At 32.6% G+C, this 135,284-nt stretch overlaps 9 protein-coding genes, 2 long non-coding RNA genes and 1 other non-coding gene across 19 annotated transcripts; 5 read left to right on the plus strand and 7 right to left on the minus strand.

Moving 5' to 3' along the window:
• Window positions 1-3,953: 3,953 nt before the first annotated feature.
• Window positions 3,954-5,231, minus strand: LOC111013215 (THO complex subunit 4D-like). The gene is made up of 4 exons (XM_088128144.1): window positions 5,091-5,231; window positions 4,830-4,987; window positions 4,685-4,753; window positions 3,954-4,232 (listed from the first exon to the last, which is right to left on the minus strand). Exons 1-4 carry the CDS (start codon window positions 5,197-5,199, stop codon window positions 4,116-4,118), a joined length of 453 nt encoding a protein of 150 aa, XP_087984270.1. The 5' UTR covers window positions 5,200-5,231; the 3' UTR covers window positions 3,954-4,115.
• Window positions 5,232-7,320: 2,089 nt separating this feature from the next.
• LOC111013318 (exosome complex exonuclease RRP44 homolog A) lies at window positions 7,321-10,968 on the plus strand. 2 transcript variants are annotated; one of them, XM_022287751.2, is made up of 7 exons: window positions 7,321-7,590; window positions 7,896-8,075; window positions 8,157-8,305; window positions 8,884-8,939; window positions 9,217-9,339; window positions 9,488-9,620; window positions 10,657-10,968. In XM_022287751.2, exons 2-6 carry the CDS (start codon window positions 8,022-8,024, stop codon window positions 9,508-9,510), a joined length of 405 nt encoding a protein of 134 aa, XP_022143443.1. In that variant the 5' UTR covers window positions 7,321-7,590; window positions 7,896-8,021; the 3' UTR covers window positions 9,511-9,620; window positions 10,657-10,968. The 2 variants fall into 2 exon arrangements, 1 of the variants encoding a protein (XP_022143443.1); XR_002601662.2 differs by having other exon boundaries at window positions 7,322-7,590; window positions 8,197-8,305.
• A 5,481-nt stretch (window positions 10,969-16,449) lies between these two features.
• TRNAR-CCU (transfer RNA arginine (anticodon CCU)) lies at window positions 16,450-16,522 on the minus strand. Its single transcript has one exon. It is a non-coding gene; the product is annotated as a tRNA-Arg (tRNA).
• A 1,243-nt stretch (window positions 16,523-17,765) lies between these two features.
• On the plus strand, window positions 17,766-19,854 carry LOC111013192 (HMG-Y-related protein A). Of its 2 annotated transcripts, none has more exons than XM_088126850.1 (2): window positions 17,766-17,998; window positions 19,113-19,854. In XM_088126850.1, exons 1-2 carry the CDS (start codon window positions 17,948-17,950, stop codon window positions 19,611-19,613), a joined length of 552 nt encoding a protein of 183 aa, XP_087982976.1. In that variant the 5' UTR covers window positions 17,766-17,947; the 3' UTR covers window positions 19,614-19,854. The 2 variants fall into 2 exon arrangements, with proteins under 2 accessions (XP_087982976.1, XP_087982977.1); XM_088126851.1 differs by having other exon boundaries at window positions 17,772-17,998; window positions 19,122-19,854.
• Window positions 19,855-23,209: 3,355 nt separating this feature from the next.
• On the minus strand, window positions 23,210-30,529 carry LOC111013238 (senescence-associated family protein). Of its 3 annotated transcripts, XM_022287647.2 has the most exons (14): window positions 30,366-30,528; window positions 29,047-29,121; window positions 28,758-28,920; window positions 28,214-28,366; window positions 27,852-27,925; window positions 26,638-26,714; window positions 26,479-26,550; window positions 25,638-25,706; window positions 25,417-25,463; window positions 25,187-25,316; window positions 25,030-25,098; window positions 24,844-24,947; window positions 23,859-23,934; window positions 23,210-23,569 (listed from the first exon to the last, which is right to left on the minus strand). In XM_022287647.2, exons 2-14 carry the CDS (start codon window positions 29,090-29,092, stop codon window positions 23,408-23,410), a joined length of 1,242 nt encoding a protein of 413 aa, XP_022143339.2. In that variant the 5' UTR covers window positions 29,093-29,121; window positions 30,366-30,528; the 3' UTR covers window positions 23,210-23,407. The 3 variants fall into 3 exon arrangements, with proteins under 3 accessions (XP_022143339.2, XP_022143338.2, XP_087983813.1); XM_022287646.2 differs by having other exon boundaries at window positions 28,758-29,121; window positions 30,366-30,529; XM_088127687.1 differs by lacking the exons at window positions 26,479-26,550; window positions 30,366-30,528 and having other exon boundaries at window positions 28,758-29,121.
• A 1,096-nt stretch (window positions 30,530-31,625) lies between these two features.
• EMB2247 (protein EMBRYO DEFECTIVE 2247) lies at window positions 31,626-53,917 on the minus strand. 2 transcript variants are annotated; one of them, XM_022287631.2, is made up of 27 exons: window positions 53,584-53,913; window positions 52,901-52,985; window positions 51,709-51,835; window positions 50,696-50,779; window positions 50,281-50,375; window positions 49,766-49,857; window positions 49,498-49,551; window positions 48,330-48,382; window positions 48,166-48,233; window positions 47,149-47,224; window positions 46,488-46,571; window positions 43,259-43,407; window positions 43,063-43,180; window positions 42,841-42,957; window positions 42,075-42,295; window positions 41,646-41,735; window positions 40,614-40,725; window positions 39,923-40,033; window positions 39,679-39,816; window positions 36,939-36,989; window positions 36,752-36,864; window positions 35,955-36,099; window positions 35,760-35,864; window positions 35,560-35,661; window positions 32,929-33,001; window positions 32,625-32,791; window positions 31,626-32,133 (listed from the first exon to the last, which is right to left on the minus strand). In XM_022287631.2, exons 1-27 carry the CDS (start codon window positions 53,720-53,722, stop codon window positions 32,002-32,004), a joined length of 2,901 nt encoding a protein of 966 aa, XP_022143323.2. In that variant the 5' UTR covers window positions 53,723-53,913; the 3' UTR covers window positions 31,626-32,001. The 2 variants fall into 2 exon arrangements, 1 of the variants encoding a protein (XP_022143323.2); XR_015792776.1 differs by lacking the exons at window positions 31,626-32,133; window positions 32,625-32,791 and having other exon boundaries at window positions 32,928-33,001; window positions 35,948-36,099; window positions 53,584-53,917.
• A 1,520-nt stretch (window positions 53,918-55,437) lies between these two features.
• DHAR3 (dehydroascorbate reductase 1) lies at window positions 55,438-65,456 on the minus strand. 3 transcript variants are annotated; one of them, XM_088127556.1, is made up of 7 exons: window positions 65,097-65,456; window positions 64,280-64,370; window positions 63,966-64,109; window positions 57,880-57,997; window positions 57,245-57,385; window positions 56,807-56,894; window positions 55,438-55,835 (listed from the first exon to the last, which is right to left on the minus strand). In XM_088127556.1, exons 1-6 carry the CDS (start codon window positions 65,335-65,337, stop codon window positions 56,847-56,849), a joined length of 783 nt encoding a protein of 260 aa, XP_087983682.1. In that variant the 5' UTR covers window positions 65,338-65,456; the 3' UTR covers window positions 55,438-55,835; window positions 56,807-56,846. The 3 variants fall into 3 exon arrangements, with proteins under 3 accessions (XP_087983682.1, XP_087983681.1, XP_022143340.2); XM_088127555.1 differs by having other exon boundaries at window positions 56,807-56,899; XM_022287648.2 differs by lacking the exon at window positions 56,807-56,894.
• LOC148209871 (uncharacterized) lies at window positions 58,666-63,959 on the minus strand. Its single transcript, XR_015792830.1, has 2 exons — window positions 61,018-63,959; window positions 58,666-59,281 (listed from the first exon to the last, which is right to left on the minus strand). It is a non-coding gene; the product is annotated as an uncharacterized LOC148209871 (long non-coding RNA).
• Window positions 65,457-90,100: 24,644 nt separating the features above from the next.
• LOC148209872 (DELLA protein GAI-like) lies at window positions 90,101-92,436 on the plus strand. Its single transcript, XM_088127793.1, has one exon. The coding sequence runs from the start codon at window positions 90,413-90,415 to the stop codon at window positions 92,165-92,167; it is 1,755 nt and encodes a 584-aa protein (XP_087983919.1). The 5' UTR covers window positions 90,101-90,412; the 3' UTR covers window positions 92,168-92,436.
• Window positions 92,437-97,776: 5,340 nt separating this feature from the next.
• LOC111013214 (uncharacterized) lies at window positions 97,777-99,617 on the minus strand. Its single transcript, XM_022287622.2, has 2 exons — window positions 99,234-99,617; window positions 97,777-98,240 (listed from the first exon to the last, which is right to left on the minus strand). Exons 1-2 carry the CDS (start codon window positions 99,484-99,486, stop codon window positions 98,032-98,034), a joined length of 462 nt encoding a protein of 153 aa, XP_022143314.2. The 5' UTR covers window positions 99,487-99,617; the 3' UTR covers window positions 97,777-98,031.
• Window positions 99,618-107,026: 7,409 nt separating this feature from the next.
• Window positions 107,027-109,194, plus strand: LOC111013278 (uncharacterized). Its single transcript, XR_015792962.1, has 2 exons — window positions 107,027-107,250; window positions 108,303-109,194. It is a non-coding gene; the product is annotated as an uncharacterized LOC111013278 (long non-coding RNA).
• A 19,647-nt stretch (window positions 109,195-128,841) lies between these two features.
• On the plus strand, window positions 128,842-132,414 carry MEE31 (Mannose-6-phosphate isomerase, type I). The gene is made up of 5 exons (XM_022287566.2): window positions 128,842-129,311; window positions 129,412-129,579; window positions 130,455-130,667; window positions 131,478-131,744; window positions 131,912-132,414. The coding sequence occupies exons 1-5, from the start codon at window positions 128,973-128,975 to the stop codon at window positions 132,242-132,244; spliced, it is 1,320 nt and encodes a 439-aa protein (XP_022143258.1). The 5' UTR covers window positions 128,842-128,972; the 3' UTR covers window positions 132,245-132,414.
• The last annotated feature ends 2,870 nt before the right edge of the window (window positions 132,415-135,284 follow it).

Below are 135,284 nucleotides of genomic sequence, written 5' to 3' on the forward strand. Positions count from 1 at the left end.
CAATTTTAGAATCAACATACATTTTCACCAAAATCCACTTAAAATTTTCCACTACCAATTTATCCATGAATTGCCACTATTTATAGGCAATTTGTACAACCATGAGATGTTACATTTGGACACTAATAATAGGTAGAAAAAAGACACATAGATTATTGAGAATTAAGCACATGGATAAGGGTCGACTAGACACGAGACACTAAGCAAATTAAAGAAATTGACACATGGCTTAGGGTTATTTAGGCATCCCATATTTTAACACATAAGATTGGACATTTAATTTTAGATAAAGTTGATAATATATATATTATTGTTATAATAGTAAAAAAATAGTTGATCTTAACCTGCTCAACAAAATATTATTCTTCTTTATATAGGTTGTGTGTTTAAATTATAGTTCCTTGTTGGAATGGTAAAATTACTGTAAAAGAAGAAGAATAATTAAAAGAAAAAAAAAAGTTAAACATGATTCAGCATATTTGATTTTGGATAAAATTTAAACTCTATTGGATTCTTTTTCATACCAGAGGTCTTCATGAATCTCGAGAATATATTTTTATGAAAATAAAAAGCCTGAAAGTTAAAAATAATATTTAAATCTTCTTTGTCTCAAAAATATTATATTATAAGGAAGAATAAGAGATTGAAAATAACCATTTAAGTGAGCCATACTGTGATATCTCAAATAGTTTAGTATGTAATTATTTTTTTGGGTAAATTACACAACCCACCCCTAAAGTATGGTTGTTGTTACAATTATACCCCTAAACTTTCAATGGTAAAAAATAAACCCTCAAACTTTGATAAGTGAAAAAATTGAACCCTTCAATATTGAGTTGTAGAAAATAAACCATCAAATTTTCATGAGTGGTGAAATTGCACCCGTAAATATTTTTAATAGTAAAAATGAAGCCTTTAAACTTAAAAAAATTACATCTATTTTAGTCAGTTTCTCTCCACAAACCTTTTAAATGAGTATTAGAGGGAAAATCAAAACTCTGTCACGCAAAATATTGAAATCCAGATTCTGTTTAACGCAAATTCTCTTGACGAATACTGAAGAATAGGAATACCCATAAAATTTCACCTCTTCAATTGAGAAACAGATTCTGTTTACCCCAACATTTGTCTCGCCCACTCTCTTTGTAATTTTTTACTTGTGTAATTGAAAACGTCGAGGACTTATGATTTTGTTTTCCTGGAATTTTGTTTCACTCCTAAGAAAACAAAATTCTTAATACTTCGCCATTGAATCAATCTCTATTGTGATTATCTCCCAGCTTACAAGTTTTCCACAATTTCCATTTCTACCCGATTAAATGACAAAAATCAATTATGGGAGACTGAGAGAGAAAATAGAGATTTGAAGGAAATAAGGGTAAAACAGATGTTTTTTTTTTTTTTTTGTAGTTTAGGGGTGCAATTTTATCATTTATAAAAGTTTTAGGGTTTATTTTTTACTGCTAAATGTTCAAGGTTTAATTTTTTAACTTATCAAAGTTTGAGGGTTTAATTTTTACAATTAAAAATTTAGGGTTATAATTGCAACAACTACCATAATTTAGGGGTGATTTGTGCAATTTACCCTATTTTTTTAAATCTTTTTCACTAATTGTCCGACATTAATTTGAAGACATCTATTTATCAAAAAAGAAAAATTGAAGACATGTCCGACTTCAATTGTATAATTTTAGGACACATTTAGTTTATTGAATTGAAAAATATGTCCTTTTTTGGACCAAAAATATGTAAATAAGTTGTTTGACTGCAAAATCACTAATAACCAATTTCAGTGTAGAGATGTCAGATATATTTGAAAATTTCACTCCAAATTAGTTTAGAAAGGTTAGCTATTTAAAGATAAAGATTATGGTCTTATCAGCTTTAAGGGAGAGACTCTGCATTCGTTGGATGGTGTAAAATATACCGTGGATTTGGGCACTCTAGCCAAAACGAATCCTATTTCAGCTATTACCTTCTCCATTACTATGTTCTCATAAAAAAACAAATACATCATTAAAATTTTTATTAAAATTTTCAAAATCGAATTAAGCAATATAAGAAGAAACTGCTAAATTTGAATCGACTCGATTTAGATTGTAGCTATTGAGAGGGGAATAGAAGCATTTACATCAACCAAAAGCTAACATAATAACATCAACCGGGAGAGATGTGGCATTGAGGATCGTGTCGTTCCTCTCTACAACTCCAAAGAAAAGCCTGAACGAGTTGAACCCAAAGGATTTCTTCCCTCCTTTCAACACATTGAACATAACCAACCCATCAAAATGACAATAACCAACCCAATACTCTTCCAGATAGCAAGTAGAAATCATATTATAACGAACCTAGGTTAAGTTATAAACAATATATCTTTAATTCTCTTATCAACCTATTTGATAGCGCACCTATTCGTCTTCATTTCGAAAAGAATCACCAGAGGTTAGCCAAAGAAAATAGATAAAGGATAAGAGAGAAGAGACAAACATTGCAGACTGCATCTATTGGAACTACAGTACAACTTATCCAAAGTTTTATTACAATATTATTTGTGAATTTCGAGTAGTCCAAATGACAGATTGATCCAAACAAAATAGTTGTAACTACTCAAAAGTAACCAATCAAGTAGATTGCTATTAGAGAACTATGAGTCATAGGCCTCTCATTCTATACATTCATAGTAGAAGGAAGAAGGTTGGCTGTTAGCTGTTTAACTTGGTTGATGGTTTTTTTTGTTGGATAAGAAACTTTCCACGCCTTTCATAAATCAAAAAACAAAAGGTTACAACAAAAGGCTGGGGTAGAGGCAACCCTACCCAAAAAAAGCTAAACAAACTTTTTCCAATTGTTCGTGAACAAGGAAAGGTTGTAATTACAAAAGAATTTTCTATAATTAGTACACCACCAAGATGCAATGTGTTGTACGTTCCTACAAAAAATATCAAAAGGAGTAGTTCTATCCTCAAAAACTCAAGAATTCATTTCTAACCAAATGTGCCACAGAAGAGCTCTAGAGGCACACTTCTATATAAATTTTGCCTTTTTAGGGAGCATCCAACCATGGAGAACTTCTGAAAGCGAGTCATCTACTCGTTTTGACCTACGAGAAAATACCAGCCTCTGGCCGCAAATTGATAGTGAGTGAAAATATGATCAATATTTTCAGTACTTTTAATGCAAAGGCGGCACACCGAGGGAGAAATCAACCAATTGCTGCACTTCTTTTGGGTAAATCATGCATGTCAAGACTTCTATGAGCTAGAGATCATAGGAACACCTTAATCTTCTTAGGAGCTTTGAAACTCCAAACTATCGAAATAAGTGAGGATTTTAAAGAAGGGTTGCATTCCACCATTTATGCTCGGAACATAGTCTTTCAATGAAAGTCCTAATCGACTAACTCATAGGCCTCTCCGAAGTCTAACTCAAAGAATCTATCATTGAGTCTTGCTCCTTATCAACTCACCAGCTATTTCATTGGTAATAAGAATGGAGTTTATTGTTGGCCTGAAATCCCAGTCATGTCACCTTAGGGAATGAGGCAGATGATAATTTCCCCTTGGGGAATAAAAAGCAACTTAAAAGTAGCAAGATAAAAATGACAAAGAAATAGAATAAAATACGGTAACTTTCTACCTCCCAGGGTCACTAGTTATAAAATGCAAAAAAATAAATGGGTAAAGGGACATCAAAGGAAGAGAGAAATCATCACTATAGTATTACTTCATTGCTATCTAATTGGAGAGCTTTTTTTAAATCCCTCATGGTTTCCCTTTTGTATATAATTTCATATCATCGTGAAATTATTTCTTGTCAGAAGAAAAGAAAAGAAAAGGAAAAAAAAACTAAAATACTACAAACGTTAGAACAGTCCAGTGACGTTTATACGTTCAGAAACTGGCACGTGAGTATTATCACCAAGAATTTCAATCTTTTTTTTTTTGGATACGAGACGAATTTCATTGATAGCATCACATTACAAAAAATAACAAATCCTATCCAATGAAGTTACAAAAAACTTCTCCAATTAGATATAAGAGAGTTCAAGTTGTAGTTATTGGAAGGAGGTACATATTTACACCAAGATGAAGCCAAAAAAAAAAGGATAAAATCAATTAGTTGTTACCAAGAATTTCAATCTTCAATGGCTTCCCATCCAGTAACACATTGTTATAGCGCTTCTGAGCAGCAAATGCATCACTTCTACGAGTATATACCACCTCTGCCAAGCCCTTTAATGAACAATGGAAAGTTTATCAGCCAACTAAAGCTTGTTAAGAGAACCATCCATAATCCAATTAAGAACACATTTTAAGCCCAAGTACAACAATTATCATATTTGCGGATAAATTCCATGTCAACTTAAAAGAAACTAAATATGAATTAGGGGTGAACAAGTAAATCTAAAGAACTTACCAAACCAACGGGTTTAAACCTACATTCAGCAGAAGTTGGTTTTTGAATTCATAACATGTAATCTAGTATCAACAATATGAACTTAGCTCAGCTCAGTGGTAATTAACACCTATTTCTGACCAAAAGATCATGAGTTCGAATTCTCTCACTCCATTTTTGTGAGTCTATACTACAAAAATAACATTGATACTTGATATGGGAAAAACTAAAAAGCCAAACAGCAACACATTACTGGAAAGTTTTACAAAAAGATAGTGTAGGAACTTACACATGGACGGCCATTTTTGTCATAATGAATTGCAAATCTTTTCAGGTCTCCAACAGCAGAGAACAACTCCTGAGTTCACCGTAAGGTTACAAGAGAATATTAATCGAAATCATCTTTAGTCAAATATATATGGCTTAAGTTGTACCATTATGTCTTCTTTGGTCACCCCAAAATTCAAGTCGGAAACGTACAACTTTGTGCCAATTTCAATTCCAGAAATCCCTGAAGCTCTAAGACTGTCTTCAAGTAAATCATGCTGCCATTGAACATTCTTCATTCTGCGTGGGGGCTGATGAAAGCATGCTGATAAGAATCCAGATGGGGAAAACACATATCAGCTTATTAATCGACAATAATATAATTCTCCACTCTTGACAGTCCTTTGAAAGTTACCCATATAACCCACATGTATTCAATATTTGCAAAGATAATGGTACAAATACACCAGATGACGATTCCGACAAGAGAGTGAGCCGCAATGAGATTCTCCATAGAACAACAATTTTACTGATCATCTTCTTTTAGAGTTACTATAGTAATGTTATTTGAGATCCCCATGAGCATGTATTTTCAAGGAATATCAGGTTCTCAAGCATATATATGCATTAAATATCGACAGTTTAAAGCTAATTGAGCAAGCAGATGGTCGTGCATTTATGTTGAGATTACGAACCGACCCTATCACTACTCTTCCACCATTAAAAGACCCACCTGCTCCACGCCCACAACGGGCCCTACGTCGTGCTCTGAGCTTCTTACGGTTATTCTTCTTTATCACAGCCTCTCGTGAGATATCCACAGGCGTAGCCATTGGTTTGTATAAGAAGAAATAGAATGATAAAAAAAGAAGTCCTGCAGAAAGGTAAGATAAACATCACACGTTACTTGCATGGAAGTTAATAAATCAATACTTCATTTGATGTATCAAACTGTATTCAATATTACTTGAAAATTACCTCATCGTCCTACTCAACATCCATCTTCAACAAAAACATCCATCTTCAACAAAGCTCACCGGTAGAAAGGTGGTCTTCCATCACAGTTGTGAACAGTAAAAAAGTTTGGAGAAAAAAAAACTTCATAAATGATGGGGGCGCGTTTTTGACGGGAAAAAACGTTATTTTTCGGATTTTGTAAGTTTTATGACGGTTAAAAACTGTCATGAAAACCGAATTTGCAATGACAGTGAAAAATTGTCACAAAATGGTGGAGGCGCGATTTTGGCGGAAAAAAACGACAATTTACGAAAATTTTCATCTTTTATGACATTTTATAATTGTCAATAAAAATAAACAAATTTCAAGTATTCTGTGACAGTTACCTAAACCATCTTGAGAATCCACGACATACAAAAAGTGTCACAAATGATTTTAAGCACGTTTAATTTCAGTCGGAAAAACTGTAGTTTTATGGATGATATTAGTTACTCGGGATCCTCCGGTTGTATCGAGTATAGATTTATGATTAATAGTTTCCCCAAATACTCATGAAATAAGTAGAAAATTGTATTTGGTATAGTGATCTGCTTCTTACCATGCATAATTGTCCCCTTCCTACTCGGTCCCGAGTTTAGCCCAATGGACTTCAATTATGGACACACCAAACATCATCTTCCTCGTGCCGTTGTTCAAGATTCGTTACCTTGATGATCCAAATTCATATATTCAATTGCCAACGATACAAGAATTATGAGTTTTTTCCGATAAAAATTTTGTTTTTATATATTACCACTTTTGACGGGTTTTGAAATTTTGGGAGAGGTTTATATTCCGGACTATTTTAATATATAGTTGGACAAAGTTTATTCTTAATTTTTTTTTTAAATTACCACTCCCGACTATTTTTAGAAAAAAGTCGGCATAATACACTTTATACGAATATTTTAATAAATTGTTGGACGCTATTATTTTTAATTTTTTTGTTCAAATATTACAATTCTCGACTTTTTTGAGAAAGAGTCGAGAAAAGTGGAATTTCCTAATTATGGAGATATGTTATTTATAAAAGTATACTCTTGTTTTTAAATTAAAAAGTTTTAAAATTTTTGTTTTTTTAAAATAATGACCAAACTAAAGGTTTTTACAATTTCTTTAAATAGTAAATAAATTGCATTTTTCGCCCAGCCTCATTGCCATCACTGAGCTCCGTAGGTTTGTCGTTCGCAATCCCCCATATAGTTTAGAGATGAAATTGAAATGACTCTCTCCAATTAGATTGAAATTGTGACAGACTTTTGTAATGCCCCGACATTTAGAGTAGTGCGATCTCGAACTTTCGAGGAAGAAAGTTTTTTTTGGGTAGTTTGTAACGCCCCGCGTTCTTGATTTTTTCCTAAGCTGATATTTAAATTCTTATAGTTTCTAAATTTAGAGTTCTAATTTTGGATAAATTAAAATTAAGTTTAATTTTATCGAATTATGATAAATTAAGTTTTCAAATTTTTGGAAAGAGATCTTTAATTAAATCTTAATTCAAAGTTTTTGTAAATCAATTTTTCCTTTTTGATTTTATTATTGGTTTAACAAAAATGGATGAAGATTTACGCTATTGTTTAATGTCTTGAGTACATTATTTTGGTTTATTATTTCTTTTGGTAAAAAAAGAAAAGAAAGGAAAACGAAAAGGGAAAAAGAAAAAAAAATTAAAAGAAACCAAAACCCTACCTTCCCTTTCTCCTTCTTCTTCTCTCCCTCCCTCTTGTTGCAGCCGCCCAGCCCACCACTTTTCCCACAGCATCCGAACGACGTTTCTCCTCCCTCGGATTGCGACGCACAACCCTTGTTACGATTTGAATAAACCCCACTCCAAGTTCAAAAAGCAAGCTCATCGCACAATTCAAGGAAGCAGCTACAAGTATTTCTGGCTGCTTATTTGCAAGCCTCACTGTTTACAAATTTGATTTTCAGGTACTCGGTCTTCCGGTTCTCGTTTTTAAATTCGTCATTGTTTGGTTCTCCAGCTTGTCCGATTGGTTTAAGGTATTGGGTTAGCGGTTTTGGCAATTTCAATTGGTTTTATATGTGATGGGTTCATTGAGTTGTAGACATTATGTTGATTTTCGTACTTTTTCTGCCGCAATTTCCTGTTGTTTTAGTGATTCGCCAATCTTTTAGGTTGTTTTTTGCTTTTGGGTAATTGCCATACTCCGAAAAGAAAATTAATGAGTTGTCTCATTTAAGAATCTGACTCAAATTCATGATTGTTCTTGTAGCTTTCAGTGTGTAGTGGAGTTTATCAAGTAGGCCCTGAGGTCCTTCATCTTAACGAAGGGGGTAGTTCAGATATAGGGTTCTGCGAGTAGCACGGAAAATAAGAGTTGAAGCTGCTGTCAGTAAACATGTTGCATAACAAGTCGTTTGTGAAAAAAACGAAGTCTGTGAAGGTGATGAAGGTCGGTAAATCACTAATCTTGGGTCTAATTTTATACATCTCATTACTTTCCTTTTTTTTTAATCGTTACTTTTTTTTTAAGCTTGAGAATCCGGCTATTGATGACGTGGTTATGCTATCAGTTGTGCTGGACGAGATTAAGAACAAGAACTTGTCTATTTACAATAGAGTTAGAGCTCTCTGCAGTAATCCACTGAGGAGATTCTTTGTCTTCTCCAACAAGCATCACAAGTAGGTTCTTGATTACCCTTTCACTAATGCTGCCTTTGACAGTCATCTACGATTGATATTGTACTGTAAATTTAAAACATTTATCAATGTTATTTATTTATTTTTTGTTTTGACAATAGTATAAATTCACGCTTGGTTGGAGTTTGAAAATCTATCCTCTCTCATTATGTTTCTGAGTTACACGGGAATTCAGGATATTGCTATTTGCTAATATCAATCTATAATTAGAATCTGTGAAGTGTGAAGCCAATTAAGCAGTTGATTGTTGCTGCCTTTGGTTTGAACTTCAAACCTGTACGTAAATTGAGCAAGTGATTTTATGTACCTTGTGTAAAAATTGAAAGAAACAACCAATTACAAGAGCTTTTCTAGGGATGAGGCTGATTATGGTAATGGTTGAATGAGATGCGATGTTAAGGTTTTGGATAGAAAATGAACCCTCAACTCTAATACGCAGTGTTCCACTATAAATTTTTTTGTAATATCAGATGGCATGAAGTATTAAAATCTATATGAAAAAACATGCACTTTCATGGTGGATATATTTTTGAGCTTCCTTTAAATCATTGTTTTGGCAGGGATACATATGTTAAGGAGATGAGTGGAGAAAGTAAAAATGATCGAAATGATAGAGGTATTCTCTTGAAATTACGAGATCTGATGCTTTAGTGTTCATATGCTGAAGCTAAACTACATATATTTTTATTCATCCTCTCTTTACCACTTATACAATATTTACCTATGATACATATTCAAATACGTCCATCCATACTTACTTTCTAATTCATTGTTTACTGTAACTGTCAATCTATTTTGCATGTTTTCATAACTTTTTTTCCCCTAAAAGTTAATAACTGTGGGAAATACTTACTTAAATGATGTTGACTGTTATCTCCAACATTGTGATTCAGCAATTCGTGTGGCTACTCAGTGGTATCAGAAACACCTTGGTGGTGCAACTCGTGTTCTAGTCGTAATAAATGACAGAGAGAATAAGAGGAAGGCTATTGAAGAGGGAATTTATGCAGAGACAAGTATGTGTTGAGTGTTCTTTTGATGTCTTTATGTGTTGAGTGCTTGTAATGATTATACTCTTTTTTTTCCTCGTGTCATATACTTAGCTCACTTGGTTCTGAGAGTTTGTCTGTTTTCCCTAAGTTTTGGTTTTTATTTTGTCCACAGAGACAGATTTGGGGTTGGATTAATTCCAAGACTTCTACCACTAGGAGAGATATGCGTGGAGTTGTAAGAGCTGAAATGTTTGGTCAGTTGACAAGTGGCCTGGAGAGTGCTTAAAACAAGCTCAAAGAAGAAGGTCTGAATATCTTTATTCCTTTCAATCTGTTGCCTTATTTTAAGTTTGGTTTATATAGCTATGCTATACTTCAATGATCCAGAGAATAGCTTAATAGATGTTTTGGATTTGGTAAGAGAAATCAAATGATAATTAAATGACCTGTATATAATTCTCATACTGGAAGTACCCGAGTTGGTAAATGATAACTAACTTTAACTATTTGGCATTTAGAACAAAAGTATCCGTGCATCACGTCCCTTGCATGAGGTTATAATGACTGCTATCTCAATTTAGTAATGTGGTCTACCTGTAAGTATTTCCATGCTTATGTGTTATTTTGCAACTGATGGATTGCGGGGGGCTGTGGAGTGGGCTGGGGGGGGGGGGGGGGCATTTTCCTCGTGTCTTTGCCGCTTCCCCTATTCCTCTTGAAATTCTTTGAGATTGGTTCTTGCTGGGTCGAATGTCCTCATCACTAGGCTCACAAGTTTTTAAGGTAGGGTTTATAAAATTTCAAGCAACATTTGTGAATCTTCATGAAACAAAAATTTATGTCAAAGTCTAACGAAGAAGCGGCTTGACCATGAGCTTGAGCTTGACCCAGTCCAATAAAATCCATCATTTCATCACAAGGCAGCGTTTGTTTTGATTGTTCTTCCTCCGACTCCTCCACATGATCCATTTCTCATCAATCTTTCGAAAACCAAGCTTTCAAACGTGGCACAGACGTTTCATTTTCATAATTTTTACCAAGCCCGGGCACCCCTCTTTTCCCTTGGACTCAGTCCCCCGTTTGTTTTGATTTTGGTTTTGAAATGGGTGAGGTTGAGAATCGGAATATCCATCGGTTTAGGAATCGATTGCGGGTTTATGGGTTGGTGGTAGTGAGTTTGCTGTTTCAGAGTTTTCATTTGTGTTGGTCGCTGGATGAAGAAGGTAATTGATCTTCGTGAATTCTTCGGAGGCTTTAGTTTAAGGTTTTTAATCTTCTGTTCTGATGAAATCAGAGGTGATATTTGAAGGGGTTTTTGAATTGCTCTGTTCTATTTTGTAGGTTTGACTCTTCTCAAGTTCAGAGAGAGAGAGTTGTGAATGATCCATTTGGCGCTTTATCTAACTGGAATGATCACAAAGAAGATATTAATCCATGTTTTTGGTTAGGAGTTGAATGCTCGTATAGGAAAGTTGTAGTCCTGTATGTTCTTCACCTTTTTCATCTTCCTTTCTCCTGTTTTTGATTGTTGGGCCATTTTTTGTTGGGTTAGTAGTTACTTGGTATAGTTTGTTTATGTACAGGGTTGATGGACGTGAAAAACCTTCGTTGATGTATATATAATTTACTATATGTATACACTTTAAATTTGTAGGTGGGTTGGTGTACTAATGGATATATATGTTTTTGTATGTAAAATATGTCACAATTGACAGGTACAGGTACAACTATGGAAAGCGGTTTTTAATTACATTTATAAATGTCAACAAAATAGGTTTCGTGACAAAAAAAAAAACATTCAAAACCGTTTCTTGACAATTAAATGTTGACATTATTAAGTATATTATGATAGTTTTAAATTGTCGTTGTAAATCTTTTCGTGACATATATCGAATGTCATTATTTAATGTTGCATGACATTTTTAAATTGTCATTATGCAATATTTCGTGATAGTTAAAACTGGCAATATTGACTATTAAAACTATCACTACAAAAGTTTTCATGACAATTATAAATAATCGTTAAAACAAAGTTTATGTCAATCTTTAACCGTTGTTGAACACTAGTTCACGACAATTTATAAAATGTCGCCTTTAGATATTTATTGACAGGATGGCAAAAATATTTGATTGTTTTAGTGACACTAAGAAAATCTATTCATGACAAAGTATAACTGCAGTTGTAAATGCATTAATGATAATTTTTCAAATTTGTCATATTCTCCTCTTTCTTGACCTTAATAGATGACAATTAGATAATTGTCATAAATTACGTTAATGACAGAATTTAATTGTCATTGAAGACTGACTTTTTACTAGTGGCTCGACTAAGACTCGGAAGAGCCAAAGTAGATAATATCTAAAACAATTTGATGTACCAAGTCAAAGCTGAGGTTAACATAACCTATCAACCAAAGGACACGTTCTATATCTTTATGAATTTAACTTAATTAACACATCAATTATCAATCTAGAAGGTGATAGAAGTACATAAAAATGCAAATAAAGGCACAAATGAGCTCCACAACACTCTTAAAAACAAAGACAATAATAAGTAAAAAGTACAGCTTCATCTTCATCCACCCTTATACATCAGGAGAACTATGAAAATGAGAGTAAAGATGGAGATGTAGAGGACTAGAAGTCCAACAAAGGAGAAAAAAAGGACATATTTAGGACCGATAACCATTTTTTTACTGTTTTTTGTTTTTTAGTTTTTAAAATACAGGAGGTTATAACAATGGATTCAATTTTTTGTTTCTGGTTTTTCAAAAATAATTTTGAAATTCTATGTAAATTAAAAAAAAATAATGTAGTTTTCAAAAACTTATTTCTGTTATTCAAAATCTAATTTTTCTTTTCATACTAACTTTTTTTTTTCATTCTCACATTTATATCCAACAAATTTCTTTCTCACTCTAAATTTTTTTCTACAAAATTTATTTTCCTCTCTCTAAAATTTTCATATTTTAAATATTTATTATTATTTTTCTCTCTCAAATTTTCATCTTCATGTTTTTTTATTTTTTTTCTAACAGAGCACTCTAATTTATCTCTCTAAAAATTTAATATTTTCTCGAACTTTTTTCTCTCTACAATTTCATTTTTTAAAACTTTTTTTTTTCTCTTTTTAATCTAGTTTTCCTCTAAAAATTATATCTCAAAATTATATCTCATTTTCTCGTTCAATTATCTTTCACTATAACTTTTATTTATCTTTTTATTTATTTATATTTTGAATCTTGTTTTTTTCTTTAAATTTTTTCTCACTATAATTTTTCTTTTTCCTTCTAATTTCTTTTTTTTTTCTTTAATCTATCTTTTCCTCTTGACTTTACTTTTTTCTCTAAAATTTGTATCTTTTTGTATTTAAATTTTCTTTCACTAATTTCCCTTTTCTAAATCTTTTTCTTTATCTCTCCAAATTTTCTCTTTAAAAAACTTATTTCCATCCGTCTAAACTTGTATTTTGTGTTTCTACATTAGGGAACACAAAAATTTCTGTAAGGTTAGGTCTTTGCTCCAAAAATAGGAAATTCATGTCCCAAACCCGTTCCCGATTCCATTTCTTAATAATTAATATATATTTTATTAACATATTTAGTAAATTGTGAATAAAATATTAAATATTTTTTAAAACTAATTATTTATAATGTTAAATAATATTCTAAAAATAATTAATATATATTTATTACACATTTTTTAAAAATTCTAAAAATAATTACAGAATCGGTAACTTTTTTCGTGAATATCCAATAAAGATTATTTAACCTGGTTCTCGATTTCCGAACCGAAGAACGAGGTGGAGATGGTGGATTATAGATTTTCACGAGCACGAAAATGGGAGAGTGCATCTTCACTCCCGCCCCACACCGCAACATTGTCATCTCTATTCTAGATAGATTTTCTCTCTAATATATACTTCCAATTTTCTAACTTTTTAAAAACATAAAACTAAAAATGGTTACCAACCCTGTTTTGTTTTCTGTTTTTTGAAACCAAAAAATATTTATCAAACATTTTATTTTGGGAAAAACAGACAACAGAAAGACCAAAAACAAAATACTTATCAAACTGACCTTAGTTATCACTTAGATCTCTAGATCGTGATTATGAAGATTGTTTCAGTGATGTTGTGGGCTCTAAAAAATCAAATTATTTTCTTTTAACTCAATGCATAATTCTTAATATCAAAGATATATACATTGGCAAATAATTTACATTACATATTGTGGAGTTTATTAAAAAGAAAAAAACTGGCTTTTTCTGGCACGTCGAGCTTTTGGAAAAAAAAAAAAAAAAATTTATCCTCTTACACGACCGCATCCTTCGCGACTAAGACCACGATATTTTTTCCATCGAATCAAAATCAATCGATCATCGGAAATATTTTCTCCCCTTTTTGACTACTCGACTTACTTGCGAAATGTCCAAACTACCCTTCCCCGTATCTTCTTCTTTCAAATGTCTAAAGTAAAAGAAACTACCCTTTATCGTTTCATTTTGTTTCTCTTCTTGATCAAGGAACTATCCAACTTAGTAATATTAAGATGTGTATCTTATCTTGAACAACTAGGTTTGAATTGATACTTTTCTTTTCTTTCATTTTTTTTATCTCACTATTCAAAATCGAATTTAATTCTTTATTTATGTTTTAAACCAAAAAAACTTATTGTATATGTTGAAAAATCTATTATTAACATTCAATAACTCTCAAAACAAGATACTTATTTGAGTCGATGTGATATTTGTTGTAGTGACTCTTACTATCAAGTTAGATATATTATAGCAAAATATAAATAGATTCAATATCGGTAATATCTAAAATAGTTATGTCATATGTGCATGTATTTCAAAAGTTGTATTAAGTAAAAGCTGAATGTTAAATCTAATATGTATGTGTACTTAAAAAAATGCAAATATGTACCAGTATAAGTCGTGATCCAAGTGATGTGAAATGAATATAAGTTCCCTTCGGTACTTTTAGATTGTTTTCAACTAAGAACAATTTGATTATCAAATTAACTTTTCTTAACTTTATCGTTGAATTTAATGATCAAATATTGTTGTATGAGTTAAATATACATAGCTCTCTTTTTTTTCATAAAAATATAGCTCTCTTTTAGAGATGCAATATTTTGTGGGAGAGAATAAAGAAATAAGGAAGTTTGTAATGTCTCGAATTAATAAAATAATGAAGTTTATAGTAATCCTTCATCAAGTAAAGCGAAGCGAGTTCCTTAATTTTATCCGGAATGGAATGATTGTTATAATAATGAAAAAATATTTGATATTTCTCCCGATCAACAAAATATTATTGTTTCTTTCTACGTCGTGTGTTTAAATTAACTCATGTTAAAATTATTATAAAAACAAAGAAGAACAATAAAAAAAAAAACTATACATGGTCTAGCATATTTGATTCGGGATAAAATTTAAACACTATTGGAATATTATATTATAGAAAATAATAAGAGTTATTTTATTTTTTCCTTATAATAAGATATTGAAAACTAAGTCGAGCGATACTATATAATGTCGGAAAATGTAATTATTTTTAAATTATTTTACACTAATCGCCCAATATTAATTTGAAGACATCTCCAAATTAATTTCTATAATTTTAGGAAACATTTGACCTATTGAAAAATATAAAGGAAGTCCTTTTTGGACCCAAAAATATGTAAATAAGTTATTTGAATGTAAAATCATTAATAACAATTTAAGGGCATAAATGCATATATATTTGGTAGGGAAAATTTAACTCCAAAACAATTTAGGAACGTTAGCTATTAAAAGTAAAAACAAACAAATAAATAAAAGTAAAGAAACAAATACAATAATTGTTAATGATTTTAAAGTCAAATTAAGGAGTATAAGTGGAAACTGATGACTCGATTTGGTTGAGTTCAACTCTCTACATTGGTCGGATTGCTTTCATAAAATTAAAAAAAAAAAAAAAATCTAAATCTCAAGTTTTTTTCCCTAAACTATTTGGCATGTATTAATGTCGACATTTAAATGTCAGTTTACTACCGCTACCAATATCAAGGAGTAAATCGACATTTCTATAGTGTCACAAAAAGATATACAAAATATATAAATATCAACAAAATATTACTATAGAGATATAATATTTATATTAATAATTTGATGAGATTTTTATTTGTTAATTGAAATATTTGTTATGAATTTTTTATTTTTAAAATTTTTCTAATAATATCTATCGACATGACATTTTATCAATATTTCAATTATATTTCTATAATTCTTAATATTTAAAACGTAATTCTTAATATTTAAAACGTAAAATTTTAATATATCTATATCGATATTTAAAATCTTGCTTTTTAGATACTTATCTTAATTCTTAATATTTAAAATATAATTTTTTAGTCACCTAAAAAATGTTTGTTTTAGTCTCTACATAAAAACAAAATTTGGTCCCTTATGTTCAAATATTTGACAAGTAATTAACAACTTCTTAATTTTATAATTTTATAATTTTATTTATAAGCTTGATTCATTGTGTTGGTATGGTTACTTAATATTATCCGGAGACATTTTATTATTATTTTTTCTATTTAATATTCGTTCCTCCAATACTTGCTTATATAGTTAGATGTATACCAGTACAACAATGTGTTAATACACATTTTCATAGTCCTGTAATCTATTTATTCAAATTATTGACTATGAATTAACAACATTTAGATTTTATTTTTTACTAAAAAAGAAAAAAAATCTTAATTTCTCAAATTTAAAACTAATTCTTACTAATTTATTTTTTATTTTCTACTATTTTGTCAGTTAATTTGCTTACTAAAAATACATGTTTACCTGTCCATTTCAATATGATAATACACATTTTTTAAATTAAGTTATCTATTTATTAAAATAATTGATGAAGAATTAATGACCTATTAATTTTACGATTCTAAAATTTATTTATAATGTTTTATTTTTTATTTCCTAGTATTTAAAATATCAAATATATTTCAACTTTTAATTAAAACCAAAACAGTTATGGGACCGGTTTTGTAATTTTTCATTTTCCTTTAAATAAAATTTTAATAAAACCTTTTTTTTCAAGAATGCATGAAATAAAATAAAATAAAACTTCATTCCACGAAGCGCGCCAGGTAGGGATCGAACCTACGACTTTCTGCTTAGGAAACAGACGCTCTATCCACTGAGCTACAGGCGCTGGGTGATTCTCATTAGATATTATTAATATTTAAATAATTTACTATTCTGCTTTTATTTCGAACATCTTTTGAATTTTTAGAAGACAAAATTAGACGTTTTTGGAAATTATTATTTTAGTTTCTAGAGTTTGATTGTAATTTTAAAATATATATCATGAATCAAATAAACCATAGTATATAAATTCAGGTTTAGGTATTGTTTTGACTTCTAAAATTTCATATTTATTTTATACCTTTAAAACTTACAAACATTTTGTTTTAATCTTTAAATTTTCTATAAAAATTCATTTGGATCACTTTCATTAATAGTAAATTATTTATCAAATTCATGATATAAACCTATATATATTCATTTATCAAATCAATAAATCTCTACCAAAAGAAGTATTTGAAGTTAGATGTAGTAAGTTAAGTATCAGACTCTTCAGTAGATATATTTATCAATAAAAAATTAATAATGAGATATTTTTTATGCAAAGTTTATGAATTATAATAGAGTTTAGAATATAGTATTAGAAATATAATATGACTATAAAATGAACATTATAACTTTCACAGATAACGACGTTACTTATGTCTTTTTAAGTTGACATAATATTTGAAAGTTAAAAGGCTATTGCTGACTATAGTTCAAGTTTAATTTTAATTTCTATCCAATTTCAATTTAATTCATATGATTTAGGCTTAGTGTGATGGTGTAGCTAAGGCTTGAAAATCCATTTATCTTTTATCTTGTTCTATTTTTTTTCACTTAAATCAAATTTAATATAGATAGCTAACCCAAGTAGCCAATTAAGAAAATACAACTTCATTACCATGTAAAAACAATCCTTATATATTAAAATTATAAAGATTAAATTGAAAACTAAAATAGGATTTAAATTATATATTTGGAAAGGAAAACAGAAAAAGGAAAAAAATGATATTATAATCAAAGGACATTTAAGTGGTCAATTCCAAAAATCTTTGTTGGTTGCATTTGCCACTTGCGAGGGACCAACGGGTATCCCTAGTCTCATCTCACCAGCTGAAAGCTAAATAAATAGGGGCAAAACCGTAATTCCGCCGAACTAGGTTTTCAAAAAGACTGTACCACGTCATCAATCCGTGCAGAACTCCGATCGCCAATCACGGACCGTCCGATCGTCATCCATTAGAAGATTCCAGCTGTTCATCACGAATTCACATCAAAATTTGAAAAAAAATTAAAAAAATCAAGACTTTAATAACCAAAAAAAAAAAGGGGAAAATTTCTCAAAATCCCTTTTCGCAAATCTGTGCTCAAATCAAACAGTTACAGGCAAAAAAAAAAAAAAATAAAAAAAATTTCAACAGCAGAAGCAGGTTTCTCTCTCTCTCTCTCTCTCTCTAGCTGCTTTGTGGGTTACTCTCCCCCTTCTCTGTAGGCTGCATCTCAAATTTCAATGGCGACTGGAGGAGTTAATAAACCTCCATCACTCCCCCCTTACCCAGAGGTACATTCGTTTCCTCTCTCTCTATTACAAATTCACACACCCACCAAGAAAAAATGATGTAACTTTTTTTTTGCAGTTTTTTTTTTTTTTGTCTTAATTCTTCCTCATGTTCTGCTCACTGCCTCCAATTTGTTTGAATTTGTTCTGGGTTTGTGAGTTTGTGTGTAAATTTGTTCTTAAATTAGGGTTCCTTGTGATTTGTTTTTAATTTTGTGTGTTGTGAGTGAATTTCGTTTCCTTGTTCTTTGATGATTTGATGATTTGATGAACTGGGGAACATCCTTCTTTCCTTGAGTTTTCTCGCATTTCCTTATCGAATCTGGCATTTCTTTTGGAGCAAATATTCGGAGATTTATTATTATTGTTATTTTTTGTTTCGAGAGGCATTAAAGTTTGGTTAATTCAGCTGAGGGTCTCATTTTTTCAGTTCCTGTTGAAATACTTTTTGTTAGATGCGATTTTTGAAGAGCGAAAAGACATTCAGCTTCCCCTTGATGATTTGTTCCTATTATTCTTTTTGAATTATACTTCACTTCCAACGTCCATTGAGAAATGACTTTTAGTTTTGAATTTTATTTGAAATGAGAGAAGATTTGAGATGAATCATGAATGTGAGTACAAATTTTTGTTCGGATATTCTCTAAAACTTAAAAAAAAAAAAAAGAAGAGGATTTGAGCTATATGATATTTTGATGTAAATGAGAAGTTAAAGAATGAAGAGGTTAGATTTGTAGTTAGAACTCTGAAACAAGGCAACATCTCTAGTAAAAATATGATTTGACACTACATTTTAGAGATCCGTGGAAATTATCTGGGATTTGACTAGGTTTAATACTTGTTCCTGGGGTTCCGTCTCTAGGAGCTTTTGTAATTATCAGATAGGTGTTCTTTTTTTGGAGTTGTTTTCTTTAGTGGGCTTCCTTGTAAGGCTGTTTTTTATATGCTCGTGTTCTTTTCATTTTTCTCAATGAAAGTTTTGTATTAAAAAAAACAAACAAAAAAGTATTTTGATTTGAAATCTCTTTTTAGATCTTCAAACCATTGAAGATGATAAAAATGGATCATGAAAGTAAAAATAAGGTTGGAACACCATTTTTGATGGAGGTTTTTTAAGATATTGCAGATGATATTTAGGGCTATTGAAGCATTGAATAGTGACAATGGCTCCAACAAATCCACGATATCAAAGTACATAGAATCAACTTATGGAAACTTGCCCACTGGGCACTCATCTCTGCTCACACACCATTTGAACATGATGAAAGCCAGTGGGGAACTTGTGTTTTGGAAGAACAACTACATGAAAAGGGACCCCACGGCACCTCCCCGGCGGGGGCGTGGCAGGCCTCCAAAACCAAAGGTGCCTCTGCCGTCCAATGTGGCATTATCCCCACCAAAGCCCAGAGGCCGCCCACCTAAGGACCCCAATGCACCTCCACAGCCACCGAAGCCAGTGACGATGAAGGTATCTTCTGGGACTGGGAAACCAAGAGGACGACCGAGGAAATTGGCTCGGCCAACGTCCATCACAGCACCTCCAGCACCGAGCGGGAGGCCCAGAGGTCGGCCTCCCAAGGCGAAGGCTCCATTGACTGAAGTTGGCGTTCAACAGTAGACTGTTGCAGTGCAGTGTTAATTGGTAGTGCCTTGACTCTCTCTCTCTCTCTCTCTCTCTCTGTTGATGTGTGAGCAGTTGTAGATGTAGAACTAGTATTAGTTTGTTGTGGGTGTGGGTGTGGGTGTGGGTGTAATTCATGTAAAATGTGGTGTAGTGGCTTGTGAGGCTCTGTTGCTTTCCAATTTACAAAGTGAACATTGACCTGTGCTAATCATAATCTCTCTTAGTGTTTCAATCATTTGTATGTTGACAAGTCTTTGAGTTTCTTGACAACTAAATAAAGCCCAAATAGTTGTTTCACAAGGGATTAGTAGTGTCAGACTCTCATAGGCTAGGACATGCGAAAATATCTTAAAAAGCCTACAAAAGAGACGAGAAAATCATATGGGGTTAGATTGCTTGTGCATCACTAGACAAATCCTATTTAAAATGGATGGGGTGTGAGTTTGTCACATGTTTGATAAGCTGTTACGATAAAAGCTCATAAACTATGTTTGTTGTCGACCAGGTTTTTCTCCTTGTCAAAACGTACTTAACTTATTTGTGGGAATTGTTGAGGTTGCAAGATGTGCAAACAAAGTTCAACGTAGGGTACGAAAGTGATCATGATATATAGATGAGGACAACTATTTACTTTGGTATGAGGCTTTTTGGGTGAAACCAAAAGCAAAACGTGAGGGTTATTGGAGAGATATTTGGTATACGAGAGGTATCGTTGTCTTTAACAGGAATAAGTTAGGTTGGGATTCAAAAGAATGGGGTAAAGTGATTAGTTTCATAACGAAGAAGCAGAAAGACAGCAGCAGCGATTCATGAAAGTTATCGTTGTACTTTTGTGGACGAGCTTCATCCGAAGTGGACGAGCTTCATCTGAAGAAAACCGAGCGATAGATAAGTCTAAAAGGCTAGGATGGCTTCATTTTCTGTGCTCCCATCCCAGTTTATGTACTTTTGATAGATGGTTGAGGACCATATTGATTATGTGAAGTCAAAGGCCAATTTGGCCCACTTGATGGGGTATTGAATGATCTGTTTTAGTATGTTTGGAAGATGGATAATTGAAAGGATCTTTTCAACAGAGTGCTTCCTGAATCAGTACTTCTGACTTGTGAGGATCCAATATTACTGTTTTTTCTCTGCAGCATGGGACCAGACAGCATTAAGGAATGGGGAATTGGAATTTCAAATTAGAGAGAGGAGAGAGAGAGAGACGTGATTAATAAATAGCAAAATTGATTTTGTATCAAATATTTTTGTAGTGATAAATAGTTTCATTGGAGCCCATGTATCAAATAATTTACTGATTTTGGAATGATTTTTTAGAGTAACATTTTAAAGTAAAATACACATTTTATAAAAAAGTGTTTCATCTAAAAGGTTAATCCTTAATAAATATATATATTGAAAATAACTCTTAGTATATAGTTCATCCTAAAAAAAAAAAAAAAACTCATTATATAGTTATTCACACACATATACTATTACCATACTCTATATCAATTTTAGTCAAATAATAATAATAATAAATACTCTATAGCAATTAATTTATGAGTAATAAATTATTGACTTTATCACTTAATTTTGTAGATAATGATTGGCTATATAATAAAGTTTTATAGGCAATCAATAATGGAATATATCATAAATTTATGGGCAGTTAATGTTCCACTAAATATCTCATTAAATAATTTTTTGAAGCGATTAATGGTTTGACTATAACTAAATGTTTAGCCTAATTGGGTTGACTGGATAGTATTAATATAAATAAGCATTAATAATATTTTAGGTAGAAAAAATGTGCCAATAAATTTCATTTCATTGTTATTTTTCAAAATTCACTAAATTAATTTATGTGAGTAAAACTCTCTGATAACAAAAATTCTACTGCATTTTCCTCTGTGCCTTTGACCCATCCCGATTCATTTCCCAACCATAAATTTTAAATATTATACATATATTTACTTACTTTTATAACTAAATTTTTGTTAAAAATAATAAACATTTTTAAAACTTATTAGTTCAATTTAAAAAAACAATATAATTAAGTAATTCTTAAAAAATAAAAATAATATACGAGACATGAATTTTTCTTCGTTGGGATCCCGATCACCATGCGAGGAATCTTTGTTCCACCCCATTGTCATCCTTATGATTCTCTCTTTCTCTACTACTTTCATACACAAACTTAATTTATTTTTTTAATATATTTCCATCTTTGCATGGCCCTATAATAATTATATTTCATATTTGCATGGCCCTATCACATGATTTTATTTTATTAACTGTCTTATTTTAGTTATCAAATATTAATTACGGATTCACTATATTAATTAATTTTATTGGTAATTAATGATTGACTAAGTAATAATAGGGGATGGATCGCACGTGTTTAATGATGGTTAAAAAGTACTTTTGGTCCGTGTACTTTCGCTGAAATAATGATTTAGTTCCTATACTTTCAAATTGGTAGTAATTGAACCTTAATATGTAACAATTTAGTTCTTGTAATTTAAAATTGGTAACGATTTAGTCCTTATCGTGAAACTGTTTTGTTAAGTTTTTTAATATATAGATTGATAAACTAAAGAGGAACTAAATATGTCTATAAATTAGAAAGCTTAAATTGTTATATGATAAAATTTAACACTTAATTTTAATAATTTTTTTACGATAGAGACTAAATTGTTACGAATTTTAAACTACCGGGATAGAATCATTACAAGTTAAAGTTCAGGGACTATATTGTTACTTTAGTAAAAGTTTAGGGACTATATTGTTACTTTAGTAAAAGTACAGGGACTAATTGTTACAAACTAAAGTTCATGGATTAAATTGTTACTTTAGTAAAAGTAGAAGGACCAAATGTGTCTTTTAACCTTTAATGATTAACCATATGCTCCAAATTAGTCATTTTGGCTAAACATTGTTACATTTTAGATAAATAGAAATTGATTAAATTTTAATTTAAGTAGTCTGATTATGATGATGTAATTGTAAATCAACATACTCTACCCTAAAAATTTTATTATTCCTTTTTTTAAATTTTTTTTTACCTTTGTAGTTATGTAGTTGTGTCACACATTTAATTCTAAAATTTTAAATCATCTTAAACTTAATAAATAATAAGATTATATTGTTCATTAATCTTATTTCTCAAAAATAGAATCAAATTATATTATATAAATAAAGAGAATTACATCCGATAAGAATTCAACTTATATCAAATTTTAGATGTCTCTATCATAATAACGATAAAAAGAATCAATAACAAATGAATACGTCACCATTTTAAAATAATTTAAATTTTTTTTAATATTATACTAGATCTATAATGTGATTTTATTAATATCCTACCAATTATTATGATTATTATTGGCATTATTCCATCATTATTTTGCAATAATACCAATATCGAACTGATGGACATATTTGAAAATATTGACATGTCAACAGAAAATTTAATACCCTACCTATATCAAAGGTTTAAAACACCTCTGGTCTTATCCATTAGCCAATAGACGTTTTTCATCCCAATTATATTTCTTTCGTATTTTCACCTCCCTCGTTCTGATTAAAAATGCGAGAATTCCTGATTAAAAAAGAAAAAATAAACTATTTCCTTATTTTTTTTATAAGAACAAGAGAAATCCCATGAGATGAAATGGCTCAGTTTCCTCTTTTACACCAGCCACCAATCACATTGTAATGATTAGGGTTTTTCTTTCCCTATGCCCTTCAATTTATTTAGCTATCTACAGTTAAAGATTGTTCTTCCTAATAAGGATTTCTTCTCAAAATGGATTTGAATCATCATCATCAGCTTCCATGGTGGCCTTCTGGTTGAGTGTGAAGCTCCAGCTATCTCCTTCTTCTATTTCCCACTGTGTCTTCAGTTCTTTAATGGCGCTGGACGCTGCAGAAGCAATTGCTGGGTTACTGTCCTCTGCAAGTCTCTGCAAAACCGAACGAACAAACAAGCATCAGAGACAGAGAGAAAAGAGAGACTAAATTTTTAAATATTGATGTTGATAAGATATATTTAGAGTAACAAATAAGCATCTCACCCTTTTAAACAAGTTAAAAATTCTTATCGTTAATGTTATGTCCATGTTAGTTATATTTTATTGATATCTTCTTACATTTTGACAATTATTTTACGATATAACGAGAATGTTGATTCAGGTGTCGATGATAAACTCGTGAGATGGAAATGTAAAACTATATCCTAGGGAGAGGATTTACCTGCAATGCTCCCATGCCTGCATTTCCAAGAGTCCACATGGATGGGGCTGCTGCCAGAGCATTGGCCAATGCTTGTCTTCATAACAAAAATCACAGTAAAATTTAACCCCAATCAACCAATAATCAGCAAAATAGCACACATCAAGGGATGATCTAGTCGATTTTGTAACCCGGTATTCTGAATTGACTTTCATCAAAATCACAAAATTTATAAACAAAACACAAGCTTATGAATTTAATGTTTAATGTTTAATGTTCTATGATAATCGGATCGTTGAGGTCCATTTTTTGCATTATGCTCATCCACCTTCACAATCACTTAAAGGCCTTTGCCGCCTACTCCAAAGCCAACTTTGAGAAACAATAAAAGTTTTAAATTCACCTCCCAATTTGGAGGCTAAAATCCAAGATCTTGACAAGTATCTCAAAACGTTTAACGTTTTGACAAGTTCAGTTCTCGAGGTGGACGCTTAAATCCAAGATCTTCACAAGTATCTCAAAACTTGACAAGTGCAGTTCTCAAACAAGTTCAGTTCTCAATGTGGAGGCTTAAACCTACGACCTTGGAAGGTATCTCAGAACATCATAAACACTTACCATCAAAGCTCCGTATATTCTTCTAGGTTATTTTATTCATTGGGAATCAAAATTGTCTTCATCTATAGAAATGAGTCATCACGAGTAACAAAATACCTACAAAACTACTACCTCACCACAAAAAATTATTCAATGAGGCAGCTACATAACTGTTGGATATATATATATAGATTCAAAATCTATTTGCGCTCAATAACCATTAGATACATGTTCAAAATACAGTTTTAAATTCTATTTCATCCATCCAACGCTGTAGGATCATTAGCCATATTATTCCAACCCCTCGAATAATTTCTCCTCCACCACTAAATATACTTTATTTGGGAGTTGGTTGTGTTTCTTGATATATTAACATTAGACAATAGTTTAGCGAAGCTGAAATCAGTACCTAGTATTTTCGTCTGGAGAGCTGGAACATTCTGCAAGTAGAGATACACTGCTTTTGCCATCCATTGCATCAAGATCTATAAGAGTTCTAATCAACAGCTCGAGCTACGCGAGATAGAAATAACTTATGAGCAAACAGAAAACCATTATCGATGTTATTGGAAAATTGACGCATGGTAATTCAGACCTCTTCTGGATCAGTATAATCAATTCCATCAGCTTCAGAGAGGGCAGAGGCCATACTCCAATAAATCTCCTATACATTCAGCAGATGAAGAATATTGTGGTTATGGATAAAAATTCCAAAATGGAAGAGGATTGTTGATGGCTATTAATAAAGATACCTGAATTGCAGAAATGCGATCAGTTGGTAGTTCACCAGTTAAAAAATCTAGGCTCTTTCCATTTTTTTCTAGTTTTATACGCCCCATCATGTCATTGGCAGTTGGAAAACCCGTTTCGTTTGCCAGAGGACTGCATATATTGTGGTTAGATATCAAATATGTTCAATATTGGAAAATGGACTACAGGGAGTAAATGGGGAGAAATATTTTCAAGCATAAAAATAACTCACAATTTATACATCTTTCTCACCATCATGTCATGAATATTTTTGACAAACTGCAACAATATAGTACAGAAGAGAAAGGTCATATCTTATCTTTCTTGGAAGCAAAAAATAATATAGCAAAACTTAAAAACCACATCAAATGACTGAAGAAAGTTTTGCCCAACTTTGGCATGCTCACATCATCTACAGTTCTTCAAACTAGTACTGTAGTACAAATGATTTACCTCCAAAGCCATCAGGGCATCTTCCATTGCCCGCTGTTTAGCACGGAAATCGGCCAACCGCAAATCAGCCTGGGAATTATGAAGCCCGCGATGAGAGCTATTACATTAAATTTCCATTAATTCTACCAGTTAAGAAACAGAAGAAGACCAGAAAAGAATAAAAAAACAAGGATCTAATAGCTAACTTATCTGCAAGTCGACACCATTGGAAAGCAAAGCCATATAAAACATCTAAGGAAAAATTTAGTCTAGTAGACTGGCCATTGAAAATCTTGCAGCCAGAATATGTTTAATTTAGTCCAAGTTATATCAGAATCTAGCAGTCTCTTTAGTCCACCAGATGGTAGTGCTGATTAAACCCAGCAAACAATTCCACCAAATGGTAAGCCCCCAACCGACTCAACATCCTCCCAAATCCTGCCCACAAAAATCCTGAAAAAACTTCAAATCCCTGATAGGAATGGTTTTAAGGGTAATTAGGGATATTAGTAGGGTATTGAGGATACCTTAGTAATTAGATATAGAAAGTTGTTACGGAGAGTATTATAAATAAAGTGAGGGTGTAAGAATGAAGGTATCCAATTAGTGAGTATGGTTTTCGCTTGCGTGATATCTCAAGAGGGGAGGATCCAAGTACCTCTAATACTTAGTAGCTATTGTAGTTCGTTTATCTTTTATCTTTCAATATATTTCAGGTTCTATCAATCCCCCACCACTATGACTCTGGCTGCAGTCTCTACTCCATCCAATGATATAATCTCCCAACTTGGAACAGATTTTCATCATCAATACATACATCAAGAGTAACTACAATAAAGAATATTTGGATACACCAAGGTACCTCTAAGGCTCCATCACTCCAATGCTCATCAGCAGCACTTTTTAGTCTAGAGTGAGCCTTTTCTCTCAAGGTCTGGAAGAGAATAGAAGTTCAATAACCTATTAAATAGCTTTAGTACTCAATCAAAATGAGACACAAAATTGTCAAAATTGCACATACTGTAGCAATGCGTTGAAGTCGCTCAGCTTTTTTCTTCACTTTACGGTCAATTGTTTCTGTATCTTCTCTAGCTCGAGCTAACCAGAAAAAAGCCAATAAAACCATTAGGCCGAAATACACAACTAAATAGCAACTTCATACTTTAGAAACAGGAAGAATATTCAACAACCCAGCAACAGGAATGACATTCAAATTCCATAGAGGGGGAAGTGCACAGAACATTGGAGTTAGGCTCTCTACAAGTTATGTTGTAAAATTACTAGTGACAAAAAGAATATGCTATATGAGACTAGGATGCACAAAATAAACAAAAGAAAAAGAAAGAAAAGAAAAAAGCTCATATTTCAAAAGCTGGAATATTACTGGTGGATGCCATGAAAAGGGGAAAGTAAACTTAAAAAACTATAGAGAATAAAATTATAACCAATTCCAAATTTGGATTGACCAGATGGAAGAATCCATGGTGCTGACAAACATAGAATGAAAAGAACTGTTTCTCACCGTAGGCAGGTAAGAGATTCTACAGTGAAAGAGGACGTAGCCCATGCCCGATGGATATCCGATAGGGGGCCTTGTCCAATGGTTAATATCCAAGGAAGAACTGTTGATGGTAACCAGCAGGAGGAAATTCATAAACCGGTCGCTGGTTTGAGTAATTTGAAGTCTCCATGGCCCGATAGGATGACAAACGAGTTTTACAAAAAAAAAGCATGGAACACTTCGAAATCCGATTTAGGAGTGTTCCATGATTTTTTTCAAAATGGAATCATTAGTAGGAGAACGAGTAAAACTTTTGTTTGCCTTATTCCAAAGAAGAAAGGGCATGGACGGTTAACAATTTCAGACCGATCAATTTGGTTCCCTCCCTCTATAAGATTATATCTAAAGTCCTTGCTGACCGCCTGAAAAAAGCTCCTCCTTCCACTATTCACGAAGGTTAAGCAACTTTTGTAGAAGGATGCAAAATTTGGATGCCATTTTAATTGGCTCAGAAGCGGTAGGGAAATGGAAAGTGAATTGGCTCAGAAGTGGTAGTGAAAAAGAACAAATCAATAAGAGAAACATATACACTAACATGATGATGACATACTCCCAGAAAAACAATTTAGGACACGCATAAAAATAATTTTTGATCCTCCAGGTTTTTGAGTATCAAAGACCAGATATGCAGGCATACAACGTAGGGAAACACTGCATCTAAAATAAATGGATACCGTCAAGCTTAAGAAACTTGGATCCAAGGATAGCAACATCTTTACGTGCACGTGCATCCAGCCTCATTATGCCACTGACAAATTGACAATAGTAGGAAAAGATGTAAATACAATCACAGTGGAACAAACGGAACAAAATTCATTTAATCATGATAAGCAGGATAATTATTTTTTCCCCCAAAATCAAATTACCCAAAATGTCTCAACTATTACATTTAAATCTATCATGATCATTTAAAACACATGTAAGAGATTGAATACTAATAATTGATGCTGATAAACTTCATTGAAGCAGTTAGACAGATATCATTACAGCCACAAAAAAAAAAAAAAAAAAAAGGATTCTGAATCATGGATATTACCGAGAAAGCAAAACAATATCATTGTGAGCCCTTTCATTTACAAACTTCGCATCATTGTATGCAAATCGACAGGCTTCAGATATTCCTTGGTTGGACTTAATGGTCCTTCTAGGCACAGTTGGCTGCTCATCTTCATCGTCTCCAGTTTGGGCACTGATTTGGTATATAAGTAATCTTATTATGCAAGCTCAAAATAGTGCTACAAGTAATAGTTCATGTTAATTGACAACTATGGCCAATTATGTGATTGCACTGATTATTAACAAATTCAAAATCATATACAGCTTCAAAACCATTGCAAACAGATCAGCAACAAATTGATTGAATGTGCAATATTTACTCTTAAAATAAAGAATTTACATTTTTTTTTATGAGACAAAGATTTCATTAACAACAACAAAGGAGAGAGTATACAAAATAAGGCAAGGAGATAAATAATTTACATCTTTTAGATTATATCAGCATTCAATAGCCCCTGATCCTCCATACTATCTAGCATAAAACATGTCAGAAAATTCACCAATGATCGTTTGCATCATCTTACCATCTTAAACCTGCAGAACTATCATTAGGCCTAGCACATTCTTTTGTTTCTGTTTGATGAGTTCCTGTTGAGAAACATAATACTGCAGGTTTTCGGGGCAGGGTAAAGCACAAAGGTTTTCCATATGAGTTCCGCCGCCCAAGACTAGAAACTTTAACCTTTGCTGCCAAGAGACATCCATGGAGCTCCCCAATGTCAACTCTACAGCTTGACGGATTTAATTTTTCATGTTCTGTTGACTTGGATAAAGAAGAAAAAGTTCCATAAGAATTAAATACAGTTGCCTTACTGGTGACAACTGGGCTGCTTGAAACCTTGGTTGCAGTTAATGCCATGGAAGAATCAGTGAGGAAAAGGGACAAACCTAGCATTAGCAAGGAATGTGCTTTTAGGATAACTCATAGCAAAACCAGGTACACATAATCTATAGTGATCTCTACATAAGTAAAGCAAATAAAACTACCAGGTGTGTTAAAATTAAGCAAGAACGCATAAATTAAATATTTATCCTTTGTAACGAATAGCTGCTTGTATATGAAACATGCGCATTTATGGCAGTTTAGATCCATTTGGTTAGATGATGATTACAGGAACAGGAAATCAACCATTTTTTCACAGTTGATCAACAATATTGACATTCACAACAAACCATGAATTAGGTAATCATACTTGATGTAATGATTTTTCTAAATATTCAGGTCTGAACAAATATGCCTAAACAGCTATGTGTTAGGATCCTGATTACAAGAAAGTAACAATATAATTATATTGTAAAATTAAAGAGCAATTACAATATTAATAGCCTTTTGAGAGTGCTATCTCTCTCCCAAGTTCCACACCCTAGACTAATCCAAAACATGTCCTCATTCTCTCCCTACTACCTCTATTTATATCTAAACTACTCCTAATTATAACGCCCCTAACTAATACAGTAATACTATTTCCAAACTGTCCCTATTAGTACTCTCACACTATGGTTTGTACATCACAACAAAAGCAGCTAACGGACTCTTAAGCTGCACTATGGTTCACCATTCTCGGGTGGTTTAGAACTAGGATTAGCAAATCTCAAAGCTATAAATCAGGTTTTTCTTGGGTCTTCTGTTATGAAGAAAAGTTAAGTACTGGTAATGTTGCTAAACGAGGGATCCTCCATATTAGTTTTTTCTATGTCACAAAGCATATGAGTTAGCGAATCATATCAGCTTGTTGCTCCTAATAATCCCATTCATTCGAGAAAAGTCCATCACAGTCAAGGAAATCAGCAAATAGTTTAGGAAAGAATCTTGCTCGCCATTTGGAAAATTCATTCTTTCAGGAACAAAACCACTGTTGGATGGAAATAAAGTTCAGATACTAGGATCAAAGAGTGATAACTCCTACACTCACTCTATTTTTGACACCAAGCATAATTCAAAAGAGAAAACAATCAAAATTAAGCTACAAGAACCAAACGAGTTAACATTAAGCAACACGGCAAATATGAAGATCAAAGTAGGGTGATGACAGAATTCCAGAATTAAAAGCTTAAAACACGATCATAGAAAGAACCCATCAAAGAAAAAGCGGTGGTGAGAGCATCTGAGCACGCTGCCAAACAAATCTAACCTGTTCAAAGAAGCAAAAGAGAGCAGACAGGAGAAAGGGGAAAGGAAATGCAGCAAAATTTGCAGTGAGGGAGAAAGGGGGAAGCAAAGGCGGGGGGAGAAATAGGAACCACAAGCAAAATCTATGGCCCCGTGAAAGCCAACACAATCAGACAAAGAATGGGAATGAAAATGGATGGAGGAAACGACAGTAAATCAATGGCCTCTTGGAAGTTCATGTTCAATGGATGTGCCACTCGTCCACTCGTTTTGACTACCCTTTTCCATTTTCACTAGTTATGGATAAATCTACAAATTTTCAAAAATTACATTTTTTTTTTCTAATTTTAGTGGGCAGTAATTTTGCCATATTTTCAAATATAGTAAGAAATTATGATTTTGCACAAAATATATAAATATAATTTTTAATTTTTTTGTGTGTCTATTTAGACATTTTAAAGTAATTTTTCTTTTACCATTATATATGATGGACCATTCATTAATACACATCTATGATATCATTGTTAATTAAAGTAAAAAAAAAAATGTTAAAAAAAAAATTGTATATTAGTGATATATGCCTATCAAAATACTTTTAAGTCTTTTCAATAAGTGAATTTGGACTGTATTTTTTTTCTGTACATGCAAATCTACCGTGTTGTTATATTCATACTTATAATCATACCATATTATCATAACTATTATAATAGGTGGGATATTACTATGAATAAACTTTATATGACTCAACCCATTGAGCTAGACTTAAATTGACGATATTCAGCTAATGAATCTCTTTCTATATAAATTCAACTTCATAATTATTCTTTGAAAGATAATAATTTTCGGTTCTCATACGGTGTCAATCTTTTTAATATCCAACATGCAGTTCATAAGTAAAGAACTTTTTTTTAAATAAAAAAAAGGTTGAAATCTTATTTTAGTTCCTAAACTCCCGTGCTAATTGTATTTCAAACATCATGTTTTACTCACCAAACTTTGCATGACAAGCTATTTCGATCTTTACATTTTTCAAAAAATTATTTATTAGAAACATAACATATACATATATTTTGTCCATCACTTCATGAATTAATGTCTATATGGACTAAGTAATATATTGGATGTCAAGTTCCAAAACAAACTCATATTTATGTAATGAATTAAAGAAAAATCAATGACATGAATTAAAATTTATTTTACATCTATTTTTATTTCATTGTAGAGTATTAAATTATAAATAAGAAAAATAGATTCAAACCTATATGATCACTCAGAGCTATGCTTGCGTCAATAACTCAAATTTATTGCATACGAAAACTCTCTCTAATGCTAAAACTACATATGATAGCATTTATATTTCAGTGGAAAAAAATGGATGTGAATTATTTTGTCTAACATACAATAAGTTAATTGGTAGCAATCAACTAATCCCTGTACTTCTGGTGGTGGCATGGGGCTGCACTGCTTTTATCAGTTGAACTTTCTCTTCATGGGATGGAGGAGAGCACTGACTCACCAAAGAGATGAAGCTCTTTTAACTCGGGAAGCCTCGGGAAGAAGGTGTCAATCGGTTCCTTGTTCCTTCTTTCAACGATGGACAGTTACGAAAGCAATTGGACTGTGAAAATTAGAACTGTTCTTTGGTAAGGTGGTGATGGTTAACGATCAGGAACTGGAACAGTTGATCTGAGGAGAAAGAAGCGCTTCTCGATGAGAGCTATCTTCTCTTTTGCTTCTTCGGCCTTTTCTCTTACCCCACGAACGATGTCTTCAGGAGCTTTCTCTACAAACTGCAAGAACAAACCCGATTGTACGGAGTTGGTACATGATTCGATGTTCAATTATAGTCTTTTCAGATTATATGTTTCCTAGAGGAAGAAAAAGCAAAAGATTGTGTCTAATTGAAGTCTTTTTGATGTAAAGTTGTTTTAGATTTTAGTCCCCAAGTCTTATATCCCTAAATTTTCAATTGTTTCATAGGTATCTGAATTTTCAATTTTATTCGATAGGTCCTAGCATATTTGACATTTTAAAAAATTCACAAACTTGACCCTCCAATTTTGTGTCTAATAGATTTGTGAATTAAAAAAGAACTTATTAGACATTTTTTTTCTAAGGTAGAGACCTTTTAGATACAAAATTGAAAGTTTAGAAACATATTAAACACTTTTTGAAATTCTGGAACCCCTAACACAAGCCTAAAATTCGAATTTTAATTTCAAAGCAAATGCATGTTATGAATATGTATTAATCTGAAGTATGTCTCTAAGCAAGTTCTTACGCTTGGAGAATTGAGGCGAGCTATAAATCCATCATACTCCATCTTCATTTTCGATAGGCGCTTTGATAAGCGTTGGAGTTCGACTGAAATATCAACCATATTGGCAAGAGGTAGATAAGCCTCAAGTCCTTCACCAGCTACAAGATGAACTGATTGATCTACATTTCCTGAGATATTTAAAATCATATGCACCAGGATGCTTCAAAACTTTGATAATGCTTAGAGTTTAGAACCCATCAATATTCATGCACATAAACATTGGTAGCCTGGAAATGAGAAAATTTTACTCTTGTAATAGACATACCTGGAGGAGAGTTTGCAAAATGGACATTATTTAGATCCAGTCGAGTAAAAAGAGCTAAAACTTCCTTTTCCTCCTGCATCATACAGGAAAAATCAAGTTATCATCGTGTTACGTAACGTTGCCAAAGAGATTTATTGTCAGTTGTGCTACTATGTGGCACTTAGAGGTTCTCTATGAAATGAGGCTTGGAATGAAGCCACCATGAAGAAGTTTCAGGAATTACGAAGGCAAGGCTAATAGTTTTCATTTCCCATCTCATGAAAAACCCTTTTTGCTCCGCTTAGCCCGGTTAAGAATAGGAATTCAATTCTAAGAGACCTAATTTTTCGTTATTCTTCTGTAGTTCTAGGCAAAGACCTGAATCCTTCTGTAGTTCATAATCGACTGTTTAGCTGCCTCTCATGTTGTTCTAGGTCATTCGTATTCATAATACATATCATTATAATGGCATATAGGAAGCGCTTGAACAGCTACTGGTGGAGAAGGAATAGGAATAGATCGTGATTTGAATTATGAGGTTTATTCTAGATCATTTGATTGTAAGCTTCGTTGAATACCCTAGGTCTTCTACCGACAGGGGAACAACCCATTATAGATTGATAATCTGCAAAAGTTTTATCCTAAAAGCATAATTTGTAAGGCTGAATCTCTTCAGATGCTTTATTTAGGCATGCCATTGGGGGGTAATCCAAAGCATGATGGTTTTTGGAATCCTATCCAAGACAAAATTCTCAAAAAGTTGGACCGATGGAAGCGATATCAACTTTCAAGAGGTGGCATATTGACTTTATGCCAATCGGTCCTTGAACACCTCCCATTATATTACTTTTCTCTATTCCAGGCTCCTAAGCGAATCTGTAAGAAATTGGAGAAAAGCATTCGCTCTTTTCTTTGGGGTGATTCATCCAAAGGTTCGTGAACCATTTGGTGAGATGGGATATTATCACTTTAGCTTGGGATGATGGTGATCTAGGCATTGAGAATCTCTGAAAAAGGAATAGTACCTTGTTAGCCAAGTGGGGTTGGTGTTTTGGGGTTGAAACCTCAGCTTCATGGAGGGCAGTAGTGGATAGTATCCATGGATCTGACTTCGGTGGATGGAGGGTTGGTTCTAGTAGAAGCCCTTGGCACAATATTTCAAAAGCTTGGCAACAGGTGGCTTTGTTCTCCCGTATCAAAGTTGGGAATGGAAGGAGAAGCTTGTTTTGGCATCATTTATGGGTGGGAGAGGTTCTGTTAAAGGATAAATTTCCAGGCCTTTTTAGGATCTCTGCAGATCCCTCAATTTCGATTGCCGATGCTTGGTATAATATTGGCTTCTCCATTTCTGTTAAAGGCGCTCTCTGAAAGATGAGGAAGTTGTGGAAATGACTAATCTTTTATGTTTATTTTCCTCTTTTTCACCTATCGAAGCTGAAGACCCTCAAGTTTGGTGTTTGGAGGCTTTAGGTACTTTCTCGGTTCGCTCATTAAGCAAGTTTGTGAATTTTTCTTCTAATATTCCCAATGATGTTTTTTCTGCCTTATGGAATTCTAATTGTCCAAAGAGGGTCAATTTTCTGACTTGTATTCTTCTTATGGGAAACTAAACACATCAGAGATTCTTCAAAAGAAATTACCTTCTATGTTGATGCAACCTTCGGTTTGTCTATTGTCTATGGATAGTGGTGAGAGCCAAAGGCACATTTTCTTCTCTTGCTCTTATGCGATGGAATGCTGGAAGTTGTTTTTATTAATGTTTAATGTCTCCAGGGGATGGGACTTGGACGTTTCTCATATCATTCAGCAGCTTTTCTTCCATTCGAGGGATAATCCAAAGGCAAACCTCCTATGGACCAATGGATTCAAAGCTCTTATATAGGAATTGTGGTTCGAAAGAAATCAGAGAGTGTTCGAAGGCAAACATCGATCTTATATGGACTGTTTTTCTATAGCCAAGTTCAAAGCCGCACAATGGTGTGTTCTTTCCGATTTATTCTCTTCTTATTCTCCTAGCTTGCTTTGTATGAATTAGGAGGCATTTATAACTCCCCCATAGAGGTGTTTCTTTACTTTGAGAGGATTCTATTTTATTTTTGCTCACTCCTTTCGGAGTTCGTATCTTTGAACAATTTTGTTCATTTTCATTGATTAATGAAAAGTTCGTTACTTGTTAAAAAAAAACAGCATAATGGATAAAAAGATGTTGAATCACTAGGCCACCGCTTTGTATCTTGCAACTATGCTTCGGGTTATTGGAACAGAATCAGGGTTGCATTCGGATGGTGCTTCCCTATTCATACAAACCCAAGGATCCTTCTTCACGAGACTTTTGGTGGGTCTCGTTTGGATTCTTTGAAATCAGATTATTAGAGCCTTCCTGTAGAGTTTATGGATTGAAAGGAACAATCGAGTCTAATAACTATTTTGATAGAGTTATATTATAAGCTCTTATCTAGTGTAAATGCCATTATTCCCCTTTCACAAATTATAGTTTTAGCAATCTTGTATCAAATTAGTCAGTTTACAAAAATCTGTTTAGGGGATTCACCTTGGCAAAATATGCTATGGTACCAGGGACAACAATCACTATTTAAACAAGGATCTACTCTATCATAATTAGGCTATGTTAAAAATATAAATAATACTTACAGATATATATTGATTCACTTCTTCACTTGCAACTATAGAAGCCGAAATACGCTTTGCTGACTCAACTGAGTATTCTGCTCTAGCATTCCGGATTGCTCTTGTCTTCAATCAAAAAACATAGAAAACCAATACTCAATTATTCATGGTTTCTGAAAAAGGAAAATAATTATAGCAATAACGACGAAACAAAACAGGCTCACCAACAATTTTAGGTTCTCAAATTTCTTAACCGCACTGGCCTGCCTTGGTAGCGAACTTTGTGGCCAAGGAGATATAATTAAAGCTTCTTTGCGATGAGGAAGTGCCTGTAGTTAAGAAAAGAGACATCGAATCAATATGATCTGGACAGGTTTAAAATCAAGTCAAGTGGGAAAAAATTTAGACAAACCATTAACCTGCCAAAGTTCCTCAGTCACAAATGGCATGAAAGGATGTAGTAATTTGAGAATATTTTCAAAAACATACAACAACACAGCTTGTGCCAAAGTAACTGAGTGGCCTCCAGATTGATAAAGGCGAGCTTTGCTAGCTTCAATATACCTGAACGGGAAAAAAAAATTAAGCCATAATTTTGAGGACAACTCTTCCCTTAGGACATAAGCCATTTTTGTAATGATTAGTTAGACTTTATTATTTTGGATTAGAGTCCTTTTCTGCCCAGTTAGATTTAGGACTCCTTTTGTGCGGCTAGTTTTCTTGTATGTGCCTGTTTTTCTTTCATCTTTCTTAATGAAAGTTTGATGAAAATGTTCATCCAAAATAAAAATTGAGGGCAACTGTCGGGATATAATAACATGGATTTTGCTGAAGGTCCTATAATATAACATAGCTAGGTGCTAGCAGACCTTAAGTAGCTATTAGTTTTTTTTTTTTTTTTTTGGGGATGAGAAACAATACTTTCATTGAGAATAATGAAAAAGATACAAGAGCTACAAAAAAGCCTACAAAAGGGCATCCAAAAAAAACAGCCCTGAAAGAGGACAAAGAGGAGATCGCCTACAGAAAAGCACTCCAATCCAAACGAATAAGGCCTAGCGAATAATTACAAAAGGGCTTAGAAACCGAGCCCCATAAAGAAGTGTTAAATCTAACGATATCCCGAACATAATCCAAGAAGTGCTATTAGTTTATGTTTTTAAACATATATTAGTTTTCATTTGGAAGGTCCTATAACATAGCTAGCAAAACTTACCAATCTGCAAAATCACCCCAGAAGAAGTTATATACATCCCTCCCAATATCTCCAAAGAAAAATTTATCATAGCTAGTGGTGACCATGTCTATTAGGGAATGAAGTTCTGAGACCTGAAAAATAAACATAGTTATGGTGAATAATGAACTAATATTAGTAAAAAGACATGGGAGGAAAAGTTTCTCACAATCCAGCACTCTGGTAAAGATAACTTGAGCAGGCAATCCTCTTTCTCAAACTGGAAAAGGAAGAAAAAGAATGAATAATTAATGATTTTCTTTTTGTAAGAAACCGAGTTTTCATTGAGATAAAATGAAAGAGTATACAAGAGGCATACAATGAAATAATTAATGATAGGAGCTAGGTAGAATATAATCTCCAATTGGTATGAAACAGCTAGGCAATAAGAAAAATACATCAATGAGAAAGAATATAAGGTAATTTGACGAATCTGATGCCTCTCCGCCAGCAGTTCAGTTTGGAACACCTAAGAAATACTCCCCCATACTACCTCACTCCCTCTTTTTTTTTACAGGAAACGAACTTTCCATTGATAAATAAAAAGAACATAAAATGTTCAAGGATACAAACTCCAAAGGAGTGAGAAAGATAAAAAATAAAAAAATAAAAATTACAAAAAAATGAATACAAAGCACATAAAGTTGAAACAAAATAAATAAAATTACAAAGGAGAGCTAAAAGCATCCCAATTGGAATCAATCATGCTAGGTGAGTAATTGACAAAAAGATTGGAAAGAGCACACCATTGAGAAGCTTTGAATTTGGCAATGTGAAAACACTCCAACGGATGCCTTTTTAGCCCTTCGAAGGTCCTTTGATTGCGCTCGAACCATAATTCATAAATAAGGGCTTTAAGACCGTTGACCCAAAGTAATGTAGCTCTAGGATTCAAGTGTAGACCAAACAGCAACTGAAAAACCAAGTCCGAGACTGACTTGTCCATATGCCTTTTTAGCCCTTCAAAGGTCCTTTGATTGCGCTCGAACCATAATTCATAAATAAGGGCTTTAAGACCGTTGACCCAAAGTTATGTAGCTCTAGGATTCAAGTGTAGACCAAACAGCAACTGAAAAACCAAGTTCGAGACTGACTTGTCCATAACCCAAGGTAGGTTGAAGATACCAAAAAAGGCAGACCAACAGGTTGCTGCAAATGGGCAGAAAAAGAAAGTGTGCAGCTGATTTTCGCTTGAGTTTACACAAAAAAAAAAAAAAAACAAGCAGATAGCTGGAGAAACATATATGGTATCCTTTTCTGCATAATTTCAGCTGTATTGACCTTTCCAAACATAAGAATCCATGTAAGGACGTTAACCTTCTTGGGGCTACCAGAATTCCAGAGCTTTGAGCAAAAATCTCGTGGTAATGCAGCAGAGGGAGCCTTAGAGTTACATAAGGAGCTGACAGAAAAAGTCGCATTTTTATTCAGATTCCAAGAAAGTTTGTCTTCATCATCATTTAACAAAACCAAATTCAGATTGTCCAATAATTCAATATATTCAGCAATTTCTCCATCTTTTAGCGACTTTCTAACTTCAATCCTCCAAGAGGAGGTGGTTGAATCCCAAGCTTCATGAACCGAAAGGTGGGGTTCGAGGAAACCCGAAACATAAGTGGAAACTTGTCCTTTAAACAAGACTCGGCCAACCACAAGTGATGCCAAAACAAAGTACGTTTGCCCTTTTTTTCTAATAATGAAGAGAATTTCTGTTGTTTTTGAATGTTGTTCCAAGGGCTACGACACCCCAAATTCTTCCCCCCCCCCCCCCCCCCCCCCCCCCCCCCCCCCCCCCCCGTTCAAGAACTCAGCCACCGAAAGAAGCCTCTTCTTAGAAAGATGGTAAAGCCGAGGAAATGCAATGCACAGAGGTTTATCTCCTACCCAAGTATCCTCCCATAAATAAGTGTTACGACCCTCCCCACAACAGAATGTAAAGATTGAGAGAAAGCGGGGAAACACAAAGCAATAGCCTACCAAGGATTGTAATGGCTCACCTTAGACCCACCTGCAGGGACCCAATCAAACGGATGCGGTCCATACTTACTCATGATAATCTTTTGCCACAAGGCACTAGGTTCATGGAGGAAACGCCACAACCATTTAGCCAAGAGAGCCTCGTTCCTAAGCCTCAAGTTCTCGATGCCCAAACCCCCCACTTCCAGAGGCTTAGAGGCCTTTTTCCAACTAACAAGATGAGCTCCTATACCATAGAGAGCAACCTAGTCAATTACCTTTATTCCACTATTCAACACACCAAAGATCTCCTTCTTGGAGAAATCTTACCTAGCTGTTAAGGTATCGGTAAAATATTAAATTTATTCTAATCGATCAGGTTAAGCTTTCAGGGTGATTGGTTATTCAACATAGTATTAGAGTAGGAAGTCCGGTGTTTGGACTCTTATAGTGTCATTTTCTTCCCATTTAATATTGATTACAACTTGTTGGGCCTTCTGCAAATTGTCAAGCCCACAAGTGAAGGGGAGTATTACGGTATCTATAAAAGATTAAATCTACTCTAATCCATCACCTTAAGCTTTTGGGTTAATTGATGATTTGACACTAAATTACCATCAATTATCACCCTCCAGAATATATAACTTTACACAATTAGGTTCAACAACTTTTAGATAAAGGATTAGTGCAAAATTGTATAAGCCTACACGTGTAGTTCTAGCCTTCTTAACACCAAAATAAAATGTATAAATCAAAGATGTCCAAAATCTCCGTTTGAATTAGTCTTCTCTCTCCAGCATTCTTCTATCCTTAGCTTTAATTTGAACATTAATGCATTTCTATCTTCTGCCATAAACCACCTTATGGAAAAATAGGAATGAAAAAATTCTACTTGAACGTATTTAGCAAAATAAGTAGCAATTTATTATAGTTTAAATGTCAATGGGGAAAACCTCAAAACTTAGTATGGATTCCCAAGATCTTGAATCATTCTGAGTAGGTAAATTCTGCAATATGAACTTTCCAGCATTCCACAATTTATTAGTGAATGCCTTATTGGAAGTCAATCTCTCGGTGGATAGATTAAGGTCCTGGAAGAAAGTATGTAAAAGTAAATTAACCTCTAACAGTTAAAACTCAGCTAACTGCTACAGAATTCTGACAATTATAATGTAAGTAAACAAAATTATGACAAACCTGACCGGCAGTTCCTAAAGCAAGTGTGAATCGTAAAGCATCAGTGCCAAATTCTTTAATTGTATCAAGTGGATCTATCACATTTCCCAGTGTTTTAGACATTTTCCGTCCCTGAAATTTTTTTTAACACAATCAACTTGCCATTGTCTACATTTATGAAACAAGAAAGCAATTTATAAATGGTGAAAACCAAATGAAGAATACGATGGTATAACAAAGAGCATGACCGCCCATTCTCATGGCAAACATTTCTCTAATTTGCAGTTCATTGAGAAAAGTATGGGTATTACTACCCAGAGAAATATATTTAGATATTATTATTGTTAAATATATATGTATATATACACACATACAGAATAATTTTTTTATTTTTTTTCAAAAAGTGACATTGCAGGATCACTATGGAAGTACATCTGTTGTATAATTGTAGATGATAAGGGAAACGGTTAAAAAATTTGCTTCAGAAGATAAAGAAAGTGCTACCTTTTTGCAATTACTACTATGAAAGTGCAACCTTTTTTCTATCAATGAAAAGTTTGTTTTTTGTTATTATAAAAAAAAAAAAAGACTTTCGATCCATGGTTATCCTAGTTTACTCCATTCTTATTTTCTTAGTAAAAATTATGTGTCTTATTTCCTAAATAGATAAGATAATATACAGATTCTAGCAAAATTCACATAGTCTGATCACCTGAGAGTCCCGAATGAGTCCATGGAGATAAATATATGAAAATGGAACAGTGCCCGTAAATTCAATTCCCAGCATTACCATCCTTGCCACCCAAAAGAATAGTATGTCATGCCTGTTCAACATGATAATAATCAGTTTTCAAAACCCTCTAGTTCAAAAAAGAGAAAAAAAAAAGAGAAGAGAGAGATTATCTCCAAACAGCCACAAATATATTTTTCATTTCCCAATTTTTTTCAGAAGACCTAGTCAGCTTCGTATCCTCAAAGCATGCTTGCAAATTTCTTGCATCCATGGTACAACACTTGTTTGACTCTTTAATACCTTTAAGGAAATCTGTAATGTACAAAGGAGAGAATTTGTTTTGTATTGTATTGTTGGAAAAGAGGGTGTTGATCGCTGGAAAAGGGACAACCGACTTACAAAAAGACCTCCCAACTAGGAAAGTAATTGCAGAAATGCTTTGGAAGAGCACACCAAGAAGTAGGCCGGAATGGTGATGATGAGGATAATCAATATGTGGCATTGTTTGCTTCCAATTGCATCACATGCTTAGACACTCGAGTTCTATTTCAGATTTATTTTTCATTATATTTCTCAAAAAAGTTGTTTATAAAGCTTTCATTATCTTCATATATTTAATTTAACTGGTGGAATCCCACTTATTTTATTTTCAATAAATTTACTACATTAAAAAATTCAGTTTATAATGTTTTAGCATGTATAAGTAATAATGCCACCAATAGGTTATTTAAGTTAATTGATTTCATACGGTTCCTCTATTTCTTAAAATAAAAAATAAAAAACCTAACAATACTCTTATCCTTGATTTTCTTCTCAACTTTTTTTCCCTAATAGCCAGGAGTCGGAGCTTCGCTCCCCTATACCCAAGGGCACCCGTGCCTGCCCCAATTTTCTTCTCAATTTATTGGAAAACCTAGAAACAAGAAAAATTAAAAGGACAGAAATAGAAAGATAAAAGTTGGATGCATCAAATGAAATGTTACATAATTTTTAGAATTAGATACCCATTACCCAGTTTCAAGCATTGTTGTTGGATAGAACCGCTTAAAATCCTCTGCTGTCTCATCTGGCCATCCAAGAGTACTAAAAGGCCATAGCGCACTGAAAACAGCAGAAATATGATACTTATCAGGTACAGGTTCTTTATTCTTACTATATCTCCTAAATTACAGTTCTTTTTTCAAAATATATATATATATATATGTATGTATGTACACATATTCAGGATCCTTCGGCAGCAATTTTACTGAGGCTGCCGCCAAACATGTAGACATTCCAGTTTAGAGAAACTCAAGCTGTATATAATTTGAACCAACATACCAGATGACCAAAGGAGAAAAAATGGGAGAGAAAATTTATGCAAGGATTCTAGAGATGAATGCCATTTAGAAGTATTAGCCACCACTTTTTGACATTCAGACTGAATAAATAATAGCAGACCTTGAGAACCAAGTGTCAAGTACGTCTGGATCCTGGTATATTTCTACATCCTTCCCATATTTCTTGTGAGCTTGCTCAAGAGCCTCACCAGCATTCCTAGCAACTATATATTCTTCTTCTGGATTTTTTCCCACAACGTACCAAACTGGAATACGATGTCCCCACCATAGCTGCCTGCTTATACACCAGTCCTTTATATTTGACAGCCAGTGATTGTAAATCTGCAATCAACAATAGAAGTGGGTATAAATATGGCAAATTGATAGCGTTGAAATATATCATTTTTCCAGCTGGCCCAACATTTACTACTTATTCTGGTCCATTTCTGAATTAGGCAGCCTTTTACCTTATACCTTTGTTATTCCTGAATTCTACTTTTCTTTTTTTTATTTTTTCTATTTTATAAATATAAACGAGAAACCAAGCTTTCCTAAAGAACAAATATAAGAGAATACAAAAGGAAAAGCAAAAGGGCGTACAAAAACAGCCCAAAACAAAGGAACCAAAAAACTAGCTACACAAAAAGGGCATAAAATTCTACTCAAACATATGAAATAGTTGAAGCAATGTACGGTTTTCTATCAAAGAAAAATTTATCAATTCTTTCTAGGATATAAAGAAGTTTAATTCACAGATGATGCAATTCTATTAACGTATGAGCAATATAGCGCAAGGTAGCATAGCAGCATACAGTTGCAATAGATATTGATAACTAATACCTGACAAAAGAAAATATATATACAATCAGCCATGCATTTTGAAGTACCTTCTCAAATCTCTCGGGAATAATGGTTAAATCTCCTTTTTCAACAGCACGAAGGGCCTTTTCAGCCAATGGCTCCATGGTCATGAACCACTGCTTACTAACTAAAGGTTCAATTATCTGACAGGAAAAGAGGGTAAGTTAAAAACCAATTAACTACAAAGAGGAAAAAGAACATAGAAAACTAGTAGCTTTAGTAATAGAAGGGAAACATTAGTAACTTACTTCTCCTCCACGTTGGGATCTTGGTACCCGTAAGGTGTGTGCTTCCTTTCTTACAGCTAGGCCTGTCTCCTCCAAATCTGCCCAGAGTTTCTTACGTGCTTCAAACCGATCTAGACCACTAGTATAGTAGGTTATATCAAGCACAATATTATGAACACATTAGAAGTAACCTAAGAAATCCATCCCAAAAAATTACCGGTAAAGTCCAGCAACCTTATTAAGGGTTCCATCCTTGTTCATCACATTAAGTATTGGGAGACCGAGTTTTCGAGCAAGCAGGTAGTCATTATGATCATGTCCAGGGCTTATCTTTAGCACACCAGTGCCAAAGTCCTTATCAACATGCTGAAATAATAGCAATAAATCAGAAAGCTAGAGATTAGGTTTGGCACAATTTCACATGAAATTATCTAGTGAAGAAAACATAAAAGAGGATCTTTTGAAGAAGCCCAGACTTTTTTTTTTTTTTCTTTTAAGACACGATTCATTAAAAAGGACAACCAAAACAAACAGCCTACGGACAGGGGATGAGAAGGCCCCTTCCAACAAAACTAAAAGAGAATAGCTCTCCAGTCGCACAAAAACATCGAAAGGCTGTACTTACAAAAGAATTTCTTATTCCTATGACACCACCAAGAAGCGAAGATATTTACACTATTACAAAAAAAATCACTAAACTTGGCCTTGCCCTTGAAATATCGAAGGTTCCTTTCCAACCAAATACTCCAAAAGGAGCTTTTGAAGCACTTGTCCGCAGCATCTTAATCTTGCCTTTGAGATTCCATCCTTGAAAACATTCAACCAACCAGTCGTCCACCAATCTAGGCAAGCAGATTGATAAATCAAACTCCTTAAGCAGAAATTGCCAGCCCTTTGTAGCAAAAGGACAGTGAACTCGCAGATGATCTAGGGGATGCTGTAGCAAAGGGACAGTGAACTAGAAGATGATCTAGAGATTCAGCATCCCCCAAACAGAGGCAGCAAACTGACGGGGAGAGAGACCATGTGGGGCACCTTCTTTGTAACCGTCCAAAGATCTATGCGCGATAGACCAGATAAAAACCTTTACTTTCTTCGGGATAAAGAAGAAGCCTAGCCTAGACTGAAAGCTGTAAACGAGTAGGGTAATTCAAAACTTTTGAATTCATAGATTAAAAAGAAAAGGAATAGTTGGAACCTCACTGAATCTACTCACTTGAAGGTGCTCAAAAAACTTTTTGTAATTAACGAAAAGACTAGTCAATAATAATTTGACAAAAGCTTTGACAAAGTTGATTTGACCCATTAAACGGTAAATAAAAAAAAAGTTTTTATTACAAACAATGGGGGTGGATCTCAATTGTGTAAATGCAGTAAACGCTCAAATTTTCTTAAGTTGAAGGTAAAGATCATTGTGAGTAATGGTAATACAAAATGCCACTCCTTATCACCTTTCATTTACAAGCTGGTAAACATTTTTAGAGAAATTCAGGTAAAAAGTCTATTTCAGGATGATATTTGATCATCATTTGCATGGACCTTTCAAAATTCAGGGGTACGACTAATCCTTTGCCACCGCAACACACCAGAATTGGGAGTTTAGACCAATTCGGAAAATTTTCATGAACAAATTTTTTCACCTCACAGATAGTGGCAGTGAAATCCGTCAATATCTGGTGAGGATAATTTGGAAAGAAACACCTGCGAAGAATTTTAGTTTCTTTCTTTAGGCTCTTGCTCTTTGAAGTATAAGCATTCATATAGAGTTAAAGGCTCACTCAAATATACTTTATCCCCTCAATGGTGAGTTCTTTATAAAAATGACCGAGAGAAGATGTTGATGATCTGTTCCTTCACAATTGAAAATTTTGTTCTGTGGTTTGTGGTATATATTCAATATGTTCCTCTGTAAGGAAGATTAAGAAGATTTTGATAATATGCTCTTTCACTATCGAATTGTGTTCTGTGGGTTGGTGGTACAGCTACAGATTCAACATGTTTGGAATTGCAAGGTGGGCTCCTCGTAACTAAAAGACTTACTGCATCAACTGTTGTATGGGTGTGCTTATTTTGTCGGCAAAGACAATATACAGTTTAATGCTAATAAGTCCCTATGCTGAAAATTCGGACTAAAACGAAACAGAAGACAACTTCTAAGGGATTTAAAGGGGTGTCTCTAAGGCCATGTTTACTTCAAGCAAATGAGAATCAAGGAATGAGAATCAATTTTGTGTTTGCCAAGTTGTAGGAATAGAATCAAATGGTGGACCTACCTCAAACTTGGTAATCTCATTCCTTTAAAGGTGTAATATCATTCCTCTCCTGCAACCTCATCGATCATTCTCATTCCTTATTCTGTGAGCCCCACATATTTATTATAATTACTTTACAACTTTTACTCTTTCTCTCTCATCTATGAATGAGACCATAATTTTTTTTAATTAATTATTTTATACTTTTATTATTATTTTTTTCATACTACTAATTATTTTTCTCCTAATAAAATTTATACCATTTTTATTAGTTGATGTGATTTTATTATAACATATTATAAATTTATATTTAATTTCTTAATTTTTTAATTTTACTTTGTTATTATTAATTCATATCAATAGATTTTTCAAATAGAATTCATTATTATTAAACATTAGCATAATAAAATTTTATGTTAAAGAATGATTGTTCTAATAAAAAAGTAATAAAAAAGTATTTTAGCTGATGTAATTTATTTTAATTATTCATTATTTATTAATATTAAATAAATTATTATAATAAAAAATATTTACCATCAATAATATAAAAATAAAATATATTATTATTGTACTTAAAAATAAGATTAGCACAATAATGTATTTGTAACTTTTTTTTCATATCCGTGACTGTCCGGACCAGCTTACGCGCACCTCGACTAATCTCACGGGCAACCGCCTGACCCTACAACATTTTGTGCTGGAAAACACATCGAAATTACTAATTCCTAAGGTATTAGCCATCATAGAATTTAAACCCATTCCCTCTTAATTACAATAATGTATTTGTAATTAAACCATCATGGGTGACTCACTGGTCCAAAGGGACTAGGGTTAATCAAGAGGGAATGGATTCAAACCCCATGATTGGCCACCTACCTTAGGAATTAATAATTCCTACGTGTTTCATAGGGTTTCTATCATCTTGATAAGAATTGTCGTCATGGAAAATTTCATAAAACTTCCATCAAAATTTGAATAAGACAGTCATCTCAAATAGAAAAAGGCAAGTGAATGCAGCTACCCTGTCGGAGATGATAAGGATATGACGACCATATGTCATTGAAACAATTGAATACCTCAGCTCTAAAGACAGATTCTTGCAACAACGAGTAGAAAAAGAAGGATATTTCTTTCTTACAAAGTTGAATCAAGATAATCATCTCAAATAAAAACGTAGGTAAATAATACAGTTACCTTGTCAGAGATGATAGGGACATGACGACCATACGTCATTGGAACGATTGCCATCATACCAACATATTTAGAGTACCGATCATCCTGAAAATATAATCACCCCACTATCAGGATCCAGAAGCAGTTTCCTATTAATTAGCAGGAAACGTTGGTAAGGTGGATATATGGATAATATATAAGCAAAATGTTAAAACTCTTTTTAACTCCCAAGAATGCTTAAAATGCGTCCATATTTCCTATGACTAGGATTGACTCACCAAAATACCAAATAAAAGATATTTATAATTTTAGATCATTTTTATTGCATACTTAATTGATATCATGTGAAAGTAACAAAAATGTGTGTAATTAATCTTTTATTAATATTAAATTTATTGTAACTCATAGGCTTAAACTTTTCGATTCATTCGTAATTTAACATGATATCAAAATAGAAAGTCCTATAGTCGAACCCCTTAATATCATCTCCTCCCTAATTAACATTGATAACCATTTTTTGGACCTTATGTAAATTTTAGAACCTCCAAGTGAAGGAGTGTTAAAGTGATAATAAAAAATTAAATTTACCGAAGCTAATAAGCTTAAACTTTTAAGTTCAATAGAGATTTAATAATCTAACAAAAAAATGAGGTTGAGTACAAATAGTTTCCTGCCATCTTACCTGAGGATTAACTGCTATTGCTACATCTCCAAATAAGGTTTCAGGACGAGTTGTTGCTATTGTCAAGTAATCACTCCTAATAAAATATGATTGAAATGTTATGCTTATAAAACATGAGTCCCTAACAGGCTCAGGAGAAAGGCAATAATACATAAGAATATATGAAATGAGAGCACTCTTTGGCGAGGAACTAAATAATGTAGCTAAGCAGACCACCTGACTTAATAATCTTGAGAAGGCCATATAACTTCAGCAAAATGCAATTATTAATTACAAAACTTGCATCTGTTAGTCGTACAACGTATTTGCATTGCATATTGCATTTTTCAGCAAGGGAAATTCTAGAAGATTAAATAGATTCTTTTTTCCCTTTCTTTTTTCTTTTAAACAAATATGAGAGCATAGGGCAGATGAAAGTACCATGAGAGGCCTATAACACTTTCACGAGATGTTTCAGGTTTTCAAGGATGTGGATTACCAGTTTCTGAATTATCTTTTTACTGTATGGAATAAATCGTATTTTGGATTGACATGGATTAGATCCCTTCCAACTGATCTAAAATTTTATTCGAGTTGTTAAATTTCTTTATAGGAGAACAAATGAGGAAAGATCCATCTGAGTGGATTATACCAATGCTTTGATGTATTTGAAAGGAAAGTAATAGTAGAATTCTTGCTCAATAAAAATTACAGTTCCCCAAAACTATGTGATGTAGTTATTATATAAGAGTTGGTTAGTTAGTTAGATTTGGACGGTTGTTAGGTTGTTTTATTTGTTAGTATGGTTACCGTATGGTTAATAGGCCAGCAGCCCCTTTAAATAGTTGCTAGTTTTCCTAGTGTAAGACATATTATTCTTCTTCAAGAAATCACCTGTGTGTTGTACACCACTATGAATAGTTTCTTATCTTGGAGATGGCCTACATCTAAACACTGATTTTGATGATCAATCAAATAATACGAATGAGTTATGAAATCTAAGTAAATGGAGCAGTAAAGAAATATGTCCTTGCTTACTTTGAACCTCCAGCCACTCGGTACTTGATGTAATAGAGAGTACCAGATTCTTCAGAATACTCTACTTCCTAGGCAAAGAGGTTACCATTCACGTCACAAAGTAAAAATTGAAAACAAAAACTAAAAGGATAACTAAATTTGCTAATAAACTAGAGATAAATTACCAGGTCAGAAACAGCAGTCTGCAGACTCGGAGACCAGTTTACCATGTACGAGCCTGAGAAGAAAAATAATAAATCCAATAATCAGCTAATTGTTTAGATATCTTTAATGTGGAAACATTTCATACATGATTTTCAATTTTAACAAAGTAATTCATTCTTTTTAAATTGTTACAAGGAATTAAATATCCAGTAAAAAAAATTTAAACATGTTAAATCAATGAATCCAAAAGCTTAAATTAATGGGTTAGGATAAATTTAATTATAGGATATCTAACACTCTCCCTCACTTGTAGGCTTAGAAATTTGCACAAGACCCAACAAGTAGAAATCAATATTAAATTGAGAGGAAATAACAACACAGGGGTTGGAACACAAGACCTCCTGCTCTAATACCATCTTAAACATGTTAAATCACCGGTGAACCTAAAAGGTTAAGCTAATGGGTTAGAGTAAATTTAATTATTTATTGAAAATCTAACACGAAATATTTCTATTAGGGATAGAGGAAAAGTACAACAACCAATCAAATCTGAGTTAGTTATGTTCATTTCAAACCCTTCTATAGAGTAACAATTCTAGCATATTTATTGAATGAATCTCTTCCCTTTAAATAGGTTGTGGGAAAAGGTGGCAGTAATTACAGAAATCTGATTAAATTTTAAGTTTAATAGTAACATTTAGCTAATGGCTAACAAATGCCTAAGCCATTAAAATAAGAACAAGTTAAATTACCCAGTTAGACAATTAGAAGAACTTGTCTCCAGTTTAAGGTCTGGTCTAACAGAATGTGAGGGGGTTTGAGAGAAAACAATATATGATTGTCTAAATTCTAATGGAAAGTGAGGGAGGTTTAAGAGTCCACATCTAATCTTTACCATAAAGATGAATATTTGGATATGGCATATGGAGTTCAATGAAAATTGAATGACTAAGCTATGGAATCAAAATGGAATATAGATAAAGTTCGGCCACCAATATCAATGTTTAGAAAGCTTGGGAGCCAAAATGGAAGAACAAGAAAAAGTTCAAGACGAAAACCATAGTTAGGCCATTATATTATTCTAAAAGAACTATGAATGTTGATAAATAAAGACGAAATTTGGAACTTGATTAACAGCTTCTGCATTTATGACCCTACATAGAGGTCCTTTAGAAATAAGAATTATACCTTGATAAATCAAGCCTCTCTCGTGAAGCCGAACAAATGCCTCAACAACAGCTCCTAAACATTCAAAAACATGTATCAGTGAAAATGGTGATTACTTTCAGCCAACTGACCATTCTAAGAAGATACTTTTAATGGACTTTTTAGTACATCTTTATTTATTATTTATTTATCTAAAAAAACATTTCTTTTGAAATTTACAGTTATGCAAACATTAACCCTCTCATATGTCTATTGCCTACAGAGAAAATGCAATAGAAAACACTCTTACGACTCAGTTGGTCATCAAGGGTAAAGTGCTCTCTAGTCCAATCACAGGAAGCTCCAAGTCTCTTAATTTGATTTGTGATAGTTCCACCATACCTAGAAAGTTTGAATGAAAAAAAAATCGTTCATTTCAAATGAGGTAACTAAAAAATGTGAAAGATTAAGACTCGTAGCACAAATATTTTGAAATAGTTGCTTTGGACCAACAATGGATTGCATGAACAACAGAGGACCGTCATTCTTATTCAAGAACATGTAAGTTGTCCTTAGAATAAGTGAATTGATGCTTGAATTATTATACACAAACAGAGAATGGAGAAATAAGATATAAGATCCAAAGATGCAGGGATACAAATTTGAAGAGTTACAGAACTACTAATTACCTTGATAGGGTTTCCAAAAAAAAAAAACAACCTTGATAGGCATGATTACTAATCACTATCTTTATTCTACATATGAGCAAGCAAACTTCAGACCAAAATAAGTAACTAACAAATTAAATCATGCAAGATGGTATACTTCTCTTTCCACTCCCAAACTCGCTTCGTAAATTCATCTCTTCCCAACTCAACCCTTTTTATTCCTTCAGACGCAAGCATTCTTTCAACAACCAACTGTAGAAGAAAGAAAAACAATGTGTCTCACTCTCAATCTCAATTAAAAAATTAAATAAAAACAAATAATGCCTCAAGATCATACTTAAATTAGAAAAATGAAAAGGAGGAAAGTAAAATATATTTCATAACTAACTTCGATATATAAGCATCCATACAAAATACAATCACAAGAAATAGTACGCAAAAAGGAGAAATTCCTCCTGCATTAAAGAGTGAAATAATTTGCTACTTTACATATCTTGGATTGTTTTATGTGGTCATACGATATTATGTGAAAATAGAGATAGTTATTTCCTGGCTCACATTTAGAGACTAACCTGTGTTGCAATACCAGCATGATCAGTCCCCGGAAGCCATAGTGTTGGTCTGCCCTTCATACGATTATATCTAACCATAATATCCTGGCAGGAGAAACCAATAGCATTGATTGAGAGACAACTATAGTAAAGATACCGCCAAACCAAAATGAGATGATACTCATAAAATTAATTGGGACCGTAATGCAATTAAGCTGTCAAACTAGTTACTGGGAATGTTATTTCACAGTATTTTTTGTTAGCATCAAATGTTGGATATAAACTACTAGGTAAAATGTGAGGATAAAAACTATAGGCTATGATAAGAAAAGACTAAAATTGTCTGCCAAATCAACTTCTTATTCTTTCTCTCTCTTTTTTTTTAATAAACGAGATAGTTCATTGATAAATACGAAAGGGGAGAGGCTCCCAATCAACATTTTATTCTTAAATCTGGTTTTACTTTTTCATGAGGAATGGGGATAATAGAAAAATAAGTATAATCCTTAGATGAAGGAACCATTGCCCATTTAAACTTAAATTCTAATGGGCAACCATAAAATTAACATTATATTATGAAGCAAAATTATGATATACATGCATTGCTGCATTTCTTTGGATTTTACTCTTTTATATAAAAACATTCTTTGAAATTTCTAGGAAGAAATAACAAATCTCATTTACATATCAGTTAATTTTCAAACACCAAATAGAAAATTGTTTAATTCTCCTCATCTTCTTTCAAGCCATTAATGCCAGCATCCTTAGCAGCAAACTAGATCAAGGAAAAACCACTATATGATAAGTAGAAATATTTTAAGGCAACACTGCAGCTTGAAAGTCCTGTAATAGGGTTGCATGGACAAAAGCAAAATACATGAAAGTTCAAATTGTAGGAAAGCATTTCACGAGCTTCAGTGAACTGTAATATCAGGCAAGATTATGACCTTCATGGGCAAATATTAACAAAAGATACAGAAATTAAATTAATGATCTCATAGAGTCAACCTAAGGCTAGCTCATAATTTCACAACCTCAAGAGTCACAAACATCGCATGTCCCATGTGAAGCGATCCAGTGACATTGGGAGGTGGCATTGAAATCACAAATGGAACACTATCTTGATCAAAATGTGGCCTGAAATAACCTTGAGATTCCCACCTAAACGAGGGAGGGAGGAACAAACATTATTATGTAACTGAGCATAATTGTTTTTCTTTTCATAGTAAACTGACAGTAATAAAGATTTAAAGGTAAAAGAGTATGCAAGATACAAAGATAATAAAAGGTAAGGCATTTCCCTTGCAAAAAATATAATAATCATAATGTAAAATTTAATTTAAAAATTAAATAAAAAATACAATATGTAGTTTATTTAGAACATAAAAAGAAATAGAATCAAATCTAATGGCACAAAGATGTAGAAATTTCATCCTGAGTTACACCTAAGGTATGAACCAAAATCTTTTAACATAAATCATTGTATAAAAAATAAAAAAAGGAAGAAAGTAATTATATACAGAAAAAGAGACCTTATCTCAAAAATACAACTTACTTTCCAAAATAACCAATTGAATCTATGTTAGTATCAAGAAATTTGTTCAATATTTAATATCCTCAGTAGGTAACTACCGTCATTACTTTAAAAATAAATGGTTCACAAACTTGCTCCTTTTAACTATTGCAACAACCCAAGGTGGTTACCATCTACATCAAGAACATAAATTGGAGTCAAGTTAAACCAAAATTTTCATTAATAGGTTTCCTCAAATTTTTGTAAAATACATCATCACGGAGATGAGTGAAGAACACAAATTCCACCTACATTAAATCAAGTTGAAAATATGAAAATGATTATTTAAACAGAAGTTAGAAGCCAAGCTGATTCCAGTTGCAGCAAATGCAATAGCAGTGCATGAAGTCTTTAACTAGCAATCAATTATCGAAATAGTTCACCAAATTCCTTGCAACACACATAGATAAAATGTAAATCCATAAAGTCGCCTATAGTTTTATGAGACTTCACCTTCAAACCAAACATCTTTTACCCAAAAAAAATAATAAAAAAAAAAGAAAAGGGAAAATGAGAAATTATCCCTAGCACAGCAATTTGCCAATTGCCAGTCAACTCGGGCAAAGCAACACTCAATAATTTATTGATCAGAAAGAGAGTGAGTGAAATTATAGTATCAAATACTGTGAGGACATTGACATGATATCAATTACCATCTGTATATTCGCTCTTCTGAAGCAAAGTCAAACGTCTTTGCTACCTCTGGAGAAGTAAACACGCCATTCGCTGACGCAGCAACTGAAAATTCAATGAATCACTGATGAATATACACACACTCAAATCAATGAGAGACTTAATCTATCAAGTCTAATTCCAGCTATTATCAAGAATAAGAAGTCGTCATTCCTACTAACTATAAATTCTGATATCCACAACTGCTAAGAGTCCAACCAAAAGAAAATTAATTCTTACCACCTCAGTTAAATTCTTCATCTTACCTATTCAGAGCTAAACAGATTATTCCACACCCAAAAAAAAAAAAATCCATCTATCATTTTTTTCATTGATATTTGTGAGTGTCCGCCCAGCTAGCGCAGACCGGACGAACCATCTAACCCCACGCCACGCTATTTGGTTCCCAACGAAACTCGTTTTCCCATCTACAATTTAAAAAAGACGCAATGCAAGCAACAGCATGACACATTCTCGATGAACCTTACACCCAATTGAATTGAAAATCTCTTGCAAATAATGAATCCACACCCACAAAAACCCATAGAAACAATAACACAAATCCATGAGAAACAACAACAAAAAACAAAAACAAAAAGGGGTAGAGACCCCACTGCTGGGAGCTACCCAGAAAAGCAAACAGAGGAAGGAGAAGCGAGTGTACCTGTAAATTGTGTGGGTCGAAGACGGCAGAAATGGGAGCGGGAGAGGCGAAAAGCAGGGCGGTGCCTGGTGAAGAGAAGGGGATTGAGTCTGTAGGGAGGGAGGAGAGAGGGGCCAGAGAAGGGCATTTGAAGAAGCATGTCCCGGCGAAAGCTTTGCTCCGGCCGAGTATGGCGGCAGTGAAATGGGAATTCGAATTGTAGAGGTTTGGGGTTTAAGGCTATGGCTATGGGTGAGGCTTTTCAGTGGCACACAGAGATCGGCCAGACATTGGGATTGAGCTATGTGGGTGACAACTGGCGACCAAGTAGAAATAAGAATTTGCTGCTTGTAACCTGCTTTCGATCCCAAAATGTCACTTAGTTCGAATTTATACTCCTATTATATTCAAAATATAAATATGAATACGCTGTGACCAAAGTCTCTCTCTTTTTTCTTTTTAAAAAAAAATAGCCTATTTTAAATAGTTTTAGATTTGTTTAAATACTATTTTGTTGATATTTTTGTTCCAAAACACTTGGTAGCTATTTTGTTTTCCCTGAAGTTTTGTTTATTTTATCTCACAACCTTCAATTTGATGAAGAGTTATGCATGTTGACAATAATATTAGAAACTTGAGAGTAAGTTAATCTTGTTTAACTTTATTAAGAGTAATATGGCAGTGTGTATAGATCGCCAAAGGTAAAATAAACTCTAATAAATAAATGTACAAAATCGTCTGTGGAATAAATCTCTCAAAACTCATTAAAAAAAAATCAATTCTAGTGTGTTTTTTTTTCCTTTTTCTGGAATTCCATCAATTTCATACCAAAAAAAAATGTTTTAGAATTCATTTAATGTGTATGAGAATTCTTGTAATGATTCTTTAAATGATAGCCTAATAGAAGATACAAATTACAGTAGTAAAGTTTAAGGAAAGTACTAAATTACTTGCTTAAGTTTAGAATAAAATTTGTAAAATTTATATAGATTTGAAGTCTAATTTGATAAAATTAAAAGTTTATATTAAAAAATGACGAGTTACAATTTTTTTTATTATTTTTTTTAAAGACATGCAATTTTGTTCTTATACTTCGAAATACAATTTACTTTGGAGGATCGTAAAATTTCCCCCCTATTATTGATGTTCTCTCTAATTTATCCGTTTCTTGGTGAATTTTTTAAGGTCTTTTTGACTTTTAAAAAATTAAAAACCGTTTGCACTACAAATGTGAATAAAATATATTTGGGGTTTTTTTTTTTAACTATATTGAGAATTATGTATCACATGCACAATATTATAAAGTCAACTTGAATATAGTTCAACAGTTAATATATCCCTTTTAAAAAAAAAAAAAAAAAGTCTTAGATTCTAGCTCTCACCCCACCCCACATGTACTATAATATTCTTTAAAGAAAAAACCCGCTACAAAAATAATTTTTCGAGCATAAAAGCAAAGAAAAATCTCAAACCAGCCATTGTATGTTTTTTCAATTGACTACTACCATCAATCCCATATAGAGGGAGGATAAAGATGGCATCGTGATTTTGAATGTTAAGCAATTTAACACCCTAGCCATTGTAGGCTTCATTGTCGATAGCTTGCTAATGATTTGAAAACTTGGTTACGGTGACATTTCCTTACATCCCCTATGATAGGGCGCAACCATGCCACATGATGTCTAAAGATGCTTTCGAGATTGAAGGGTAGCTTGCTAATGATTCGAAATCTTGGTTACATTGACATTTCCTTACATGCCCTACGATATGGCGTAGCCATGCCACATGATGTCTAAAGATGCTTTCGAGATTGAAGACTGCCCCCGAGAAAACTCAACCTACTGTAGAATCTTCATCCTTTGCCAAGTACAAGAATACAGTCAATATGGAATCCTAAGTTGACCATTTGCTTTATAAACTCAGATTACAAGGCAGAGTACGTACCCATTTTAGACCACCTCCTTTCAGAGAGAGATTAAATTTACAATATGTAATAATGGACATGAGCATACTTCACTACTCAATAATTCCTATTTATAACAGCTTTGAGTAGAACTAGAAGCAGGAGGTAAAACAAGAAAAAGAAAAAGAAAAAAGAAACCTCATTGCTTGGTATTTGTTGGAAAGCTTAATGAGCCTGCGAAGCGGAATCTCGTGCCAAACGATTCAGCAGCCTCAAAAAGATTTTAACCCAAGACCTTTGGACGCCAACCAGCAATAACATCCTCAGGCAGTGCACGAGTTTTTGCAAACGACTCTCTCGAGAATATGCTCTGATACAATGTTATGAATCATGATTAAGAAAAACAAGTAATAGAAAAAATGAGTAAAAAAACCTCAGTTACATCAGGAAACATATTCGATGAGAAAATTGTAGGTTAATCCAAATGGTTAAGGTTCTTCCACGGAGTTCAACCTTTTTTTTTTTGAGGTACACGGAGTTCAACCATTATCTTGCACCTGATAACTTTGCTCTCTATTTCACCATGATTCTGTGTCGTGTATTAGAAGAGGATTGAAAAGATTTGAACTACTTTAATCTTGCATATTCAATATCATATTGAATATTAGGATCTAACATTCTGTGGGTCTGTCAGTTTTCTAGCTCTATTTCAGCTTCTTCCAATTGTTTGGTGTGTGTTTGGCTAGGAGTAGAGATTTCAGATTTTTTATGCCACGCTGCATTCTTTGCAGTTTTGTGGGACCTGTGGTGAGAGAAGAATAATATAGGGATGGAAAGATCTTGGAAGGAGGCGTGGTCGTTGACAAGGTTTAATGCCTCCACTTAGGTATCAGCTTCTAAGGACTTTGTTATTATCCATTAGGTCTCATTATTTTGGATTGAACCCTTTTTTTAGTATAGTTAGTTGGGAGGCTCCCCTAGTTGCCGGCCAGCCCTGGCTTGTTCTTTGTTCTGTTGTTATCTTTCATTCTTTTCTTAATGAAAGCTTAGTTTTTTATTTAAACAGAAAAAACTATTATCCCATAAATAAGAAGCCTTAAACCACCAACAAGTTTATTTAGTATGGTATCAGAGTAGAGATTCTCGATCTCTTATAATGTTATTTCTTCCTCAATTAATATTGGTAATCACTGTTTACCAAGAATGATTCTAAAATTTGATGGAATCCAAGATATGAATACATTGGACTAATTTCAAAGTCTACAAGTGAGGAAGTGAAAAGGCGTGTTGACAATATAAATAAATGATTAAATATACTGGAACCTATCCGCTTAAACTTACAGTTCAAGCTTTATGATGCTGGTTACATCAGATGTCAAATTCAGACACCAGTATCATGTTGTGAAAGTTTTTGGATGATGCTTTGCTTCTGTTCTAAATGATAGGGAAAGGCAACATTGAATATAAGATGACGTTTCATAAATAAGTATAGTAAACCTAACAGAAACTATGGTCCCACACTGGAGTTGAGTTCCAAAAACTGTTGCGCTGTGTTTTCAAGAACCATTATTTCTTTAGAATTATTAGTTTGTGAATATTTCAAATGAAACTTTTGACACATTATTTCTCTTACTTTAGATAATATGTAGTAACATCGTATTTTATAAGTATCCCAATCAGCTTACAGAAGCAGCTGTAAACAACAGTTCTGAAAAGCTGAACGCAAAGAGAAATAACGATTTGTTACTAATCTCAGTTAAGCTAAAAGTTCAGTTGTACCTTCATGTAAGACTGAACATAGGGTAGGCTGTCTGGAACAGACCAGTTCTTGTAGTGTCCCAAGGCAATTTCTAGATGGTACAACTTCGGACCAAGTGACAGGTCTGCAGCAGAAATATCTTTCCCATTGATAAAAGGGCCCTTTCCAAAGGAGAAAAACATATAAAATGGTAAGTCATGACAGAACATACGATAATGACAGGATCTTATTTAGGAGTAAAGTTAAGTGAAGGTCAAGTCATGTAGGAGATAAGACATGCATGAGGAATTCCATGGAAAAGAAATGGTGCCTTGCAATACTTCTATCATTCTGTGGTACAGCCCGTACAAAATTCAAGAACTTGGGGGAAAACATTAAGCTACAATCAATGTGAGAGAGACCTAACTGCTGAAAAAGGGTTCTATCATCTATGAATTAATCATTGAATTTAAATAATAGAGATACTTTTACATGTTCCAGAGCTTGCTATTGGTGGGATGAGAAAATGATGTTGATGAATCCAATTAAAACTTATTTTCTGTTTAACCAGGTTTATGAGTATAAATTTTAGTACAGATTAATTTATTGAGAATGCATTCCAAGAACATGGATATTTGAGTTAAAATGAAAGAAACATAAAAGAAAAAGTCCTTACATTCTCTTTGATGTTATCATTGAAAGAACTTAGCTCGCTAAGTAATGCTTGTTCTGTTCCATCACTAGGATCCTTGCTCTTTAGAAAAGCAATAAATGCGGAGAAAATCTTTGATCCTCTGCAGGGAAAATATTATAATAGCTGCCAGTAACTATATATTAATTATTTGATAAATCTGGAGAATGAAATATGTAACATGTAATGAGAAAAATTATTGCACACTCATCAAATAAATTTCACACACTAACTGAAGACAAGGAAATATGAGATGCCATAAGGACAAAACGAACCTTTGGAAAGACTCTTACTGAACTCACATATGTGCATCCAGAATTTCTTTTTCAATTTACATAGAGGCTTTCAGCCTCAAGTCATCTTTCAAAATGCATAGTTTCTGTTGCTTTATACTTGAAACACAACTTCTCTTTCATAATGTAGTACTATTTTCTGTTGCTTTATACTTGAAAAAAGCTTTTGAAAATAAAGCTGTGTTACCATCTTTTTGGCTTTATCATGGTGCAAATGTGTACATCCATTTAATAGTGTTACAGTTTAAATTCTCTGATATCCAACTGGAGGAGTTTTTTGTAACCTCTTGGATAGGGTTTTTTTTTTTTTTTTTTTGGTATATTTCACGCTATCAATGAAATTTGTTTCTTGTTGTGTTGTCATCAAAATGTAAGGTAATATACAATTTAAGTCGGTTTATACTGAAAACTATTAATGATCAACCATGATTAGTTAAAATAAAAACAAAAACAAAAACAAAAAAAACACATGAAAATGTAAGATTTAGAGTTATAGTTTTCCATTTTTGTTGATTGAATATTGTAAGATATCATCACAAATGGTGTAAACCAATTCTTGAAGAAAACTTCTTTATTCTGATTCTGCCTTGTACAAAGGAGTGGGTTGGCTATTTATAAGAGACCAACCAAGGACTAAAGCAGACTTAACTAAAACTAACTAACTAAAACAGAAAGTACTAAGACTAACTCTTATACAACATAAGGTAACTTTAACAGATTACATCAAATTCCCTCCCTGTTGAAGAAAACTCATCCTCGAGTTTAATTGGCCAATGTAAATGCGTCTTCAGCTTGATACCCATACAGATCTGCAACATTGAAGACTGGAGTGATCCGATCAGTAGGAAGGTTGATTCGGTATGCGTTGTCGCCATACTTTTTAAGTACTTCAAATGGACCAATCTTTCGTGCTTGTAAGTCCCTATTGGAAATCTGGATTTCTTTAAATGAACCAGGACCAAATCCCCTTCCTCAAATGTCTTCACTCTCCGGTGGGCATCTGCTGCTGCTTTGTTGGCCGCAGCAGCCTTGGTAAGATTCTCCGTTACTTCCTTGTGTAGTTCTACTATTCTTTCTACCATTTCCTCAGCTTCCTGATTCAAGTCAATAGAAGAGGGAAGATGAGCTAGATCCACAGTAAGCCTAGGTAATTTTGTATAAACAACTTCATAGGGAGACTCCCCTGTCGAGCGGTTGTGCATATGGTTATATGCAAATTCTACTGGAGCCAATGTAAGGTCCCATTGCTTCGATTTTCTCCCCCCTAAGCATTGTATTAGATTGCGGAGGGTGCGATTTGTTACCTCCGTCTGCCCATCCGTTTGCGGATGGCTGGTAGTACTAAATTTGAGGCTGGTGTCAAATTTCTTCCATAGGGTTTTCCAGAAATGACTCAGAAATTTGACATCACGGTCGGACACTATTATTTTTGGAATGCCGTGTAAACGGACAATCTCCCGAAAGAACAGATTAGCCACATATATAGCGTCCAAAGTTTTTTTACATGGTAAGAAGTGAGACATTTTACTAAACCGGTCAATCACGAGCAAGACAAAGTCTAATCCTCGTTGTGTTTTTGGTAATCCTAGAACGAAATCCATAGAAAGATCTTCCCAAATAGTTGTAGGGATAGGGAGAGGGCAGTATAATCCCGTATTCTGAGATTGACCCTTGGCTTTTTGGCAAATATTGCATCTGTTGACAAAATTATTAACATCTTTCCTCAACTGTGGCAAAAAAAAAACGAGCAGCCACTAGTTCATATGTTTTGTCTCTGCCTAAATGCTCAGCCAGTTCTCCGCTATGTAAATCTTGGATCAATATCTCCCTTAAAGATGTGTGTGGGATACATAAACGGTCCCCCTTGAAGAGGTACCCATCAAGGATATGAAAATCATTGTTGTTAACATGCTCATGGCATTGGAGCCAAACGGTATGAAAGTCACTGTCATGTTCATATGTATTTGGTAGATGATCAAAGGCAATCACTTGTCCAGTGAGTAGAGTTAATAGGCTAGCCTTCCTATTAAGAGCATCAGCAACTTTATTAGGTTTTCCAGCCTTATGTTTGATTACAAAATCAAATTTTTGAAGAAAAGCAATCCACCTAGCATGCATTCTATTAATTGTCTTTTGTGTTTGTATGTATTTAAGGGAGAAATGGTCCGTGAATAGTATGAATTCCTTGCCAATTAGATAGTGTTCCCACTGTTTGAGAGCTCTAATTAGAGCATAAAGTTCTTGTTCGTAAGTACACCACTTTTGTCTAGGCGGGGTAAGTTTTTCACTAAAGTATTCTATTGGGTGGTTTCGTTGGGACAACACAGCCCCTATGCCAGTTCCTGAAGCATCTACGGCGACTTCAAAGGGGTGGGAAAAGTCCGGTAGGGTCAAAACGGGTGTGGAACTAAGCTTTTGTTTCAAAGTTTGGAAGCTAATGTCTTGTTCCTTATCCCAACCAAATTTACCTTTTTTCAGGGCATTTGTTAATGGGGCTGCAATAGAGCTAAAATGTCGGATAAATTTACAATAAAAGGATGCCAAGCCTAGGAAACATTGGATATCCCTAACAGATGTGGGAGTAGGTCAGTTTTGAATCGATTCAACCTTTGAAGGGTCGACCAAAATACCATGTTTTGATGTATAAAAGCCTAAGAATGCTATTTCACTAGTGAGGAAGGAGCATTTAGCTAGGTTAATGTATAACTGATTGTCTTGAAGGGCTTGGAATAAGGTTTGTAAGTGTGTTAAGTGATCATCAACTACTTTACTATTCAAGTATGTCACCGAAATAAACTACAATAAAGTTATTAAGAAAATGACGTAAAACCTGGTTCATGAGGCACATGAAAGTGCTTGGTGCGTTTGATAACCCAAAAGGCATCACAAGCCATTCAAATAGCCCTTCATTTGTTTTGAAGGTTGTTTTCCACTCGTCGCCAGGTCTGATCCGTATTTGGTCGTAGCCACTATTTACGTCTACCTTTGAAAACAGATGTGCCACTAAGTTGATCCAAAAGGTCGGACAGCCGAGGTATAGGAAATCTATATTTGATTGTGATCTTGTTTATAGCCCGACTATCGACACACATCCGCCATGAACCATCTTTTTTAGGTGCCAATAACACAAGCACTGCATAGGGACTAAGGCTCGGTCGGATGTGTCCCTTAAGAAGAAGGTCGTTGACTTGGTCTTGTAGAATCTGATACTCAGTGGGACTCATCCGATAGTGTGGTAAATGGGGTAAGGAGGCACCAGGGATAAGGTCGATGCAGTGCTGTATATCACGCAAAGGAGGTAAGCCCGAGGGATCTTGTGTCAAGTTAGCAAAATTATCCAATAGGCGCTGAATATCCGGGTGATGGTGGGCACGAGGCGTAGGATTTAAGTCACCTTTGACCACCAACGCCCATATCAAAGGGTCGCCTTTTTGAATAAACGACTTACCATTAAAAATGGTAAATAGTTGCTTAGAAGGAGAAGGTGATTCTTTCCGGGTCTTGTGATCCAATGTCAAAGGCAATAGAACAATTTTCTTGCCCATCCAGTGAAATTCATAAGTGTTTTCCCTACCCTTATGTATAGCTTGGAGATCATATTGCCAAGGACGGCCCAAAGAATGTGATAAGCATCCATATCGATGACATCACACACAATCTGATCACGATATTGGTTACCAATGCTTAGGGGTATGGTGCAGACAGAAGAAATGGATGTCTCACCCCTTTTCCGAATCCACGAAACTTTATACAGATGGGGGTGTGCATCAAGTTTGAGGCTAAGGGCAGACACTAACTTCTAAGAAACCATGTTCTCACTGCTGCCACTATCGATAATGATGTTGCACACTTTGCCGTTCACAGTACAACGGGTACGAAAGAGGGCATGTCGCTAGTTGGCCAGATCGACCTTAGGTGCCAAGAGAATTTTCTGGATGACACAATTAATGAAATCATCATCATCAGGTTCGACATAGGAGAGTTCTTCCTCCCCTGGGGACTCAATCTCAACATCATCGATATCAATGTCATCGACCACTGCCAGAGCTCGTCATTGCGGACACTCGTTGGACAAATGACCACCCACTTGTCCGCAGCGAAAACATTTTTCATTGTCGGACGGGCATACTGATTCAACTCTTTCTTGGATACCAAATTGATTCAACTCTTTCTTGGATACCAAATCAGTGTTCTTGACTGGAGGAAAAGTTTTAGTTTGTTCCTCTGTTACTTTCGAGCTGGATGCAGAGGAAGAGTTGCCGACAGTGATTGGTTTGCCAATGTCCGAGGGAGAAAATTTAGAATTAACCGTCTTATCCCAAGCTGTTCGACTAACCGGTTGCCTGCCCCATCTTCGTTCTATCTGTTCTTCAATCTTTGTAGCCATGATAACATCTGTCAGGAGACCAATGGGTTGGATGTCTGGATGTCTGGATATCCAACTGATCTTGAATGTCTTCCCTGAGGCCATCAACAGAGCGGGCAATCTTGTAATCTTCACTTTTGGTTAAGTTTGTTCGGGCGCCCAGACGATGGAATTCTTCGGTGTAATCGGCAATGGTCTTAGAACCTTGGCGGCATTTCTGATATTGCTGGTACAATAATTGTTCAAAGTTGGGCGGTAAGAAACATGCATGAGGCGCAACATCCGCGGCCAACTACGAATGGGACGCTTACCTAAGCACCGTCGATTTATTTCCAGTTGATCCCACCAGGCTGAGGCGCCAGACTGAAGTTTAAATGCCACAAGTCGTACCTTCTTATCATCTGGTGTATTGGTATAGTCGAAGAAGTTCTCAACGTTCTTTACCCAATCCAAGAAAGCTTCAACGTCCATCTTACCGTTGAAATGAGGTAAGTCGATCTTCATTCGAAAGTCTGTACGCACGCCTCCTCTGTTTTGATGTTCGCCCCCCCTAAAACGAGGATTGTGTCGAGAAAAATCCTCCTCCTCGCCAGAAGAGTCTGATTCTCGAAGTCTCAGCTACCAATCTTGACATCGTCTTCCACGGCTTTCCATGTTTCTTTGTGGAATCGGAGTTTGGGAACAGTTTCTTGGACGTTCTTTAAGTCCAAATCTTTGTTGGCCCTCACGATTACCCAAATCCTCACGTAACCGTTCTTGTTCCAACGCAATATTTTCTAGGTGCTTTGACAAATTTTCCATCAACTCGTGGATAGTCTGCACACTGGAATGAACCTCCCCCAAGGAATCTTCTACCAACAATAACGATCAGTAGCTGTTCTTGGAGAGAGTGGTTGAGTTGTTGAGAGATCCGCCGCAGGTCCCTTGCCGGAAGGTGCTGTGGACTTTCCTGCCATCAGATCCCAAGGAGTTTTTTGGGGCTTTGATACCAATTTGGTGTAAACCAATTCTTGAAGAAAACTTCTTTATTCTGATTCTGCCTTGTACAAAGGAGTGGGTTGGCTATTTATAAGAGACCAACCAAGGACAAAAGCAGACTTAACTAAAACTAACTCACTAAAACAGAAAGTACTAAGACTAACTCTTATACAACATAAGGTAACTTAACAGATTACATCAACAAATCTCCTACTACCCTCACAGAGCTATCATCTTAACACCAGTTTGTATGTTCATGAATCATGAGCATGTTTTTGGGTGATCCATACATAGTACAGACGCTGGACACTCATCGGCTTAGACTCCAGAAGGTAAATTTTTTAGTACTTGGTTCCAGTAATTGTGCCATATAATTGAACTTACACCTAATAGGAAAATTCAAAACTGAGGCAACTGTAGAACATAAAACATACACTGAAGACTTATCAGGAGGAGTGGCCAAAGGTGGACTTGGGTACTTCTCTTCCAGTGTTTGTGTTATAACATCTGAATCTGCAACCCACTGCTCATCAAATTTAATCACAGGAACTTTGCCCTCTGAATTTATCTTTAAGAACCTGGACACAAAAGAATAATTCAGACAAGTAGATAAAAAGTTCAAAGACTTGCACACTTAAAGCATCATAAATACAGGACTTCCTCTGTCAATTAGAAAAGCTTTCTGATAAATTAAACTAATTATACAAAAACTAATTTCAACACAGGAGAGAGCAAATTAGATAACCACCATTCTGGCTTGTTTGACAGGTCTACCAACTTTAGGTCATAAGGTAGATGCTTTTCCTCCAAGGTCAGTAATACCCTTTGGCAAAAAGGGCCTGAAAAAATGTACAAAAATTTTCAATAACCAAGCCTAAATTGAGGTTATATACTAGTACATCAAATTCATGCAGTTTACTATTTGGAGCACAATTAGGATAAGAAATATTCTAAGGATATCAAGGCTATGTTAATCATTAGTCAAGAAATTTGTCATAAATAGAGAATAAGAAAAGATAAAGGTTGGCCGTAGGCAATAGTTTAGTTGGTTTCAGTTTGATTTAGACTTAAGAGAGGAGGATCCAAATACCTCAAATCGTTTTAGAACTCGATTCTATTCAAGGTTGTCCAAGTAACTCAAATTACTTCTGAATTATTTTTCTGTATTTTATTTATTATTGCTCCAGTCAGTAGTTCAACTAGTTAAGACACCAATAACCGGTTGGAGGTTCAAATTCTCATCCGACCTCTATTGTGCTACATATAGTTTCTGTCCATGTTATGCTTGCATAATTTATGAAAGAAACATTTGATGTTTACATACAAAATCCAATAATCTTCAAGTTCACTAGCTGTCATATTAGCTTCATTTCTCAAAACACACATAAATTCCAAACGGGAAGTAAAAGAAATCCAACCAATGACGAATTACTACAATTTTTAGCAAATGTACCTGATATTAAGTCCACATTCAACACAGAAATAAAGAAGACCCCACATGAACCAACAGGGGCATAAATAGCCGTTCCAAAAAGCAAGAAATAGATACAAAGAGAGGAAATTACAGTCGCCGAGGCTGTTGGGCACAGTGGTGGAGGCTTTGACGCAGGTTTCAAGAGGGGTAACGGACATGGAAATAGAGAGCGTTCGTGAACCTCCAGAGCGCGCGAAGCAGGAGGAGGAATGGCGAGGAAGAGAAACCGAGAAATTGGAACGAAGGAGGGAATTGAAACCCAGGCGCTTGATCGAGGAGGAAAGAACACACGCTGCGGGTTGAATTCTGGAGGCCGACATTAGCGTCGCCATTGCAGTGAACTTCTTCTGGTGATCGTGTGATGGCGGGGGGTTTTGGGAGGGGATGAGGTGAGAGCTTCGTAGAACAACAAATGGTAAGGGTACCGTTATATCTGGATTGAATCGCAAAAGCTAACTTGGGAAAATTACATATATAATCTAAAAAAAATTCTAGTCTGCTTGGTCTCAATTTTAATTTTTTTGATATTTTAGAGAGTTTGTAATTACGAATATACCCCCGATTTAATTAAACTACAATGAATCTGGTAAGGAATCACGTGGGTAGGTTGATGTAATTAAAAGGTGAGTTTCACTTGATTCATGGCCATGAATTTATTAAAGTACCACCAACCTATTAATTTCCCACCAATTTTTTGTATTATCATTTAATATATACTCACACATTCGCATAGATTGCAAAAAATAAAAGTATTTTTCAATTCTTATTGTCGTCATGCACATCTTTCACGTTTTTTTGAAGAACCTCCACACATTTTCCAACATTTTTCACATCTTATGAATACCTTGAAGGAAGTCAATTTTTCATCTTTGACATATTGAACGAGGTTAGTTTTTTATTGGTTCATAATATTGTTTTCGATTCGTCCAGAATATGATATATGTAGTTGGAGTGAATGAAATTTCTGAACTTTTATGAGTATTGTTGTAGGTCAAAAGTTACATTAGTCAATCCTTGTGGTACGACCGTGGGCGTGGTACGACCGTGAATTTGATTCTGTTGAATTTCAATCCCCGTGCAAATTGAACGAGGATATTGATTCTGTCGAATTTCAAGGCCACAACCATGGTCATGGTACGACGATGAATTTAGACAGAACGCAAAGTACATCTAATTCACGGTCGTGGTCTTAACTTTCAAGGTCATGGTAAATCAAACAATTTAACAACGATCAAACATAGCCAATTAGTTGTCTTTCATGAACACCACGGTCGTCGTACTATTTTTCACGGCCATGGTCAAGCTAACAATGGGTTAGATTATTTTCATGGTCATGGTCAAGCTAACACTAACAGTGGCCATGAAAACCTAGCCCATTGTTAGCTTGACCATGGCCATGAAAACCTAGTCCATTGTTAGCTTGACCATGGCCATGAAAATAACCTAACCCATTGTTAGCTTGACCATGGCCATGAAAACCTAGTCGATTGTTAGCTTGACCATGACCATGAAAATAACCTAGCTCATTGTTAGTTTGACCATGGTCATGAAAATAACGCCACGACCGTGAATTAGATGTACTTTACGTTCTGTCCAAATTCATGGTCGTACTACAGCCATGGTTGTGGCCTTGAAATTCGATGGTACATTCGTAATTACATACTCTCTGAAATGTCATAAAAGTTAAAATTGGGTCAGTTGAGTCAATTTTTATAATTGAGGTCGATTGAGCAAACTAAAAACTTTTTTAGGTTATCTATGTCATTTTCTCCAACTACATTATATCTCGAACCAATATGCGGTAAATTAAATCTCCCAGTAAAATTTTTTGACAAATATATAAATATTGATAAAAATATTAGGTATATCACTTTTGAATCCTTGTTAAACAACCTCCAACTTACTAGTAATTTAAGGAAAATAGTTTTTACGATGTTATCTAAAATTTTTAATTTTGTGTAAAACTACACATTCAATTTATAATTCCAAACAAAAATTTTCGGTTGAAGTAAAACATAACATAAAGTATATAAGGTATATTCATGATATATCAACACACATATATATCAATAATTAAATAATATATATCAATAATATATCAAACGTTTAATATATATCAATTATATATCATATGTTTAATGATAATCAATGGTATATCAACACACATATATCAATAATTAAATGAGAAAAAAAATATTTAAATTTTGTATAAAATATTTGAAATATGATTTTCGAATACCTATACTGATTTTACCCTTCCTGATTTTTCAGATATATCAGTGGTATATAGATTATATATTAAATTATGTATATCATCGATATTTCAACGTTCAAATAATGTATATCGTTATGAATGATTTATCTTGATGTATTATATACTACATATGTCAATTATAGTTGATTTAATTTATACAAAATACACCAGTTATAACTGTGTTTAGCTAAGTGTTAATAGAGGGTAAATTGGAATTTTTATATATTATGCATGGCTGAACTTCTGAATTTTGTTATTTTTATAAAATTGAAATGTGGTTGCTAATTTTGCAAATAACTATTAGTTTTTCCTTTCTTTGCCAGTTATATGTTTAAGTTATACTACCGGTAGGAAAAAAACTAATAGTCGTTTGAAAATCAATATATATTTGTTTCGAGAGTTTAATGTTAATCTTAACTCGTGAAATTATTTGAAAACCGCCTCCTTAGCTTCCCGTTAAAATGAAGATGAAAATATAATGTGACGATTAGTTTGAAAAATAAATATTACATATGGGTCTACTTTTGCGGGTGAGCTACCAAAAAAACTTGAAGTATTTTAATCACATTCAAATTGCTTCGATTAAGAGAGAACAAATTTAGGAGATAGGAATTTTGGTCGAAACGATGGAAGAAGCCTCAATGTAAGAAAAATCGTATATTGGAAAAAATTACAACTTATTTGACTCAAAAATTAGAATATTCGAAGAAGAGAGAAAACTCATAATTCATGTTTGTGAAAGAAAAGTCATAGAAGAGTGTAGATAATATTGTTTTAATATCAAATAAAGTAGTATAAGAGAAACTTAAAAAAAAAAAAAATTAAAAAAGTAGTACAAGGAAAGAAATTGCTCTTTTCTTTTAGAAAGTCGAAGCTCCTCTATTATTATACGTGTCATAACAAATATATATTTGTGTAATTTTCAAGCCCAAGGTCAAGTCCAAGTCCAAATTAACTTTCTTGCTCAAGGCCCATGTCAAGCTCAAGTTAGGCCCATGTTAAATTCTTTCATTTTTTTTTTTAAAATTCTTCGATATGTTTTAGAGTATATTTGGGAGTGATTTTGATACTTTTGTCATTGTCAAAATAACTTCATTTTATATTAATCACGTTTGACAAATTAAAAGGAAAGCTTGCTTTTGTCGTTATCAAAATCACTCCCCTCACCACGATCATGTTTGGCAAATTAGAAAGTTGATTTTAGACTTTCATAAAATTAGAAAGTTGATTTTAAACTCAAAATCACTTAAAATTGATTTTTAGTTTAAATTGATTTTTGAGACATCAATTGTAGGCTGATTTTGGAAAATCAATTATGATTAATCTTTTTGTCAAAATCACTAATTTTACCATCACTCCCAAACACACCCTAAAATCACTTTAAATTGATTTTTAAAGTATCATTCGGATGATGATTTTGAAAAATCAATTATATTTAAATCTCTTTTTTCAAAATTACTAATTTTACCATTACTCCCAAACACACCCTTAGTTTATAATGTTTAAGAGTAAAGTTTCAATTTAGTTCTTTTTATTTTAATTTTTTCAATTTAGTCTATCAAATGTTAAAAATGACTAATGACAAACTTACTTGACATAATATTTAGTGAATTGACCGATATTTAGAAGAGAAAATGTCACATAAGAGACAAGTTTGTGGTTCCTTCTCCAAATTTATAAGAAATTATTAAGATTTTAAGGGCTCGTTTGGTAATGTTCTGGTTTCTCATTTCCAAGTTTCTTTAAGAAATTTAAGCATTTTGTAACTAATTGTGTTTCTTCTTTCTCATTTTTTTGGGAACATTGTTAAAATTGTATAGAAGTTTTGGAATCAACCAAAACAAGTTTTTTCTTTCTCGTTCTCATTTCCAATTCTTTCTCGTTCTCATTTCCAATCTCTTCCACACCATAAATAAATAGATTGTTTTATCTTACTTGAATTCATGGAGGTTGGGCTATGAAATTCATTTTTCTTTATTAAAAATGAATAAACGAGAACGTTACTAAACGGGTCCTAAACTTTCTTCCTTTGATGACATTTTTTCTCCTCTAATTTTTTGTTAATTCATTAAGTATTATGTCAGGTAAATTTATCCTATCACAAGTCTAGGCTAAAAAATGTTAAAAGATAGAGACTAAATTAAAAAAGGCAAATGTTATATATATATATATATATATATATATATATATATATATAATTATGTATTATTGGTGAGGTCCACACCCATGTGGATGGAAATTCACCCATTCACTTTAAATCACTTTCCTTCATTGCTTGGACACCTTCCTAAACAAGCTAGCACCTTTTAAGGAAAGAAAATAACTCTTGTTGGAAGAGAAAATAATCCTTAATTCAAGAAAATGATTAGGATAATTTTTTTTTTCTTACTTGCTAAAGAAAGAACATGGCCTCCAAAACATTCTCCTTCCATCTTGTTTCCAACATCCTCTTTTAGATTTGTATTAAGAAATGTTTAGATTTTAGCTATATGGAAGAATTGTTACAAAAGACCTATAATTTAAACCAGCAGTATATGATAACTATCAAAACTGCAGGTCAATCATAGCATATAACTCAACTAGGTAATATATTAATATTTTTTTTCCTGAAGATTAGAGGTTCGAAATCAGCACTCCATCGAGAAAAAACAATACAATGATGATAGAATTGGAAATTGAAGAAGGAATAAAAAAGAAAAGAGCAAGGAAAATAACATTTGGCCAAAACCAAAACACACCTTCATTTATGGCATGCATTTGCATTGGCACTTTCCCACTACATCTATCAAATTGAGTGTACATGTCATATGGACCCCAAACCCCAAAGGAATTCACATGGAAATGCATGTGGGAAAAAGTGATTAAAAAGAAAAGGGCCAATTACCAATCCTACCCTCATGAATTCTCAACTCTCTCTCTCTCTATATATATCAAAAATGTCTCAACATCATAAAACACTGCCACAAAATGCTCGTCCTCTATTCCCATTTGGGTGCCTTTTTTCAAGCCCTCCTCCTTTGAAGAAACTAAAGCCTTTTCCAATTGTTTGCCACTTAGCTCAAAAGTTCAAAACACACCTCACCATTCCATGAGATTTATCACACAAAACCCAATTGCAAAAGTGGACTTGGAGACCTATATGAGGATCATGTTTGTATTTGAGCAATGTTTTAGAGTTATTGTTGGGATAATAAAGTCAAAATAGATCACTCGTATCTACGAGAAAAATGATTTCAACACTGCTATGAATTCCTACAAGAGGTAGGATATTGTTGTCTACTAAGAAGTATAATATTTTTTCTTATAAGAATTAGGATATTTGATTTTCTACGAACAAAGTCATTTTGTCAAAGATTTTATTTGTACAGAATCCAAATAAAAGAGATTGTAGTGGTTGTGAGCAGTGTGTGAAAAATGAGTTTTGTATCCGTGGGTTTAGTGAGAGGATGTTTTCAATTGTGTAATCATAGATAGTCATTGTTAGAGTACTTAGAAACAAGATAGTCATTATATAGTGATATCTTGAGTGAGATCTCCATTACAATATTCCAATTATAGTATACCCTACTTTTGCAAAAGATTGGACGTAGTCTCTAAGATTGAGGGTGAACCAATATAATCCCTATGGTGTTAAGCTTTTTCTATCCCTTTTTCTTATTCCTTATTATTGTTATTATTTATTTATTTTTAACTATAGAAGGTGAAAATCAAATAGTTCATGTTTGAAGAACTTATAGGAGAATCGATTGATCTATACTTTTTCCATCATTCTTTATCTAACTATTTTTAATCATAGCAGGGGTCACCGCTACGATAGTGTTAGAACTTTGAAATGTGATTTTATGCGTGTGTTCTCTATCATTAGCACTATTAACTAATTGAAGACATGATAGGTCTATTGGACATTTGTTAATTGAATTTGATATATATGATGTGACAAAACAAATTGGGAGAAGAAAGCAAATATCCAATTAGATAAAGTAGAGGAAATTATTACTAATGTTTTAACCAATTGAGCTATGTTATACTCAAGTTTGACAATATGTATAATTTAGCTAACGATGTTAATGAGTCAATTTTCTATAAAAATAAGCACTTTCGGTCGAGTAAGTTAATACTTGCTAATTCATATTAAAATAAGTCTTTTAAAAAAATTAGTAAATGAAATATTTATTTCATCAGATTTAAACATGGAGTATTTTCAACTCAATTAATAAAACGTATTTTGACATTACATCATCATTTTATCGGTTAATTTAAACATTTTGTGACAGTAAAAACTTAATGAGAGAGAAGTTGAAACATTTTTAAAATATTAGATACCAAATTGAAAATGTATTCAAATGTTTCCGACTAAAATATATATTGGTATAAAACACTCACACACAAACTTCAAACTTGGAAGAGGATAGAAGAACTAATTCTCCTGGTCCAGCTTCATGTTGTGCAAAATGCTACCTAGCAAGCAAACAAGAAGCATCATAAACGGTGTCGAATTTCTAAGTAGTGATCAACAATAAGATATATATAACAGTTGATCAGTCAACATCTAAAATATTCCAAAGTAGAAAATAAAAAGACAATCGTATCTAAAAATCAATTACATCGTCTCTAGAAGAAGTTATTAGTTTAATGCAAAAACATAAAAGAATCTTATAATCCATAAGTATTTTTCAAAGTAGAAAATGAAAAGACAACAATATCTAAAAGAAAAAACTAATTAATTACATCTATTAAGCCTTTAGAAGAAGTTACTAGTTTAACGTCAAAACATAAAATAAATTTTTATATAATGCATAGAAAAAATGAGTAATTAGAGATGCTTTCGTTAATCTCAAGAGAAAAGTGGATATGAAGAAGAGAAAAGAACTTGAACTCTGAATATCTTTTTCATATTTATTGCTTTAAGTCTTCTCTTGAAGCTCAATTTGTATCCTTTTTTTATGATGGAGAAAAAACGACCTTTTATATATCAAATTCTTAGTTATCCTAATTAAATTAGTGTCTTTCTTTTCATATTCTCAAACTTTTTATTTGCCTCAGTTCTTGCCACAGTGTAAAACTTTTTTTTTCAATTTTATTATATTGTTTTAAATTCGTTTTTTTTAAATACTTGCCTAAAAAGATTCTTAAAAAAAAAACCCCTCAAAATATCAAAAAATAAAGTAGCCTAAACAATATTATAAATTAATGTGAGTCCATATCAATAACTAAATAAATATAAGAAAGAATCAAACCAATTAAAACTTAACAAACTTGATCCCAATATTAAAGCCTAAAAATGTAGATTGTCTTTTCCAATTTTTATCAATGTTTATTGTCTTTCTTACTACATCCAAAACCCATTATATATTTATTTCAATTTTTCTTTAAAAAAAATCCCTTGCTATTATTATTAGTTACATCATTTGAAAGTTTAAGTTGCCATTAAAATATAAAAAAAAATTGACGTTTCAGCAAACATTAAAGAAATGTTTTACAACTTTTGTTGATGCTGAAATTTGGGCAAGATGTGGCAAACTAAGTTGGTTGAAGAGTCGAGTCAGAGTGATGTGACTATCTCCTTCGTAGATCATGAGCTAGCACTCAACACTATTGTGATGTTCTATCAAATACACTTCGAAGTTTAAAATTCAGGTCAAAAGATCAAAATTGGAGAGCAGGAGGTTGGGCGCAATAATTTTTATACCTTTGAGAAGTATTTGATTCCACTGTAAATATAGGGGAATGATTTGGGGAGATGAGCCTCGAAGATTTGGGCCGACGAGGATTCAATGCTGGCTTTAAGGATACTCTTACATGCATAATCATACTTTTACTAAATGTCAGTGAATATCTCATTTGACGAACTCTACCTAAGAAAAGGGACGTAGTCTCATCTTCCTAAGCTCATCAGGTTTCCGTGGGAGTGATACGCCTAGCAACTTTCAAGCTCGTAGCTAATTAATTTATGTGAATCTAAAAAGTTTATAATAGGTCTAACTTTCAAAGTTATATCTATCTGGTTCATGTACTTAAAAAAAATCTAACAAGTCTATAAATTACCAATTTTGTATTTAATATATCGTTATTATTTATTCTATTAGTTTATCACTTAGTGATACAATTTTAAAAGTATCACATGCAATAATGACCAATTAAGCACATAATTAAAGTCAATATGAACATGTCAAACCGAACTTAACTTAAATGATTAATGCATCTATCTCTAACCAAAATGTTATGAGTTCAAACCTCCACCCCACATGTTGTACTAAAAAGAAGTCAATATAAATCTAATTGACTGAATAACACACCTTATTATTTTCTTTCCATCAGAACTTGATTAAGAGTTTTAAGAGTTTATTAAAATAATTTCAAAATTGAGAGATTAAAATCGATAAAATCAACAAAACAACTTATAATTTAGGCTTTATTTTTTTTAAAAATAGGATTGACTGGTCAACGCTCAGTCAAAGACACGGGTGGCCGGTGGCCCTTTACACGCTTTCAGAGCCATATCTAACTTTTTTCTAATTATTTTCATTCCTTCAATTCATTGACCCCTTCCACACTTTCTGGGATTCCATTTTATTATTATTATTATTTTACCCAAAAAAAAAGAAAATTTTAAAACTGCATTCAAATAAAATTTTAATAGGTCAAGATATTAGTAAATTTGTATAAAAATGGTTGAATTTGTTTGACAACTTTTTTGTTTTTTTGTTTTTAGATACCATGCTTGATTTCTACACTTTCTTTTGATATATTTTTCACGTCACTTAAAAGCGCATTCGAATTCCTAACTAAATTTTAAAATTACTTTTTTTAATTTTCAAATTTTAGTCTAGATTTTGAAAATGTTTACAAAAAATAGATAACGGAAGAAGGAAACACGTAGATAGAAGTGGTGTTTTTAGACTTGATTTTGAGAAACATAAACTGAAAACGAAATGATTATTGAACACGGCCCTAAAGTTCACGAGTTTGATGGGATTAATTTAGGAAATTCTTTAAAATATTAAGTGTTATGGGAAGATAAAAAAAGAAGAGACCAAGCGACAGGAGGCCGAAAGGAACCCGAGAAGAAAGCACGAGCCAGGAAAGGGGGCCGGCACCCGGCGACCTGAGCCGGCCCCCGTCCGACCAGTGGCCGGCGTCGAGACCTTCTCAGCGTCGAGCAGTTCTCGGCCCCGACCGAGAACTATAACGGTACATCCGACCGTTGCGCAGTTACACCCATATTAACTCGCCTTGATTCTCAATCCGACCTAAAACCAACAACGAAGTAACGGGCCTATAGATTTAACATTCGGCTAGGGCAAATCTAGAGAGGATTGGGATTGGACGACTATAAGTAAGAGATGAACCAAACCCCAAATGGTACGCCTAAACATCCTATTCTCGACACTCGACTTCTGATGCTAACTTAAGCATCGGAGTCCGTGTGGTAAAGCCACACCGGTCCTAGTTTCAATCTGTTTTGCAGGTTACGTTGACCCGTCGATCCCTGTATTTAGAGGATTGGTGCACATTTGGCGAGATCTCGAGAAGCCAAATCTCTACATCAACATTAAGTTTAATTATTTTCAAATATTAATTAAGATTAGTAATTCGATCATAATTATGAAACACCTGTGTAAACTCGATAAAGCGACTTTGCTATTATAAGGTAGAAAGAGAATTTTTAATTAATAATAAGTTTGAGTTAATCCTTTTCAAGAGAATTTATAGCCGAACCCAATTCAAATAAGCTTATAAATCTAATCCAACTGGATTAGAGTTATCAAATCTTTTGAATTATCATTCTAAAAAAAATTATTTTGAATTATGGAATTTTTTTAGGCCACTGCCTATCTATCTAAATTTTGTGATAATATTATATGTTAGGAATGAATTTATTAATCCTCAATTCAAGGACGAAAATGAAAATTATAAACGTTAGTTGAAGTAACCAAAATATTTCTTTACTAAAATAAATAAACAATCTCCAAATTTAATAATCTCCATTTTCAAACGGTCAAACAATTTAATTACGCTTTTCATTAATGGAGGAAAGTTTTTGTCATCCAATAGTTTGGCCTACATTGATTTATAAATTAAAAAAAAAAATCTATACCATTAGTCAAATTAACACATCTATCCAATTTAAAATATCATGTAATATAGTCAATATATGAATATAACTCAGGCATGTACTCCTCTACTCCTTTCTTAGAGGTGAAGGTGGCTCTATATCTCATCCTCATATTTGTATAATAATAAAAATATATAATATATCATCAAATTTATTTAATAAAACATAATTAATAAATGAGTTGTGCCAAAAAATAATTAATAAGTGAGTCTAACATTTCTTAATTTCTTAATATAGCATATAATTGATGCTATAAATCCAATGTTTGGTAGCTAATGGCTTATTTAGGAAAAACACAGGAATATGTCTCTAAACCTCAATTTATGACCTTATCTCTTTTTAAGGGATTAAAATGGCAAAAATTTATGTTCTAAAAATTTAAGAGATAACAAAATTAGAAAATATCGTGAACATTGTTGATGACGAGTTTTTGAGAGGTCTGCATGTCTTTTAGAACGAAACGTTGCTGATGGACAAATGATTCTACAACTAGAAAACTCGACACCAGTGTGGTGTCATGTCTAAAAAGTTTTGACGATCAAGTCAGTAATCAGAGTAAAGAATAGGGGTAAACATCCTATAGATTTAGTGATAGATTTTTCACTTACTTGGTAATGATGGTAGTTCTTCCTTTTATAGGCGTGGGTGGCTGACTAGGAAGGACGACAACTTTAGTTGTAGGGTTATGCGACGTGGTACGGGATTCTGGCAGGCGGGCAGAGGGTGGACATCTCTGACGCTTAGTAGGTGGCACATCCATGCAACGTGCCTCGCATACAATTCCAAAAGTGGCGCGCTTGTACGATACCATAATGTATGTTCGTAATTGTTTGTAGTCATCGTACCCAACTGTCTTCCCCAACGCTTGACAGGTCACTTGTTCGAATTTCTCCCTCAACAAACATTATCATAGATGTCCATTACTCAGTGTCCAAAATCCATGTGTCTTATTGCCCATTGCTGCAATATACTATCTTGCTAGCAACTTGTTGTACTTTTTCCTATAGTGAACTGTAGGGATGGAGATCGAATTTCCAATCTCGAAAGAAAAAGTTAGGTGCCTTACTACTACACTAAGACAATTCTTTGCTTTTCTTTTTCCAATTTCAACTTTTGCAATTAATTTTTTTGAGCTCTCAAAATTATATCACCGACGTGTATTAGAATCGATGATTAAAAATTTAATTTCAAATTTCATGATGGTCACCTAGCTTAATAATTAATAATTCTTATGTGTTTTTCGATATCAAAAATTGTAGGATCAGGTGGTCGTCTCATGAGTTAGTCGAGGCACACACAAGCTGGTGCGGACACTAGTAGATGCTTAATTCTACTAGCCACGAATGAAATTCTATTAAGGCACGCACAATCGGCCTTAATGGGCCATGGGATTGGGTCCAATCTCTTTATGATTTTTTTTTAAAATCCAATTAATTGATTTCATCGGACGACCTTAAGAGAGACACATGTCACAATTTTGATTTGCCGATTTAAAATTAATTTAGGACACGTGTAATTTTATGATTGGTCCCAAAATATAATTTTAAATTACGATGTGGCATTTAGTAATTTGTCAAAATTTCTCATTCAACAGACACTCATTGATATAAAAGGAAAAAAAGAAAGATAGATTAAAATTTTAATGTATGATTTTTATGAAAAATTCAACGAAAGTCACACACCTTTATATATATATATTATTATTATTATTATTATTATTATTATTATTATTTTTTAAGGTAGGCTTCTTCTTCTCCGGCTTTAAAGGATTTATTTATAATTTCAATAGCCTGCAAATTTTTACAAGTGAACAGCGTGTAGCTTTCAGACGGGACCCACTTGTCGGCCGGGTCCCACATTTGTCTGTGACAGACAGGCAGAAACCATTTTAAAAATAACTAAAAAACTTTAATTTTAATTAATTCATTAATTATATTGGATTTTTTTTTAATTTTTATTTTGTGTGTGCTTTTGTTTGATTGATGTGGTAGCTTTGATTTGATGCCCATTTGCCATCACCATCCACCACCACCATATAAAAATAGAAATAAAAAGCATAATTAGAAAAACAAATTCAATTTTTTTTTTCATACCCACTAATTCAATTCTTTTTTTAATTTTTATTTAACATGATTCTGGTTAGATATTACTTGTAAACTTTGAGTGTAGTTGAAGTAACCCATCTGGATATCAAATCAATATGAACTTAGCTAAACAGTAATTAATATTTTTCTGTTCAAGAGATTATGGATTTTAATCCTCACATATTAAAAAAACTAATTTATATATTAAATCTTTTTATTGACCGTGGATTTGTATCTTTATACTTATCCGAGTTGTAATATTCTAAAAAAAGTGACATTTATTTGTTTATTTAATTTTTAAATTAAAACAAATTAATATACAACATCTTTTATAATTAATATAAAACAATTAAAGTTGTAGATTCAAATCCTCTCTTACTCGTTTATAGTATAGTAGTGTTGTAAGAAAAATGACGAGGAAGTAGTTATCAACAAATCGAACTCTTTTCAAGCCCGAATCAGTTATTGATATCTTGTATTGACTCAATTAAAGTCTATTAACCTTAAAAGATGATTGGAAAGGTAGTTCTCACATTGTCAGATGCATCTAACATTAAATCTCTCAATATCAGCATCTTCCTCATAGAAAAGAAAATTACTAGCAAACTCCATCTCAAAAAGAAGAAAAAGAAAGAATAATCATCAACCGAATCAATGTCGACTTGAGTGAACAATAAATCAAAATCAAAATAGAATTAATTCAAAAATAAAGGTGAAGTAGGAATCAAATTTCATTTGGATGACATTGTATAAACAATGACATGCAAATAATATGGAGAGAGAAAAAAGTTCTTGATTACTTGGTTGATCATGTTCTAGTTTTAGTGTGTCCTTTATTGGTTTTTTCTTCTTTCTTTTTCTCTTGTACTAGTACTGTTAATAAGTTTGTAAAAATAATATTAAGTGACGATGGATGGGTAGATATCTCCTACTCTCTACTAATTATCATTAAAAATTGATAATTAAGAGATGAATACTTAAAGAAAGGAAGAGAGATTTCTTCTTTTTTCTTAAAATAAATAACTGTCAATTTTTTAATGGTGGTCAATAAAAATATACACTTTCTCCGCCCAAGTCAATTGTGAAAATAAAGAAGCCCCAATAATAATTATGAATTTAATTTAGATATTAATGGCAAATTGACATCATTTGTTGTTTGATTCTTTTCTTATCTATGGAAACTTTTGATAATCTTTCTTGTTTCTAGTTTTTTATTTGTTATCTTTTTTGTTTTTTAAGAAAGAAAAACAAAATTTATATTTGGTAATTGTTTGGTATTTATTATTTATTTTTTTCCCAATCTGTCCAATGCAGTACCTCCGTTTTTGATAAATAAAAAAAAGGATAAAATATCCGAAATTATTAAGTTATATTTTATATTATTATTATTTTGAAAATTTTCAATTTGCACTACCAAACTTGGTAAGGTGGATAACTTTTATACTTAACTATCCTATTTATCAATGCGCTGTAATTTTTACTTTTTTATAGGGTTTTTTTTAAAGAATCCTTAAAAAAAAATATTACAACATGTATTCAATGAATTACATATCATACAACCAAATGAATGTGATGAAGCTTAAGAGAAATACGACACTAAAATCTAATTTTCTTTGAAATTTGTGAGTTTTAATTGAATATTTAGTTTGATTTGTCTAGACTTGATTAATTTTGTATACTTTTTAAGAACTTGATTTTTTTTTTATCAAAATTAATGATTGTTAGGAGAATCTTGCATAACTTTTTGTTAAAATTATTGGAGGTAAGTGTAGTAAAAGTTTAATCCTAAGGTCAAAATTGAATCTTTTATTGAAGCAAAAAAATTGATTAAGCTTGTCAAGAGTTGATTGATATACTTTGAATTTTTCCTTTTACTAATGTTTATTATGCATTTTTTTACGATACTTTTTTTTACGTTTTTTTAAACTAATTTATGAATCTTTCTAATGTTTTTAAATTTTTGTATAATTTTGACAAGCCAAGAAAGAATAGTTACTACTAATCTATTTTTTTTAAAAAAAATAAAATACAAAACAAGAAATAGAAATGAACATATTATCAAACAGGCTCTTATAAACTTAATAATCGGAGTTGTATTATCTTAGTGTGACAACAATGTTACAAGTTCTTTTCTTTTTTAGTTGTACAATTACTTTTAAAATATTGGTAACTTCTTCTAAACATGTCATAAGCTTGAATTTCTAGCGTAAAAAAAAACTGAGGAAGATATTTGATTGTTTGATAACAATTTTTGCTGTTTTTATTGTAGAATGATAAAATTGTTTAATATATATTCATCTTTTTTACGTCTAAAATTAGAAAATTGTTTGTAAAAAGTAGGTATTTTTATATACAGTAACTTTAGACGTGACATTTTAATAAATTATTATAAAAATATTGAAAAAAAGGTCAATTATGTATCAAAATTGAGTTTTCAATTTATTTTTATTTTTGAAGTTTATCCAAATTGAGTTAATCAATTATTAACACGGAAAGATATGATTTAATTATGTCAAATTTTGATTAATCCATTAAAAATGATTGACCAACTACCTTTTCTTTTATTCTTTTTATCCTGGTCAATTTTTTATCACTAATTTATTGTAGGGTATATATACGTATCACTGTAATTGACTTTTGGGAGAAAAATACCGAACATTATTGTCAATCAATAATGTATCCCAATTGAATAATAATGTATTCCAATTGAATATTGAAATGAGTTATTCATAATTCTACGATACATGAGATACTTTCTTATCTGATCTCAGTTATTTTACATATTGTTCAGAGTGATGTTTATACTTGTGCTACTACTAATCTAGCGAGATAACATTCGATTTATCTCCTAATCTTTGATAAGATATACTTGAGATTTATTTTCTTAATGAGTTGTTATGTTAGGGCTAAAACGTCATTACCACTAAGCTACAAAGTCTTAGTGAAGAGTAAATTCATGAATCATCCATGTATAGTTGATGCTAATGATGAAGTACGCAAGAAAGTTGAACTTCTCACATCCAACCATGCAGATCATTGAACATACATAGGGGCCTAGAGATATAGTCATATGGTAATGTCGTATATATTCATGTACCACCGCCTAGTAAAAAATAGGTCAGAAAATACTTGGTCCAAACATAGAGATTTTGATATGTACTAGCTACTAATAAACTTATCATATTTATGAATGTGATCTGATCACACATGACATACATAAAGTCCCACTAAAATCATGATTATAGCACAAACGAGGCAACACGAATCAAATATAATTGATAAGTAGGTACATACAAAATCATACATATATATTGTGCAACTTATTACACCAATAGACCCGCTGAACTATTTGAGCTGGACATGACACAAAAGCTAACTGGATTAGATGCGTAAAGTAAAGATGATTAATTAGTTCATACATACCAAAGGTCTCATCTCTCTTGTGCAAAACTAAAACTAGAAGAGACGTGGCACTCAACCTAATACTCAAAAATAATAATTTCAAATTTGCCCGTTTGTGCTATCACTATTTGCATCAATTAAGCTTTTTACCTGTTTTATATTTACAAATACAAATTTGTACATTTATGTGAATTTAAGTACTTCAAACTAGGTAGAGAAAAAACCTACAAATTCTTAAAATGATCCAAAGTTTTGAGGCTTACTAAATTATGGAGAACCAAAAAAAAAAAAAAAAATTGGTGGTTGGAGAAATTAAAGGTTGAAAATGTCTTAAATGAACAACCCTACCATTAAACAAAAAAAGTGGAAAGAATGATGAGGACAACACTTACTACTTAAGGAAAGATCTAAAGCGCAAAATACCAAATTACCCCTAGATGCTATCAAAAGGTCAACAACTTAAGTAGGGGTATTTTTGGTAATGATCTATTCTTATCTTTTTTATCTAAGCATCATTTCTCCATACTCATTGTAAAGTTCTTTTTCTTGTAACAAAGCGATCTTAACCGACTTAACGGCTAAACTTGTACTGAAATTCTTCAAATGTCCTTAATTACAAAAATACCCTTACCCATGAAAGTACAATAAATCTTGTGCCCCTTAATTTCAATAGCCAATATCCACTAAGTATTTACATAGAAAGACAAGCATTATTGATCACTCACGTGAAGGATGTGTTCGGACAGGTAGCTGTCGACTCGAAGGATGGTCCGACTCAATGTCGACCTAAAAATAGGTGATATCTCTAATGGAAATCCTATTGACATAGAACAAGGAAAGGTGGCTGGCATGCAAAAAGCGCGCTAATACCAGATATAAGCATCAATGTCATAGAGCTACACTTTCCAAAGCTCCTCTATGAAAGGTAGCTTAGACTAAGTTTACGCAATTCGACTCGATACTAACTCAAACCAAGTACTAACTTAAGTTTCTGAATATACATACTTGAGTACCACATCGATGGGTAGAGTTCTGTTTGTAGGTTGTAAGCTCGTCTCATCCGTTGTAGTCCTATTAGCGAAGAAGTAGTTGCAGACTTGTTAAATTGAATCTCCTTAATGAGTAGGGAGTGCTTCCTAAAGTGCATCATCTAGCCAGCACACATAAATTCTCACAAGTTGTTCTGTAAAATTAAAAAGAGTTTGTTCTTTAAGTACTATGATCTCGAACATATGAGAAATTGAAGATTCTTAAGAGAATTTAGCTGCCACACACAAGGCCTCTTCGAAGATTGTTGTATCTTTAGAGTGAAGTATCAAAATAATTTAACGCAGTTAGAATACACATCTTCTCTATAGACAACATTGACAAACGTATGTCAATCCAAAATTTAGAGGTTTTCCTTGCCTCCCTTCTTTGTCTGTTGTTTTATTAAACTAAACATTTGTATTGATTATATTAGAAATTCCTATTTCGTAAATTTATTTCCAACAAGTCCTCCTCGACTCATCGGTTGACATGTACGTATATATATTGTTTATATTTCTCAAACCATGTACATCCTCTCACAAAGCTCCAATCATTATACTAACAATGACACGTTGTCTTACAAGAAAGACGACACTATCTTATGCTATTACTGAGGCGTCCGATACTTCAATTTGCCATCCACAACATTTATAAACATTTTACTCGGTAGTACATTGGAATACCTTTAATTTTATTTATTTATTTTTTGACAAAAAAAATTAAAATAATCAATTATTATGCACCAATATTTATATATATATAACGGACTAGTTTAATTTATTATAAATGAAATTATCCCTCCAACTAGCTTTTAATATTGTCAATCGTTGGGAGAATTACAAATAATAGAGGTAATTGGAGAAAATATTGAAAAACAAACACATAATCAATTATGTTTGAGGTGCGTGTATCTCGCGCTCCCTTTAAGGAGATTCAATCATCTATGGTGTGTATTTATTTATCAGGTATTCTCTGGCCTGTCTCTTCCAAGATACAACAACTCAACTGAAATATTGTGTAGCTCAAACCACCTAGGTTGAGCTCAAAGTTCCACGACAAAAGAACACCCCTCTTTTGGCCAATTACTCATAAAATAGCTAAAATAGAGAAAGAAGATAACTTGTATGGTTAGAGAGGTATTTATAGGAAATGTAGAAGCAGTAAATAAATAAGTTTTGTCAATCTCTCTAGTTAATCTCTCTATAAAATACGCATTGTCACAATTGAGTAAAAGCCTCTCAAAACTCGAATTCTATCTCAAATTAAATAAAAGAAATTCAAATTTTGATTATTAATAAATATAAAAATGTAACAACATCAACTCAATAGATCCAAAGTCCACCTAGAATCCCTGGTCACGTCGACGACAATTTTGCATCAATATTTGGTATTTATTTTTATTCTCCATCAATTTCTAATTTCATCTAAGGGTGTGTTTGGGAGTGATTTTAGCATGACTAAAATTATTTTGTCATTGTCAAAATCAGGTATCACTTAAATGGTAATTTTGAAAAATCAATTATAGTTATATCTATTTTTTCAAAATCACTCATCCTTGATCCTACTATCACTCCCAAACATATCCAATATCAACCTCAGAAAATTATGTAATTTGTCGAAGAATTAACTATTAAATAATAACGAAAACTAAAATACTTGTTTCTTTATTTTTTTGACAAAGAAAATGAGGAAAAAAAAAACTGGAGGACGGAGGGATGGGGAATCCAGAAAACGTGGCAGAATCACGTGGCGATGCCCAAATTTGAAGAATAAAAAGAGAACACTCCCTTTCTTTCCTTCACCACCCTCCTCTTGGATGCTCCATTTTTTCCTTCTTTTTTTCCTTCTACTTTTAACTTTCTCTGGAAAATTTAGATTAAATTATGATGGGTCGGAACCACTCATTTGAGAACACGTGTCAACGAACAGATGGAAGATGGAATTAGAGGCTGGCCTAACAAAAATCCAACTCAGTATCGATTTGAGAATGCAAATGTCATCGATGAAATTTAAAATCCACGGGTCGAAATGGCCACGCCTCACAAAGCTCCTATATAAAAGTATGAAGTCCTCCCTCAACCTAACCAAGTTCGAGTGTATGTGGCCAAACAATTCTATTTGCTAGTTATATAATATATCACTTAGGCTAATTGGACGCTCACTGTACATTCGAAACCAAACCATTTATCTCGTCAAGAATATTGCATCTGATTTAAACTTTATTTTAATTTAATTAGTTATTAGATATTATTTTCAATTTAGTTTCTATGGTTTTAAAGTTTCAAGATTTGGTTTGTATGGTTTTAAAAGTTTTAAGTCAACCCATTTTTCTCTTTGTTTCGTTAAATATATGTTTTAGTACTGTTCGCACCAAACTTGATTATCGGGGAATCGAATCCTGCAAAACCGAACAAAACTAGACCAGTGTGACTCTTGTCACACGGACTCCGATGCCTAAGTTAGCAAGGAGAGTAGTGGGGTAATGGAATTCAAGTGTAGAATTCGGCTTACCTTAGCGTTAGGCTACATGGCCTATTTATAATCGCTCGGAAGGTTCCAGACCCTCCTAAATGAACCCTAGTTCGACACTGCAAGGCCCAAGGTGCATGGAGATCATAAGAGGGCGATTATCGGGCTTGGCAATGGGTCGAGCCTGGCTCGGCATCGAGCCGTGCTTCGGCTCGGTCCAATTCTTCCGGTGGCCCTTTGGTTCTCTTTTGTTCTATTGGTCCGTTGCTTTGTTGTTTTTCCTTTGTATAAAAACACTTTTTAATTTAGTCATTTATGTTAAAATTGATTGAAAATAAACTTTCACGATAAAAATTGAGTAAATTGACCGAAATTAAAAAATCACACAAACATTAAGCACTGAAATACATATTTTGCATTTTTTTTCACTAAGCCATAAACTCTAATTTTGAACTCAAAAAAAAAAAAAAAAACCTCTAATTTTGGCTACCGTCGTGGGAACAAATTGCAAATTTAAATCGTATGGCTAAATTAGTCATTTAAATACTTTATATAGTCCGTACATGAATTTCACGCTTTCTACCTGCTGCTTCTTCCAATGCACAAAATATCTTTTGGGAATAATAGGAATAACTCTTTTTGTTTACAGAAAGGAAAATTATTTTCTTTTCTCCCCTTTTACTCGATTCAATAAATTATTTTACATGTCATATTGAAATATAATTCAACTAATTAAGATATATATTTTCGACTAAATGGTGGTAGATTCGAATTCCATTCTATGGGATGATAAACTCAAAATATTTTTTATTTAATTTTTTTCACTAATTTATCTTTATATAATTTTAAAGTTTAAAATCTACCTCTAATAATGATATTTTATACTTATTATTTTCAATTTTATTAAAATTAAAATAATATTTACGTTCTAAAGCTAAAATGAATCACGATTAAAAATTTTGGTCAATTTTTAGAACATTTCAAAACTAACATTAAGAAAAAAAAAACCTAAAATTGTTAATCAAATAAAGTTTTACAATAAACAAAAAATAACCATCACACATGCATTGAATTTTTCTAGCTTAAATTAGTGATAAAATCAATCTTTTTAATTATTTATATTTTGTAAATTCGACATAGCTAAAGTATATTTCTTATTGAGCATATTAACGAGGCTGATGAACTTTAGCTCAATTTTCTCTTGAGTTTGGATATTTTTCTTTAGTCCACGAAATTATATATATGTTTTTTGCAAATATACCATTAACATTTTACCAAATATTTTAAATTAAAAAATATTAAGCAGTAAAATCTTAAAAAGAAAAAAAAAAGAAAAACAAATAGACAGAAATAATAGATACTTGTTTTTTAGTACAACATGTCGGAATGGGAAATTGAACTCACAACCAGAAGATGCATGTGAATTATCGCTTTAGCTTAATACATTATTGATGGGTAATATTTATTTATATAAGTAATGCAATTTTGCTTACATAAAGGTCATATTTTCCTCACTATTATATGGAATTTATTGACATTATATTCTGACTTATATTAAACATTTATATTTACTTTCTAATACTTTAATTTTATATAATTCAAGAATGCATGATTTTTTTTATCTTCAAAGACCTAAAAAGACATGTAAAAGTGAAGTAGTAATTAATATTTTTTAAGTATTTGAAAAATTTTCAATTCTTAATGTAAACTTTTTCGTGTCATTAGATTGTACTTTGAATTTGGATAATTGCTACAATTTTTAAAAGATTTTGTTACACCTAAATATTAATTTCAACAAAAGGACATAAAAAAAATTATTTCAAAATCCACTAGGTTTAAACAAGATCAAGGTACCAAATCACACATTGGAAAATCAACACACAAATATCAATACAATAGAATAAATTTCTAAAACAAATCAACTTTAGCTCAACTGGTTAATACATTTATCTTCGACCAAATGATCACAATTCAAATTTCTACTTCCACGCGTCTGTGAACCTCTTCTCTAAAGAAAGTCTAACTGATTGTAAATTTTTTTTCTCCAAAGTTGGTCTCCTCTAAGTTCTTTGTTTTAGCCATTTTTTAATACAATATGTGGGCAGGAGATTCGAACTCACGACTTTTGGATGAAAATAGGTGTCTTAACAGGTCTTTTTGATTGAATCTCAATTTAAAAAATTGTTCAATGTTGTTTATCAATATATTTGTAGACCAGAAGTAGTTGCAAATTAAATTTTAGTTTAATCTAAACTTATATTAATTAATTTATTAACATTTTTTTTATGAAGTTTGTATAATTATTATTTTACAAGGTTATATAATTTAGAATACATTACAAGCATAAAATGAATTTATAATATGAAGTAATATGTTTTATCATTTTTATCTTTTTAATCTAATTCTACGTTTGAAAACAGTTTTTAGTTTTCAATCGAACGGATCCTTAATTTTTATGATTTTTCTACCTCTATATTTGCAGAAAATAATATACTATTACACATTAGACGATGAGAATATAAAAAAAGTGACGTGGATGAAACGGCGTCAGCAGAAGGGGCGTGTAGCGTTACGGTTATATCCATCTACCATGTTTAGTGGCGGAACTTGGTGCGTAGGGTCCACGCGTCGATATAGCAATCGGTTTCAGAAAAAGAAATAGTAGTAGTAATAATAAGAATAATAATAATAATATTGTTTTCGAATCTGAGAGTGAGAGCTGAGTGGGGTCCAGTGCATGGTGCGCGTGAGGGGAGACCCGAGTATAAAGGAGCGTGAGGATCACGCATCCGCCACGTGGTTTTGGGAAGCCACTAAGCTTATTCCGGACGGCGGTTGTAGGGCACGTGCCCTTATTACTGGACACACGGACGTTGACCGCTCATCCTCCCACATGTGATCTGTGGACCCCACAAACTAAGCTGTTATTCCCACGGGACTTCCATGACACATCCACTCAACGTTTCTATATCTTCATTGGTTCGATATCGACATCGAGACGTATTTAAATTTTTTTAATAAATATAGAAACTTATTTAACGAGATATTCTAATGCTAATATTAATAATGTTTGTTAATTTAAATATTATTATATTTATTTTGAGGAGAATTGGAGTGGGTATGTATTTTAAAATATGTCACTTTTTTTTTTAAAATTTCACCTCTAACAAATTTTTTATTTATATTAATAATATATCAAACAATCATATTAGTAGTATATCAAATGTATATAGACTATATATTTGTGGAATCGAATATAGTTTAGTATATAAAATATCGTGGAAAGTTCAAGGTCTTATTATAAATTTTAAAGTTGCAGAGATTTATTAGATATTTTTCAATATACAAATACTTAAAAAAAAAGTTTTAAGTGAGTTTGGATGAGTTTTCTTTTGTTTTGAGCATACAGGTTGGGAGGGAATTTGAACTCACAACCTCTCTTTGTTTGGAGGTATATACCAATTACTGTTGAGCTATGTTCGTTTTGGTGAGTTTGGATGAGTTTTAAACGAGAGTATATTTAACAAAATTTTAAAATTTTCATGTTTGATAATAAAAAATGATGTAAACAAAATTATAAACATGCGTAAAAGTACTTATAAAGATGGTAAGAAAAATAAAAAAATGAAGAAGAAGAAGTTGGTTTGGTTGGAAACTTGAAGGGGAGGGAGGTGTGAGACACGCGCCTGAGAAAGGAGGTTGGGTAAAGGAAAGAAAGTGGGGCCCACCGCTAGAGAATCCCCAAAAGCCTGAGAATCGGAATTGGCGTACGGGCACCTGCCCGGTCAGTCCATGGTCATTTGAAAATATGGGATATGGATGAGCTGTATTTCAATATTTCTCTCAATATTTTCATCGTCGCTTTTATAACGATTCTGGATAAGAATGTGAACCTTTGATATATACGTAAATTATCGAACTCTCATTTTAACATATATTTTTCACCTGTTGAATTATACTAGGATTAATTTTATAATTAATGGATTAAAATATCACTTATAAATTATTTTATCGCAATCATAAAAATACTTTCGTTATGACTTTGTATTGAATAAGCGATACGGAAACATAGTGTCATTTTCTTTCATTTTCAAAGTTTATGTATTTCGTTGCAAATCTTACCTATCTAAAAGATATCGTTAGTTTTGGTTGTAGAAAGTTAAATTTTTTGTCGGTGTTACCTCAAGATTGGAGTTCTAAATCCTCCATCTCCATCATATAATTTAAAAAATATATATATTAACAAAATATTACTCATGTTTCATAGTGCTAATAAAATGAATTTCGAAACTCCTGCATCCCTAATATTATTTCTACATAAATATATCAATTATTTAAAGAAATACTCATATTATCATTTTTTTGCGATTTAAGTGAAAAAAATGAAATTAAAAGGGTAATTTAAATATTTCAATGTATAAAGATCGAAACGTGAAAATATGAAGGAAAAAAATGTAAGACAATGAGCTTCGTTTCATGTTTTCAATTCAAATATTTTCATTAATATATTTTTTGAATTGTCAATTGGAGTATAATTCAATAGTTAAAGTACTTTGAGATCCTCCGAGAATCTGCATCTCCATATTTGCGAGTTTTTATTTATAGGATTGTTTTCAATTGATGTAAACGAAATTCAGGGATCAAAATTATACTTTTCTCTTAATTTTATTAAATTAGTTCATGAAAATAAAATATTATATTTATTCAATGGGAAATCATTTGATTGATTAATATTCACTTTTTTAACTACCAAATTAAAGAATTAAAAAAGAAAAAAAAAAGAGAAGAATATCTACAACAGCTTTTGTTTTTTTTACGAACAATTATGGAAAATACAGCAAATGGGAATCTATTTAGTTGCTCGAGTATTTTCCTCTGTTTTCTATTTTTATATCAGCTCCCAAACAAATCAGTAGGTTAAATTACTATTTTAGCTTGAGAATTGATTTCTTAATTTTGTTATATCTCTGAAAAAAATGTCTCCAAACATCACAAAAATTTGACAATTATTTTTTAGTACTACAATATAATCATAGTGGAAATTTGAACATTTAACGTGTAGAAAAAGTTTTTTTTTTTTTTGTTGTTGAACATAACGTCTAGAAAAGATTATTAATGTCTTGAACAAGTTGAGTTATATACTTAGGTTAGTAGCCAAAAAATGTTTAATGCGACATTTATTTAGACCGAGAAAATATGGTAAAAAAAATGTACCACAATAAAAAAATTGTAAATATTTAGTAAATTCATATGAGACATATTTAAAACAAATTGAAGCTAAATAAAATAGTAAACATTGAGAAAAATTAAGTTGAAAGATAAAAATTATAATTTAATTAAAAAGAAGGTAAAATATACAAAATGATATGTAATCTTTTTGTAATTCTCAATTTGATTCTTAATTACAATTTGAGAGATGATTAAATTATTATTTCATGCTAATATTTACACACATCAATCATATTCAGTCAATCCATCACCTAAAATTTGACTCAAATAATTTCACTCTTTTACGAGATTTTCTGTAACCCATCAATTAAACCCAACTAATAGAAATGAATATAAATAAAGAGTAAATATTAGACATACGACTATACTATATTAGATAAAAATAAATCACCAATGAACCAAAAAAAACTAAATTAACTTTAATTCTAGAATTTATAAGAGAGCATTTGTAAAAAATAAAGGAAAATAAAATTATATATATTTTTTCGAGCAAAACAAAAAAAAAAAGAAAAAAGAAAAAAAATGCCATTATTATAGCCTGCAGTGCTTCCTTATCTCTTCCACTCGTGGCTTCACTCTGTTCTACTTCATTGGACCTGCCGCCCTTCATTCCCTCCGTTCTTATCTTTTTCTTCTTCTTCTTCTTCATTTCCTGTAATCAACACAGCTTCGAAAAAACATGAAAAAAACACAAATGGTGATGGAATTTTAAACACTTATCGCAGAAATTCCAAGTGCGAGAAGAAAAAAAGAGACTAAAAAACCAAACCCCATTTCAAACCCAACCATGATTAACTTCTAGCAATCAAGAGAGGAAAAAAAAAATGAAGCGGGATCACAGGCATCGATCTGCAAATGCCGGCTACGGCGGGCCCGGCGAGGGGGCCGCCGCCGGTTCCAGCAAGGCCAAGATGTGGGCGGAGGAGGAGGAGGAGGAGGAAGAAGGCGGAGGAGGAGGGAAGCGGAATTCCGGCGGCGAGGACAAGCTTCTGGCGGCTTTGGGGTATAATGTCCGGTCGTCGGACATGGCGGATGTGGCTCTGAAGCTCGAGCAGCTGGAAATGGTGATGGGTTTGTCGGAGGAAGATGGGATTTCTCATCTCTCTTCCAATACTGTTCATTATAATCCCTCCGATGTCGCTGCTTGGGTTCAGAGCATGCTCGCCGAGCTCAATAGCCCCCTTCAATCCCAACAAATCGACGATCCTGTTCTCGCCATAGCCGAATCTTCAAAGCTCGATGCTCAATCCATGGTGTTCAGCGACGATTCTGAGTACGATCTGAGGGCAATTCCGGGGGTTGCAGCTTTTCCCCAAAACGATTCCGTTAACCCGCGGAAGCGGTTGAAGAAATCGATCGGATCGGATTCCGAAACCATGATTTTTTCCGCATCGTCTTCTTCCTCGTCCTCGTCGGAGCCGTCGCGGTCGGTGGTTCTCGTCGATTCGGCGGAGACCGGCGTCCGGCTGGTCCACACCCTCCTGGCCTGCGCCGATGCCGTCGAGAAGAACAATCCGAACCTCGCCAAGACTCTTCTGAAGCACATCGGAATCCTCGCGGCGGCGCAAGCCGGCGCCATGAGGAAAGTCGCCACCTACTTCGCCGAAGCCCTAGCTCGCCGGATTTACGAAATCCCGCCGCAGAAACCCTTCGATTCCTCTGCTTACACCGATCTTCTCCAGATGCATTTCTACGACTCCTGCCCTTACCTCAAATTCGCCCATTTCACTGCAAATCAAGCCATTCTCGAAGCCTTTGGAACCGCCGGGAGAGTCCACGTGATCGATTTCGGCCTCCAGCAAGGCCTCCAATGGCCGGCGCTTATGCAGGCGCTTGCCCTCCGCCCAGGCGGCCCGCCGGCGTTCCGTCTCACCGGGATCGGCCCCCCGCAGCCGGACGATTCCACCACAGACGGACTGCAGCAAGTGGGATGGAAATTAGCTCAATTAGCCGACAAAATCGGCGTCACGTTCGAATTCCGCGGCTTCTTCTGCAACAGCCTCGCCGATCTCGAGCCGGCGATGCTCGATTTACGTCCCCCGGAGGTGGAAACCGTCGCCGTGAACTCCATTTTCGAGCTCCACCGGCTTCTCTCCCGGCCAGGCGCGATCGAAAAGGTCCTCTCCTCGATCAAAGAACTAAACCCTAAAATCATGACCGTCGTGGAGCAGGTCGCCGATCACAACGGGCCGTCGTTTCTCGACCGGTTCACGGAGGCTCTGCATTACTACTCGAGCCTGTTTGATTCGTTAGAAGGTTCGCCGGCGGGGGAGGATCTGGAGATGTCGGAGCTGTACTTGGGGAAGCAAATCTGCAACGTGGTGGCGTACGAGGGAGCCGACCGAGTGGAGCGGCACGAGACGGTGACTCAGTGGCGGAATCGGATGGAATCGGTCGGGTTCGAACTGGTTCACCTCGGATCGAACGCGTTCAAGCAGGCGAGTACGCTGCTGGCGCTGTACGCCGGCGGGAACGGCTACAGAGTCGACGAGAGCAACGGAAGTTTGATGCTCGGATGGCATACGCGGCCGCTGATCGCCACGACGGCGTGGGCGGTGGCCGCCGGCGGGTCGGGATGAGTCGACTCAGTCTCTTGTTTAGGGCAAATGAGAGAGAGAGAGAGAGAGAGGGAAGGGGGGGAATTCGTTCTTTTTTTACTTTGTTACCGTTTTTATGGTTTTGTTTTTTTTACCTTTTTACTGTCTTATCTCTTTGAAAATATGGAAGTAGAGGAAGAGAGAACTTTCAGTTTCTGTGTTTTACTGTTTATTTTTCGTTTTTAAGGGTGGTTTTTAACTTGGTTTCTACCTTTTTGTGGAATATATATATGTATGTATTTATTTTTATATATATATTTTTTACGTCCCTTGTTCAAACACTGCCTAAATTTACCATTTCCCAACTCTGTTAAAATAATAATAATAACGAGAAGAAGAAAAAATGTTTTTCTTTGTTGTTTGGGTTCACACTTTTTTTTAATAGCTGTAAAAAATGGTAGTAATTGATAATCAAATCGGTATACATGTTTGTTATTGGAATTTGGAGCACTAAGATTACGTTTGCACATGATTAGAAATAAAACCGAGGCACCAACCTGAAGTCAGTTGAAGTATTATTAACCGTCGTTAAAAGTTAGAGGTTCGAATTTTATTTTGTTTGATCGGATCCGCGAAGGTCATATATAAAGTATCAAAGTCAAGGTCGAGTATAAGGTATCAAAGTCTGAACTACCTACAAAACATGGTTGGGAGTTAGATGCTTTAGTCCGTACACAATCCAATCTAATCCACTAGAGAGAAATAGAGAAATAGTTTTGCATAGCTTGTGTGTGTTGGGAAATTAAGCACTCCTGACAATTTCTGTTTCCACAATAATATCCAAATGTTCAGTTATCTAAGCCAATCACACAATATAAAGAGGAATATAGGGAAAACAATAAACGATATAAAAATTTATACTAGTTTATCCCAACAGCTTATGAGCTACGTCCAATCTTCCACTCCGATGCATATTCCATTATAATAAAAATTGGATACTAGCACCCTCAATTTCTACTCAAATGTACACTCTCTAGAGGTCCCAACAAAGGCCCCCTTAGTTTCTAAGTATTTAACACAATGTATTTAGGTATAAGAATGAAAGAACTCACAACAATCAAGATCAATTACTTCGAATACGCGTTGACTTTGATCTTCTCCAACTCTGCTGCCAATACCTTGAACCGCTGCCTTGAAACTGCCACAATATTCCTTTGAAAATTAGTTGGAAGAATTAATCCCATGGCTAAAGAACCCTAAACAAAACGGTCTATATTTAAAGATCACCGTCACAATGTTGAGATGTTGTCCATAGCGTCTCAATGCTAGGGACACAAACCTCAATGCGCGCACCTCCCTCGCGGCAGCATTGAGACGCCACCCTTTTGCTTCAAGCCCAACAATGTGAATCTCCCGCTTTTGCAACGTTTAGACACTCTGATGTAGCACCTCAACGTTGTCCCCTAAGCCAACGTGCCCATGCATTTTTTCATTCATTCTTCATCCAATTCTTCATTCCTTCGATTGTGGTTTGGCTCCGCCAACCCCAATAGCATGGGAGGCAGGGATCTCTATTTATAGAGATGAGCCACCGATAGGGCTTCCGATAATGTTCCAACAACTCTCCGACATGTAGGAAAATGCAGCATGTTATCGGAGAACATCCTTGTTGCCTTCGCGCTTGCATGGACTCTTCAAGGTTGGCTCGTACTTGATGAGCGTCAGTCGAAATGTAATATGTAGCTCAACTCGGCTTCCGCTTGTCGAATCGCCAAGAATTGAATTAATCCGAAAGATGCGGTTGAGTCTTCCTATTGTTCTACAAAAACTTGAATGTGATATTAACACGTAGTGGGTGATAAATGACCTCCAACACACTTCATCACTCGTTAGAATTAAAATTACAATAGGAGAGATTTCAATGTAACTAATCTTGTACTAAGATGGCAAAGCTATCACACCGCCCACGTCAAGGAAGCCAACGCCATACCAATACGATCATATTGTAAATATTGGGAGCTAGAATGCAAAAAATTATAAGCAATAGATTATTTAGAAGATTAAGTTGTTTTGTCATTTATTTATTTCTGCTCGATGCAAAAGCTTTTGGTCATTACAAAAACATAATAAAGGTAACCAAACCGAGTATAGCTCAAATGGTTAAGACACCTATCTAACAAGAGGTTATGAGTTCGAACCCCCAACCCCACGACGTTGTATAAAAAATATATATATATAATAAAGGTAGCAACTCTCATGAGCTTTTAGAGAGATTTAAATGAAAAGGGCAATCCAATAAAACCAAAATAAAAAATAAATAAATAGAAAACCACATTTACGATAAAACAAGTGAAAAGCAATCACCATATGCACTTGGCTAAAAAAGAGTTTTCCTCTCTTAACACTCAAACTTTTGATGTGGATTCTATATGTAATGTGTCTATTTCCCACTCACTCTTTGCAATATATATGCATCCATTTGAAAATGTTTTTCTACTTCTTTTCATTTTTTTTCCTTTTATTATTTCTTCCCACTAGAAAGAGCAACACCCAATAATTTGATGCACCCTTGATCTTTTTGGTTAGATATCACTTGACAATGATTTTGTTTTTAATTTATTATATTTTGAAATAACATTGGTTTATATACAAGTTTTATAATTCGTTCACTTTTAAAACTTAGATTATGCTTGCAATTTATATGTGCGTTGAATATAAAAGGAACAAAAGTCTAAAGTTGTTCGATAGATATAACTATCATGAGTTGGCTTATTTGTCTAAAGAGACCTAGATAAATCAAAAATATAAATTAATTTCATATGAGTTTCGTTGGCAACTAAAGTGAGTCTGACTCTACTATGGTTGGAAATTAACTTGCAATATTTAATAATATGGGTTTCTTTTTGGAAGTAGTTATCAAGAAAAGTTGACGATCTTTGTCAGCAGACACTAATAATACTAATAATAATAATAATGTGTCTTTATCAATATTCATATATTTGAATATATTATTCTATTTAATAATATTTTATAAAGTTTGGAGATTAATGGTACTTCATTTTTATCTTAATCATTGTTTTGGTTAATTAATAGTTAATTAATGTAATGGTCAAATGTCCCACACTAGTGATAAGGATTAATTAAATTATACATTGAAAAGAAAAGAAAAATGGTAAAAAAACTCTACTAAAATTTTTTGGTGAGTTGAATTGCACCTTCAAATTCTCGACTACTGGTAGCTAGAGTCCACAAATAACTTCTAAAATATAAAAGCTAACATGAGCATAATTTAACGAGTCCCAGATATTATTAACCTCTCTTATGGATCACAAGTTTAAATCACAACCTCTTGTTCGGATTATAAATACTCTAAAAATAACTTCTCAGATATAAGAAGAATGGTTACGGTTAAACATCAAACTTCTCATTCTAATAAATAAATTTCTAATTTAAATTTAAGAAAATTTGGAGTGTCTGACAACAAAAAAGATTGTTTTTAATTTAATGACTAAAATATTCACTATGAAGGGATTATTTCAAATTCAATAAATTAAAATCATTAATATGTTATTTAATTAATTAAGATTTCACTCGATGCCTTTTTCTATGGTTGGTTATGCTAGTAACAACAATTGGTCATGATAAGATTCATCAATCAATTATAGTTAAACTGATGATGTTGAATGTTCTTGAGTAATTTGAAGCATTAATTTTTCTTTTATCAGTTTTCAACAAATTAAATGAATTTGTTTATAATGATAATTAGCAATGGATTTGTAGTGGATTATTTTGTACTTGTTTTGAGAAGTTAGATGACAAGTATTTGTGATCAATTTAATATAATTGAGAATTTCTATTTACTATTTTATTGGATTTATATAAATTGTAATTTTTTTTAAAATAGACGATAAATTAAATGAGATGATAAATTATATTTATTTCTCCTGCTTTAATTTCTTTTAATGATGAAATAGGAACATTTTTTTGGAAATACTGAATTATTTAATTATAAGTTGTGCCAATTTAACGGAATAGGTAAATTTGGGCCCAAGTTCTTGAAAACTGAAAATTGTACCTAATGGACAGCCCAAACAAATGGCCCATAAAGGCCCAAATAACTAAACTGAACCGATAAAACAGAATCATTTGGTTCAATTCTAAATAACTAAACAAACGGCCCATAAAGGCCCAAATACCTTCTAGCATTCTTAAATTCATAGAACGTATTTCGAATTTGCATCGATATTTTATGAAGGGATACATAGGTTTCGAACTGTATTTAATAGTTATTAGGGACAAATACATTGTGGCGGTCATATTCAATAATATTTTAAGAGATGCGATACTAATGGAATTGATGATTCATACTGATCACGACTAAATCAAACAATTGTAGTCTCTACTAAAACGTTTGTTGATCATAGAGATAAGTTATGATAGTACCTTGACCATTTGGTTATGTGATGTATTTCGTCATAGTTAAATATATTGACCGTGTTTAAGAAATTCATTTGCAAGGATTTGACACTACGAAGCATGGCTCTTGAATGAAGTATCTCCGATTCAGTCATATGAATACCCGGACATGTGACCTTGACTTGCTTGACCGTCTAGATTGTGATGTATTATCTCAATTGCCACATATTGTACGAAGAATGAATGGATCTCATGAAGTAGGTGTGCATTGCTATGTTCGAGTTCCTCCTATTTTTTCCGATCCAATATTTGTTCTCGAACGTCTTCGTTTCCATGTCGAAGCAAACTCTCCAAATTTATGACCAACCCTACCTTCAGTGATCTTACAACGAACAAAAGTTTTTCTATTGTAAATTCGTATAGCTATTTCTTTAAAAACAAGTTATTTCTTTAAAAAGAGGAGCAAGCAAGATCAGGCTGAAACATCCGACATATTTCATGTTAGATATTAATTAAGAAGAGGGGTTAACAATCTTGGAATGTTAACAATAAAAAACCCAGCTAAAATCGTGCAATTTTTTTATTATTAATATATCACCTAAAATCAAACGTGTATCATTTAAATATCGCAAGCAATTCAAATATTTAGCCTCCACCCCAGATTAGGTGAAGACTTGTTCTTATTCCCAACATAATAACCTTCTCCTCAATTATGAACAAAATAAAAGAATTTCAAGAAGGGAATTGATTTCTTAAAACTAATTAATAATCATTATTGAAAGCATCTAATTCTCTGGAGGTACAAATATTTTCACCAAACAATGAGAATAGAATTCAATTTTGCCTATCATATGCTCTATAATTTTAAAGCATCTCCACCACATAATTACCATGGGCAACAAGGCTTGCCATTTGTTGGAGAATAAAATTTTGTTTAAAAATAATAATTTTTTCTATTTCTTTTTAAGCAACACTTAGTAAAATCATGTTTTATAAATAATTCTTCGGTCACCTATTGGTTCAAAAGGATTAGGATTAATTAAGAGGGAATGAGATCAAACATGATAGCCACCTACCTTTTTAACGTGTTTTAGTTGATGGCTTATTTATTATTTTTTTTTAGAATAAAAGAATTCATATTTTCCTTTCAAAATTACAAATTTACAAATAATAATTTAAATGCTCATAGAACAACTATTTCTTACCATATCGATCATTTGATCATAATTTAGAAGTACAAGGTTAAAAACTATTTTTCAGTATATTATATATTACAAACGTTGGAATGGAGATTCAAACCTACGACTTGGAGAGAGAGAGGATGACAGATGCTTAATTAACTTGACCTATACTCAAGTCATTATTTACGTGTTCTAAGTTGTTGTGAAATTTTATTCGATATATATGTGTCTTCACTTGCTACATATATACGAGAACGACAAGAAGTCTCAACTTTCTATCATTCACGAATATCTTGATTGAGGGCGTAATTATAACATGCAATAAAATTGTATGGTGTAACTCATGAGGGACTTGTTGAGCCATGTCTTACAATGACTGTTTCTCCTCTTTTCTTCTTCCATTTGATTTGACAATGTTTTCTGATCATTAGGAAATGCATGTGAAGTCCCTTGCTTTTTGCATAGCAGAAAGTGCCTTACTTGCTTTGATCTTCCTATAGTTTCCCTTGGACTTAGAGCTGTAGTAAGTTAAAATAAACATTCAAACCTCGCTACAAAAGATGGAAAATTAAAGACTTCTTTGGTAACGTTTTTGTTTCTTTAATTTTAATAAATAGAAATGAATTGCACGCATGACCCCAATATCTGTGAATTCAATTGTTTTATTTATGTTTTGGAATAAATTAGAAATGAGAACAAGAAAGAAAAATCTTGTTTTTGGTTGTTTCTAAGATCTCTATACAATTTTGAAAATGTTCCCAGAAAAGAAGAGATAATAAATATAGGGTCAGTTTGGTAACGTTCCCGTTTCCAATTCTGTTAAGAAATCTAAGTATTTTAGAACCAACTTTGTTTCTTGTTCTTCCTTTTTTTGGAACATTCTCACAATATAGAAATTTTGGGAACAATCAAAACAAGTTTATCTTTTCTTGTTCCCATTTCTAATTTGTTCCAAAATAAAAATAAAAATATTCTTTTATCATACTTGAATTCTTGGAGATTGAAATCATGCAACACATTTTTCTTCATTAAAAATAAAGAAACACAAACAAGAAACAGGAACGGGCTCGTTTGGTAACATTTCCATTTCTGATCCCATTTATGTTTCCTAATTTTTAATATAGAAAAATAGAATTGAATGACCCTAACACCCATAAATTCAAGGATGATCCAATAATTTTATATTTATGTTTTGTAATCAATTGAAAACGAAAATAAGAAACGAGAAACCTGTTTTGATTGTTTCCGAAATTTTTATACAATTTTGAGAATGTTTCCAAAAAAAATGAGAAACAAGAAACATAATTAGTTGCAAAATCTTAGGCGTTTCTTAGTAAAATTGGAAACAAGAAACAAGGAACTAGAACATTACCAAATAGGGTCATAGTTAGTGACAAAATGCATAGATTTCTTGACAAAATTGGAAATGAGAAACAAGAAATGAGAATGTTACCGAACAAACCCTAACAATATAATTTAACTTAAAAGGAAAGGATTGCATGAGAATCTACCTTCAACTCCATCGTTGACGCAGTAGAGAATAAAATTATCGACATTAGTTCCGAGAGCGGGAAGACGAGCTTGGCGAGCATATGCTACAAGAGTGGTCTTCATCACCTCGCAAACCAAATCATCTTCATTTACTACAAATCTAATTGGCCCTGTGCTTCCAAGGACGTTGATGGAGATCAAAAATCTACTACACTTCCCACTTGTAATCGTCTTTTTAGACTTATTTGATGTGTTTCTCTTCAAGTTCAACATACTAGTTTTCAAATCGAGACGAGACAAATAAGGGTCAAGGTCGATATGACTCGACTGAGCAGCTAACTTAAGGAAAGGACGAGGACGAAAATGAGGAGGGAGGCTAGTGTCGAGAAACCAAGACAAATGAAAGGAAGAAAAATGCATTCAAAAGATATATATATATATATATATATATATATATATATTCTTTGGTGATCTAAAACGCCAATGTGAATCAAAGCATCTATAGACTTTGAGTTTGTGTGATATTAGTTAAAGAAAGTAGGATAGGTTGGACAAATAGAATATGCTTGGAGAAAGGTGGTAAATAATGAGTAAATTTATGCCATCAAAATCTAAAAGTTTTCGTTTACGTAAATATGTATTTTTAAATATAGAAAAATTGAAATTTTACAGAAACAAAAAGAAAAAAAAAGGCATAATTCAAATCAAACTGGTAGGTAGGGATTTTTAATAAGGAGTATATGTCTTAAAAAGAAAGTTTTTTTTGTTCTTTTTTGTTTTTGAAATTTTGAAATTTTACAAAACTCGTATAATCTAAATTAAAAAAATTCAAAGATAAATAGAGAAATGTGGTAAATAATAAGTAAATTTAGCTATCAAAATCTAAAAGTTTTCATTTACATAAATATAGCAAAAATTTGAAATTTAACAAAAAAAAAAAAATCCAAATCAAATTTTTTTAGTTCAACACCATGATAGTAGGTAGGAATTCTAACCTCTAGTTTTTTTTAATAAGGAGTATATGCCTTAAAAAGACTGTTCTTTGTCTTTTGTTTTTGAAATTTTGAAATTTTACAAAAATCATATAATTTAAATTAAAAAAATTAAAAGATAACATAAAATACATTTTCAAAAAATAACACGCTATATTTGAAGAGAGAAAAAAAGTAGTAATAATTTTAACACTACATATTAAATTTACTGTCATATAATTAAAATTTTCTAGTCTTTTGTGGAGGTTGTATTTGTCAGGCGATTGTTTAATTCGTGACCCATATATTGTATGGTCAAAGAAGTTATTATAGGGGGCCCAATTAGTATATGGTTCCCTCATAGCCCTTCCACACTAAATAGGGTAAATAGTTTGAATCTTTTTTTTTTTCTCATTTTAATTTAGTTCTTGTTATTTTAAAAGTTTCAATTTAGCCTTTCAGTTTTAAGATTTCTTAATTATATATGTTGTTTACTGAATGGTAAAATTGGTTAATGATAAGGTTACATGATATGATATTTAGTGATTCGTAAAATTTTAGAAGATAAATTATGCCATATAAGAGAGGAAAGTTTTCAATTTCTCATCCAAATTAATCTCTAAGAAGTTGGCATTAAATTTTATTTATTTTATTTTAGGTGACTTAATATTACTCATCTAAACTTGTCTGGGACTCATTAATGTTATGTCAGGTAAGTTTATAATCAACCAACTTAATATTAACTGATGGAAAGTTCCTAATTAAAATTGTCAACATATAATGGACCAAATTTGAAAATTTTTAATTAATATAGGCTCAAATTGAAAGTTTACAGCAAAAATTGATACAAAAGTGTTTTACTCCTAGATGTCCAGTCGAGTACTACTGCATCTCAACGCATTTCGGTACGAAAACAAATAAGTAACGCTATCAAATACTTATATTTGTTATAAAATAAACAAAAGATAAAGACACACTAACATTGATTTTCAAGCAAGAACATAAAAGTACAATATTATACTTAATTAACCATAGAAAGAGATTACATTTGTTAGGGGGGGAGTGGTTGATAGAACCTCAGAATTTTAGGGAGATTTTGGCATGTCTTTCCTCTCGACGAGGACCCTTATACCCTGAATGTTCAATAAAAATGTTGAAGATAGGTTCCGGTCACTCTTGTCATGCTGTTGTTCTTAAGAGAACCTCCTCCTGCCAATATAAACATGATCGAGCCGACATTTTCAAGTTGAGAAGTTGAGTCTTATAAAAGACGCCACTTCACGAGAAAAGTTCTCGATGTGAAATCTGAACATAGCTCAACTAGTAAGTATTACAATCTCGAATATAATATTGAAATCGTGATAGAACTCAAAAGAATCAAAGACAAAAAGAACAAAAAACAAAAAACCATTAATTAGCGTCCCGTAACAATCCACTAAAGCATAACCCAGATGTTTTAATTACAAGGATTGGCGCGATTGTAGACGCCGCATTTTCCCTGCGGCGGCGTTTGGCGCTTCTTGTTGAGGCAGCTGTCGTAACGCGACGGCCGTTGACATACCGGCCGGTTGCCTCTGTTCGTATTGAGCGTTTGGAAATCCTTACCATAATTCAGCAGCATCCGCCCGATCTCCGATTCCATCAAGAACTCGGAATCGGCGATCTCATCTCCGACGAGGAATCTCGACGCGGCGGAGTCGTTAACGGCGTTGCTACTGCAACTGGAAGGGGCCGAAGTGAGGAGGAGAAGAAGAAGAATTGTGATCGCCATTGATGGTGCGCCCATGGTGTTTGAAGAAAGTCCCATGTGGAGGATTTTGGGAGATATGAAGAAATGGTGGAGACGAGAGAAGGAAGATGAAATTTATGGGGAACATGATTGAATTTGGCTGGGGGTCTTGTTTGGTAGGTGGGGAATTTTGATATTTGGATTCAATTTCATTTATTGTTAGATTGAAATTGAATGTGTGTGGTGTGTTTTTTTACTTTTCAAATTTCCAATATATTTTTTTAGCACGTGAAGTGGCAGATCGAACTCACAATTTCTTAGTTATTTGAAGATAGATGTCAAACAGAACTACTTCGCTAACTATGTTTAGATCAACAACTAAAATCATAACTTTAGTTTTATATTCTTTACTCAACTGATCTAGGATTTGTCTTTTCTAATTGAACTACACTCAAGTTGATAAATTTATAAGATATATGTAAATTATGCTAGATTTGCACTTCTCCAAAAAAAATTAGTCCATGAAAAAAAAGTTATAGTAATTTTAATAATTATCTATCATTAACATAATTACTTAAATTTTAACATGAATTATCATATAATAGTTTTAAAAGATTTGATACAAAACAGGGTCAATTAAATAAAATAAGGGTAGGTTTTTCCTAAAATAAGGGTAGATTTGTTGTACTCAAAAAAAAAAATAGATTTGCTAAAAACTTTAATGCACGACTTCGCTATAATATATCATACACCAATTTTTTTTTCATGCTATATTAAATCATCTATTAATTCAATTAACGTGTCACATCAATATTTAAGCAAAAAGTTTTACAACAATTACTTATTATTTAAAATTCAACGAAATGCAATTGAATTTTTTTAAAAAAATTTAAGAATTAAATAATCATGTAAAGAAATTAAATTAGCAAGAGAGAAATTACAGAAAAGATTTTTTTTTAGATGCACCACTACCCTTAAAAACGATCTCTTTAATAATAACGACCACTACCTAAAAGAAATATCCCACTTACCCACTTACCCACTCAGCCAAGTAACCCTACTAAAGCTAACTACAAGCACCATATAACATAAATCAGAATATTTGGACTAATTTTTAACATCAAAATGTAAGGACCAAATTTCAAATTGAATGAGTGGCCGTGAGTTGTGTTGAGTCACCAACAGAAGGGTCGCATCAGTGTTTCGGTAGAAGAAGGAGGTCGAGATCTCGAGGTTCTAGAGCGACATTGACAACCAGCTGTTGCGACTATTTGTGAAGTTTTTCACTCTTGTATTCCTAGGATTCTATTGTTGTAGTTCCTATAAGCTAGATGACTTTTGTCGAAACCTCTAGATTTGAGAGATTTGTATTACTCATTATTTATTCCAAAATTATAGTAGAACCTGTTGTTGCGGAGGATTGAACGTGGTTGGGCAAACCAATATAAATTTGTTTGTGTACTTTATTTTTTTAATTATTGTGGTTGACTTATTTTTCATTGACAAACCGTGGAAGGGAAAAATATTATTGATAAGTAATTTTCCTAACATAATAATAATAAAAGGTTAAACATGGATGTTTGGAGGCATATGAAAACGTTTTCTTCTCCTGATATTGTCACAAGTATTTGATAATTGGGTCATTCATAACATTACTATACCTTCTTTATTCATTGCGGCTCGGCTTGGTTACTCATTTGGCACATGTTTTGCTTATCGTGATATTGAAAGTCCTGGTCAGATGCTGGAAAATAGTAAAAACCACCCAAATCGTGAATAAATCTACAAAAAAAAAAATCACATATAAATATAAATCAATTAACTTAAGGTTTCAAATCAAATAAATTTACCTTGGATTTAAACTTGACCCACACTCAAAAGAACGACAGTAACTTTCAGTTAGAGGGACAGCGGCGAAGAAAAACGAAAAATACCAAAAAAAAAAAGCATATAAGCATAAATCAAGTAAAATAACTTTTAAAAATGAAATAAACTTACATGAGACTCGAACAGAACCAACTCTAGGCGAAATGACAAAGGAAATGGCGGCTACGAAGGAGAACTGAAAGACGAGTAGAGACCTAAGAGGGGAGAAGGAAGGAAATGAGGGAGAAAGAAATGGGGTGGGGTTTTAAACAGAGCCGTTTTGGAGTTGGGCCACGAAAATATATTTCGTCGCCGAGTGCCAAAACGACGCCGTTTCTTATGAAAAAAATGGCGTACACACCCTTCTTTTTGTTGGACGCTCAAATGGGGTGACGAAACAAAATTTGAGCGACGAACCATTTTCGAGGAATTTCGTTTTCGTCGCTTCCGTAGTGACGAAAAAATACTTTCGTCGCTATGGAAGCGACAAAATGTAATTTTCATCGCTTTTTATGCGACAAAAATAGTTATAGTCGTTCAACAAGAGAGCAGCATAATCATTGCTCCGCTATATTTGTAGGCTGGCTTATCACTGCACTATGACCTAAGCTTAGGGGTGTACACGAGTAAGGGATCTTTTGGGTATGATTAGGGTGATCGGAAAAAATCCCAAACCACGGCCCACAAGGGAAAATCCTATGTGAAAAATTATTACAATCACATAGATTTCTCTCCCCGACCCCAATTACACAAAACACTCTTTCAAAGCAAATACTTCAGTTAACTAGGGCTAGTATATCCCCTTTTGTACTTTTCCGATGTGGGACAACTTCTAGTACATGGAGACCATCCTTGTATTCTTCCGTTGTGGGACAACTTCAATTCCAATATTTTGCCAAAATCCAACGTAGGGTATACACGATAGATCCGAAGGAAGTGTGCAACCAATCCCAACCCAACCCCAACCGCATATGTTTTCAGGTCGGGTAATCTAGTTGCCTAAGTATGAATTTTCTTGAATATTTATAAACAAAATCTACCAACTTGATACGACAAAGATATTGACAACTGCGGCCGAGATGAGCAGCTGCTGCGGCAGAGACAAGCGATGTGGGTGAAGACGCTGCGAAGACAACACGGGAACGAGAGAAATTGAGAGAGATGATGGAGTGGTTGATTCTTCATTATTGCTTATATCTACTGCAGCGAAGATGATTCACTAGCTATGGAGAGAGGGGACGAGCAACTACTTTATCATGGTGAAGACGACTTGCAAGTTGCCAGGGAGGGAGAGTGAGGGGAGGGACTTGGCTGAGGAGATAAAATTAGAACATAGGTTTTGTTTGATTGGGTTGAACCGATACAAAATCTCCTCAACTCACAAACGGAATCGGCTTTTCGATTCTACAAATAACCAACCCAAATCAAACCAAACCAAATCTTACGAAATTGGTTGGGTTTTTCAAGTTATCGAATTATTTGAATACTCCTACATAATTTGTTAGTCGACGCTAATCTACCCTAAGATGTGTGCTTTTTATTTGTAGACTAAAACATGTTTCAAGATAGATCTTCCAAGTTGCATCACCCTAAGACAGTTTCCTCTATCTTCATTATGTGTGCTCATTTGAATAATGACTTTTTTGTAAAATGGACTTTCTTCTCTTTCCCCTCTCAATAGACAAAGCAAGACTAGGTATGATCAAGTTAGCATACATATTATTAAATATTATATTAAAGAAAAAGAGAAAATCAAAGAAAAGGAGAAAATTGAGTAAAATAAGTAAGGGTAGAAATTCGATCTGACGATCTACTGATTGAAAATAGGTACTAATTATAGTGAGTGAGTTAAGTTCATGTTGGCGACCCGTAATAACACATTAATATATTATCTTTTAAAAATTTTATTTTTTGATATTGCGTGTATTCTTTTTCCATGTTCGGTGATGATATTTTGATATTCATATAGTTGTATTTTTTTAATTCACTTTATGTATGGTAATTTGTCCATAATTTTAATTTATAATTAATGGTGTTTTCAACGCTCATTATTAAATTTAAAATTTACTTTTCTAATTCTTTTATTTATAGAAAGAAAAGTTCAAACCTTGCAAATGGGTACCTTGATATTACTGCAAATGAAATTATTTTATTTTGCTAGAACTCCCAATGTTTAGTTTTTTCTTTTCTCGTTAATCTTCTTTATTGAAAATATTTATTAATTTATAAAATAAATTTACATAATTTAATTGGTTAAAGTTTTATTTATCTTTATATTCTACCAGTCTCACATGTCACTAGTTCAACTATTTGAAAAAAAAAAAAAGTTAACGTATCATTCTTAGAAATAAAATTCCAGTAATAATATAATCTATCTTATAGAAATAATAATAATAATGCAATCCATTATTTTGTGCAAAAGATTTATGAATTTCTTCCAAAAAAAAAATTCTATAGAATATATTTCTGAGTGAGGTTTAGTTTCCTCGATAATTTTATCTCCATAGTAAATTCTAATCTCCTCTCCCATATTTTTTATATGACATTTCAGAAAAAGACTTTAAAAAAATATTAATTAACCTCCTAAACAAAACAATTTCATATATTTAAATACATAAGTCAACTCTGTCACGTTGACCCTTTCTTTTTTGAAATATATATATATATACACACACATAGATTTTTATCCTATTTTTTTCCACCTTAAATTTTACATTAAATAAAATTTGAGTCATTTTAATAAATTTTTATGGTGCATTTAATAAAATTTTATATAACCTCCCTAGGTATTAATTTAAATATCCAAATGACTTTAAAATTAGATTTAAATTGATGTTTAGTCTATGACATTTTATTTTATTTTGATCTCTAACCATTTAAATATTTTAAAAAAAATTTCAAACTTCATTATTCTTTTATTTTCATCTATAAATTTTTAAATATTCTATTTTATAAGTTTCTAAACTTTACTTATAACTACCACGTTAATTTTTAATTAGTCATTTAACAAAAATTTAAATACATGGTGAGACCAAGCCTTGCAGTAAATCAACAAAACACGTATTTATATTAATTTATGTTAAATAATTTTTTATGCCAAGTTTTAAATAACTATACAAGTTAGACTAAGTAAGAATTAAATTTAAAAGATTATATTAAATAACAAGTAGGTGAAAAGACATCAATTCAAAACATTTAAAAAAAGGATGAAAAAAGCAGCATGAATCAAATGACATTATATAAATTATGCTCATTTCACCATAACAAAGACACCACCATTCTTCCTCCTTTCTGATCATCTTCCTCTGCTTGATCCTCCTCCACCGCCACCGACACTGAAACCAGCCACGGCTATGGCCACAGCAGCAGTGATGATACCTACCGTTATGGCGCTTGCAATTCTGCTGCCCAACCCGATCGATTGTGATGCTCTTACAACTTCCAAACGACTCCTCAACAACGAAACTTGGGGTGAGTTTAAAATAATTTTTCGACAGTGAAAAGTGTTTATAATTCTATATAATATATATATATATATATATATATATATATATTTATATTTATATAATTTTCTTATAGACTCTTCACTTTTTCGAAATTTTGAGGGGTTTTTTTTCAAATAAATTATGCTATTTGTGTTGCCTCTTGAAATAGGCTGTGTTTGAGGTTTCAACTCCTATTTTCGTAAAAGGTTTTGGATTTTGTAGGATTTCAAAGAATTCTAAGGTAAATTACTGATGTATCCTTCTCTGTATTTTAATTTTAGTTAAATTATAAGTTTAATCGAAGTCAGTTGAACTTTTAGAGTTGTATGTAATAGGTTTTTAACTTTAAGGTGTGGTATATAAAAGACATCTAAATTTTTACCATTTTTTTTTATCTAACGTGTTCTTTTAACTTTAAAAGTATCTATTCAATCTTAAACTTAATTTCAATTTGTATCTAATAAGTCTCTGGGCTATTAGGCAAATTTTTTTTTTAAAATTTACGTATCTATAGATGTAAATTTTAGTATTTTGTCTAATAAGACCCTGACCCTCTTTCAATTTTGTGTTGATATAGGTTTATAAAATTTTGAAATTATTTAATTTAATAGTCTAATAATGTCTATATTATTGAGATACATATTGGAGTACACTTTTTTGGAAGTTCAAAGACGCATTACACACAATTTAAAAGTTCTATTAATTGAAAGTTTATATTAGTGAGCTTTTCTTCCTTGTTTTTTTCTCCCTCCCTCACAAACATCCTAAAAAAATTAATTACATATATTTAAAAAATTCATTCCAAACGAGATAAAAAAAAATTTAAGTTATTTTTAGTATTTAAGATTATTGGATAAAAGTGCTTCTCTTAAATACTACATTTTGTGCCAAAACAAGCATAGCTTAGTAGTAATTGGAATATATCTCCAACCAAGAGATTGTGAGTTCGATCCTCCATCATCACATGTTGTACTTGAAAGAAATGTACCTTTTGTTTCCAAAAATCATCTCAAATTCACTTGCAACTGGATGTCCTAGGAAACCACAAACGTCTTATCGGAGATGAAGACATCGGGTCGGAGTTTCTAATGGAGTTGCACCTGAGTCGGATTTTGGCAGAGTCTCTAAGGTTCCAAACTATGACAACCCCGAACGCGAACATGGGTTCGGTGCGGGACTGCGAACGGCCACCGCGCTACGACAGCTGCCTTGGCGAGAAAAGGAATACACCACCAGCGGAAAACTGTGGCACCTTCAACCGCGCCAATCCCTGTTAGAAAAAAGACAACATATAGTAAGGGTCGGAGATTCGACAGCTTCATAATTATGATATCTTAGATTTACAGCTTCTTATAAGGAAATAATTGATCAAATTAGGTTGAATATCAATTCGAACTATTTTCAGCAGGGGTGGATTGTGTGTTGACACGACACATGAAAAGTATGTGATACGTGTGTTGTTTCAAGCCTTAGGACGAATGACATCTCAAACACGAAAGATAGAAAGTAACCCCAATGTCGTTGGAGTCCAAATTATAATCTTGTCATCCATCCCTAAACTAGAGGATACAGCTTCTATGAAAGCTCGCACCTCGCTACTCCAGTACCACGCTCCATCTTGACCTAGGAAATCAGAAACTCTTACAAGATGATACTTGAGAGTAATTAGATGAAGAACTCATACTCCATATCTCTGCACTAAAGGACTCAAAAGGAAGTTAGGACTAAAACCATACAAACTATTTGCTGACCGTTGCCCATAACATTCCTAACAAAGAGACGAAACCGATTTCAAACATTGAGGATAACCTTCCAACCCCAAGAAGAACTCAAAGGCGGCTTAATTAACCGAATGCGACAGCACATAAAAATGTTGAAAATTAAAATTTCTTAAAAGTAAAGGTGCAAAATATATATTCAATTTTTTTTCTTTTCTGAGTTCAACCAAGATGTGGGGATGAAACTTTCAGCCATCAGAAAAAAAGACTAAAAAAACTTATGCACTTATCTTTTTTTTTTTACAACAAATAAAGTTGGGAGATTCAAACAGTCAAATTCACCATGTTTTTGGTCGAAGACAAGTACCTAAATTGGTTCAACTACGTACATATATTTATCTATTAAGTTACAATGGGAGAAATTTATAATGTAATAAAATTTATATTTAATAAAGAAGTAGTAGAGACATCAAATCACTAACATTAAAAAAATATGATAAAACAACGAAGACGAATAATGAATAGCAATTATTTGACATTATAAAAATAGGCTCATTACCCACAACCAAGGACACTCCCATTCTTTCTCCCTTCCCATTTTTCTTCCTCCGCTGCCACCGCCATGGCCGTCGCCGCCGCCGCGCTGATGATACCCACCGCCGTGGCGATCGTGTTTCTGCTTCTCAGTCCAACCGGTTGCATTGCTCTTATTTCTTCCAACGATACTTCTAGTAAGTTTGAATTTTATTTTAGAGAGAAAAAAAAAGTAGTTTTTGAGTGCAATATGTTTATTAATTACTTTTCAAAAATATTTTTTTGAGAATTTCAAAATGGGTTAAATTATAAATATACTTGTTATTATTTGGACATAGTTATTGATTAAAATTTATGCTTATTTTTAATTTCAGTTCATGTGATTTTAGAAGCTTAAATTTTTTTCTCTATTAATTTAAGAGTGTGCAATGATTTTAGAAGTTTGAATTGGGTTTTAATAATTTGGTTAAATCTCATCATTATCCTTACAATCATTTTTTACCATCAAAATTTACTCATTGTTTACTCAAGATTGTAATTAAGTTTCAACATAATCAATCAAATTAAGAAAATATAAGTTGATTAATTACCATGTAAATGAAGGAAAAAAAGACAGTATCAGGAGAGACGATTTACGAGATTTGATGGTCTCATTCTAAAATAAAAAATTAAATTGGAACGCATTTGAAAAAATAAAAACTTTTGAAAATTTGAATCCATTAAAAATAAATTTCAAAAGTCATTCCAAACTCACTATTTCTCCTTCATATTAATTACTCATGTGATTCAGATACCATAAAACACCTAGTGGGAGACAAAGATCTCGACTCGGAATTTTTGATGGAGTCACACCTCAGTCGGATTCTAGCGAGCAACTCGCAAAACTTCCAAACCAGCTCCACAAACAATGCGAATCGCGCCGCCGTCGATTGTAGCCGGCAGCCACGCTACGACAGCTGCCTCGGCCAGAAAAATGGTGTGCCGCCGCCGGAAAACTGCGCCACCTACAATCGCGTATGTCCGACATAAAGATTACTTAATGTGGGTTGCCGGCGGTGATCGGTGATCGGAGATCGGAGATCGGCCGGCAGCTTAATTATGATCCCAAAATGATCGATCGTTCGGTGTAGAATGCTCGATCAAATTTTATGCTCTGTTTTCTGTTTAATATCCAATCAAGTTTACTTTGTGTTGTGTCTAAATTTTGGATTTTTCTATGAAAATTAATATTATTGTGTTCTAAAAAAGTTATATGTGGCGTGGAAAATGGAATGGTTTGTTGACTATTTTACATCATTGGTTGAAAACTACTCGAAGATTAAGGGTGATTTTAGGATTTAATTAAAAATGAAATTCCATCTTAAAACATGATTTGTCTTTTTTTTTTTTTTTTTTTTACTTTTTTTATTAATACATGATTTGTTTTAATATTATTATTCAAATATCAATATAGCTTATCAACGACAACGAGTTAAGACACTCGTCTTCGATCAAAAGATCGTGAATTCAAATTTTGATTTCACATATGATGTAAAAATGCATATTCGACCATCTTACAATATTCGAAGAAATTGCTAATAATAAATATAGTTGTTAATATTTTGACCCTCCAATTATGCACAAGTTGGTATTGAAATTTATTTTTATAGATATAAAATTTCAAAACAAAATTAGCTTTTGATTTAATACTATAAAATATATTTCTAAAGAGATGATTAATTTCTTAAAGTAGGGGTTTACATTATATTAATGGCAACTTTTTATTATTAAAAATAAAAATTTTACAAAAACATGTCTCAATAATTATTTTGAAGTTAATATTTTTCAAAAACATAGCTTATCTTTTTTTTAATGATGTTTTTATTTATTATTCTAAAATTATGGATTTGTTAAGAGGGAGGGATATTCTCTATATACAAAATATAGATTTTATATAAATCATTTCATTACGGTTTCAAAAATAAAAGTATACAGCCAACATGGTTTAGTTCAGTTTTAATTGGCACTCATCTCTGATCAAGAGATCAATCTCTCACTCCCATATTTATTATACTAAAAATAAAATTATACTCCCAAATTGTGTAAATTATTTTTCTATCATACAGTTGTAATGTCCCATTACACATGCATTAACAAATAAGTTAATAATAGGGTTGGTGGATTAGATTAATTAAAAAATTGATCATATTATTTTATTTGCTACCTAACAAGTACTTAATTGAGCTCAAACAAATTTTTTACTAAAAGAAAAATCCCTAAATACAGCTCATGAGTGATGTTTGTCATTGTTGACTTCAATAAAAATTTTGCCATGCCCATACAAATTACAATTATTTTACTCCATAGTTTCTTATTTTATTGGGCACTTTTTTATTGAATTTTATTGGGCACGTTATTAAGACTTATATTAATTCTTTTAGTTTATGAATTTCATACAATTTTTAATTCGACTGATATAATCAATAAGAGTAGTATAGAAAAATTCCTCGCCTTATGATTTTTCCTACAGGAGAAACCATGATTTACTTCTATTTTATAGATTATTAACTTGTTTATTTGTTTTATGGTCTTTTGGAAAATATTATTCAGACGTATTGCTATGTTAGTAAATAATAGTGAATTCCATATTTTTTTTTAAAGTACAACAATATAGGGTGGAGTTCAAATACACTACCTTTGAGTAATAGTGAATTTCATGTTAACAATTTATTTGCTTATGAAAGATAATAATTTATTTCAACTAAATTATTGATAAGTAGATAAAAGTTCTAAAATTTCAAAATAAGATAACATTATTCTTATTCTTTTCATTAGAATAAAACTTATTGATAGATAATATTATTCAGTTTTATTATAATGTAATTTAATAATCAAATATTCTATTTCAACAATTAATTTGAAACATAATAAATACTAAATAAAATAAAATAATTGGATTGGGTCAAAAATGGGTTGGGCCAGAAATCTTTTTTAACCCAACTCATCAACAATAGCCCATCATGTGTTTTAAATCAGAAAGATATAGCTTGTAATCTACAAAACAATAATTTAAATCTTTTTAATTTCAAAATTAAAAATAATCAATATAGTCTCACAAAATCTTTTTTTTTTTTTTTTGACACAATCTCACAAAATCTTATTGTTAGCAAACATTTCAAATATTAAATCATGGTTTTCTAAAGTAAAAATAAGTCTTCATTAGTAATATGTGTCTAGCATCCTCTCCAAAAAAATCGATGACTGTATTAATTAATTAAAGATGTGCAACGTAAATTTGATTATTATTGGACATATTATATTTGAATTTAATGTAAATTTTTATTTTGCAATTTTTGTTAAATTTTAAACTTCTTGTAATAATATTTGAAAATATATATCTATATTATACTGTTTATGTAAATGCATCAAAATTTTCATACATAATACCCCATCATTCATTCGAGGGAGAAGGAGAGCTTAAATAGAAACATCCTCAATTATAAACCTATTTTGATTATGCAAATATTTTTTAAGTTAGATAAATATAGAGCGAAGTCATTTTTTAGTATTATAATTCTAATAAGCGAGAGTAGTATTGACCTAATATATTCATAGTTGAATTAGTCAAGATATTGATCATTTCTGTAAAAATTGTAAAATGGTAAATTAAAATCTTCCTTTGAATTGTAATACTCAAAGGAAAAAAATCATAACTAATGTTTCGAGTAAATTATACTTAAAAGTTGACACTAAACAATTTATAAGAATATTAAATTTACTGACTCAAAAAAAAAAAAGAATATTAAATTTACACATGAAAAAAGCAAACCTAATATTTAGAAAGCTTCACATGATATAAGAAGAAAAAAGGAAAGAGAAAATTAGATTCACAAGAAAATGATGAATTGTATACCAAAAATGTTGACAACATGGAAATATGCAATATATATTTATGTACTTTAAAAGGAGGAACTAAAAAAATAAAAACTATAAACTATATATTATCAACAAATTAAATTTATTAGATGAAAAAATAAAATTTTTAATCCTAAACAAGTGTATCCATTTTCATTCTGTACTTCATTTCAATTTCATCGAATTGAATCTTAGGCTTAGTGTGAAATGTAGTACTTTTTACCTTTTGTTTAATTTTTACTCATTCAACTACTGATATTAGTTAAAAGTAAGCCAAAATCCTCCGAAGCCACTAATCTCAATGAATGTTAATTTTGTACAAAATTAAGTCTAATCAACGTGGACAAGATCAACCATTGGATAACTCTCTCAAAACTGACAAATTTCAATAAAAGAACCAACTTTAGTATCCATTTTCTATGAAAGTATTATCAATTTCATCCTCTCTCTATATATATATTATAATTCATTAAACTTACCAGAATATTTTTTAACGATTCTTCAATTGAAAGCATATCAAAACATTAAAAAAGTAGCAATACTTATTCAAATTTAAGGTAAAGAGTATATTGTAACACTTGTTCAAATTTAATTTAAATGTACAATTTGATGACATTATATGATTGAAGCATATTGCTAAGTTTAAGGGTAAAAATAATTGATTCTTTTAATATTATTATTATTAGTTGTACTAAAAAATATTGTTACTATTATTTCATATATGTAATACTTTATAGATCTCCGTCAAAAAAAAAAAATACTTTAGAGATAAAAAACACTTTGGTCCTTTTAAAATTATTGATTTACCTTTGATTGGTTTTATGTGATTCTATAAGTTTGTAATTTATTTTATTTTTGTAAAATTTTAAATCTAATATTATATATATAAAAATTAAAAATATTACTTTTGATTAGTTTTATGTGATTGTATAAGTTTGTAATTTATTTTATTTTTGTAAAATTTTAAACCTAATACTATATATATATATAAATACATATTCTCCTCATATTATTTTTGTAATTTCTTCGAATTTTTATTAGAGGGAAACTTGAAGGCAAAAGGTAAGTCACTCCTACTAAAATTGGCACTATATTAAAAAAAAAAAAAGGAATAAGAGAATTTGAAATAGAAAAAATGGTGAACCTTTGTTTAAAGGGAAGAAGAGAAAGAGCCTTATTAATTTAATATTTTTATAACAAATAATAATCATAAAAATCTAATGGACTAAAATGATAATTTAATATGTTTTCGAGAGATCTTCAATGGTAAGAGAAGTTGGTTTGATTTGGGCTTCATATAATAAAATCTAGGGACAAGTAGAGAATGACTCTATTAAATAGACTTGAAAAATAGCCAAAAATATTCAATATCATAAAATTGGCTACCAGTTATAGTTTAATCTAGAATTTAATATAGATAAATATAACCTTGCACCAAAATAGCTAAATTATATCCTACCATTACCCTTTAAATTTTGTGGCAAAATATCTTGAAACAACTTTTTGCTACAACTTTATTTTAGAAAATAAAATAGTGAATCAAAATTTCAAAAATAAAATCGGTTAAATGAATACTTTGAAATAAAAAAAGAGAGTAAAATGTAGAAAAATATGAAAAATGACCTAATAAAACGTAAATAAAAGTGGAAAATTAGTATAAAAAATATTATTAAAAAATCAAATATTGTTTTTAAAACTATGGAGGGGTAGCTACATTGAAAGACACGATAATTAATACCAAACTCACGAACCGTGTTCTTATTCTCAAAAAACGTAATCAATAAAAAAACAACTTACAAAAAAGGTTACAAATAAAGGTAAGGACAAACTAGAAATGTGGTGAAGCACTTGGATATTTTCTTATTCATATGATGTATATAATAATACTTACGTGGTACTGAAAGTAGTTTACTTACACTATAATGAGCTACTTGCTTGCATAATTTAATTATCATGGTTAAGCATAATCTCTATCTAATATAGGGTAAATACGCGTATAGACAGAATAAAGACAAAGTAAGTAAAGATGTGTATAGATAGAATAAAAACAGAGTAAGTAAAGATGCGTATAGACAGAATAAAGACAGAGTAAGTAAAGATACACACGGTACTTAGATTTTTCTCAATCAGTCTTGCTGCAAAAGACGGGATGAGATCATGTGACTGCTCATTATGACTACAATGTCTTGTGGAGAAGGAGACTCATTTTCCTTTCCAATAATCTTCTACTACTTTCTCTCAACTTTCAATAATTATGTTGTCTGTTAAATATCGATATCTCCAATGTTTGCTTCTAGTTTTTGCACATTAGGACTCAAATGCACAAATTAAAGTGGGGATAAAATGGCACAATTCGCACCGCCAAAGAATCAAGCTAGGGCATAACTTCATTACGACCAAATGTGACAACAAACAATTTGGATGACATATTTTGTGGCAGAAAACTATCAAGGAGAAAAATAAATTCTTCAGTTCTTCTATGTAAGCCAACAAGACATGTCCAAGATCATATGCCAGTAAGAAAACTAGGTATGTAAATACCTCTGCGGGTGGTGCTTTACCTGGAACAGCGTCTGAATCGACTGGCGATATCCTTGCTACTTAGCTGTGGGATCGGCCTCGCCTAAGGCGTGTGCACAGCTGAGCTAGGCTACTTCCCTAATGAAACTAATCAAGTATAAAGGTAAGAACCATTAATAAATAATATAAATCGAGTATAAAATTAAGTTAGCAAGCATTGGCGATAAACAATTTTATTTATTAATAGATCGATTCGGTCGATTCTTCTTAGGCGTTCAGTGCTATTTCCCGGTCGTCCAACTTTAGTCGTTATTAAGCCTGGTATGCCTCCGCCCTCCCTGTGTCCACAATTCCAGACCTTCAATCCTCGATCCGACCGGGCGGGGGAAAAACTAAAAAAAAACGTAGTGGGTGAGCAAAAATCAAATACCAATGAAGACCAGACCTGGAATTTCAAACAAGAAAACGTTTCGGTAACCGGCAGGCAATAGAGTCAGTCCGCCGATAGGCGCAAGCAAGCGTAGCGAATCACATAGATAAGCCCCTACCTGCCAACGCACGGATAGATCGGGCGGGCGAAGCACGAAGCAAGCTATCTTCTGTCTCGAGCAAGAAAAGGTATGCGCAAGTGCAGTAGTTCAAGGCAGGCAGGTAAGGGTCTGGGCTCTCACTCACGTCGTCCATCCTGGAGACTCTATTACGCTGCTCGCCCTATTAGCTAGCCGGGCCAGGAGATTGATAGAAAAACTTGGCCGTTGAGGAGGCTCCCGAACTCGATATGGATGTGTACGGGGAACGGGATCCAGCCCGCATTAGGGCGATTGTAGAGGCCCAACCCAAACATTTCAGTCCTTGAAGTTATCGCTCCTTCACCTCGTAAACTGTTCCGAAGCAAACCATGAGGCGGTTCGTTCTATTCAGATATTCACGACCAAGAAAGATTGGATTCTTTTTCGGGTAGGCCCCAATTCCGAAAAGCGGATGTGCCCTTATTAGCGCAGTTTCAATATCAATATATAGCGTAGTTGCAACGTCGAAGTGGATCTCCTATCTATATTCGGCAGCTTGAAGAGGGCTGATGGTTGATTACAAGTCTTTCGACACCCTTCAATGCTTCAGGTTTGTTAAATGTGACTTTCTTGTGTGCACCCAGACAAAAAAGGTAAACGCCGGTGAAGGAAGTTGCAAGGATTCTTAGAGGTGAAGCACCACTCCACCTAAGTCGAACGAAAAGGAGAAAGACGAAATTCTAACCAGTTAGAAGAAGGCTCTGCTTACTACTATGCTAGAAGTTCAACAAGATTTTTTGACTCTGAAGAGGGAAGAAGAGAGTAATCTAAAAAAAAAAGGATTTGATGGATAAGTTAGTCAAAATAATGGATTCTCTTTGGGAGACGGAGTCCATTTATAAGGAGCTAGAGGTGTATTTGGGACGGCTTTCTTGATTACAGCAATAATAACGTCACCAATATGAGCATATCGTCGATTACTAGCCCCTATGATTCGAATACACATCAATTCTCGGGCTCCGCTGTTATCTGCTACATTCACAGTAGTTCGACCTATAGAAAAGATCATGAAAGAGGCGATCAGAATGGTACTCGAATCCATTTACGATCCCGAGTTTCCAGACACATCGCACTTCCACTCGGGTCGAGGCCCGGTCCGCTTATCGAGGAATAGAAAGGGAAGACCTGGAGCCAGAGCTAGTTGGGTTGGGGTAAAGAGCCGTAAGCGCGGTGGGGGGTGGCTTAGGCCCCTTCTTCCCTTCCCTAATGAAAGAGTCCACCGCCTACCTTAGTAGTCTCAAATAGGGTGTGCTAAATACTCCGGTTGTTGAAGAACAGAAGCTTGGGGATTGTTATCTGGTAAGCACCACCCGACGAAGGGCGGACGAGGAAAGCTACAGGCCCAAAACCTTCGACCCTTCTTTCTAAATGGGGGTTGCTCACGTTTTTGCTTTTTTCATCGAGATTGGGTCGGTATTCAGCGTCAGTACAAGATCGAAAAGAATGCATAGCATTCCAAGTGAGATTTCCAAGATAAAAGGAACGAAGGGAAGAATCGACGAGCTTTTTCAGCAAACTGGAGATGGACGACCACGGTCCCGACCTTACCAGCACCGGAGGTTTACTAATCAATGAACCCCGAAACCTATCAATGAACCCCCGAAACCTACTTTCCTAATCCGAGTTTGAGATGGAATAAGACCCAGACGTAGAGTTTCGTCGGCGATGGTTGTTTTTCCTTGGCTTATCGAACCAGCGTATGCCCATTCCTCTTTTGATGACTCCCAGTAGAGAAAGCCGTTGATCAATATTCAGGAAGAGATCGAGGATCCTGATCTTTGTCATAGGCAGGGGATAGGCCTTCAATTCAAATCACAAGATTCAAATAGCGTATATAAGAGAAAGAGTGGAAATCTTCTTATAATCTGAATGCTTAAACTTTACAAGTCATTCTCTGCTCGTTGTTGATCCCTCCATGTCTCAAGGAACTTGAGATTGTCTGGGTTGATAAAAAATAGGGATCGATGAAATTTGTGTAAGAATATTTAGGAGGCACCATATTTAATAGTGATTGCAATCGATTTTAGTACCTAATTAGTTAGGTTTGTTATAGATTTTAATCAGATTACGATTAGAGACAAATTAATAATATTTTTAAAAAGTTTGAACGATATAGATAGATTCGATTGTTTGATAATGTAGATTTTGTAGCTTTCGAATGTAGAGATCTTGTTGGTTTGGTTATGGAGAGATTTTAGCAATTTGACGGTTTGATAATGTGATTTCTGGAATATCGGTGGCGGGAAAGTGGAGGGTTAAAATGGAGAAATGATGCAAGGGCAATATGGGTATGAAATATGCGAATGATAAATATGGAATTCTACCTCTCTCCTAAAATTTAGGAAATCCAAGTATGGCCATATATGCAATTTACGAAAACTTTGACCATTTTTCATTATGATATCATGTACATAGCTATTTCTTATGATTTCCCTAAAATCTATATTATATGCCTGAACTTTCCAACAAACAACAAACTTGTAACTAATCTTAAAGCAAATCGTCAACCTCAATCTTGATGCTGAAATTCAATATTCTTATATGTCCAACGCGACAATCGTCGGATAGGGTTCTCGAGAATGGACCTCGATACTAATGAAGTGTCTCGTCAAATATCCTCAAACGCTCAAGTTAGAAGTTGAGAGAGAGAAAAAAATATGGAAAGCTTTAGTGTATTTCAGTAGTTACTTGCACTTGCCTCACCTCAAGAATGAGGTATTTTCCCAATTTTGTAAGTGGGAATGCTATTCCAAGAGGCAATCAGTGCATGCTATGGTGGAGCCTTTCTCACATACGTCTCCTGACATGCTCTTAGGGAACATTCTAGGTGTGGGATCATACTCTCACCGCCAACCAGCGTATCCTCCGCTGCTCTGCAGGCTTCTTCATTGGTCGGCCTACAGGGGTTGGTCTCCACTACCACATGAAGCCGCGTGATTCGCCCACGTCTGCGCTCAATTTCTTACCCATAACATAGTTAATATGATTAAAGCATATATTGTTTTACCAAAACGTCAAAAGGCTTCAATCTCCACTCTGATCTGATTAAAAAGAGTAAAAGGAAATCTAAGAGGAAGAGGAAAGAGATTAATTTCAACCTTGGAAGTTTATTTTTATTTATAGAGAAACCTTTAGTTGACCAAGAAACCAATACGCATATAATTGATTTTATGAAGGAATAAAAAATGGGATATTTAACATGGCTATATTTATAGAATGTAATCTAAAATCCTTTTTAGTTTTTATACTTATTATTTTAAATAATAAAGGTTATATTTTTTTAGTACAAATGTATGAATCATATCAAACTTTCAACATACTTTAGCTCAGATTGGCACAACGAATTAAATAAAGTACTATACGTTATATAATTTGTGGAAACTTGATCTTTTCAATTAAATGAAATAAAAATATATTATTAGTAATTAAATATTGTTAGCATTTGATCAAACCAAATACAATCTTTTTTTTATTTAAATATATTTTTGAGTGCCTTCAACTTACATGCACGGCTACGTCTAATTTCACGAAAAGTTTTAAGTAGGTGATCACCAACCCGCGATGATTATCAAAATGGAGCTGTTAGTTCATGAGTTTATTTAGTTAAATTGTTAATTTTAGTTAATTAATTATTTGCCAATTTTGTATTTAGTATTTAACTGCAATTTCTATTATTTTTGTACGGATATAAACAGGCACACTAGTTTGAAAATTGAGACCTTTTGAAACTTGAGGATTTCCTTTCCATAAAAAAGTTTGATATGGTTATTGAGATCGATTTATCGACTACCGTAGACTAGTTAAAATTTGTAATTGCATTATTTACCTTCATGAATTTACTAATAGATGTTAATTTGACAATGGGTCTCGTGTCCTAGTGCTCGAGTTTCATATTAGTACCAAAGTTTTAAATGTCGATGGAAATATTAAGGTCTAAAGTTTATAAAAATGTTGATGAAAAATTGATACAATGTCGATGTCGATAGATATTTCGAAAAAATAATAATAAAATTAAAAAATTAATGAAAAATATTTAAATTAACAAATAAGTGTTTCACTTCTTTTAAAATAAGTTAAAAAATATTATTATTCTGACATCCGAGTAGAGATGAGATATGAATGAGTCGATACCACATCCGAAAGGGAATTAAAATTATGAAAGTATGACCGAGAAATACTTAAAATAAGTCTAAAGCTAGACATGTTTGACTCGGAGCAAGTTAAATTAACCTCTATTAGAAAAGAAAGTTTGAGAATTTCTCTGAAGAAAAAAAAAAGTTATTCTCGAAGGAAAATATCAATTTTTATAACCTGACAAGATATATGAATTTTTATCTTAAAATTTCAATTTCATCAAATTATACCTACCTTAAGCTTGGATTAATATTACAATCTTCACTTTAATTTAACAATTTTTACAATTTCGATAGATTTTTTGTTTGAAGAATCATTAAAAAAAAATTCTCAATGCGCGGTTTAGGATTCAAACAAAAATAACATTACAGTTAAGTTTTTATCGAAATTTGTAGGTTTTGACGGAATTATTTAAGGGTGGTATATAAAATCAAACTTAATTTTTGTAATGGATGGTCATCGGGAAAGGTAGGAAAAGAATCTAACTGGTCGGACCTTAGCTCTCATCAAACAGATGACATCTTTAGGAACTTACCAATAAGGCCCTATCGAATAGTATTGTGCATAAGAGATTTGTATTACCAATCTTGACTTTACTCCAAAAGCGAGACCGCCACCTTATATAATGCAAAATTTTTGTAATGCATATTAAATAATAATAAAGAAAAGAATAATATTTTTTATTCTTTGCGTTCCGGATTACATCTGGGTCTATCTCTCACTCGGATGACCATATACAATCATTTAGGGGCTTTAACTTGTGATCCTAGTTGTTTTCCTCTCGACAATAAAGTTTATCCTCCAATGCATCGGGGGCCCATATATATATATATCGTTCGTCCTCCTCTCTTTGGAATAAAAGACCTTCTGATTCTAACGTTGCTTGAAACTATGAACTTGTTCCAACATAGATAAAGCTCACGTGTCATGTTTATTATCCGTAAAAAATTATTTATTTTTCAATTCTTATTATTCCCCCCAAAAGTAGGAATTACACACACATCATGCACTTAATAGAGGACAGATGCGTGCTTTAACAGAAAGCAAACTCATGCCAAAAAACAACCTACGCATAAAAAAATCACTACTAACAAACTAACTAATCATAAAGTAATTAGGTAACAGATTAATTAACAATAAGTCTCTAAATAACTCCCGCATTAATTAACTTCGAATTTGGATCAAGGCTTCCACGTCAAATACGCTCCATCGCACAAAAAATCTATACACCAATTTTAATGCTAAGCCCATTACACTTCTATATTTAGATCAGATAAAAAATTCAGTTGAAAATAACTAATTGACACATTGAGTATCAGGGTGGATGTATGTTGAGCCCGGGCCTCGAGTCCCTAAACCTTTGAAACTATAGAATTAGTATATAAAAATTACCAACAATTATCAAATTTATCTTTGCCTCTTGGTAATTGTGTGCACCAACTCTTTTTACGTTTACGTTTTAGCCTTCAGCGTCATTTTTTTGTTTTCTAGATTAATCGTCTAAGATACATTTTTTTCATTATTTTACATTTTATGTTTCAAAATAAATAGTTAGTAAATCTTAGAATCCAAGAATCTAAACTTCAAATTTTATATATTATGAATTTGATTATTTTGAAATTAATTCTTATTTTATGTTTTGATTTTTTATTTTATTTTTATTAATATTTCTATAGATTTAATTTAGAATCTAAATAAAGAGATATTATAGAAGAAAATTGATGGGATCATCTTAAAAAGTATAATAGTAGTTCTGATAGATATACAAATAAATTTAAAAAAATTACTCACAATCTTGATTTAAAAACTAAAATTATTACAATAATTATAATATTCGAAACCAAATATATTTAAAAAAGAATTTTACCAGCTTTAAAAATATTTTCACTCTGAAAACTTTCCCTCATAACTCCCAGACAATTTTCATTTTGGATAACGTAAAACGATTTCAAGTAGATGACGTGGCGGAAGGTATGACTAAGGACCTTTTAAAAAATGCATGGATAAAGTTACACGTAATTTCCAATAACACGTAAGCTTAAATTTAAATTAATTGACTTTAATAGTTGATTTAATTTTAAGGAAGTTTTTTATTTTATTATTAACTTTTTGTTCGGACTTTAGATCTCCACTGGGGCCCACATTCAAACATAAGGACCCAACAAACCTGATCCAACTCAGCTCTTCCCCCACCGACTTCCATTAATGATAACGGCGTTATCTTTCCGTCCAAGTTTCCTTGCTGGACAAATTTCGACCCCACAGTTAAAGAAAACTACCTTCCTTCTCATCTTCTCGCGATAAATTGATTTTTTTTTTTTTTCATTTCCCCACTCCTAATAATTGTACTATTTTTTGTTCCACGGATTAAAATAAAATATTCACAAGCTTAAAAGATAAAAAAATAAAAAGTGCAAAAGCTCATGAGTTTCAAACTCCGAAACCGGGGCGGATCCATGAATTTTTTTAGGGGGATTTTATATAAAATTCACTAAATATGCTCGCCCAACTTGGTCTGGAATATTACCATTATAAATGATGGATCGAAAATTTTACGTTAGGAATATTAAGGGTTTTACTTTTAACCAAAAATTCGATCAAAACGTTAAGTGGATGTTTGGGGCAAAGAGTGGGGTGGGATGGAGTTGAGGGGATAAATTTAATCACTGTTTCGGGAGGGGAATTTATGAATCCAGAGTTCAACAAAATTTACTATTCAACCCCTCCAAATCACTATTCAATATTTCTCTCTTTTCTTCCATTTCTTCCAATGGGCCCACATGCTCCTATATATATTTTCTCTCATTTTTCTCCCCACTCATCACTTTTTTACTGTCATATTAATCTCTATCTCTTTTCTTCCTCTCATTTTTGGTTATTTTAACTTCTTTTTCATTTAATTGCTTTGATTTCATCTGTCCGTACCCCAATTATAAATATTGAAATTTTCTAAATTATGATGATTTTTTAGTTGTATGTATACCATTGTTTTCAACCATAATTATGAATATTTATAATTTTCTTTTATTGAAAAATATATTTATATAAGTTATAATACAATTTTATGTACCTGACAAATTTAGGTACGTTAAACTTAAATAATTAAATTTCATTTTTTTATTCAATCCAAAAAATTTAATCTTAATTTAATTTTCGAAAAGTTATTTTATTATTAAATTATTGTTCTATTTTATTCATATTTATATAATGATAGTTATATATATATATATATATATATATTAAGCTAAAAATATTAAAATAAAGTAACAAAATTATAAACTGTATTTTAATTTAGGATAAAATTAGTAAAATAATTAATATTTAATTTAAATTAACTATATTAAATAAAATATTTAGTTTTTAAATTAGCCGATATATATACACACACACACATACTTACTTACATATAAAATTACAATTTTAAGTGTAATTACTTATAAAAAAGTGTGTTTGATTTGGTTATGTTATTTTCTTTCAAAATAATAAATAAAAGGATGGTATTTTACTTTGAAATATTTATAGAAAAAACTAACAAATTATCTTGTAAAAAAATTAATTTTATAATTAACGGGAACAAGTCTTTATTAATTAAACTTTGAACAAGTTTTTAAAATCTAGCTCTAATTACAATAAAATTGTAGTGAAAAAATCAGCAAATAGAAACTAAGTTTGTACAATCTTAGACTTAATAACTCCTCATCCCAAATACATATTTCAGAACTCCAGGTTTAACAACTCTGCACCCCAAATGCATACTAGAACATGAAGATGAATCCTGCAAAATAGGAGTCAGCACTTCGAAGATTTTGTCAGTACAAGATTTAATAATGCAAAATCTCAATTAGAAATGTTTTGCGTACCTCTTTCTCATTCAATTTTAGTGCATTTATACGGAGGCTAGATAACCGTTGGCATCATGGATTCAAACCAACAGTTATCTTCGAGATTCTAGGTGTGAAATACGCATTGAGGTTAAGATGCGGTTGTACAGTTACATATTTAAACGTTAGAGTCAAGTTCAGAAACTTCTATTACGTAATTGGTTTAGTTGGTAGTTTGTCATTCGACTTTTCCCGAACTTACCTCATGGGATTGGTGTGCATGACTAACTGTCCACTTAATAATGACGTGCCCCTTGAATGGAATCCTACCTTCATCATTAAGGATCCTACATTGAAAAGATAAAAAACCTATCCAGAGTTTATAATATAAATGTGTTACTCCTCTTGTTGCCAAATGATTTTGAAGTAGAATTTCGTATTAGAAGTGTATAAATTAAATAATTTGAACGCATTGGTAAAAAATGTTGTACTAAATTAATTGTGATGTTCAACTTCTTATAGTTTTTTTTTTTTTTTGTTGAACATGATCACTTAACTTTTTGTGCACATAATTGAAGAACAACTTCCAATTGACAATAACTTGTGATAAAAGCTTAACTCTCATATGCCAAACAAAATGAAAGAATCTCACATGGAAAGTACCTTTAGAGGACAAAAAAGATATAAGATGATTGCAAAATTTTAAAACCATGTGAGGAATCAATGCCAGTTGTGTGGTGTAAAATTGTGGAGAAAATTGATGAATTGTGACAGAGAGAATAGAGACCAAAAATTCTAATCAAGAGTGTCCCAGTAATACTACAAAATATTTGTGAAAGAAGAAATTCCTTATCAAATAGATAGACTTTTGACATTCATGAAAAGACGATAAGAATGTAGATATAGTTTGAAAGAGAGGCTCGATGAATATGTATAAGCGGATATAGGTTCATCTATACTGTTCAAAATTTCGAATAATATCAATGTTGGTGAAAATATTGAAGTCTCAATTTTATAGAAATATGAAATAAAGTATCGATAAAATGTCAATGTTGATTGATATTTATGAAAATTTTATAAAAATAAAAAAATCCATAACAAATATTTAAATTAACAATCAAGCATTTCATTCTTTTAACTTATTTAATATTAATATTAATACTATGATCATAAGTATTAGTGATATTTTGTTACTTTTTTAATAATACTATGTAAGTGTCGATTCACTCCTTATATCGATGTCGAATCAATGGACATATAAATATGAAAATGTTCAAAATGGTATTTTTTTTTTCTTTTTCTATGCTTGTTTACTATTTTTCAACACAAGTTTTAAAATTTAGGTTTTTTTCTTTTAAATTAAAATGGAGTAGTTTTCATTTTTCTTAAATTGACTCAAATTATAAAAAAAAAATTTAAATATATAAATAAAACAAAAAAGGTTAGTAAATAAGATTAATTTTTAAAAATAAAATCCGTTATTGAACAAATTGGAAACTAAGTTGATCGTTTTCAAAAGTTGAAAAGATCATAATAGTTATAAGATTTAAATCTCATTTTTCGTAAATTTGCCATATTTTGATCTTTAAGCTTTCAAACTTCTAAAAATAACAATATTGCGTCGTTGTAATTATTTTGTCATCAATTTCTAACTCATTCAATATACTTACTTCGTCACCTAACTTATATCACTTCAAAATTCACTATGCCTTAATGCACCTATTCAAAAACACATCGACGGTGTGTATAACATAGTTGATGTGATAAAATAATAATAAAAACTAAACTAATTTTTCTTCTAAGTTCAGGTATTAGAATTAATTATTTAAAAATTCTCCTAAGATAAGATTTAAGCCTTCTTATTATTATTTAAACACAAACAATTACTAATATATTTATCAAGGTTAATATTTCTTAGCCTTTTTTATTAGAAAAAAAGAAAGAAGAAATATTTCTAAGATTTCATCACCAATATGTTCATTTTTAAAAGGAGGATAAAGAGAAATGGATATCCCAACCAAGAGAAGATATGCCCAATTCTCATATCAACTTACATTTGCAAGTTGCAAGTTAAAGCTTAGCTTATGGAATTAGAATTTGTTCTCCTCCTATCCAAACACAATTCATCCACTTGAAATTCTTCTCCTTATATTCCTTATTAGAAAAATATGAAGCCTATTGTTTGAAAATTATTGCAATTTGGTCCTCACGATTTTAATAGTTTCAATTTAGTTCATACAGTTTGGGTTCAATTTCAATTTAGTCATTATGATTCTAAAAAAGGTTTCAATTTGGTCCCTATGACTACTTAGTCACTCCATAATTCGTCTTCATCATTACTCTATATTGACACTTTTTTATATGGTATGGGCTAATGTTGTCTATTCGACTAACTGTGATATTTAACTAAATTAGAGTTTAGGACTTAAAAGAATATAAGTGGATTTTTTTGAATGCATAAAATACAAGTTATAAACCATTTATGAAAATTTTAACTAAACGGATGAACTAAATTAAAATCGTGCTTAAACCATAAAGACTATATTTATAATTTAACCGTACAATAGAAAAAAGAGGGTACGGATACGGATACGTGACCACCCCAACCCCAATTAGGCTCAACTACCAAAAAAGAGAATATATTTATATATATATATATATACTGCTGGAATAAAAATTAAAAATTAAGATATATATACACACATATTCTTTCCATTAATTTCTTTAAACGACAAATTCTTCCCTATTACTTAAATGCTAACGTGATTGTATTGGTCCTTGTAACTCTTTGAATCATAAATGAAGACTAGACTAAATCGAAAACTAAATTTATTAAATTAATAGCTAACATGAATAGAACTGATAACAAATTATAAGCATTTACATGAACTGGAGTAGTACAATAATTTAACCAATATTTTTCACTAAGAAACCAAAATAGCACGTCTTTAACCATACACCCGACGGTTACAAAAATAGCGACCGCCTACATGTAGTTTCACAACTTCTCGCTAGCGTGTAATTATCGAATATATATTAAAGTAAAAAAGTAAAATTAAATAATTTAACCATAAATTTGAAAAAGGAAAAAGAGGGAGGGTACGGGGACATGTGCCCGCCCCAATTTAGCTCAACCACCCAAAAGAGAGAAGAAAGAAATACCAACACTTTCCTTCTATTATCCCTTTAGAATTTTGATTTTTATCCCGACAAATTATTCTTTGTTACTTAAATGCTAACGTGATATGTTGACCGGACTAAATCGATACATTTTAAATTAAATTTATTAAATTAATAGCCAACGGATAAAAAATCATGAATATTTACATTGGATTTGTAGTACAATAATTTAACCAATAATTTTCCACTAAGAAACAAAAAAACAACATATTTTTGTAACCATACACCTAACCATTACAAAAATAGTAACCACCTACATGTGTTTTATTAAAACATTGTTTTCATGTTTTTTGTCACGTCATTGTCGCCAGATTCTTAACCCAGATTCTTAACGAATTCTAAACGACTTCTCGCCGATTTATAGTTGTCGTGATACAAAATATTCGATAATTTCTCGTTTAAAGTCAAAAAGTAAATTAACTACAATAGATAAGTGAAAAAAAAGTATAAATATATGTTTTAGTTGTAAATGGTTGTGTCAGGTGTGTTTATTCAATTTAGTACTATTTGTTCAAAAAGTTTTAATCTAATTATTTATATTTTAACATTTTTCAATTTAGTTGGAGAATGTTATAATTTGTTAAGAATAAACTTACCTACGTTAATATTTCATATTTTTTTTGGTTCTTTTAATAAAGAAAAAATATAACAATTTGATAAATGTTTGTTTCTTGTTTTTTTTTACTGAAAAAAGAAATAATAATATATTTGGTAATCTTTTCTTATTCCTTGTTTTCTACACTATTAAACTAAAAAAGCAACAATTTTATATTAAAATTATTTTTAACTAATATTAAATATTTATTTATTTTTAAAATATTTATTATGTATTTTATAGGTAAAAACAAATAAAATAATACAAATTTGATTTTGTTATTCTAACGTCGGTAAAAAAAATGATGAATAAAAGTGTAACTTTATGTTTTTCAAAACCAAGAAATGAAAAACAAGACACGATGTCAAATGGGTCATAAATTTTTGCTAACAAATAAATATTTTTTTAGCACAAAAAAAACTAAATAAATAAATATTATGTAATATAAGTTTATCCACGGTGAATTGTTAATTCAAAGAAACGCAGGGAAAAAAAAAACTGTAAAAAGTCAACATTTTGACTCTCTCTAACGTCGTCTATACTGTTTCTCTCTCCTAGTCGCCGTCTCGAACTTATTTCCCTCTCTGCCTGACTCCTTCAAAAACCAGCTAAATTCCTTTTCCTTTTTCCTCTCCCATGGCGGACCTCAATTTATACCCCTTCAACATTCTCTGCTAAATTCCCACAACTTCCTTCTCGTTCATCATCATCATCTTCTTCTTCTTCCTCTCTCTCTGTACTTGATGGAGTCCGAGGCTGTTTTGAGGACGAAGCAGAGCAATGTCTTCCGATTGAAGTGCTCCGTCCAGAACTACGATTGGGGGATCAGAGGACCGGATTCTGCAGTCGCGAGGCTCTTTGCGTTGAACTCTGGCTCGATTGTCGATTCCGATAAGCCCTACGCGGAGTTTTGGATGGGGACTCACGATTCCGGACCTTCCTTTCTGATCGGCGCCGCTGAGAATGGCGGTGCGGTTGAGTCCGATTCCACTTCCCTCAAGTCTTGGGTTTCTGAAAACCCTAATTCCCTCGGCGAGAAGGTCGTCGAGAAATGGGGCTCCGACCTCCCCTTCCTGTTCAAGGTACGCTGCGGTACGAATTGATTTGCCGAAAACGCGTTTGTTAACCAAACGAATGGGTTTCGAATTTTCTCGTTTCGATTTCTGTTTTCGTTTGTTTTAGGTTCTCTCTGTGGCGAAAGCATTGTCGATACAGGCTCATCCGGACAAGGAATTGGCGAAGATACTCCATAAGTTGCAACCCAAAGCTTATAGAGACGCAAATCACAAGCCGGAAATGGCACTGGCGATTACGGAGTTCGAAGCTCTCTGTGGATTCATCAGTCTCGAGGTAAGAGTAGTTTACCCATTTTCCCTCTCATCGGGAACCTCGAATCTTCCAGATGATCTGGGAGATGCGTGGATGAGTATTAAAGTTCCATGGATTCGTTTGTTTTAAGATTTGCCACATTTCCTGGAGGCTTTCGATGATTATTTTATTGGGTTCCCCTTGATTTTGTAGTCTCCACTTTTATAAGTTTGTTTGAATTTTTTTAAGTTGAACTTGGAATTTTACCTGATTTCCTAATCTTGATCTTTACTTTTCTTTTGTTGTTTAATGAATACTATTCGTTGGGAACTGTGAAATATTATATTGTAAAGCTCTCTGTCGTCAGGCTTACGTTCAAATCCTCCGTTTACTTTTTTTTTTCTTTGACAAAACTTTCTTTGGACTTGTTAATCTTTGTCTGATATGACAAGTAGCCAAATATTTTATGTTTATTGGTCCAGTTGAATTCGTTCCTCGTGCTTTATTATTGGAATGTCGTTGTATATCCTTGATTTGTGGTTTAATGTATTGTGGTCCCTTTAGCAGCAACATAGCTTTTAACTTTTTATGACTTTTCAGAAGTCTCGAGTGAGGAAGGAAAACTGGGGAGACAAAATGTTGGAAGTTAATGTTTAGCATAATATGTTATAAATTTCCATATTATTTGCTAATTTTCTGGGATAGCTTGCAAGATTTAACGAGGGAATAGATGGATTTTGTGAAACAAATAGTTCTCCTTCTGAGTTTGAGAGAACTTTTTTGTCTCAGGTTTCTCAGCTGCTGTTTTTTTTTAAAGAATGTCCTTGGTTCTCTCTTCCCATGTTGAAAAGAAAATTTTGTTTCTCTTCATGTTTAGACTTTAGACGACTTCATCTTCTGTTTTCTTTACTTTCCAGGAGCTTAAGGATGTTCTTCGTTCTGTTCCTGAGACTGTGGAAATGATTGGCCATGAAGACACAAACAGAGTGCTGTTATTAGATGATGAAGATGAGGAAGAGGACCTGAAGTCTGTCCTGAGGTCAGCTTTCACTCAGTTAATGTCGGCTACCAAATCAATGATATCGGGCACGATATCCGACTTGAAGAGGCGGCTGCACTCTGAAAGTGAGGTAACTATGCAATGGTTTATTTGATTATTCAACAAGGGTGTACTGAAGAAGGAAGGTACCCCAGCTGATCTCAGTTTAACAAATTACAGAAAATGAAAGTTAAGCCTTTAAAGTTTTCTCTAATTTACCCCCTAAATTTTTTAAAATTAAATGATTATATATAATAAAGTTAGAAGGAGAAAGTCTTCCCCTCCCTGAAAAAAGAAAATTCTGATCCCCTGTTTTGAAGGAAGCTTTGTTAAAGTGATCCACAATTTTCACCTATAGAAATTTGAATGTAGAAATCAAAGTTTATCTCTGGCCATCACCCTTCATTATTCTATTACATAGATCAGGGCCGGGAATTCTTTGCAGCAATGAAGAATTTAATTATATTTGCAGCTTCTCTGTAGTATTGTTTTCTTTGAAAGAAGATAATAAATAACATCTATTTTGACCACAATGACTTTGTTTTATTTCTGCTACATGGAAAGCATGAATATGAGCCATGTCACTGTGAATGAAATTTCTAGTTTTTTATTAGATTTCATTCGAGATTGAATGTCATGTTTGAAGTACACTTTTTGATGGAGCTCTTACCCACTTGTTGAGTAGTGTCTATATTTGAAGCAAGATTTTAAAGGTCAATGTCAACGGAAATTTCGAGATCTCTATTTTAAGAAATTGTCGATGAAAATATGAATAAAACATTGATGTTGATGAAATTTAATACCTCGATTTGGAGTACACTTGCTCCCTGACTTTTGGAGTAAGATTTATGATCTGTGCTCATCTAGCTGCCCTGTTTTATTAATTTAATCTTTTCTTCAGGTGAGGCAGCTAACTGCTAAGGAACTCCTAGTATTACGTTTGGAGAAGCAATATCCTGATGATGTGGGCGTTATTGCAGCATTCTTCTTAAATTATGTGAAGCTGAATCCTGGAGAAGCTCTGTACCTCGGAGCAAACGAGCCACATGCATATATAAGTGGCGAGTGTATCGAGTGCATGGCAACGTCTGATAATGTCGTCCGGGCTGGCCTAACTCCCAAGTTTCGCGATGTCCAGACTCTCTGTGCTATGCTTACTTACAAACTGGTAAAACTTTTGTGCCCAATTACATCCATTTCTTTGTAAGTTTGATATCAAGTTCATGAAGCAACATGAAGTTCTTGGATGTTCATCCATCGATAAATCAAAAAAGTTTGCAAATGTGAAAGGGAGTCTAAAAGTTATGACATGTTTATGAGATTTGATCTGTGCAGGGCTTTCCTGAAATCCTCCAAGGAGTTCCTGTAAATCCATACATAACAAAGTACATTCCACCGTTCGATGAATTTGAGGTTGACTGTTGCGTTCTTCCTGAGGGAGCATCCGTCTTATTTCCAGCAAGCCCCGGTCCTTCGATATGCTTGGTTGCTCGGGGGGAGGGGATGATGCTGCCTCTAGAATCACTAGAGAGTGATGTAATCAGTGAAGGAGATGTCCTCTTTGTAGCTGCTAAAACTGAGATTAGTATAACGAGTGAAGTTGAGTTGCTCATTTTCAGAACGGGAGTAAACAGCAGGTTCTTTGATGCATTCATGAACGGTAAATAAAATATTCACTTTGATTCATGAATGGTAAATAAAATATTCACCTTGATTTTTTTTCCCTATATGGTATCCTATAAATATGTATTTTTCTTTTTTCCATTCGGTGTATTAGCTTGTACATAAGAAACTATGTTTTTTCTAACAGTAATAATAATAATATTATTATTATTTGAGTTGAACGTGCGGTAGGATTTGAACTTTCGATCTTTTGGTCGTAGATATATATGTTGAGCTATATTCAAAATTCTTTTAAGGTAAAATCTGTGTTTCCGTATTGTGTTGAATGGTTAGGATAACATCAATTTACACATAGCTCGATGGATATGCTACCACCTTTGTTGAACTAAGAAAAAATAATAATCACTAAGACAACTTTATGAAGTAATTTAAAAGTTTCTCGCTCAAATCTAATCGTAATAATAAACTATTAATTTTCATGGTAAACGAGACGATCACACTTAAAAAATACAATAAATACGGAGTGTGGGTGTTAAGGACTTGAAAAATCTATCAAATCAACTCGGGTCAGGTCGGTTCGGTTCGAATAAAAAGTGTACCCTACCTTGCCTACCTTGCCGTCTATCTCCCTCCCTTTCTTTCATCGATAAATTCTAACTTCCACTTTTATAGGAAGCCTGCTTTAACCATCTTCTAAATTCAAATTCACTAAGTATCATGTCATATAAATTTATTATACATCGATTTAAACATTTGTCAATATTGAGGATATAATTAAAAAAATGTTAATACATATAAAAGATTAAATTGAGACTTTTAAATATTAAGTATTAAATTAAAACATATTCAAATATTAGGACTAAAACAAATATTTCATAATATATGCATAACTATTAGTGTCCCATCTCAGTTTGTCTTCCACTAAAATGTTAAAACATTAAGGATTAAAAAGAAACTTTTTAAATATTAGAGATTAATGAAGGAGCTTAGAGATAATGTATTCAAACTATGGTGACTACCTACTAAAAGTTAATATCTTATGGTGACTACCTACTAAAAGTTAATATCTTACTAGTTATTTAAGCAATCAAATGTAGTAGGATTAGATAGTTGTAATGTGAGATTAGTCGAAGTACATAGAAGCTGCTCGAGACACTTACGAATATAAAAAACAAAAATTAGAGATTAAATTAAAAAAAAAGGACTAAAACATATATTTAATAAAGCTATGATCCTATATTGATAACTTCTGTAAACATAGAAGTTGTCCCGTCTCAATTTATCTCATATTAAAATAACTCTATTAAACACATTTAAACTCTGAGCTAAATTTAAAAAATAAAAATAACATTTTTTAGAATTACTTTTTTTTTTTCAAAATTTAGCTTAAATTTTGAAAATAGTTTTACAAAGCCTGCGCTAACAAGGAAATCCACGAATGAAAATAGTATGTTTACAAGTTTGGGTTGAATTGAACCAACCTGAATTTATTATTAATTTAAAACTATTTCTTTATAGTTATATTTATTTTAATTTAATGCATTCAATAATTCTTTATGAATTATTTATTTAAGGATTTTAATTTTTTTTTTCAAGTTAGAAATCTACTTTTACACCATATAAATAAAGATCGACTTATCGTGAATCTTAATTCAATGTTAGACAATATATAAATAATTGTTTAAGATATTATTATTTTCCTTTGAAAAAAAAAATATATATATATATATATATTATCTTTTTTTGTTATACAATTTTTCAAACTCAAATATTTTATGGTTGGTTTAGGGTTTATTACTTGTTTAATAAGTATTGTTTGAATGGAATAAATTTAAGGAAGTTGCACCTCTGACAAAAACATTTAGTAAAATTAGCAAAATAGTAATCACATTTATTTTTTTTTCAAATATAGTACTTTATACATATTTGATTACATCTCATATATATCTTATATAAGCGAAAATTTGTACTATATTCATATTCTGAAATAATTTTTACTGTTCACTCCAATTTCCCTAAATTAAACACAAACAATTGGATTGGGTCGGGTATATTAATTATTAAATAGAAAAAACCAACACGTATATTTTGTAAAATTATATAAGCATTAATTGAGTAATTTTTCATTTACATACGTGGTAGGGGTGTTCACGGGTTGGGTTGGGTCGGGTTAGAGGGCTTTTTGGGACCCACCCGAATTTTCGGGTTGACCATATGTACAACCCAACCCAACCCAAATTGATGGCCAACCCAACCTAACCCAACCCAAAAAATTCGGGTTGGGTCGGGTTGGGTTGTCGGGTTGTAGCTATTAATGAGTTTTTCTTGTATGCTTCTTTTTTTTCTTGAGACCATGAAAAAGGAGAGAGGGATAGAGAAGAAAAAGTTGTCCATGAGATTGGCTTGGATGTCAATTCTTCCTCCCTAGAAGAAAATGTTGTCAAGATGATGAGAGCAATCAGATCTGAAACTAAGAGGAGACACAAAAGAAGTAGACGCGAGAGAGGGCGAAAAAAGAAGAAAAAAAGGCAAAAAGAACCCAAGCAGAGGCGTCGGTCTAAAACTTACCCACTTAAAAAATGAGTGGCGGCAGCGGGGTGGCGAGGTGGCGGGACGACGGCGGATGCAGCGGGAGGTGGGTTGGGAGGAGATGGTGCGGTGGCAGTGGCGGGAGGAGGAGAGAGTTTGGTTGGGTAAATGGACAAGAGGAAGAGATTAGAAACTAAATAGAAATGGATGGTTGAGATTGAACCTAAAAAATAAGGTTTTGATTAATAATTATTATGTATATGTAAAATTTCGGGTTGACCCGACCCAACCCGACATCATATTAAAAAGAAGAAAAGGATGTCGGGTTGGGTCGGGTCAACCCATAATTTTCAAGGGTCAACCCGAGACCCGACCCAATGCAACCCAATGTTTAATCCAACTAGTCGGGTTGTTAAGTACTGTATCTTGAACTAGCTTTCATTAATGAGTGGTACAAAGAGAATTCTATTGGAATTAATTTAATAATTAATTCATATGTGGGTAACAAATTAAAGAGCAATTATATTTGAGCTATTTAATAGGCATACAAGTGATC

The sequence above is a fragment of the Momordica charantia genome, assembly GCF_013281855.1.
Source record: "Momordica charantia cultivar OHB3-1 chromosome 8 unlocalized genomic scaffold, Mcharantia_2.0 BLBB01000008.1, whole genome shotgun sequence".
Taxonomy (NCBI): domain Eukaryota; kingdom Viridiplantae; phylum Streptophyta; class Magnoliopsida; order Cucurbitales; family Cucurbitaceae; genus Momordica; species Momordica charantia.

What these genes read in the sequence shown, in the direction of transcription:
- LOC111013215 (XM_088128144.1), bottom strand. Translation starts at nt 5,199, where the DNA reads ATGATCAGTAAAATTGTTGTTCTATGGAGAATCTCATTGCGGCTCACT. An exon ending in TGACCAAAGAAGACATAATG is followed by an intron (nt 4,754 to 4,829) that starts GTACAACTTAAG and finishes CGGTGAACTCAG; the next exon opens with GAGTTGTTCTCTGCTGTTGG. An exon ending in ACAAAAATGGCCGTCCATGT is followed by an intron (nt 4,233 to 4,684) that starts GTAAGTTCCTAC and finishes TGTTCATTAAAG; the next exon opens with GGCTTGGCAGAGGTGGTATA.
- LOC111013318 (XM_022287751.2), top strand. Translation starts at nt 8,022, where the DNA reads ATGTTGCATAACAAGTCGTTTGTGAAAAAAACGAAGTCTGTGAAGGTG. An exon ending in TTCTCCAACAAGCATCACAA is followed by an intron (nt 8,306 to 8,883) that starts GTAGGTTCTTGA and finishes TTGTTTTGGCAG; the next exon opens with GGATACATATGTTAAGGAGA. An exon ending in GGGAATTTATGCAGAGACAA is followed by an intron (nt 9,340 to 9,487) that starts GTATGTGTTGAG and finishes TTTTGTCCACAG; the next exon opens with AGACAGATTTGGGGTTGGAT.
- LOC111013192 (XM_088126850.1), top strand. Translation starts at nt 17,948, where the DNA reads ATGGCGACTGGAGGAGTTAATAAACCTCCATCACTCCCCCCTTACCCA. An exon ending in CACTCCCCCCTTACCCAGAG is followed by an intron (nt 17,999 to 19,112) that starts GTACATTCGTTT and finishes AGGTTTTTTAAG; the next exon opens with ATATTGCAGATGATATTTAG.
- LOC111013238 (XM_022287646.2), bottom strand. Translation starts at nt 29,092, where the DNA reads ATGGCATTAACTGCAACCAAGGTTTCAAGCAGCCCAGTTGTCACCAGT. An exon ending in TCTCCAGACGAAAATACTAG is followed by an intron (nt 23,935 to 24,843) that starts GTACTGATTTCA and finishes TTTGTTATGAAG; the next exon opens with ACAAGCATTGGCCAATGCTC. An exon ending in CAGGCATGGGAGCATTGCAG is followed by an intron (nt 23,570 to 23,858) that starts GTAAATCCTCTC and finishes TCGGTTTTGCAG; the next exon opens with AGACTTGCAGAGGACAGTAA.
- EMB2247 (XM_022287631.2), bottom strand. Translation starts at nt 53,722, where the DNA reads ATGCTTCTTCAAATGCCCTTCTCTGGCCCCTCTCTCCTCCCTCCCTAC. An exon ending in CAATAGCAGTTAATCCTCAG is followed by an intron (nt 46,572 to 47,148) that starts GTAAGATGGCAG and finishes TTATATTTTCAG; the next exon opens with GATGATCGGTACTCTAAATA. An exon ending in TGGGGTGATTTTGCAGATTG is followed by an intron (nt 36,100 to 36,751) that starts GTAAGTTTTGCT and finishes TTTCCCGTTCAG; the next exon opens with GTATATTGAAGCTAGCAAAG.
- DHAR3 (XM_022287648.2), bottom strand. Translation starts at nt 65,337, where the DNA reads ATGGCGACGCTAATGTCGGCCTCCAGAATTCAACCCGCAGCGTGTGTT. An exon ending in CCTCCTGATAAGTCTTCAGT is followed by an intron (nt 57,998 to 63,965) that starts GTATGTTTTATG and finishes TTTTCCCTGCAG; the next exon opens with AGGATCAAAGATTTTCTCCG. An exon ending in ATGATAACATCAAAGAGAAT is followed by an intron (nt 57,386 to 57,879) that starts GTAAGGACTTTT and finishes TCCTTTGGAAAG; the next exon opens with GGCCCTTTTATCAATGGGAA.
- LOC148209872 (XM_088127793.1), top strand. Translation starts at nt 90,413, where the DNA reads ATGAAGCGGGATCACAGGCATCGATCTGCAAATGCCGGCTACGGCGGG.
- LOC111013214 (XM_022287622.2), bottom strand. Translation starts at nt 99,486, where the DNA reads ATGTTGAACTTGAAGAGAAACACATCAAATAAGTCTAAAAAGACGATT. An exon ending in CGTCAACGATGGAGTTGAAG is followed by an intron (nt 98,241 to 99,233) that starts GTAGATTCTCAT and finishes AACTTACTACAG; the next exon opens with CTCTAAGTCCAAGGGAAACT.
- MEE31 (XM_022287566.2), top strand. Translation starts at nt 128,973, where the DNA reads ATGGAGTCCGAGGCTGTTTTGAGGACGAAGCAGAGCAATGTCTTCCGA. An exon ending in ACCTCCCCTTCCTGTTCAAG is followed by an intron (nt 129,312 to 129,411) that starts GTACGCTGCGGT and finishes CGTTTGTTTTAG; the next exon opens with GTTCTCTCTGTGGCGAAAGC. An exon ending in CTATGCTTACTTACAAACTG is followed by an intron (nt 131,745 to 131,911) that starts GTAAAACTTTTG and finishes TGATCTGTGCAG; the next exon opens with GGCTTTCCTGAAATCCTCCA.